Source organism: Berghia stephanieae, chromosome 7 (assembly GCF_034508935.2).
Source record: "Berghia stephanieae isolate SIO BIC M18660-M18661 chromosome 7, UCSD_Bste_1.3, whole genome shotgun sequence".
In the NCBI taxonomy this organism is placed as follows: Eukaryota; Metazoa; Mollusca; class Gastropoda; order Nudibranchia; family Aeolidiidae; genus Berghia; species Berghia stephanieae.
The window spans coordinates 43,184,541-43,314,540 of NC_088366.1; the positions used below are offsets into that span (position 1 = coordinate 43,184,541).

At 35.8% G+C, this 130,000-nt stretch overlaps 6 protein-coding genes and 1 long non-coding RNA gene across 15 annotated transcripts in view; 4 read left to right on the forward strand and 3 right to left on the reverse strand.

Annotated features, from left to right (window-relative positions):
• Positions 1-11,822: 11,822 nt before the first annotated feature.
• Positions 11,823-17,084, forward strand: LOC144977293 (uncharacterized). Its single transcript, XR_013646289.1, has 2 exons — positions 11,823-11,931; positions 13,445-17,084. It is a non-coding gene; the product is annotated as an uncharacterized LOC144977293 (long non-coding RNA).
• A 3,282-nt stretch (positions 17,085-20,366) lies between these two features.
• LOC144976233 (uncharacterized) lies at positions 20,367-29,164 on the forward strand. Of its 3 annotated transcripts, none has more exons than XM_078920412.1 (2): positions 20,367-20,457; positions 27,544-29,164. In XM_078920412.1, the coding sequence occupies exons 1-2, from the start codon at positions 20,442-20,444 to the stop codon at positions 28,674-28,676; spliced, it is 1,149 nt and encodes a 382-aa protein (XP_078776538.1). In that variant the 5' UTR covers positions 20,367-20,441; the 3' UTR covers positions 28,677-29,164. The 3 variants fall into 3 exon arrangements, with proteins under 3 accessions (XP_078776538.1, XP_078776540.1, XP_078776539.1); XM_078920414.1 differs by having other exon boundaries at positions 20,424-20,554; XM_078920413.1 differs by lacking the exon at positions 20,367-20,457 and adding an exon at positions 20,472-21,197.
• An 8,043-nt stretch (positions 29,165-37,207) lies between these two features.
• LOC144977294 (phenylalanine--tRNA ligase, mitochondrial-like) lies at positions 37,208-57,002 on the reverse strand. 5 transcript variants are annotated; one of them, XM_078922347.1, is made up of 9 exons: positions 56,912-56,987; positions 52,478-52,500; positions 52,030-52,108; positions 50,683-51,288; positions 49,133-49,292; positions 47,799-47,930; positions 45,804-45,964; positions 40,430-40,546; positions 37,208-37,607 (listed from the first exon to the last, which is right to left on the reverse strand). In XM_078922347.1, the coding sequence occupies exons 4-9, from the start codon at positions 51,286-51,288 to the stop codon at positions 37,440-37,442; spliced, it is 1,344 nt and encodes a 447-aa protein (XP_078778473.1). In that variant the 5' UTR covers positions 52,030-52,108; positions 52,478-52,500; positions 56,912-56,987; the 3' UTR covers positions 37,208-37,439. The 5 variants fall into 5 exon arrangements, with proteins under 5 accessions (XP_078778473.1, XP_078778474.1, XP_078778475.1 ...); XM_078922348.1 differs by lacking the exon at positions 52,478-52,500 and having other exon boundaries at positions 56,912-57,002; XM_078922349.1 differs by lacking the exons at positions 52,478-52,500; positions 56,912-56,987 and adding an exon at positions 56,889-56,907.
• LOC144977295 (uncharacterized) lies at positions 52,509-56,881 on the reverse strand. The gene is made up of 2 exons (XM_078922353.1): positions 54,272-56,881; positions 52,509-53,901 (listed from the first exon to the last, which is right to left on the reverse strand). Exons 1-2 carry the CDS (start codon positions 54,350-54,352, stop codon positions 53,581-53,583), a joined length of 402 nt encoding a protein of 133 aa, XP_078778479.1. The 5' UTR covers positions 54,353-56,881; the 3' UTR covers positions 52,509-53,580.
• A 3-nt stretch (positions 57,003-57,005) lies between the features above and the next one.
• Positions 57,006-74,114, forward strand: LOC144977296 (LYR motif-containing protein 4-like). Its single transcript, XM_078922354.1, has 3 exons — positions 57,006-57,244; positions 67,702-67,822; positions 70,483-74,114. Exons 1-3 carry the CDS (start codon positions 57,159-57,161, stop codon positions 70,531-70,533), a joined length of 258 nt encoding a protein of 85 aa, XP_078778480.1. The 5' UTR covers positions 57,006-57,158; the 3' UTR covers positions 70,534-74,114.
• A 2,017-nt stretch (positions 74,115-76,131) lies between these two features.
• On the forward strand, positions 76,132-99,966 carry LOC144977297 (poly [ADP-ribose] polymerase 2-like). The gene is made up of 18 exons (XM_078922355.1): positions 76,132-76,261; positions 81,211-81,374; positions 85,450-85,573; positions 86,128-86,325; positions 86,659-86,811; positions 87,887-88,002; positions 89,664-89,836; positions 90,510-90,606; positions 90,962-91,063; positions 91,321-91,405; positions 93,203-93,341; positions 93,906-93,969; positions 94,257-94,388; positions 94,835-94,959; positions 95,435-95,534; positions 96,822-96,920; positions 98,453-98,577; positions 99,058-99,966. Exons 1-18 carry the CDS (start codon positions 76,234-76,236, stop codon positions 99,212-99,214), a joined length of 2,181 nt encoding a protein of 726 aa, XP_078778481.1. The 5' UTR covers positions 76,132-76,233; the 3' UTR covers positions 99,215-99,966.
• Positions 99,967-117,857: 17,891 nt separating this feature from the next.
• Positions 117,858-130,000, reverse strand: part of LOC144977298 (large neutral amino acids transporter small subunit 2-like) — a 54,150-nt gene continuing 42,007 nt past the window's right edge. For all 3 annotated transcript variants that reach the window (XM_078922356.1, XM_078922358.1, XM_078922357.1), the window contains exons 5-11: positions 124,828-124,872; positions 124,445-124,568; positions 122,672-122,775; positions 122,269-122,365; positions 121,573-121,722; positions 120,571-120,748; positions 117,858-118,831 (exon numbers count right to left, since the gene is read on the reverse strand). In XM_078922356.1, the coding sequence (XP_078778482.1) occupies positions 118,767-118,831; positions 120,571-120,748; positions 121,573-121,722; positions 122,269-122,365; positions 122,672-122,775; positions 124,445-124,568; positions 124,828-124,872 (763 nt within the window). In that variant the 3' untranslated portion in view covers positions 117,858-118,766. The remainder of the gene's footprint in view (positions 118,832-120,570; positions 120,749-121,572; positions 121,723-122,268; positions 122,366-122,671; positions 122,776-124,444; positions 124,569-124,827; positions 124,873-130,000) is intronic.

Below are 130,000 nucleotides of genomic sequence, written 5' to 3' on the forward strand. Positions count from 1 at the left end.
TCGACGCGATGAAAGGCCAATCACATTACATATCTTTCAATTTAGGGGCCAGGTTTGTGCTCTCCCCAGATTTTCAGAATTGTTTTGAATTGCTTAAAAATGAAGCTCGCATTAAAATCGTCTTGGAGGAGCTCATTTTAAAGACATAATATGACAAAACGGGAAAGGAGTTAGTTCGTTGTTTGTTCTGACTAAACTAGGAATGATGTGCTCTTGTTTGTTTTGTCTTCTGTCGAATTAGATACAGCCTAACGTCGAATGGATGGTGAGAGTTTTACGATTAAACAGGTAATATGTGGTCACCGCCTCAAAATGCTACTACGCCAGGATGTTCTAAATGATGGAAATTGAATATATTAATAGAGTTGGGGTTGTTTTTTGTTGTTTTTTTTTTTTTTTAATAATAAAAATTAGGTTGCATTTTCTCATTAAGGTGAATTAATATACAAGTCACATTTTGAGAAGGAATGACGGTAACATCACAAAGAAAGCATTGGGATGGAGCTCACAAGGCTAAAGGAAAAGAGGGCGCCCACTAACAACCTGGCTGCGTTCTTTGGACAGCGACCTGTAGACCATCAAGATGATTTGGGGTGAAGCAAAGAAGATGGCCTAAGACCGTCCCAGCTGGAGATCTGAGGTGGAAGCCCTATGCTCCAAATCCAAAGGGAGTTCAAAGAAATAAGTAATTACCTAAATGAAAATAAAAGAACTAAAATCCCGGATTTTAGTCGACAATTAAACTTTAAATTCAGTTTTCGACATCTGCGTCATAGGCATAAACCCACATGTTTAAGTCGGTGGGTCATCAAATCCCAAACAGCCTCAATTTTTTTCATGCATGTCTGCAATAAATCAAAGGTGTTCAGAACTGTGACGTTGTTCTGATCCCGTAGTTTAACACAGAGTGGGGTCGCTTTGCTGGCCTTTTCCCTGCCTCTATAGATGATCTGTTTACACGAAGACTCGGCGACGATTAACAAACTAACACAAGCGGAGTGGAAGCGACTTTCAGTCGTCAAATCACTCAGTTCAGCTTGAAATGTTAAACTGGTTACATAAAAGGCGACAGAATCGGCGTCGAGATTGGGTGCACAGAATTAATCAAAAGCGAAACACACACACACAAACACACACACACACACACACACACAATATGTTTGTTTTGTTTGTTTTTAAGGGTTTTACGGCGCTTGCAATACATTAAGGTCATATCAGCGCCAGTAAAAAGGAAGAAAATGGGATAGTAAAAAGTTTCAGAATTACAATTAAAGCACCCAAGAAAAGGTAAGACAAAGTGGAATTGGTTCAAATAGGAAACAGATGTAGATTCCAAGAGCACACCATCAAAGTACTTAGTTTGAGATCACCTAAATGTCTCATCCAGGTCCCCACTAAGAAGAATACACTCAAATTATGTTTACAAATCATACATAATACGTAAAACAACATTATGCAGTACATAACAGAGAGATGATTTACAAGGAAAAAAGTATCATCTCCCAAAACTAACAATACATTTGACTGTTTCCCTCTCAGCCAGGGTACCCGGCCAGGACCAGGACAAAACCAAGTAATCTCATTCCAAGACAAAGACAGAAAGCATTTTGGAAAACAGATATATTATGGAGAATTCCACCATATTAAGAAATCAAGAAATATATGTATGTTACATCAATCATCGGTTTGTCATACAGACATATCTTTTCAACTGCCTGTATCAGAGTTTCGGTCTCCGTTTTGCACAAAAAGTTATTAATGAAATCACTTCATTCTAGGCAAATAGGTACAGGAATGATGTCTTGACAAAGTTTAATGCAGCATGAAGTGCATTTATCGGCGCCTTCTTTTGACGCGTTGTTAACGATAGCGAGACGACTTCACGATTTAACATCACCAATTTGTGATATGCCAGAGCACAAATACTTTACCTTACCGGAGTTCCGTCTCCTCATGGAACGCTAGTCTTCACGCTCAAGGGCCATAACCGAGCAGTCGATTATATTATTGTCAGTTGTTGCCTCCACATTTCATATCCAGGACTTCCTTGGATTGCCTTGTGCTTTTCTGCCAGCTACTTTTCCCTCTAGTACTGATTTTTGGATGGTGTTGTGTCTCCGAACGTGTCTACAATAGTTCAGTTTTCTCATTTTAACTTCTGCCAACAGTGTTATGGACCTTTGGCCTACATCAATAAGAACCAGAATGTTTGATTTCTTTCTGGTCTATGGTACTCTCAGAGTTCTGCGGTACACCCACATCTCAAAGGCATCGATTTTTTCTTCTATTTCCTTCAGTATGGTCCATGTTTTACAGGCATACAGGAATGTGGACCATACGTAATATTTAGCCATACGCACTTTTGTTTTTGTTGATATTTTAAAAAATTTTAGCTAGTGAGAATTTTTCTCATTTTCATGAAGTTTGTTTTGGCAATGATGATCCTTCTTTTGACCTCTGTAATAGATCTGCCATCTTCTGTGATGTACTGGCCGAGGTATGTATAAGCTTGTACTTGTTCTATTGGTTTTCCGTCTACTGTTATAATGGCTTGGATTTTTCTTCTGCTCGTATAAATATCATTATTGTCGTTTTCTGTATATTAATTTTCAGTCCGTAATTATTACTTAATTTGTTGGTCTCGTCAACTAGTGTCTGCATGTCTTCTTTGTTTTGTTGCCAGAAGTACCGTGTCGTCTGCATATCTGAAGTTATCAATGTTTGTTTTTTTTTTCATTCACAACTACATCGTGCATCATCTCTATTTCTCTGAATATTAATTCTGTATAGAAGTTGAAAAGGCACGGTGTGAGGACACAGACACAACCTTCTCGGACACCCCGCTTGATTTCCACTGGGTCAGATAAACTATTCCCGTTTCTTATTTTGGTATTTTGGGTCCATTACAGATTTGCTATAATGGTAATGTCATTTTCATCTATATATATATCTATTTTTCTTAAAGTGTTAATCAGTGGTTTACGGTGTCGAATGCATTGGAGTAATCAATAATAATAATAATAATAATAATAATAATAATAATAATAATAATAATAATAATAATAATAATAATAATAATAATAATAATAAGAAGAAGAAGAAGAAGAAGAAGAAGAAGAAGAAGAATATAATTTATTCATCCAAAAAGGAAATTTTTGTGCAGACGTATAAAATGCCGACAATGATACATAAACATAATATAAGTAAATAAATAGGGTAAAGTAAAACTTGGTAATACGTATAGTGTAATAATATTGTAAGCTGTAAGAATAATTACATAGTATAAATTTCAAGGGACGTACAGATTATAAATATATATATTATATATATATATATATATATATATATATATATATATATATATATAGTAAAGTGTATATTGATGTTAACATATAAGAAAATAAATTTAGTAAAAAGCTAAGAATTAGATACAGTATAATAATATTGTAAACTGACTGAGAAAAATTACATGGTACGTATAAATTAAATTGGTGATTGTAAAGATGTAAGCGATTTTATAAATTGGTGTTTACAAATTGTAGGTATGGAGTAATTTTTAAGGAGAAGATTCAAAGTTAATAAAACAGACATAGACCAAATTTTATAAATTATTTTCCTTATTAAAAATTCTGCAACTGTAAGGTAAAAAGGATCTGAGGTATCTTTCACTTTTTGTTCGGATTGACAACAATCGGTCACTTCTGTTCGACTTGGTGATATGATGATTTAGAGGATGAGTTGGATCGTCTAAATTATTTCCAGTTATTCTTAAGCTGCATTCTGTATATAAAGCATTTAAAGAATGGATCCTATGGCAATCAGTCAGGTCTTATAACCATTAAACGCCACTAGCGCCCCACATCGCCCGATACTATATTTACCACAATCGCCCGCTATCGCCCGCTACAAAATGTGTACTGAACCCCTTCAAAAATATCAAATCAATTAAATATCACCGCCATATCGATATTAGCCGATTACAGTAATAGAGCAGTAAAGTTAGGTGCCCCAAACGTAAACAAAAGTCGAGAAGCACGTGGCAAACCACATGTTCCTGTCTTGACAGCTCACGTTCCAATGTAAATAATAGAAAAAAATAACCTTTAAAATTTGGCTGTTAGGTGGCAAAAGAAACACATATTCATAAATACTCGATCATGCATCAAATAATGTCTAGATATGGATATTTTATGGAACAAAAGGTAAAATTTTCTAAAATTTATCAAAAGTTACAGCCTATCTATTTTTAGAACAGAGCAAATTATTGCGCTGGTGTGAACAAAACGAGAATTATTCGGAGCCTGATTTTCATAATAATTTAGCCTTATATTATTATTTCTGCAACTGTTAGATTTTATGTAAACATATTTTCAATACTGAAAGTGTATTGCCTACAACTCAAACTACAAAATTGGGAGACCTATATTGTGCGTAAATTATTCCGGTCCCTAACGGAAATCACTAGCAACTTGTTATTGTTTACGTTTGGGGCACCTAACTTTACTGCTCTATAGAAAGTAGAGAGAAAGACGATTATTTCGCTACTTTCGGTTTGAAAATCGATACATTAGTAAAGGCTGGGCGATTTTTTGAAAACGAAAGTACTTTTTGAGTGAATATTGTCAACAATGGCTTTCAACTTTCTTCGAAATTTGATAAACGATCCTGTTTCAGAGGATGAATTGAACAGTTGTGTTGATGGTGAAGTAGACTGTGGTGAGGAAAGTGATGTTGATGTTGACTATGAAGAAAATGAAAGTGAAAATGAGTCAGAAAACGAAATTGATGATGATGAGGCGCCGGGCGATGGTAGAGACAATAGGTTTATTTGGACTGAAGAACTGAGTGATGTTGAAACTGACATCTTTACTCATCGCAAGGGGCCAGTGTTAGTTGATTGTGATCTTACTTATGAAAGCAGACCCATTGAGTTTCTTGAACTTTTCCTGCCTACATGCTTTTATGAGCTCTGTGCTGATCAATCAAACCTGTATGCACATCAAAAAAATGCACCTCAATCTTTTCGAACAATTGAATCAAAAGACATTCGTTCATTTCTTTATGTCAATATGATGTTTGGAATTCACAAAATGCCATACTACAGAAACTATTGGTCATCTGACCCATTGCTTCGTGTGTCAGCTGTTGCTGATGCAATGCCAAGAAGAAGATATGAAGAAATTTGTAGGTATCTTCACCTCGTTGACAGCACAACTGCTACCCCCGTGGACAACCTGGATATGATCCCCTTCATAAGATTCGTCCCATGATAGACTTGGTTCTCACAGCTTCTAAAAACTACTATTACCCAGGTGCAGCATTAGCATTTGATGAAGCTATGATCCCATTTACTGGCCGGATCTTTTTCAAACAGTACATTAAAGGAAAACCAAACCCTGGGGCATCAAGGCATGGTGTTGCGCTGACCCTTCAAATGGCTATCTGTGTAACTTTTCTTTTTACACTGGGAAGGATACTAATAATGTGATGAATAAAGGCCTAGGACATCACGTTGTCTGGTCTTTGGGTGAAAGATTTCTGGATAGATTTCATACTTTCTATTATGATAATTTCTTTTCATCTGTGGAACTTGCCCATGACCTTTTAGAACGAAACACCTACTCATGCGGCACCATTCGTACCAATAGAAAGTTCTGGCCTGTGGATCTAAAGAAAGTTAGCCTTGCCACTGGTGAAATAAAGTTTAGACAGTGTGGAAACCTTCTTGCATGTGTATGGAAAGACAAGAGACAAATAGCCATCCTATCCACAAACTGTTCTCACGGATTTGAAACTTTGGAAAGGCGCACCAAAGCTGGGGTCGTTGCTAAAGAGATTCCCTCTGCTGTTGCCAATTATAATGCAAATATGGGGGGTGTTGACCTTAATGACCAGTTAAGGTCATATTACAATATTGGGAGGAAAAGCCACAAGTGGTGGAGGTGCTGTTATTGGTATTTAGTTGAAGTGGCTGTCCTAAACGCTTATATTTTGTATAAGGAGATGCCCGTCCGGACGGCATCAAACCAATATCACACTTTAATTTTCACTTGGAAGTAGCTAGATCTTTACTTTCTCCTGATCCGATAAGAAAAGATCAGGAAAGGAACAATCAACTATTCAAGGAATGGCCTGTCACGACCCTGGTAAACACAAGCGTGTGCGCCTTCCAGGACGTAAAAAGCAGTGTTTTGTGTGTCGGGAAGAGAATATTCGCACCGAGTCTGGGAGACGCCCAGAGACAGTGTTTGGATGTTTAACATGCTCTACACACCTGTGCAATGAACAGTGCTTTGTAAAATTTCATGATAAAATCTTCAAAGAGACCAAAAAGCACCAAAACTTTAAAAAAAACCAATGTAAAATTTCAAAATTTCAATTTAAATATTTTTTTTCATACATTTTTCTTTTATTTATCAATACATATGATATATGAATGGAAAGAACAATATTTCAGCTTTATTTCTGTTTTTATTTCATTAAGATATCTTAATTAGTAATAGAGATATGATTTTTTATCTGAGCTGGGGTACGTTTGTTGTGAGAGTTATCTCCCTTGCGTGTGGAAAATGTGGATGTCAATGGCGCGGTCCATGTGACGTTTAAGGGTTAATAGTCATGTCAAAGTTAGCTTTTGGTGAGCTAAGACTATTTCCACCCCAGGCAGTGATACAAAAAAACAACAACCCCAAAACACTTTCTATTACAGATCTATAAAATCATTTGCGAACACTTCTTTTTGGACTTCCAAGTGTCTCTCAATCAAGATTTTGAGGTTGAAAATTGCTTCTCTGGTTCCGCTATTGCTTCGAAATCCTGCTTGCTCTTCATTGACTTCAGGATTTATTTTATCCTTTATTCTTCTCAATATGATCGTTAAAAGTAGATTAAATACATGGTACATCATACTTATTGTTCTGTAGTCGGAACATTCTACTTCATTTGGTACAAATTTAATCACAATAATTTTAGATATTATTTCATATGCCTGAAAGTACAAACAATTCAGCACAATTCAATACGGTTTCAACAGTGAAAAAGCTATGAATTTCAGTTGGCAATATTACCCATTTACTAAAGATGACCTAAATATATGTAACTTCAATAAATAGACCTTAGACTTGTAGACTTAAAGTCTAAAAAATAATGAAAATGAATTATTGCTTTGATTAGTTAATTAAATAATATTAGTGATTCACCGCCTCAAACCAATCCTACCTCAATACCTTCTCCTCCTCCTCCTTCTTCTTCTTCTACTCCTGCTGCTTCTGCCAGAAAATAAAATAAAGCGGAGTACATTCGTAAGTAAATATAACAATAAGGTCACTTCAACAGTGTTAGTAACAGACGGATTTGTGTTGGTTGAGAGCTTTCATTACAGCAATTAGACCATAACAATTTGGGTTAACAGATTCGTAAATAATACAGTGGAACCTCAGTATAACAGGTCTAAGTATAACAGGGACTCGATTAAAACAGCCAGCGATTTTTAAAATTATTCACGTTGTTTTTTTCTCTCTATTAACATTTTGTAAAATTCATAGGTTTTATAGCGGAACTATGCAATGGTTAAATTTTCCCATCCTTCTCTCCCCTGTTAGCCACCCATTCATTTATTTAATTTTTTTTTAACCCCCCCCCCCCCCCACCCGTTAAAAAAAAATCTAATGAAGGCAAGACATATGTCGTCCTCCCCTTTTTGGTGAGTTTTCATACCAAGATACACTACATATGATAGAAAATGTTGATTTAGGCCATTTGGGTTGTTTTCTTTGAAATTCGGCTATGACAGAAGACGGTTATAATACAGGCATTTTAGACTGGCCTCACCCCACCGAGATTCCACTGTAACACGTTGGTCTGAGAGGATTCTTGCATTCTTACCTCATGGATTCCGACCTCGTTCCCATTGCAAGCTTTCAAAATGTCTCAATACCATAATTGGGACTTCCAAACCAAATAATGAGAAAGAGGAATGCTGTATTCTTGTTCTTTCTTTAAACAAAACAAAATCTTTTTTTTGTTATGCCATCAAATTCTTTTGTTGTTCGGATGTTTTGTTGTTGTTGTTGGGGTTTTCTTTTTTTTGTTTTGTTTATGTTTTGGTTGTTTGTTGTTGTTGTTTTAATTTTACACATGTGCAATGTGATCACAGGAATGTGAGGCGGCAGACTGCTATGTCATTGTAATGTTATGATAATAGCCTACCTTTTTTATATAGGTTACCTATATGATTACAAAATAAAAATGAAAAAAAACCCCACAAAAAACCCCCCAAAAAACAACAAACAAAACAACTAAACAAACTAAAACAAACAGGCAAACAAAACAACAACAACAAAAAACAAAATACAAAAAAATAATTTGGTGCCTATAATATATTATTCAAACTGGCCAAGGGGGAAGGGGGGGGGGGGGGATCTTGCATTTGAAACGATTCGAAACTGCTGTGGTGCGTTATGCTCTTGGATGCTGGATGTCATTGCCAATGCGATCAGTCTCTTGAATATCAAAAAGTGACCCTCTAGTTACATGTCCAGACATTTATCAACACACATACCTGGACAAGTTTCCAGAGATTCAAATAAACTTAATTGAGACCCATATATTAGAATTTTTAATATCTGGAGCTGTGAACTGCAATCTGTTAGGAAAGTTATAAAGAACCGCATCTTTCTCCGTTACTCCAGTTTGGAGTCATACCATTGGATTGTTTCGATTAAACAAAAATCAGAGTCAGAGATTGCATTTATATTATACGGCAAAAATAAGGAGAGCGAAACGTGGACTAAGATCAAGGTAACATGTACAGAAGAGCTAAGCTGCTGCTGCTGCTAATGATGATGATGTTAATGGTGATGATGATGATTTGACTTTATCAACTCGTTCTATCGAAAATATACTTGATTGATTCCCTGTTTCAGCGCCTTTATTCTCTTTGTCTATTAACAACACTGTTGTCTTCAACATCAGCGAGGTTATCAATAAAAAAAAAGCCATAGCAGTCTGTGGCCTTAGATATATAATAATTCTATTTCTTCAGCTAACATACTTTTCACATAAAAGAGTGTATTCCACTAAAGTGTATATAAGTGTATACAGCATTCTTTGTGAAAACGTTAGAGTGAGCAGAAAACGGTATCATACGTTCTCTGGGGTGAGTGATGATGATGTCTATGTTGGTTGTTGGGGGACAACATTAGATAGGTAGTCAACAATGCCCCATATTTCGTGGGCGGATCAGCTGATTATTCTGTCAGGTGTGTCACCCGGATGTGACTCTTTTTGTCTGAAGAACAAACAAACGAGGTTCATTATCATATATTTTACCTCGTTTCCATTCAAAATTCTTTCGAAAATATTTCGAAAATAGTTGGTGATAAATACAGACACAACCAACATTGTACTTATTATTCCTTTTTAAATGCAATAATCGACCCACACATTCCATCATAGTCATAGTGAGGTTGATTGTGCGATATGGATAAAGAGTAGATTTTGGTTTCGTTGCTTTTAACCTATAGTTGTCGCTGTTCAAAGCAAGAGTTGAGAGTTGTCTTTGTACATTTGATTACAACAACCATACTGCGGTAACTGGTGATTCATTAAAAATGTAAGTACGTGTAGGCATGGCAATTGTTCATGATGATCTATAATTGATTTCTTCCTATATAAAAACCCTTTTGCTTTACAAAAATTGTTTTGTACATGGCATGGCGAAAAAGTGGGCATAAAAACCTGGCATTTGCAGTCCATACTTAAGTAAGACGAAGAAGAAGAAGAAGAAGAAGAAGAAGAAGAAGAAGAAGAAGAAGAAGAAGAAGAAGAAGAAGAAGAAGAAGAAGAAGAAGAAGAAGAAGAAGAAGAAGAAGAAGAAGAAGAAGAAGAAGAAGAAGAAGAAGAAGAAGAAGAAGAAGAAGAAGAAGAAGAAGAAGAAGAAGAAGAAGAAGAAGAAGAAGAAGAAGCCTTTTTAAAATTTGCAAAGCCCTCGAGTGTTATTTCTAGAGAATAAAGAGGCGACCAAGGTAAACACCAGAGACTTAGACCCAGTAATCTGTATGAGACTGATATTGTCCTGCACATGCCAATTTCGACAATATTTTACAAAAGGGACAGAACGGTCTTGAAAGCGTTTACTACTGTAGTCTGATGAGATGATCGTATTGGTCTGTCATCTGCATTTTTTGCCAAATTGGGACCTAAAATTTGCCCAAAAAACCCCCAAAATTTGCCAAAAAGACCAAAATTTACCAAAAAATTTGCCGAGGAGAACTAAGCGTTTCAGTAAAAATTAACACGGGATACAGAAAAAAAAAATTTATATATAAGACAATTTATTACATTTAAGGAGGTTACATTTATTAATTTACACAATAGCGTTGTTACAAAGATTTTAAAGGATCATTATCCGCAGAGAGTAGCTTCCCTTGGTTTGGACCCAGGCAAAGTTGCAACATTTCTCAAGTTTCGCACTTTTTTTTTCGTTATTTTGTTTTCGCTTCATTTTTTGTTTCCCAAAATTTGCCACGCGATTTGCCTATTTTCCCAAAATTTGCCACGATTTGCCAAATTTGGGAAATTTGCCAAAATTTGCGGATCGCCCTGATATTTGCGGCCGCAAAAAATGCAGATGACAGATTGGTACGCCGTTTACTGATAAAACGAACACAGAAATCACTCAGGGGACAGTTTCCGACGTGTTCAAGGAAATGGGTTGCTGAACTCTATAAAGCTTATGGGCAACAATGAGATACCAACGACAGTCAAAGTACAAAACTGAACACCAATATAGACTATAGCATAAGTATCCTGATCTAATTCTTGTTGTTGCCATTTATTTTCTTCTTCTTCTTCTTCTTCTTCTTCTTCTTCTTCTTCTTCTACTACTACTACTACTACTACTACTACTACTACTACTACTACTACTACTACTACTACTACTACTACTACTACTACTACTACTACTACTACTACTACTACTACTACTACTACTACTACTATTACTATTACTTCTACTACAATTACTGCTCAAGTGATTCAGACATCGGCTGACTGGAAGTACATGTTGTTATAAAGATTTTATTGTGACCTTACAAGTTCTGAACATGTATTCTCCCCTGACAGCTCACATCTCTCTCTCTCTTTCTCTCTCTCTCTTTTTCTCTCTCTCTCTAAATCACTCACTACTCATCAATTCTATTCATCTCTCTAGAAGGTGGTGTTGGGATCGCCATACCAGACCCTATCAACGGCTGCTGCATTGTTGCGGCGAGAGGGCTATTTAAGCAGCCGGGAAATGCATACTGAAATCGACGAAAGCGAATGGTCCACGAAGAGATGAGTGAGTAGGAAAGTGCCAGAAGACAATAGAGAATAAACTTTTTTTTTTCGGCGTTGATGGGGTTTGAACCTTATTGGTAGGACAACTCCGCCTGGCCGGTGAGAGCGTGACTCTACCGTATGAGCTATCCCAAGGCCCTCTATATAGTGTTCCAGGCCGGGAAGCAGGTCCGGAAAAGGGATAGAATAAAAAACTACCAGGCCGACTTTTTAAACATTTTTATTGACTCCAGCATATTTAAAATGTATCACAATGTTATTTCAATATTTTTCCACTACATCATATTGTTTTGAAATAGAATATTATGACCGAAAAACGGATTTGAAGTGAGAACTATTTTACATCTCCGCCGCTATTATTTTAACTAAAGGTATCGCATACGCAATCAGGCCTACGATCATTCCGCCTTTTGTATCGCTATTTCTTCCCGTTGTTCCGCCATTGTTCTGACAACAATGCCTTGATCTGCCAACAAAAGAAAGTTTGTTTCAACTATTTACGGATCGTTGCCTCTCTACAAGATGGATATAAAGACGTCTAATTCCCTTTGAGTGTTGCTCTCTTCAATTTTCAGCGTATCCCAAACAAAGGTGAGTTTTTGTCGCGAGTTTTGAGTGTAGAGTGTGAGTGTGACGAGTGACAATGAGAATGACTGGTAAAAATGGAATGCGAGTTTGGATTACAAAGAGAGTTTTATCTAACTCACAGCTGACTGTTAAATGAAAAAGTAGGTAGATAGACGTCTTAAATGAAGATCAAACTTCCGAAAGCTCCTACATCCCCGGTATTCTTGTATTTTATAATGTTCTAGAGTACTATCTAGATAGTAGGCGGTTTGGGAAGGGGGAAACTTTTTTTAGAAGTTTGTCTCCCCCCTCCCAAACTCCCTACTAGAACATTATAAAAAAAGTTTCCCCATTCCCATTGAAACCCCTACTAGAACAAGAATACTGGGGATGTAGGAGCTTTCGGAAGGCTTCCCGTCAATCTATCTTACTTAGACTAGGCAGTTCGACTGCAAACGGGGCTGATTGTGTCCCAACTCTCAGCTAGCCCATGCCATAGTCATAGGGAAGTTGTGACTGGAAATTGAGGTGGACGTCTTAAAATATGACGTAACATTTTGGCAACACTCATATATTTAAAACCTTTAATTAATCTATTATTATTATTATTATATTATTATTATTATTATTATTATTATTATTATTATTATTACTGTCTACGTACACGGTAACTGGGCACCTATCACTATCATTCGTTTACTGCGTCTTTATCTGTTTATTGTTTGTTTTTGTTAGTTTTTTTCCCTCTTTTTTTGTTACCTATTTTTGTTGTTGTTTTTCAAAAAAATTTTACCATGATGTTTAAAAAAAAAACTTCGATTTTAATTTTCTAAAATTATCTATTTATTTGAGATCAGTATTTGTGGGCCTTGTTTCTTAATGGGGCTATGTGGTCTAGTGGGCAGCTATGTGGTCGAGCGGTATGACACTCGCTTTTTGATCGGAAGGTCCTTGGTTCGAGCTTCGCTTGGCGATAGTTGAGTCCTTAGAAAAGGCTCTTTACTCACATTTTCTCACCGTACTCAGGTTTAAAAAAATGAGTATCTGGCCCTTAACAGCGTTGTCTCTGTCAGAAAAAATTGTATTATCGCCTAACTGGCGTCATGTCTCGTTCTCCATGTTACGTGTTGCTGTTTGTCAGAGACCCTTGTAAAGCGCTTTGAGCATGTTTAGTGGAGATTGTACTATATAAAAGCTCAATTTAATTTTAATTGATCAATTTACTTCGTACTTCCTTACAAAGGGGTAGGTCTGTCCCATCATTGTTTATATTTATTCACCTTATCTACACATTCACACTACACATCTCTTATTCGTCTTGTTTTGTTGATAAAGGGGAAACCAGAAACGTCCACAGTATGTCTTCGTCTAATAAATTGAGGCTTACAATTCAACACTTATCGTTATTTTTAGATGATGTGTAATGTGTACATGTATCTTGTAGTCCTGCTTAAAACAATTGACATTAATCTCTACCCTAATTTCAAATGGTTACTATAAACTAATGTATCTACCTTTTATTTTTTTTTCCCCACAGTATTTGATAACCAACAGTTCGTTCCATGATGGTGAACAAGTGCTGTGTCCCTGGATGTGACAGTAATTATTACAGACTTAATTGTGCGCCAAAAAAGGCATCTTGTTTTGAATTCCCGAAAGATGCAGAACAAAGGAATTCATGGATTAGAAAAATTCCCCGGGAAAACTTGGTTGTGACAAAGTTTACTGTTGTTTGTGAAAAACACTTTCAGGAAGATGATATTATACGTTTTAAAGTCGTTCCTGAAAAAAATGGACAACCACAGAAAACTGTTCGCAGGAAGCGTTTGAAGTTGAAAGCTGGTGCCATCCCATCAGTTTTTCCAAATCTTCCCTCTTACCTCACTACTACCCTTTGCCTCAAAGGGAAAGCCCCAGGAGTAAGAGACAGAGACTTGAGGAGAGAGAAGAGGAAAGTTTTAACGTTTTTTTAGAACAAGATAAAATTTTAAGTTTTGAGCATTTTAAAAATGAAGTGTGTGGATTTCTGCAAAAGTGGAAATATAATGATATTTGTTATACTTTAAAAAATGATTCTGTATATTTGTATGCCACTGCATCGACTGATTCGGATGGATTAACGATTCCTTTTAGTATATGTGTAAAAAATGAATTGAAACTAGATGTGTGGTTAAAAAATGTTCTTGTTTGTAAAAATGACTTGAAATGGATAATTCCGGACTCTAAGCTGTCTACTTGGAGCCAGTTAGAAAATATTTTAAGCCATTATTCTGCAACAGATTTTACATCTTCCTATAATTCAACATTTCATCAGGCAATTAAATTGTTGAATGTCTGCAGAGACAAAAATAATGATGATAGTAATAACAAAGTTTTTGATTTTTTAATTGATCAGTTAAATTTGATAAATCTGTCTCCATCACAGCGTAGATTTTCTGCTGAATGTATGATTGCTTCTTTTTGTATTTATTCAAATTCCCCGACAACTTATCGTAAGTTAAGGGATTCTTTACTTATTCTTCCCAGTGTGCGATATTTACGTTTATTATCTAGCACTGTATCTTTAAAATCAGGTCTGATTGCCAATGATTTTTTAGTGAATGAAATTAAGTACCTGTCAGATAAAGATTTGTATGTTAATCTTCTTATTGATGAAGTTCATGTCAAGTCGAAATTATCCTACAGAGGGGAGCAATTAATTGGACAGGCTACAAATGATCCTGAAAATCTTGCCAAGTCTATGCAATGTTTTATGATTTCTTCTGTCATGTCTAATAAGAAATTAATTGTTGGAATGTTTCCTGTTGTAAAGATGACTTCAGATTTCTTGTTTGAAACAACAAATGATGTAATTTTTAATGTTTGTAAAGCTGGATTTAATGTCATCAGTGTCATTTCTGATAACAATAGAATTAATCGAAAGATGTTTTCTTTACTGACTAAAGACTCAGAAACTAAATTTTTTATACCTAATCCTATTGACAATTCTCTCAAGATTTTTTTATTGTTTGACTCTGTTCATCTTCTCAAATCAATTCGAAATAATTGGTTGAATGTTAAAAACGATAGTCAAACTTTTACTTTCCCCAATTTAGATAGTGAAGTCATAGATAGCAAATGTATTTCTCATGCTTCCTTTTCTGATTTAAAGCATTTATACAGAGTTGAAAAGTCCCAACTTCTAAAAGAGGCCCCTACCTTAACTGGAAATCACTATTCCCACACTCTTTAGAGCGTCAGAAAGTCAGTTTAGCCCTTAAGATATTTAATGAAACCAATATTGCTGCTTTGAAAACCTTAGGTCCTCATTCAGCTTTCACATCTTGGGAGGGTACTGTTAATTTCTTGACTATAGTTTGTCGTTGGTGGGATATGGTTAATATACATCACCAGTATTATGGGAGGAATAAGATTAAACCAGATGCCTCTCCTTTCTTCTCTTGTGAAGATGAAAGACTGAGTTGGTTACTAAAAATGTCTTCATGGCTCAAGAAATGGAACCAGATGCATAAAGAAACTAAGTGTGGTTTTTGTCTTCAGATACATTTTATGCTTTGTCCCATACATTAGAATGTCTAGTTGAATTGATAAGATATGTTTTAACTAAACTTAATTTTAAATTTGTTTTGACTGGAAAATTTCAGACTGATGATCTTGAGGCTCGTTTTGGTCAATATAGGCAGTTATCAGGTGGAAATACTTTGATTTCTGTGGAAGAGATTCTTCAGAATGAAAGAAAATTAACTATAAAGCAGCTTTTAACTATTCATTCTTCCTCTAAAGGCAGCATTCCCTTAAATGTTAAATGTTTTTTATCTGAGTTCTCTTCAGATAATTTGGATGAAAGTGACATGCTTTTCATTCAAAATTTTCCTTTTGAAAATGTTGAAATTCAGTCAGAGTCTTTAGATGTTATTATATATGTTGCTGGCTATGTTGCAAAGAAAGTTATTACAAAAACTGATTGTTCTTTTTGTTGTGAGATTGTAGGAGATAAAAACAAATGTCTTGACTTTTCTATTGATGATAAACTTTTAGAGTATTTTGAAAACCTTAATCACGGTGGCTTAACATATCCATCTCCTGTTCTTGTTCATTTGTTTCAAATTGCACTTTCAATCATGAATGTTGCTGTTAGTAATATGGAACTACATTTTTTGAAGTTAAACAATCAAAAAGATGTCCTAATGAAACTAAATATAGCTTACTGGACAGAGTGTAACCTTCCCATTGAATTTTCATCTGTGTGTACGAATTGCAAGTCTCAAAGAGATAAGTTATTTCAGATATGTATATCAACATTTGTCAACATTTTGTTGAATAATTATTCTAAGAAAGTAAATGAAGCAAACTGTTCTAATCAGATTGTAAATGTAAAAAAAGCCATAAAATTTGCATGATTTGTATTTTTGTCAGAATTTTATATTTGTTTGTTCCTGTTCTCACATAGTGGGCAGGGAGATACATACTGTGTCTTTTATCCCCCTATATCTGTTTCCAACATGCTGTCTTTGTCTTGGGAATGAGATTACTTGGTTTTGTCCTGGCCCTGGACGGACACCCTGGCTGGGAGGGAAACATTTTGGGAGATGATATTTTTTTTCCCTAATAAATCATCTCTGTTATGTACTGTATTATTTTTCCTTTCACCAATGTATGATTTGTAAACAATTGAGTGTGTTCCTCTGGAAGGAGACCTGTGCTTATGTCTGAATGAGACATTGAGTGATCTCAAACTTCGTACACTGATAGTGTGCTCTTGGAATCAACATCTGTTCCCTATTTGAACCAATTCCCCTTTCTCTGCCTTATTTTTGGGTGCTTTAATTGTAATTCTATAACTTTTAACTATCCCATTTTCTTCCTTTTTTACTGGCGCTGATATGACCTAAGTGTTGTAAAACCCTTAAAAACAAAAACAAAAAAACCCCACATATGCTTGTTTAGATTACTGGTTTGTATGTTTTGATAACTATGATGTGTGTAATAAATATAATTGCTTGATTGAGTGATATAATTATTACTTCAACTATACTATAACCGTAATTATGTTTTTGAAATCACAAAGTATAAATATATTTTAAAAGTATGTCACTTGCAATCTCTGTTTTATATTATGTATGATATACAGATTGTTCATGTTAAAAATAAATGTCCCAATGAGATAACTGTAAGAACTGAGTTTTATTTCTTACTCTAGTGTGCAAGCGGATGGTTGGCGGGGCCATAGTAGATGGGAATCCTTTTAAGGTTCTTCCATTGTCATACTGTTTCTTCTTTGGGGGGGGGGGGGGGGGGGGGGGGGGGGGGAAGTATAATTATATGTCTAAAGCTATTGCAAGTGTTCTACAGCTACGACAGTCTCAGTCATTTTTTGGAAATGTATTTTCTTGTCTCTATTCAACTTGTAACTACAAACTGTTTTCAGTTACTTTTCTTTTATCTATCACCTTACTCTCTCTCTCTCTCTAGTGTTCTCTTAACAAGCTTACATACACAGCTGTTCTGTTTGTTCAGTCGTGCTATACGACTGAGTACTTACGTACAAAAAGGGTGTTAGCATATCCCTGGGCCATAATGCATGTTATGGGGTAACCATCATCAATCTATATTTTTTCCTGTAAATATTATATCTTTCGTCACCTATTTTGAAAGATGATATTTATTTCCCTCGTAGTAAATCTACCTCTCTGAAACATCCATGGCAGGGCCTAAAGTCTTGGTATTATTTTAACTTGTCTAACATCTTACTTACCACTGAGCACTTATATGACCTTAGCAGTGAGCATTGAATAACCCGCGTAAAAGTAAAAAAAAAGGAAAGTATAAGAATTCTCACTTTTAACTTTTATACTACTATTATTATTATTACTACAAAGTACTCTATATGGGTAACTTGTGTAACTTTAGCTAAGTCGTTATTGATATTGAAATGAACGAACTTATAAGCGTTAATATTATTTAGAAATAAGATCCTCTAACACTTAACACGTCTTTAAATTGTTTTGTGCGCGAAGAGCTGCACGCCAGCGTACAGGTAAACGATAAAGTGGACAGCGGCGAAGTCGGCCTGTTAGTTTTCGTCCCTCTCCCACGCTTCCTGGCCTGTGCTATATAGAGGGCCTTGGCTATCCACGATCGGAGTTGTCGTACTAATAAGGTCGCGGGTTCAAACCCCATCACCGCCGCAAAAAAAAAAAATGTTTATTCTCTATTGTCTTCTGGCACTTTCCTACTCACTCATCTCTTGTTGTTACCAACATAAAGTGCCTGCTCCACTCACTTTTCCGAATGATCCATGTCATCCCGGACACTACAGATAAAAAGATGCAATGGCGAAACGGCTTGCTGCCCGCCAAATGATGCCGTGCTCGCGTCGAGCGAGTCTCCTAAGTTACCGAGTAATTCGATGCTACAAGCGATATCCGACAAGACGTGTATTTTGTCCCACATTGTGGAGTCATTTTTTGCTTAAAATTGGCCTTCATCAAAGCTAAGAGCAACTTGCATATCTTTTGCACATTTGACTCCTTTTTGCATGCGTATTCATCTAATCTTGATGTTTATTTTTCACTTTTAAAATGCACAAAACCGCGGGGCCAGACAATCGCCCAAATTCCTAGTGAGGTGTAGTACTTGACGACCACGCAATATGACGTCAAGTGCTACATAATATATAGTTATAACAGACGGGAACTCATTTCTTTACAACGATAAATATATCATGATAAACATTAAAATTAAAGTGAAAAACAAAAAACTTAGGCTATTCTTCTAATAAATAAAAAAGATTAAACTTAACTACGGTATGCTTTTTCATGACATCACGTATTAAATATATTATGGATAAGACTGGTTGGTTGTAAAGAACATAATTCTGTGAAATCCCACACTCTTTCTAGACCTAGATAATGTTCTTTTAGGTTCCATGTCCAATATTTCATTGCCTTTTTTTGTGATGATAAAGGTTTTTTAAAAGTAACAGACAGAAGAAACAAATAATATTATACGCAAACAACAGACATAACATAAGCTTTAGCGATTAGGACGCTTCAATAGCTTGATTCCTCCGTGGACTCTGTAATGTTGTAAGTAAACGTCTTGTAATATTTCGTAGCCGCAAAGTCGAATGTTAAAAAAGGAAAAAACATGTCAGTAAAAACGTATCTTGCCTTACAACACGAGTCATAAATCCCATATTGTCCCAGCAATCATTCAACAATTATGTTCAACTGAATTGATCAATAGTTATAAATTTGAGTACGTTTGAACAAAAATGTCACGGGCTGAACAAATAACTCTACAATTCAAATGTCATTATCTTTTTTATTTCTATAGATAATCAATACCGATTTATCAAACTTACTCATTTTGTCAACTTTTTAAATCCAAAAACTCGGCATTGTAAAATTAATCAATTTCCATCCGTGTTGGTAATTTCAACATTTCTCTTATCAAATTCTCTCAATGCGTGTACAATAGTATTGGTATCGTCCCCTCTGAGCAATGCACTGCAATATTCTAAACATAAAATCATTTTAATTTTATTACTTTGACCAGAAACTTTTACTTTAAATCGAAATACATTTATTTGCAGGTCTGATAACCTAATTCCTTGTCATTGCTGGTAATGGAAATCTCAAAACATGACGCAAAATATTGTCCATTACAACAATATTAAACTAAGCCCATAAGTGGATTCGGATGTCAGACCTGCATATATGTACACGTCGCTTTAAATATATCCATAGATTAAGAGGATCTTGAGAATGTCTCAGAACTGTCATTTTTTTAAAGGTTCAGTTTGAAAGCTTTGTTGACAATTTGAGAAAGGGGGGTGGGGTAGTCATCTTAATCGAACAACTTTTGGAGTGCATGCTTTCTTGCCAAAATAGAATTAAAGTGTTTTGTCAGAATACAGCAGTGTTAAAAATAAATGATCAAAGTTTCCTGTTTAGTCAAATTGCTCTCAGCGAATCCAAATAGACAATCTAGTCATTAAGGAGCAATTATTGCACGTATTCCAAATCCTTTGAGGATAAACAGCTTTTGATTCACACCTTTAGGAAATGTTCTTCGGAGAGATATCGATTATAGATATCTTGCAAGTTAAAAATACAATTAAGCTGGTACCTTTGAAATGTAAATGTACATGTATACCTTCTCAATCGATTAAACAATTTCAAGATACTCAAAGTCTGTTTCAAACAATGATAAAACCATTACTCAAACATACTTTAAACACTTTGCCAATGTCACAAAGGTTTCTATGTATTTATTAAACACCTGACGTGGCTAGATGTACTGAAAGAGGGAGAAACAAATAATTGTAGGTATTTGCATAATATTGGTTAGTGTATCCCCAACGGTTAAATTTCTATTCAAATCAAACAAAATAATTCTCCTCCCAACTACGTATAATCATAAATAACCCCTTAGCCAAGAGAACACGCGTCACCTTGTCTTTGCCCAAGGGGATCTACTAGGGGCGACTTGCACTCGTTAATAACTTTCCGCATCGGAAGAATAAATTAATGTTCACGAGTAGGGGTGAGAAAGAAACATGAGAAAAATACTTCGTTTTTGTTTAGACTATAAATATAAAGAGAGGCTCTAAAGTTTGGGTTTCGTATCTCCCAACAAGCTGGTAACTTGTTTTAGTTTTAGATCCATTCGCGTATTTCATTGTCCTTCTATTTTAAAAAATAATAAAGGAGAGAAGTGTGGCAACTTCATACATTAATGTTAGACCTCTCATTGTTCCCTCCATTTCTCGTATGTCAGACCTTCAACATTTGACCTTTCTGGCACAATTTCTTACTGTTCGAATTGACGGGACATTATAATTATCACAAAGATAGTATGTGTTTCTACAGGAGAATTGACAACAAGCGTTGAAAAGTACAACTCACAGCGAGAGGGATGCAGCAATGCCAACCTTAGAGTTGACTTGGAAACACACGTTGATTGAAACGTCATCATTGACACAGTCTCCAATTCATTTAAACTTTGAAAATGAAGTTACTATAATATATGACGTCATTACGACATAAATTTTGATCTGTGTTAGTCGACATTTAATGAGAACCCGAATTGTTATGGATATTTTCGTCATGGAAATACTCTCGACCCATCACAACGTCCATCAAAACAACGTTGCATTTTATTATCCTACCTGCAATAAATGTGGACACGAGTGACTCTTGAATATCTCGAGGAGGGAAATTTCATTTTGACGCAGATCTTGTACCTAGGTCGATATATTAAGGAGTCTTAACATAATTGGGAAGGTTCTTTAATTTTTTAATTATTATTTTTTTTTTTTTTGGATTCATGGACCTACAGCTCCAATAAATATATACTAGTCCTCTGTATCCACCTAACTCTATACTTACCAGTCCCTTCATGGTGTTTGTTGGATACAACAGCATTGTTTTGATTTTGTTTGTTTTTAGGAGTTTTACGGCTCTTTCAACACTATTTAGGTCATTTAAGCGACCGTTTCTTTCTTTTATCAATTTTTATCGGCCTTCAGAAGCCATAGCTGCTCAATCGTGTTAGTCGTAATAACATTTTATAAAACCATACTAGTTATATGTTTGTTATTTTAAAATATTCATTTACAATTTCTGCAGTTCACATTTCTGCAGATACTTTAAAATTGTTAGCGGATCGTTTGACTGGCACAGAGACTTTAAGTCCCTGGTTTCATAATGTTGTGACTTTTCTGTTCTGTGTACACTCTATCAAAATATGTCGAACTGTGAGGTCACAGTTACAGCTTCTGCAGAGGGTTTTTTTAAAATCCCTCTCTAGAAGGAAACTGTGAGTGAGGGCAGTATTCCGATCCGGAGTCCAGTTATTCTGACCTCGTCTTTTCTTTTTAGCCCCGAGTTGGGTCTGGGGCCGAGGTCAGTTTTGATTTCTTTCAATTTGTTTTGAACGTCTCGACTCCAGGATCGTTCCCACTCCTTTTGGACGTGCTTTTTTATAATTTATTTTAAGCTTCAAATCTGCGTGACGGATTTTACTGCTCTCTGGCAATTCCTGGCTCATTGCCTCTTTTGCCAGTCGATCCGCTTTTTCGTTTCCCTGGATACCCACCTGGTTAGGTACCCAGAGAAAAACTTTCTTCTTTTTTGTGTGTGTGCAATTTATTTGCACCTTCAAATATACTTGTGATTCTTAGATAGGTGCAATCAAAATTTGAAAGCCCCTTGAGTATGGATAACGAGTCAGACAAGATTAAGAATTTGTATTTATTCGATCTCTCAGCCAAACGGAGAGCTTTTAAATTTAGGATTGCTTTCAATTCCGCTGTAAAGACGATCCAGGCGAAGTAATCCGGTGCCTTCCGATGAGTGATAGGCACACCCTACTGCATCTGCACTCTTTGAACCAACTGTGAAGATATGTGTGTAGTTCGTGTATGTTTGTAATATTGCTTTTAGTGTCTGTTTGTATAGGTCTGTTTGTGATTTTTCAAGTTTTGTTAAATCCAAGTTTATGTTCGGTCTATGTATAGACCATGGTGGTGTCTCTGCCTGTTCGTATGGATGTATCCTATCTAAACTGATGTTCATGTCTGCAACGTCTTGTTCTACTACTACTATATAATGGTGGTGTCTTTTTTTTTTTTTTTTGGGTGCTTGCGAAATTCTTCTTGAGTGTTCTATCCGTTCAGTGTACGTGTTTGTGTGCTGGGTTGTCGTGTAGCGACATACTAGAGAGCCAGTTTTTTTTCCTCCTGAGATACGGAGGTGGCTCAACTGCCTCAGCATAAAAGCTTGCCAGTGCAGGAGTGCGGAAAGCTCCAAGTGCCAAGCGCAGCCCCTGGTGATGAATTGGGTCGAGCATGCCTAAGTAGGATGCTTGTTGACCATTTTATCCATCAGCTTGCACAGGCAGCTGGTGATTGAGATTGGTCGATAGTTTGAAGCGTCTGAATATTATTTCCCAAGTTTTAGGATTGGAATCACAGTGCCCATATTCCAACTAGGTGGAAAAGTCTGCGTTGACAATATCTTGTTATAGATATTCAAAAGGACAACCAGACACTAGACTGTCTTGTGGAAGAGGACGGAGTATTTCATAGCTAATTTTGTCAGGACTCGGTGCTGTGACATTTGTGTCACAGAGGCAGGCACCCAGTTCCTCAAGTGTGAATGGTTTGTTGTAGTCTTCAGCGTTTGTAGATGTGAAATTTATTTGTGTTTTCTGCGTCCTGTTTATGGCGCAGAAATTGAGGTGTGTGATTTGCAGACGAGGAGTTTGCGCCATCCTCTCGGCCAGAGTGTTGCGACTTCTTCGGTTTCAACCACGGATCCATCGGGACGTGTCAAGTGGTTGAGTGAATCGCTATCAGACCCCTTCAGTTTCCGTATCCTCTTCCATCCCTTATTTAGGGGTGTCTGGCTATTTATTTTTGAGACAGTCCTGGAAGGATCTCCGTTTATTTTCCCTGAAGATCTTCCTACATCATGCTCAAAGTTTTTAAAATGGTGTGAGGTTCTCAGGGGTTGGGAATCTCATCACGTTCCTGTATGCTTTTTTTTTCTTCTCTCGTAAGGCCACTCGACATTCATCTGTAAACCAGCGATTGTGTTTTCTTAGTCTCCCAGAGGTTGTTGGTATTGTCGAGTTGCAGATATTTGTTGGAATATTTGTAAATGTGTCATAGCTTTCCAAATCTGTCGTAAGGAGTCTGTGACACTCCTGTGAGAAAGTTTCCCAATCTGCTCGCTGAACACTCCAACGTTTGGGCCTGTGTTTTCTTAGTCTCCCAGAGGTTGTTGGTATTGTCGAGTTGCAGATATTTGTTGGAATATTTGTAAATGTGTCATAGCTTTCCAAATCTGTCGTAAGGAGTCTGTGACACTCCTGTGAGAAAGTTTCCCAATCTGCTCGCTGAACACTCCAACGTTTGGGCCGTGGGACCCTTGAGGTCAGGGTGATGTTGAGACAGGCTGGAAAATGGTCAGAGCCATGATCGTCATCGATCACAGTCCATGTGCGTTCTGGAGCTAGGATGGGATCACAAAAAATGAGATCAATGGCAGACGTGCATTTCCCCTCTGGTTTGTGTCTGTGTTTCCCCAGAGACTGTGAGCGTTGAAGTCCCCTATTATCACATAGGGGGAAGGAAGTTGGTTCAGAAGTCCCTTTAGCTCAGCAGACTGGAGGCGATGATCTGGTGGGATGTAAACAGAGCGGATGGTGATTGGTCTGTGTAATGTCACTCTCACTGCTATTGCATGTAGATTGGTTCTTGTTGTTATCAAGCGGTGGGGAGTGCTCTTCTTGGTGAGAATTGAAACTCCATCGCACGATTTCTGGCCATCAGAGTGAATCAGATGAATCAGCTGCGTAGCCTTTGACTGTGTAGTCGTCTGTCGGTAATTTTGTTTCCTGCAAACAGACTACATCAGGATTCCTCTGGAGGAGGAAGTCCAATTCTGTTCTATTTGATATGATCCATCTGATGTTCCAGGAAATTAATCTTGTCTAACAAGGCATCCCAATTTTTTGAGGGGAGGTTAGGTCCTATTTCATCAGTATACTTTTGATTGTAAATAGATTATTTGCAAACTTCCATGGGAACCAATATATCATCTTATCAATATTTTCATTGCCCTGAAAAGGCAGTAGTAAATAAATAATAGATAACGAGGCCATCAATGCTGTTGTAACCCCGTTTGGTGTCCGGGTTCCCTCAACTGGGAGGGTGCAAGAATGGAACCACCGTAAGCTCATGCGTGCCCTTTAGCCCTTTCACTTTAATTCTCCTTACCTCCATTAGAGAAGGAGGCCCTGTGGAAGGCCTTTAGCCCTTTCACTTTAATTCTCCTTACCTCCATTAGAGAAGGAGGCCCTGTGGAAGGCCTTTAGCCCTTTCACTTTAATTGTCCTTACCTCCATTAGAGAAGGAGGCCCTGTGGAAGGCCTCTCAGTTTTTAAGGGTGTTTTTATTTTTTTGAATCCTTGGGAATTTTTGGTTCCTCAGAGTACTTTGACTTATTGGGGCATGGATCCCCAGATGGTGTTGCTAGTGGCTCCATATTCTGGGAGAGGGCTCAAGGGAGTGGAGTGGGGGGGGGGGGGTCAACTTCCACGCCTATGAGGGGAAAATTGTTATTTGTTTAGGGAAGGAGGGGGGGGGGGTTGGAGGTCGCCTTGAGGGTGGATGTGGAGGGGTTGCAGGTTCCACATATTGAACTTCCAATTTGTCAAAAAGATTTTTTGACAGACACATTTGCGACCTTTCGACTTACTCTTGAGTTGTTTTTTTTTTTTTTTTTTTACTAGACTGTCCTTCGTCGATGCAATTTTGCCATGGCTGTTTTGGTTGTTACCAGCAGCCCTAGTAACTTCTGCATAACTCTTGGCAGAAACAGCGACCTTCCGAGGGGGGCAGATCACTGCTTTTGCCTGAGCAAACGTACCACCGTAAGTGGCTCGATATATCAAGATTGCCTTTTATTCTTGACACTTAGGACAATCTTTTGAATATCCTGCATGCTTGCCTTGGCAGTTCGGGTGACAAGGGTCCACTTTGCAGTTTTCCTCATTGAGGTCTTCTTTGCCGAAGCGGGGACATGCAGCTTTACGGCGGCAGGTCGTCTTCGTATGGCCATACCGATGGCAGTTGAAACATCTCATGGGGTTCAGGACGTAAGGTCGAACTTCCAAGTCGTGGTATTCAATTTTCAATCTCGACTGGTGCCGTCGCCACGGCGGATGCTAAACCACCGTGCTTCAACAACGCCCTCCAGTTCCTTAACCATATCCTGCTCTGAACATCCTACCAGATCTCTGCTTCGAATGACACCCTTTGACCTGTTGAGGCCCCTGTGAGCCTCAACGGTGACTGGAATTTCAGAGAAACGGGTGCATTCAAGGAGGTTATAACTCTCCTTTCGACCTTGCACCTGAATCATTAGAGTGCCTGAATTGTTTCTGGTAACTGCTCTTGGCGTTCTGGCGACACATGCTTTGAGTGCCTTACTGATGGTGAAGATACTCAGAGTGGACATTGTCCTCTTTTGCTTTTATTACCAGGAAAGGTGAGAATTTTGGAGTCGCCATTCCTGGTAGGTCCTCTATTGTCAGAGGAGTATTATTTTTTTTTCTTTCTCGTCTAGGATGGAGCTTGTTGGGGAGAGTTTGTAATCGAATTGGCCATGATAAAGTAATAATTAATTCCACCGGGCTATATTGTGCCCACTAACACGGCTCAGTCCCACACAAAAAAGGACTCGAGAGATGGAGTTGGGGGACATCCTTTCTCCAGGCCATTCTTTCGATTGACCCAAATCTTTGCGTTTGCACAAAGACTGGTTGCTGATTCAGATATAACAGACCATGATCAAAAAAGAAGTTTCATAGGGGACAGGGACTAGATATGGTTTTGAATCTAATCCTTCCAATCCCTTTTCCTATAGGGAGGGGAGTGCCAAAAAAGTAGATTTGGCAGCTCTGCATTAGGTAGTTCATGCCATCTACAAGGTAGGTTACACACCCGTCTTTAGAGAAGCGTCAAGCCAAAGTGGAGTGTTGGGGAAGAAACACCCTCGCAAAGTGACCCCCCCCCCCTCCTTTCAGCCTCCAGGATTAATAACTCTTCCTTATTGGGGTCCTCTTGGAACTGCGCACTCTCAGCAGAAAGGTGCCTGCTATGCAGGATTTTGAAAGAAATATCTACTCATTGAACCCATTTCCACGGTACAGGGAACAGAGATACAGGGGGATAGAAGACATTTAAGAAAGACTCCTTCGATTTTCTCTTTGTCCTGGCAACTCAAATTTGATGAGGAAGGGGAATTTGGAATCGTTTGGGAAATGGGGCATGGAATTGAAGCCATAGCTCAAATATGGTAAAAGGGGGTGGGATTTGTGCTATGCCATCGCCTTACCAGCCCTCTGAAAACATAACCATCATTCCTGAAAACATCTTTTATTTGCTACGTTCATGGGATTCGGGGGGGATGGGGGGGGGAGGAGGAGGTTGGGGATGATTGCCAGGACAACAAGAAAAAAAAAAGAAACAAACAAACAAGTGAATGAAACAATATTTACAAAGGGCTGGGATGTTTGGTCAGTGGAGCCACCATGTTTCTCCATACACTTTTCTCACCAGTCGGGTGGTTTTTCGTTGGTTACCACCAAACCTGAATGGCTCTTTTAGTCGCCTCTTACGATGCACGCATGTGCTTACGGTGGTTCCATTCTTGCACCCTCCCAGTTGAGGGAACCCGGACACCAAACGGGGTTACAACAGCATTGATGGCCTCGTTATCTATTATTTATTTACTACTGCCTTTTCAGGGCAATGAAAATATTGATAAGATGATATATTGGATCCCATGGAAGTTTGCAAATAATCTATTTACAATCAAAAGTATACTGATGAAATAGGAAGTGATAAAAGATCTGGGGATCCATATTAAATCAAATAAAAACCAATAGTTGAATGAATTGTTTGATCTTCTCTTTCATTTCTGGTCTTGATTCAGTATATATAATATATATATATATATATATATATATATATATATATATATATATATATATATATATATATATATATATATATATATTTGCTGTTTTTATGGGGTTTTTTTTAAATATTTTTTACAGCGAACAAAATGGTTGGAACAACGTATAATGTACCCAATGTACCAGGGTTAAAGATGAACAAGTTAGAAACGTTCAATACCTCACCTACGATTCCTGTTGATTATGGAGCATCACAAGAAGGGGGCATTGTAAGTGACGAAATCCGAGATATTTTCCAGCTGACAATATGGAATGCAATGCTGCCCCTGAACGTGTTAGGCATTGCAACAAACATAATCAATATTCGGGTGTTTGTAGAACAAGGTGTCCGCCATGACAGTACGAATATTGGTTTCGTTTGTCTGTCCATCTGCGATATGATAAGTTGTATTACCATGATCCCATTATCCCTGTGTTACATCGCCAAGTTTACACTTGGCCTTGCGATTTTTTATACATGCCATGCCTTCGGGGCAATGATTGGGCACATACATATCATAACGCAATGGATAAGTAATTGGACGACGGTCTACATATCTCTGATAAGGAGTTTCTCAGTCATCTTTCCTCTAAAGGTAAAACAAATGTTCACGCCAAAGACCACCATTATTGGGATGGCATCTATCTTTATCATTGCTTCACTAATCGAAATCATATATCCAGCGTTTACCCGTCTCGTATGGGTTTTTCTACCTGAATACAACACAACAAGTGCCTTCATACTCGATACACCAACATCGCAGATTATCTTCTTCTATAAACACCTCCTTGTAAATCAGATATCTCCTTTTGTAACGGTTATTATAGTTTCTATCAACACAGCACTCATGATACGAAAACTCAATGAAGTAAAACAGTGGCGTTTACAAAATTCAAGCGATTCGAGCAGAGTTTTCAAAGGAGGCAATTCGTCTAAATCGGCAAAGAAATCACTGTCATCAAAGGATATTGAGCTAATCAAATTTATTAACACTACAACATCCATATTCCTTGTGTGTATTTTGATGGGGTTTTTACCAAGTGTGGCAGTCGTGGCATTACCTGGTGTCAGTTTTTCTGGAATAAACAGAAACCTGTTCCGTGTAGTTTTTCCCATTCGATTTTTATTCGATTCTATAAATTCATCGATCAATTTCTTTTTTTATATTCGTGTTTCCAGTCGTTATAGAACTGCTTTTGCCACCTCGTTCAAGAAGTGCTCGAATTTGTATTAAAAAAACACTGGATGAAACATCAATATCTTATTTGGTGGGGGGTGGAAGGGGTGGGAAGAGGAGAGGAACTCGACTCCTTAGACAAACAATTAATGTAAAAAAAAACAAAAAACAAACAAACATTTTAAACAACATGAAGCAAGTTGTCATTTCACGTTGTTCAAATTGATCGGTCATCTAATACGGCATACATATCTATCATTGTTATTTTTTAAAATCAACTTTAACCAAAAGACAGTCGTGAGCAAATAATGTGAGTTTGATGACAAAAAAAAAACACAAAATATTGCTCCTTCAGAAAGCAGAAATATCCTGACACAGTTCCTTAGGGCAACTTAGAACGTACATTAAATATATCAGTTTTATGTCAACCCAGAACCACTTCTTAAGTTATGTTACAGTGCTTATCTTCAAACAAATGAAGTAACGCGTTCTTTTTGTTGATTTCTTTATCAATGGTGATATTAGTATAAAGTAAAATTGATTCGTAGAATTGATTTTTGTCTGGTCTATTTTGTTAAATGAAGAAATGCCTTTATGGGTCATCCGCAAAACAAAAGACAATATAACTAGAGGGTTTATCACATCTGCATGCCAATATAATGGCATTATCCCAGTGCAGATACAGACTTCCTGGAACAAAACAGGCTGATTGCATAGGACAGTTCGCCTGGTATGTATTAAAACCTGCCTCTTTATATTATGTGTCTTTGTATTCTAGCCGAACGGCACTCGGCTAGGTCCCTGATTTAGTCCCACTATAGTACCTAAGAATCATACGTCAGCGTCTTGGAGAGAATATGCCTTAAAGATTGCCAGCGCAGGTCAACCATCGAGAATTTGAAGTGGGCATACTTTGGCCACATCAATTGACACACTTCAAAAGAAAAGCTTTGCATGGAGTATGGAGGGTGCCTACAGGGCAAGCGGAGCAGGTGAGAGGGGGAGGGGGGGGGGGGGCAAGGAGGAGGTAGTCTGGAGACATCGCGGACTGGATGGGGAGAAAAACCACAGAGACAGGATGCAATGCAAATATGGAAACCAGGAGCTCAATTCTTATGGGCTATTTAGAATTGATTGTTTCAGTGATGATCTTGAATATGTGCTGTCGAAAGAGTGGTCACTTTCACCTGTGTTAAAGGTGTTACTGACATTACCATACTATGCCACATTTGCCTCACAGAATGTAATTGCCGATCTCATCGGGGTTTCGATGCCAACTGCGGCTATGTGGTCTAGTAGTATGACACTCGCTTTCGGATCGGAAGGTCCTGGGTTCGAGCCTCGTTCGGCGCATAGATGAGTCCTTGGACAAGGCTCTTTACTCACATTCTCTCACCGTCAGATGTAAAATGAGTAGGCTACCTGGCCGTTAACAGAGTTGTCTCTGTCCGAAAAAATTGTAATATCGCCTAACAGGCGTCATGTACCGTCCTACATGTTAAATGTTGCTGTTGGCCAGGGACTAGTGCGGGGCGGTCCTTGGCAAGCTTAAGGACCACGGTCCTACGGTCCCTGGGAAATGAAAACCGCAAGGACCGGTCCTAGGACAGGTCCTTTTCGACATTGAACATTCCTGAGACTGTCGGAAGTTCGAACCGTTTTGACCTTTGGGACCGTGGGATCGTTCATTCTTGAACCGTTAAAAGACCGCTACACGATGAAAACCGTGGTCTACAGGAGTAAAACACACGGAGTAGTCACACTCATTTCAAATTGTAACCTAATTAGAGAAGAGGGGTGATGCCTTCTTTATTTGCTCACCGTACTTCATTGTTACTTCGATAATTTAATAAAATTTGAAATTTATCCCCATTAACGGAGATAATGGCATCGCCCAAGGCGTTGATCGAGTTGTTCGTGGCGTTGATACACACACGCAACCCCTCCCCCCCCCCCCCCCCACTCCCCACACACACACACACACATTAGAGGGCAGTGAGCATTGAAGAGTAAGAGAGAGACGTGAAGTTATAATAAGAGGGGGTGGATGCGGTAATAAGTTAATAAGTAATAAGTGGTGTCCATGGTGACTTTTCGCCAGATCTAACAAACCCAGCTACCCATTCACTGCTGAGTAGACAGGGACTCAGAAAAAACTCGACTGCACCCGGGATCGATCTCTGGCCCTTTGCGTACAAAGAGAGTGCTCTATCAACTGAGCTATCGGGGTCCCCAAATATTCTATTGGACTTTTTTAAAATACAGACGTTATAACTGAGGTTTTTGGAAGGAAGAAACTAATGAAACTCATATTATTTGATTAGTTAAAACACCAAACGAAATTTTAATATTATTGTATTATTTTAAATGACAACAATGCGATAGAAAGGAGTGGTGACAAGAGATGGACAAAAGAAAACAAAAAATCGGACTTGCTACTTGCTAGGTTCGACACACACACACACAAACACACACACAAACACACACACATCTTTAGTAGTCACATGCATTTCAAACAATAACCCATTAGAGAAGAGGGGTCATGCCTTCATCATAGATCATTGTCATTGCGATCATTATGGTGTAGTAAATTTTGAAATTTACCCCGTATAATGGAATCGTCCAAGGCGTTTGCCTCCTGTTCCCCCCATCTCACACACGAAAGGGCGGTTTGCGGAGTGGAGGGAGGTGGTCGTCTGCCTCTATGGTCGTCTGTGTCGTTTAGTGTATGGCAAAGGGGGGTGGGTGCGATTAATTAAGTGGGATGGGTGGTGATTGGTGGAAGATAGGCAACCGAGCCAACGAATCGCTGGGGAGGTAGTATGGCGCGAGACCGTTGAAAGGTGATAAGAAGTGAGGACCGCCGCCGGTCTTCCACTATGGGACCGATCCCCGGTTCACAGCTAAAAGACCGTGGGACCGGCCCAAGGACCGGTCCTCAGCGCGGCACTACCAGGGACCCCTTGTACAGCGCTTTGAGCATGTTTAGTGGATATTGCGCGATATAAAAGTTCAATTTGTTTTAACTCTGTGTCGAAGTGTTATAAGTGATTGACGTATATTATTATTATTATCACTATTTTTTTTTTTGCATGACTCTCTCTCTCTCTCTCTCTCTCTCTCTCTCTCTCTCTCTCTCCCCCCCCCCCCCCCCCATAGGACAGTTCGGCTGGTATGTATTATGTATTATGCGTCTTTGTATTCTAGCCAAACGGCACTCGGCTAGGTCCCTGATTTAGTCCCACTATAGTACCTAAGAATCATAAGTCAGCGTCTTGGAGAGAATATGCCTTAAAGATTGCCAGCGCAGGTCAACCATCGAGAATTTGAAGTGGGCATACTTTGGACACATCAATTGACACACTTCAAAAGAAAAGCTTTGCATGGAGTATGGAGGGTGCCTACAGGGCAAGCGGAGCAGGTGAGAGGGGGAGGGGGGGGGGGGGCAAGGAGGAGGTAGTCTGGAGACATCGCGGACTGGATGGGGAGAAAATCCACAGAGACAGGATCAGAAAAAATTGTAATATCGCCTACCAGGCGTCGTGTACCGTCCTACATGTTGAATGTTGCTGTTGGCCAGGGACCCCTTGTACAGCGATTTGAGAATGTTTAGTGGATATTGCTCTATATAAAAGTACGTGGAGACTGGGGGGGGGGGGGGGTCGCCTCTTGCGTAGGCCAGACTTGAAAGTCAGACCTCCAGGCAGTCACATGAATATCACAAACCCTTGTAAGTCCGGGTCCACGATCTAGACAGGGCCTACATTATGGGACTGCTCATATAAATTAGGCCCATGGGCCCGTTGTCATGAACGCAGACTAGCGCTTTGTCTCTGACTTTAGTCAAGGACTTGAAAAAATCAGAAATGTGAGCTGAACAAGCAAGTCCCAGACTAAAATCACGGCATCTTCGTAACTATTTGTTTGTTTGTTGCTTTAGGTCTCTTCCAACACAATTGAGGTTATATGAGAGATCGCTGAAACAAAAAACAAGCAATCTAACAAAAATAGTACAAATGTAAATCAAAATCATAACCTAAAGATATCATAAGCTAAATTATAAATAACCAAGAACAAACAGGCAGAAGATTTACAGAAAAAAAAAATCCCCTGTCAAAAATACAATCACAAACCAAAGAAGCAGGATAGGCTAGTAAAGAGAAGAAGAAACGACATCACTATCGGATCGTATACCCATGCGAACATCATAGGTATATGCAGCGGCGTGGCATGCTTACAGTATAAAGTGGTGCCAGACGAAAATGACTTACACATGCTACATGTGTAAATATAAAAGAAAGAAAAAAAAAACTTACATACTTGTAAAGTAAATTTGCATGGTGATGTTTCTATTCCTACAAATCTTTTCAATAGTTTGTTTATATAAATCACGAACGAATATATTGATTGGAGTTTGGACACTGAGGGAAATGGCTAAAGGGACACATGCAGACATTGAATGTCAATCGAACAAAGGGTTATTTCAAAACTTACAAAGCGTAAGAATGTAAACAGCCCATGGCCTATTAAAAGAGTACTGTAGTTACGTCATGAAACAGCCCCATTCCACTTCGGAAATCAAGCATGACACCATACAAGATCTCTCTCTCTCTCTCTCTCTCTCTCTCTCTCTCTCTCTCTCTCTCTCTCTCTCTCTCTCTCTCTTTCTCTCTCTCTCTCTATCTATCTATCTATCTGTGTGTGTGTGTGTGTGTGTGTGTGTGTGTATGTGAGATGAACGCGCACGCACACACACAAAGTCAAACACGCATATTCACGCGAAGATCATGCATTTAGCATATAGCATCACTATCAAGAAATGTTTGACTTAACTCGTTCTCATTCCTTCATATCAATTTTTGCAGCAATAATAATAATAATAATAATGATGATGATGATGATGATGATGATAATAATGATAATAATAATGATAATAATAATAATAATAATAATAATAATAATAATAATAATAATAAATTAATATATACAATAATCACGACACAGAGAGAGAAACAAATGAACTTGTTAATAATCGTGATTTCGATAATAATAAAGATGGTCGAAGTTACCATACTATGACTAGGACGTAAATGACCAACATTAGCTATTTTTCCCCAGTCCAACAGAGTTGGAGCAAAAATTCCTCGGCACCTGAGGCGGGTTTTTTCTCGTATGTGAAGATGGGAAAAATTCGAGCCAGGTATTCAATGTGGCAACATTATAGTACATTAAATAGCCTTTAATGGAGCCAGGAAAGATCCGCTCCTTGGAATCGTTTGAGTGGGGAAATCCAGTCACTCGCTCAGCCATGGTACACAGTCGCTGACGACAGTCATCAACGGACTGTGTGAATCGGGAGAAAAGCGTGGGTAGAAGGCGTTGTGACAGAAAGGGAGTCTGTTTCGCACTGTTGATAAAAGGCGATATATACCATTTCTCAGTTTTATATATTTAAAAAAATGCTGTTATCCATTTTTAAAACATGGATGTGGTGCCAGGCACCATTTGAACCAATAGAGCCACGCCCCTGGGTATATGATTCAAGGGTGATGCTCCCATCCAACCACCCGCTCTTCGTAACTAAGTTTGACCAAGTTTTAGTCATTTGCTGAGGCCGGACTCCAAGATTGTTTTGTTTTTAAGGGTTTTACGGCGCTTGCAACACATTAAGGTCATATCAGCGCAAATAAAAAGGAAGAAAATGGGATAGTAAAAAGTTCAAGAATTACAATTAAAGCACCTAAGAAAGCTAAGACAAAGGGGAATGGGTTCAAATAAGAAACAGATGTAGATTCCAAGAGCACACTATCAAAGTACTTAGTTTGAGATCACCCAAAAGTCTCACCCAAACAACAGCACAATATCCCACTAAATAGGAATACACTCAAATGTTTACAAATCATATGTTAAAAATACAAAATAACATAACATAACATAACAGAGAGATGATTTACAAGGAAAAAAATATCATCTCCCAAAACTAACCACACATTTGACTGTTTCCCTCTCAGTCAGGGTATCCGGCCAGGGCCTGGATAAAACCAAGTAATCTCATTCCAAGACAAAGACAGGACAGCAAGTTGGAAAACAGATATACGGGGATAGAAGACAAAGTGAGTACATCCCTGCTCATTATGGGAGGTCAGGAACCCCACCCAAGACTCCAAGAGTTGTCTGAGACTGGTTACTAGGATACATCATTGCGTTGAGAAGATAGCGGCTATTTTTAGATTGAGAGAGCTTCGATTTGGAAGGAAAATACGTCGGTTACGAATGACAGAGGCAAAAAGTGTCATTTGCTATTGACACTGGCTTTAAAAACTATAAGATAAGCGAAGATCGTCGAAAGAACAAAATTTTTAAAAACCCGTGAAACGGGTTCGCGAGTTGCGAGTGAACGGAGACTCGAAGACGAAGGGTTTGCTACAAAGAACAACCAGCAAAAAACAACAAAAACGATTAGAAAGTATAATGGAGACAAAAGTTATTCTGCTGGCATTACAACTGACTGAAATAATGTGATTGTGATTCATCAGAACACACTTTCTGCTTTGTTTAATTGTTTGTTGTTGTTTTTTTTTTTTTGTTCAATTTGAGTTTCAATGAAAAAATATAGAATTGACAGTCGACAATGGACATCATTGTAGTCTGATCAATCGACATTAAATATCACGTGATTTGATTCATCATGGCAAAAGTAAGTTCAAATATGAAACGGAACGAAATATTATCTATTACTAATTACTAGTTACTAATTTCCTCTTTGGAACTCTTTTGCGTTGAAAGTATGATGTCTGGTTTCTTACCTGCCATCGTGTACTAGAGAGCTTGATGTTACCAGCACAAAATAGACGATTTAGTCACCGTCCTTACAACGCCCAATTCTAGACAAGAACATAGCTAGTCAGAGACTAGAAAAGTTCATAAAATTTGAATTTTTAAGTCACTCTCTTCGTTTAGGCTTAAGACTACCAAGTCATTTACTAGACTAGTAAATAACTAAATCTTGTCCGCTTACATAAAATTGGGCCCAGAAAAGAGTTCCATCGGGTTGTTAGGGCGGTTTGTCCACCAAGATCCGCCTTGAAGAAGAAGAAGAAGAAGAAGAAGAAGTTAGGTGGCGCAAAATTGAGTCTTTTTACTCATATTCTCTCATCATACTTGGATGTAAAACAAGCACATGACCGGCAGCAGCGTTGTCTCTGTCTATAAAAAATGTAAGAGCGCCTAAAAGCGCCATTCAGGTCCCATTCTAAAGCGCATTGAGCAAATTTAGACGATATTGCGCTGGTCAAAAGACATGTTTTGCCAATTAACAGCCTTTTGCAGACACAATATAGGTTTGTGGTCTGTGTGATATTCAATTCAAAGGTTTATTTTAGGCAATTGCCAATATGAACCATGCATTTACATAGAATTTCAAATCAATACAGGTAAAAGGAAACTACCGAAATAACTAGATAAATAAATATGAATATATTCAATAAATAGACAGACAGTAGTGGGGAATGAACTCAAGGGCTAGAGGGAATGTAGGCACAAGTGGGAAGTGAGCCTGGGTGTACCCTGGACTATGGGATTACGGGGTTATTATTATTATAGTCAGTGGAGAGTAAACCCACGACTTTGGTATGTGGGCATCAGTGAGGAGTAAACCTGGGACTTTGGGCTGGTGACAGCGGTGAGGAGTGAACTGGGTACTGTAAGATATAGACACATGGGGGGAGTGAGCAAGAGAGAAATGTACCCACTTTTTTAGATAGACACTCGAAACAATGTGAGGTGGATTGCAGCAGGGAGTGAACCCGGACTATGTAAGGTTGACATTAGTAGGGAGTATACATGGGATAAATACCTAGGCTATGAGAGGAGTGAATGCAGAACGATGTGATATGAACACTTGTGGGAACATATTGTTCCTGGAATGTGAGGTTTTATCCGTAGAATGTCCCTGAGATTTGAGATTGAAGATAGGTATGCCTGCAACATCTTTGTTGGGGAGGATTAAAAAAAAAGTCTTATTAGCTTTTTGTAATGATCATTCTTAATTAATCTTTCTCTACCTATTACTCAGGCCCACAACACTTTATCTTTCGTTAACTTTATGTCAGTTTTTACGAAAATCAACTGCAATCTTTTTGCAAATTTTGTTGTTTTTCACTAGCAAAATTTGGGAATTTGGTTGCAAAATTTTGGATCGTATTTTGCAAAAAACCGCCACGCCAGAATTCATGACTATTTCGAAGAGTTAGCCAGTGCTTTAGAGAACGCTCCTCCCTGACAATATACAATAACGAGACTAACTCCAATGGCGACCCTGAACGTCGAAAATCGATTTTCAAGCTTGGTTGTAAGTATCCAGGAAGGATAATCATTGATACAAAGGCGTCAACAATTCTCATGCTTTCCAGTTCCTTCAGAAACAGTATGTCCCATGTAGAGTCACTCTGCCTCTTACCCTCCGCTGTGCAAGTTGCGTCACAAAATAATCGATTTCTCGAATCGTGCATTAATTACAACAATGAGGCTTAGTCATGCTCATCCCTTTGTTTTGTATCCATCTCGATCAATACACAACAGAGAAAAGCTTTTGTTTTCCAAAATCTGACAACTTTATTCACAAAGGTAAGTGAAATCTATTTTCCTTATTGCTACCAGGATTATCATCTGATCAATCAGCAAAAAGGCGAGCTCTTCTCTGCGAAACAAAGTCATGACTGGAAATAATTTACTGACATCTCAACAAGTATTCAATCATATAATTACATAAATTGTTCCAATTAAGAAATCACAAGATTCAATAGTAGCATGGCATGAAGATCATCTTATTTCTCCTTGAAGGTCATGTTCCACTCTATCCTCAATTTTCTTATGAATGATATTCACTTCCTGTTGTGTCAATGTTCGTTCCATATGTCGATACACCAGGCGATAACAATGGCTGACTCGACCCTTTTTGGGATGTTGAAACTCATCGATCAAGCTGACCTAAAAAATTTCAAAATGATCTTTTTAATTGAATGGAGTAAAACTCTCAATCAACGTTTAATACTTACGAGTATTCTCACAAGTAGTAGTATAATTCATTTCAAATTATTGAACAGTAATGAATCAAACAATTTACAATAAAGATCAAACACATCCTTTCTTTCTTTGTTTTTTATTGTTTTTTAATTTGAATCTTTTATAATTCTCTTTAAAAATACTTTATAAAGTTCCAAGTAGTTTAGTCTTTACTTTCGACTACTCCATATTCATTTCAACAGGACTAAAATTTCAAGAAAATACTCTGTATTAACCCAAAGTGCATGATTTCCAACCTTATCAATATGAAGAAATTGAAAACTTGATACAAACAAAAATAATACAGAATTTACAAAAATCTTAGAAACATGGTAAAAATACCAAATAATGAAATAATCACACTGTGTATTTGAAATGTGTTTGTGTGTCTCGAAATTCATAAATGGGGACTGCAGTCTGGATCCTCTATTAAAGAGGCTACTACAGCGACCATGAAGAAGAAGAAGAAGAAGAAGAAGAAGAAGAAGAAGAAGAAGAAGAAGAAGAAGAAGAAGAAGAAAGAAGAAGAAGAAGAAAGAAGAGAAGAAGAAGAAGAGAAGAAGAAGAAGAAGAAGAAGAAGAAGAAGAAGAAGAAGAAGAAGAAGAAGAAGAAGAAGAAGAAGAAGAAGAAGAAGGAGAAGAAGATGAAAAAGAAGAAGAATTCCCTTAAAATACTTTACAATAGATGTAATATAGTTAAATTAGTTCACATGTCGATTACGAAGTAAAATTATATTTTTCCTCTAAAATTTAGTATTGGAAACCCAAATATGGAGGGAAAAATTCCAAAGTTGGTCAAATTTGACCCCTAAAGTACCTGTGTGTACTTTCTTTACTTACTACTTAATCCTCTTCAGGCCTTGAGGCACATAGGGCATCCACCAGACATCTCCATTTTTTGCGATCGGCTGCTGTTGCAGTGGCTGTATTCCAGGACAGGCCTCCTTCCTTTAATTCTTTCTCCATGGTCCTTCGCCAGGTTTCTTTGGGTCTTCCCCGCTTTCTCTTCCCATCTGCTGTCCAGTACAAGGCTGTCTTGGGAAGTGACCCTTTTTCCATTCTGGCCACATGACCCAGCCAACGCCATCTTCTTCTTTTTATTTGGCTATCAATGCTAGTGCAGTCAGCTTTCTTTAATAGATCCACTGTTCTTATTTTTGTAGGCCAAAATAAATTTAAAATTCTTTTTAAATACTTGTTCTGAAAGGCTTCTAGTTTCTGTATTAAGGAGGATGTCATTTTCCAGCTTTCACTTCCATAAAGCAGTTCACTTAAAACATTGCTCTTGTATATTTTCAGCTTTGTCTTTCTCATAATTTGCTTTGATTTCCAAAAGTTTTTCAGCATGCCGAAAGCCTGGTTTGCCTTTTGAATTCTGTGCTTGATATTGTGTGCTGCATTTCTGTCGTCTGTTATTTTGGATCCGAGGTAGGAGAACTCTGTTACCTCTTCAATTTTTGTGCATCTATCCTAATTTCACTGTCATATTTTGGATTCACCCTAATGTACACAGTCTTATCGAAATTTATTTTCAGTCCAATTTTCGAGGCGTTCTTGTGTAGTACGTTTAGTTTCTCTGAGGCGTCTCTGTGTGTACTGGAAACTAACGTGATATCATCTGCGTAGTCTATATCTTCCAGAAAGGATGTCAGTGTCGAGCGAATGCCTCTCTTCTTACCATCAATTGTATTTTTCATAAGCCAGTCTAGAGCCAGGATAAACAGAAGCGGGGAGAGTATGCAGCCTTGTTTTACACCAGTTGTTACATTAAAGCTGTCTGTTAAATTGTTACCACAGATCACTTGGCATTGGTAGTTGCTGTACATTGCTTTGATTAAGTTGACTATCTTCATCGGTATACCATAATGGCGGAGTATTTTCCACAGGGACTCTCTGTGTATGCTGTCAAAGGCTTTTTCAAAATCGACAAAAATGGTGTAGAGGGGGCTGTTCCATTCAATGCTTTGCTCCAGGATTTGTCTCAGGGTAAATATGTGGTCACTACATGACTTCCCTTTTCTGAACCCTGCCTGCTCTTTTCTAAGAATGTTTTCAATGAAAACCTGTGTGTACTCATTAAATATGTATAATTCCCAGGTCCTGACACATAGAGCAAACAACTCAATGACTTAATGATCCAGCACAATCATGGTGCTGTCTGCACAATGAAATTTTCTGCTGGATCCGCAAATTGTGCATATTTGAGAGAACATCACAGCTATGATCTTCATTAAGGCCCTTTCGAAAGTGAAATTTGACCAAATTGATAAAATATAATTGAAAACTGAAATTGTTATCACAAGAATCGTTTTTAAAAAAAATAATTTAAAATTAAGGTAATAATATCATTATAATTATAAGTGCCTAAGCTGAGTAAGAGTAGAATGAAAAGTGGTAATGCTAAAAACTGCAAAATTTTAGGCCTCAGCAATGAGCATTGATCTCATCCAAATCGTACCAAATATAAAATATATGGAAGTTCTAGATTTCACCCATACTTTGAAAGGTCACTGTTTGAAAATTCAATGACAGCTGATTGGCAATTAAGCTAAACATACGAGGTCACTGTGCCAAGACATGATTGACTGGTTGCAATTGGATGAATCGACAGTAACATAACCCAGATTAGTATAACAATTGTACAGAATTGAAGAGATATAAATGTTGTCCGTTTAAAAATGCAATATCATTTTCTGAAAGAAATATAAATAAGGAAAAGTTTAGACTATAATTAAAATCAAACATACCTGTTCTACAAAATCCCCAGCAATAGATCTCACCAAATCATAAAAATCGTTGGGTGTATAACTCTCACTTATCCAGAAAGATATGTCATTGATGCACTGTGGGTATTTGCTTACTTCCTAATTTGAGGACAACAAAAAAATAAAGGGAACAGAAATTTAATACAAATGCGAAGTAAAACCGAGAGCACCTTACTATTAGTAAAATAAACTTAAAACACAGAAGAAAAAAAATAATCAAGCATACACTGCAGTCCATTTTAATAATAGTCCAGGGGATCAGAAAAAAAGTATATCTCATCTGAGGCTTATCTTATCCAAAACTCAAGGAGAACAGCCCTTCAGCAACAGAAACATTTGTTTAATCAATCTGTTATCTCCCTTTAAAAATACATTTCTCCAGAAAGAAAGCCCAGCTTCCTGTTGAGCTTGGCTAAACTAAGAGTCAGAGTGACTTTTTTCGACAATTATTAGAGTCATCTCTCACAATGCAACAGGCACACAATGATCTAAACGCTTGGAAACGCAGAGTGAGAATTTTTTTTCAATGTTGGAGAATTGACACTATCATCACTTGTCCCCTTATCGAAGCTAACTGTGGTATGAGTGCCAGTCTTATGCTGATTACCAATTGGCAAGCCCTTGAAACTAGCCTAATGAGGATTAAAGTAAGGGGAAGGGGGGGGGGGGAGGAAGGCAAACTACAAGATACTCTCTTCGCAGTGGAGATGTGTATGCCGTGAATGAGAAAAGGGGGACTGAAGAGCAGGGATGATAGACAAAGGCCTTGGCCCCCATGCCCATAGTCTCTAGTGTGGTACGACCATTGACATAAAGGAAAAGACTCTAAACAAAGTGGGGGTGGTCTTCTTTTCATTAGTTAAAATACAATGACTTCCAACATGCGCGGAGTAATTTCCATTTTAATGGAGTACTGTGTCTGAATCTCAAGTGTTTACCTTAAATACCTCTTAATTCTCTATAAAATAAGGGAGTTTAATAGAAATTCTAAATGTAACTCACACACTTGAAACCAATGTCATATGAAAGAGCTGGCAATACAGATTACAAAACAGTTTGAATTTTGTTTCTATCTTGATTAGAAATGTAGTTACGGCAGTTCAAAGTATAAAATTTTAGACCAATTTTTACCCCAAAATTACCATTGCAAAGTTGTGACCGAAATCGCGTGATGTTAATAAAAAAAAATGGAAAAACAGTCAATATGGAGTTATTATCATATATTGTATACCAAAATGTTCGTCTTATCAAGGACAATGCATTTACATTAATAAAGAGGAAGATAAACATTTCAAATTAACATATTATTACATAATATGAAGCAAATGTTATATAATTAAAAGACGTAAGAGACAATTTGCTATATCACTTTTGGATTTATCTCCAATATCTCACTGAAACAATTGCAAATAATTCCCCTCTTTGACTTAATACATAGAGAACTCTTTGACTTAATACATAGAGAATAAAAAAGAGTTTGAGAGTATTTAAATGGAAAGATATAAACATGTTGCGTAATGACATAATGATAATGAGTTTATTTTTACCTCTGGCAATTTAACTGCATATAAATAAAATGGTAGATTGAAAAATTTCAAATAAATTGAAATGGATTCTCTATTTTAATTACAAGGAAAGTTCTGGCTTTTAATTCTTTAAAAAATTCTGCTGAACCACTTTGGGTTTATTGCTATTACATCATTTGAACTGATAATTAATATAAATTTCCCCCCCCCCCCCCCGCCCTCCCTTTCTCTTTCAATGTGTAGGGGTGTCAAAATTTATAACCAGTAGAACTGCTTACCATAATTATTAAGGCTAAGGCCTTTAGAATATGTATACAAATGATAATAAACATAGCTTAACATATGGGAAAGAAACTTGATGACTTGATGTCAAAATAAAATCAAAGCACTTGGTATTTTTAAAATACCGATATTTTTAATATCGAATTTCACAAAGAGAAGAAATATACAAACTTTTAAAACAAAAACCACAAAATGCCCATAAAAAAGTTGGAAAGTATGTATTCAAAATAAAAATAAAGTAAATAATAGTACTGAAAATATTATGGACTAAAGTTAAAATAATACAGAACTAAATTTAAAATATCGATATCGTTGGGCAGCCATGATAAGAAGATAATATAAACATGGCATTTCGGCGTAGAGTTAAAAAGTGTCTGTGCATAGATATAGAGCCCTGAAATTTGGCATGAATAAAGTTTAGATGTTATTCTTAAAACAAGCGTTTTTATTTTAAAAACACAAACGGTAAATAAAAAAATAAATGCATTTGAAACTTCATATAACTTCTGGAATTTTTAAAGCATTTTTCCTTAATTGGCACCATTTAAAAGGAAATTGAAAGACGAAAATAATGATACCAAAATATCTGCGATATTCCTCTTTATAACGAAGTTATGCATCTTTAATTGAACCCCTCAAAACGCGAACGGCAATTTCCAGTCCCAACTTTCCTATGGGCGAGTCGGGTCACAATTTGACTGCCACTGCTGCTGCTCACTAAACTGCCTAATAAAATACTCTCGGAAGTCTTTGCCATTTTTGCAATTATAAGAGTTGCTATGATATAAATCTTTATCTCTATGATAATGGTTAATTTTAGGCTTATAAAATTCACATTACTTTTCCCTTATAAATGCTAAATTAGTTTAAAACTAGATTCAAAAATTCCTGTGGAACAATGGATGCACCCTTTTTACTGCAGAATTTTAAGCAAGTCAATTTTAAAAGCTTCATTTCAAACTTATATGCATGATATGTAGGATTTTTCTAAATATTAAGTGTCAAGAAAATTTTTATTTTTGTCTCAAAATAACAAAGTATTAATTTTATGGCAAATAAAACATGCTGTTTACAGTCAACAGCTGCGAAGTTACTTCCACCATTTGTACAAAAGCAGTGATACCGATATTTTAACAAGAAATACTGATTATCATTCCCTTGCTTTGATCTTATCTTTGGAAACTACGACTGCTACCATTCATAGCTCGATTGTTGCATTTATAAACGCCACATGTATGAACCATGATGGTTTTGGAGATGTAAGTCAATAATCCTTGAGAAATTTTTGTTGAAAAAGTCGATTAACTTTGAATCGAAGCGAGAAAAATTGCGAAAGACAATGCCTCGCTTAAATAATCTTCATTCAAGAAGAGTGTATTCATAACCCCGATCTTCCTATTCATCAAACGAAGAGAATCACTTCTGGTATAGCACAGTAATAACAGCTGATTCACCCAAGGGAAATTCCTCTTCATTGGCCGTCCTGTTATTTAGATCAATGGTTATGACAAAGGCATAAACCCACATATTCACTTGCATAGCAATGACCATCCCGCACAAATCTTTGGGCCTCTTTTTCGCTTATGAAGTGGCCATATTCGCGTCAAAATATGGGACGAAGCCGTTTCGTATATGCTACTTTAAAAAATTAATTACCACGCTTTTTATCAATAAATATGTCTGAAATTTGGTAGACAATTAGTAAAGATGTCATTTTAGATTATGTCAAGCGACAAAACTCGTGCGATTATCAGAAAGCCGTTAAAAACAGATGTTTGCTCTTTTGAGTGAAATATTTCTAAAACTATCAAGAGCAGAGATTTTGTCGCGAATAAGGTTATAGATGCACATTTCATCTATTTATGTTTCAAATTTCATCGGAATATGGTAAGTACTTTTCACGTATTATCACAAAACATCAACCCAATTTACGCTTCAATGGGTGAGAAGAGGAGACAGCCATTTTCCCGCCCCATCGCTTGACACGCATGTGACACGTCTGTGAGGCAAGGCTGCCAGATGGCCAGACTTCCACCTGACCAAATTCGATTTAAAAATTGACTAAATAGATACTCGCATGGTTTTCGCTACTAAGACTGAACCCCTTAAAACTAATGGAATTTAGCAAAACATAAAATTGAATAGACCAGAATAAAAGTCACTGAGACAAAAATAAATAAATAAAATTTAATAAAAGAAATATAATTCTATCTTTGGCCACATGTTTGGCAACCTGGCACCTCATCCACCAGTCTATTTTTTGGCATTTAAAAATTTTGTGACGTCATAGGGGTGCTAAACGTATCGCTATTGTATTTTGTCTTACTCATCATTTGATAATTCGACTTTTTAACAATCTTTGACCCCTTTGAAATAGACTCGTCCAATTTCTCTTTTCCTCACAGTAAATAAACACACAAACCTTCTCTCTCTCTCTCTCTCTCTCTCTCTCTCTCTCTCTCTCTCTCTCTCTCTCTCTCTCTCTCTCTCTCTTTCTCAGAAATAAAATAAGACATGGTCTCACAGACTAATTTGATTGATAATAATAATTTAGCAGGCATTTTTCACATCATTTGTGTGGGCTGTTAACAGAATATAACCCTTCGGAATTGTTCCAAATGATCAATATTATGTATATTTTAAAACAAAATTACTGTTGACCCTAGCCATACAGCTCTAAAACAATACAAATTAGAGCTCTTCTGATGTTTTCATCATATTTTCTGAGAAATTTGCCCTAAATTTGCCAAGTTTCAATATCATATTCTGTGTATTAAGCGAGATACAACCACAAACCATATAAAACGCTGGAAAAGCGTCCCATATTTTCCGTATTTTTTTCTCTTTGTGAGTCATCCAAATAAATGACACCTTTGAAACTGCATAACTTTTTTATTTATGAATGGATTTTCAAAATTCAAATAGATTTTTACTCAGTGGAGATAGGGCTTTGATTTAAACGTAGCATTTCCCCATAAAAATAGAAAAAAATAATTTCATAGTCATTGCTAACTTGCATGTGTGAGTGTGTGTGTCACTTGGTGACATGCTTGTGTATTTAAGTGAATCTTTGCACACACTACATACTCGAATAATATAGCAGGTGCTGTTTCTTGATTGAATGGTGAATGCATTGCACTATGAGGAGACTAAAGGGGGTGGGGGGGGGGGTGATTGACAGGCTCCCTGTCTATCCTAATCATGCAGATCCAGATTGATGAGTTTATCTTATTCAGACTAAGTCACAGACGGAGGGACAGACTTTATCTTAAACATTTTAAATAACATGATTTAGAGCAGAAAAATAGGATACAGCCTCAGAGTTTATTTTAATCAAGAGTTTATTTTAACACAGTATATATCAAGTAAACTGAAGTGTATATCTAAAAAAAAAAGAAAAAAAAAAGAAGAAAACTGTGGAATAAGAGTGTTAAACCAGACGAACATAGAGAATAAGTCCAATCCCTACTATGGGAAAGAGTAAATCAAAATTAATAAAGAAAGGATGTCAAGTGGGAGGGGGAGGGAGAGGAGGCCTCAATACCCACCTTATATATAATTTTGTCATTAAAGTGTTTTCCCTCAAACTGGCATAAAAAACCAGAATCCTGGCTCCAGAAGAGTCGGATATCCGGAATACCATAGAGTTTCATGGCTAGTCTCTCAAGACCCATCCCAGCAGCCCAGCCAGCCTTTGACGTAGCACCACCTGCAGATATTACGGAATGCTATTTACTATCAACCTAACCGGGAGTCAAGTTTGTAACCATAGTTATGCACATCAGAACACAACTGTCAAATAATTAATTCATTGATCATTTTACATTTACCCCCCCCCCCCCCCCCCCCTCCTTTACCAAAATGAGATTGATTTTTGAGAAATGCAAACTTTTTTTCTAATAAAATCGAAAAGATTTCAAGAAAAAATATTTATTTTTGAAGTTTAAGATAAACTAATTTCGTGCAAAACTATGACAATATGTCACTATATATAATGGGTTAATATCAAATTCTCGGATCAGAGTAAGAGCTGTGAAGAAAAGCATTGGAAACATTTTCAAAATCAGATTGATGAAAGCATGCTTAGAAATTGAAGCAGATTTTTGATAAAGAATTTATTTCTGTTATTTATGTCAACCAGAAAATAACAAATAAATTTTTAAAAATACCTATGATTTTGGAGTCTAGCCTCTTTCATATTAGGTATCCCAAACGAAAATTTTGCTATACAAAGAGCAAAAATTAAATTACACAGCCACATGTGACTTCCCAAACCATAGAAAAAAAACATTTTATTTAACAAAATCGGAAAATAAATTTTTAAAAAGTTATGGCTTTTTAAAGTTTCATTTTTTGATGATTTGTGAAGAAATAAAAATCTTGGGCAGGGAAGGAAAATAATAGGCTAAATTTACATAGATGGCGCTTTGCACTCCAAAAAAGCTAGCAGGCCCAATTTTTGCTATTGTAATCTTCCAAGGCTGCTGATTTTAATGGTATAAATTTTTCACCATTAACTTAAGTTAAAGACAGAGAGAGACTGTTCATTTAGGCCTTGTTTTTTTTAATGATTTGTGAAATAACATAAATCTTGTATAGAGAAAGAAAAAAAAAACAGGCTTTATTTACATGGATGGCGCTATGCGTTGAAACAAGCTAGCAGGCCCAATTTGGGATATTATAATCTTCAAAGGCTGCTGATTTTAATGGTACAAGTTTTTCACCAATAACTTAAATTCAAGAGAAAGAGAGACACTGTTCAAAGAGTCCTCATTTTTGATGATTTAAGAATCATTCACCTGTTAACAGCAGTAGTTTGGGATACCTATTCATATGCCGATTAGTTTAAGTGAAAGGCATAGTTACAGTCTTACAAATGGTTTCTAACATTCAATGTTAATTTTTTTTTGTGACACTTTCCACCAGATTTGTCGCTCATTGTGGTATTGTAGATATCAAAAACAGGAAAGCAGCTTTGACTTCATACAACCGCAGCTTTATTTATCAAAATATAAATATGTCAAATATGTCATGGTTGAGAAAATGAGGAACACTTTTGTAAAATTCTAAGAATAGCACAAAGACATTCTTCAACATGTGTGAGAAAAGCTACCAAGTACGAGTATGGCTTTTGCCTAATTTCTTTCAGACTTTTTATTTTTTTTATTTTTATTTTCAAGGTATAGAAGAAGGTTGGTGGATCGATTATTGACTAATACTGATGAGTCAGGATTTTGAATATAGCCAGAGGATTTTGATTATAGTCAGAGAATTTACAAAGAAGAAGAAGAAGAAGAAGAAGAAGAAGAAGAAGAAGAAGAAGAAGAAGAAGAAGAAGAAGAAGAAGAAGAAGAAGAAGAAGAAGAAGAAGAAGAAGAAGAAGAAGAAGAAGAAGAAGAAGAAGAAAAGAAGAAAGAAGAAGAAAAGAAGAAGAAGAAGAAGAAGAAAGAAGAAGAAGAAGAAGAAGAAGAAGAAGAAGAAGAAGAAGAAGAAGAAGAAGAAGAAGAAGAAGAAGAAGAAGAAAACTTTCATCATAAACCAACCATTATCCACAATATTCTGCTCCAGTACACCACAGCCCAAAATTTCAACCCAATCTCCTTTGTGGAATATTTCCAGTTCCCACGATGGATGGGTAAATGGGAAGTAGGCATCCACCCATCTTATTTGGACGTCTGAAATTGATGTAACATTTATAAAGTGTAAAAGGCAAAAATCTTTTTTTTTAGAATGAAATCCTGCAGTAGACAACAGATAAATTATAAATTCCTTTCATTAATTGCCAAAAGGAAATTTGTCTTTAGGGTCTATTGTAAGGAAGAACTGGAATAACTTAAATGTCAGCTGCAGTGAACTAACGTAGAATATTTAATTTACTGTTACTGATAAGGATTTTGATAGGCTCAATAATAGTGCGAATGATTTGCCAAAAGCTAGAAAATTGATTAAGTTTTTATGCTATCAAATGAAATGTGGTACAACAGATGAGTCTCACTCCAAAATGGCATCGGATACTATTCTAGTTTCTGTAATGTTAAATGGACAGTAACATTTGCTCACGACCCTTTTCAGAGAATGCTAGTCATTCGCAAAGTACTGTCTTAAAAATCTAATAGACCCATGACAGATGAAACTGTGTACAAAATGCCTTACCTAATAAGACTGCCATTTAGCACCAATGAATAAAAACAAAGTATTTCACATAGATCATGACCAGGTCATGAGCTCTATACAAATGCAATGTAGTTTTTCCAAGTTACACTGAGTAAGCCTATTTTGAGGAATAGTAGAAAAGAAGGATCTCCTTAAAAAAAGAGTGTTTCAACAATTAAAATTTGACAATTATTTGCACAAAAAAGATCTTGAGAGCAATTTTATGAGTGCATGGTATCTCATACACGTAATACACTGGAAAATACCTGGCTTGAAGAGGAATCCGACAACTTTTCAGAGGAACCATGTTGACATTTTGGAGATATAACATTTAAAACATGAATGTGGAAAATTTTATAAAATAAAATTTGCTAACAAACAAACAAACATTAAAAAAACCCCCAAAAAACAAAAAAAAATTCACATCACCCACAGCATGATTCAATTAAAGCACCTACAGATTCACAGCTGAGTAGATAACAAAGACAGACCAAATGCATTATATCACAGAGAGATTATTTAAAAGACAACTCCCCAAGAAAGAAAATATATATAAATTCCTCTTTCCCTTATGAAAAGAAAATTCTGACTTTATCTACCTAGTATATATCAGGTTTCTTTATGTTTCGTAGTGACAAAATTGACACCATTGAACTTCTAGTTTCTGAAAAAGAAAATTATGTTTCAAAAACATTTTTTTAAAAGTCAAGACTAAACTGAATACCTTGACCAAAGAGATATTTCATAAGAGCTTCAAGGTGCTTTTTTAACTCGAACTCCAAAAGCTTGACTGTTTCCAAAGTGTGTCTTCCTTGTTTTGTTTCACAACGCTTGCTTTCTTCAAAAAGAGACAAACCAGATTTGTCTTTCACTTCAGAGAACAGCTGTGTATAGAAATATTTTTGAAACAAGGTTACCTTCATATCAAGTGCTGCACTTTGAAATAATAATTTAAAAAAAGAAATTCACCTTATCAGGAATTAAATATTATAGTCCCTCCTATATGGATTATAAAGAAGTAATCAGCTCTAAGTTGAAACATTCTATTCATTGTTTTGTTTTATATCTATGCGGCTATTCTCTCCCTACTTTTTAATGCTAAGATAATTTGAATTAAAATTAAAGCAATAAATTTTCTTCCATGAAGAATTAAATAACATTTTGAAATCATCAAAAATTGCACCTTTATGACTAAAATTAATATTGGGGTTTGCAAAAACAAAAGGCATCAATATTATGAATTTAAATACAGTCCACTCCGGATAATCTCAACTTCGGTTAATCACAACTTTTGGTTTATTGCAACATTTCCCAAGAAACAGAATTAATTCTATATAAAAGTCACTGGTTAATTGCAACAAACTTCGGTTAATCGCAACAAATTTTCGCCATCAAAAGTGGTTAATTAAAAAAATCAATCAAACAAAATATCATGTTTAAATTTCATCATGGAAGAAACCGTGACAAGTTGAAAAATCTAGAGTGAGCAGGATTTAATGCTACAGTAGTGTGTCACCACTCTATTTGAGACAAAAGAGGGCAGTATGGGTTAGTGATGTCATCTGTGGCCATGAAATAAGAGGCGAGGGGGGGGGGGTATAGTCGTTACAAAAGATAGACAATGAGAGTTGTAAAGAGAAACTGAGCGATATCCTTTGTTTTGGGATTGACAAGTGTACATTGTGACAAGTTTGGTGAGAGCTTATTGTCTCTCATCACGGTTAATCTCTTTGACTCTTACAAAGATTGAAAACAAAAGAGTGAAAGTGAATCAAATCGGAATAAGATTTGACTTGCATCACAGCTGCTTTTGCTTGACTAAATCTATACAGGGCTGCCATATGGTTTTTATTTCAATTATATTGAATGGAATAAGAACAATGTTTACCACAACTGGTTTGGGTTTACAATATATATGTAAACTGTTGCCATAGTGGACTGGAAACTCAACTTTGGTTAATCGCAACATTTTTGCTGATCCCAAGGTGTTTCGATTATCCAGAGTGGACTGTACTTCAATCACAAATGAGTTTGATTTTATTTTAAATAGGGTGCCCACACATCATTGTTCAAAACTGTAATTGCATGTAAATTTTCATGTTTTTTAGACCTTGAAGGAAAAAAAGCCTTTAGTGTTGACACGTTTCATATGATTACCATAAAGCATAGAACACCACTGCAAAAAATTCCAACATTATTCTCACATAAAACCCTCAGATCTAAATAGCCTACCTCATCAACAACAATCTTAGCCAAGTAGAGAGTAAATCTCACCTCAAAGTCAGAATAGAGCCTGACAATTTCCATCTGGTGAAAGATAGGGTAGTGAGTGGAATCAATCTCGTCTCGACGATAGCAATCCCCAGCAACAGCATATGCATCCAAGCCAGAACGTATCAGATCCACTTCATGAGCCGATGTATGAGAGCGCAACATATACTCAGAGTTGATGTAATAAGTATCTGAAGCTGATCTGCTCACGTGATCAATAGGAACTAATAAATTATCAAAATTCTGTTCATGTGTTACAATAGGACTGATATTGTTGTAAACAGAGAATATTGGATTGCTTCTTTTTAGATAAGATGAGTGAAGGAAATGTTCAATGCGTTTGTAGATGAAATGCAAAGGGTGATTTGATTGTTGATGGATATTTCTGTTGACTTTTGAAAGAACAGCTGGAGTTATATTTGTCAGAGAGTCTGTCTTGAAAACTTTGCCTTGGATTTCAACTGAGTCTCCAAGTCTGTTTGAAGGCACTTGTTGAATAGTGGGGGATCCATGAAAAAAGGAACAGAACTCTGGGAGATTTTGTAAGGAAACAGCTATTAATGATTGATGCTTCCTCCATCTAAATACTTGATTCAACAGTGGAGACATCTGAAATTAAAAAATACAAAAGACTTTCTTAAATAAACTCAAAATCATGGGGACACTTATAAAACAGTCATGTACAAGAGTAATGATGCACCTGGGTATTTTGTTTTTGCACAGAACTATCTTTAGCAGCATGAAAGCTTGCTCACTTCTACTTCGATTTGTGCCAGATATGGTTTGGTGCTCCAAAATATGGGAAGTAATGAAACAAAATGCAGAGCTGCTACAGGGACTTGTCTTGCAATAAATAAATAGAAGGAAAAAAGACTGAAAATGTTTTGTCTGTGCCTTTAAATTATCCACTCTGAAGATTGCACAGTAAAAAATCAGGTTTGTTAAGTGAGAACAAGATTTTATTTTGGTGAACACTTCCTGTGTGAATGGATGGCTAATGAGCTTGATTAAATTTAAGATATAATGCCTTACTGCTTATTCATAATTATGATTATGATGCTCACAATCCTAACAAAATAAAGGGAATGACTATAAAGACCATAATTGTAGAGGCAAAATTTATAAAACTTTAATTCAAGGTGATAAAAGACGAAATCTAGAGATTTTAAAGAGGGATGGTACGGAAGGGTTCCCTTTTTAAGGAGTATACTTCTAGATAACGATAATTCTAAGTCATAGTCAGATAACGACCATTGCTATTAGTTAATGGAGTGCTTATTTGCAGTAGTACTGCAAATAATGTAATCACAGAAAAATCACTATTTGCAGAAGTAGAAGCCCTCTCCTAACCTGAAAACCAGTTCTTTCCCCTCACTGAACACAATACTGTATGTTCGGTTCAGTTCAAATCAGCAGTGTTGTCGAATGGCTTGAAGTTGAATGAGAGTATGTTAGTTTGAGAGAGAAAGAAAGAAAAGGAGGGATGATTGTAACACTTGGTGTGACTGAGAATTGAGATTTTGAATGATGTTTCAATTCTTCCTTCAAGACTAGATCATGTTTTGTTTTTGTTACCTTAATTCAATCCATGAAAATGTCCCCACCTCTGTTTCCCATTATTTGATCATTCGTTCACATCTTAAAATCTATTAGAAACTATCTCTTCGATTACTTTCATTAATAGCCCCTATCCTGTTTATTTATTTTATCTACAGTTTGTTAAATAAATCTTTTAAGGGTTCCAGAAAATCCTCCTCCTCTCTCTCTCTCTCTCTCTCTCTCCCTCTCTCTCCATTACTCATATCTCAGTCTCAGTGCTCCCTGCAAATAATAGAAGTTACCATCAATAAACTACAAGAGATGAAGTGAGTAGAAAAGTGCCAGAAGACAATAGAGAATAAACATTTTTCGCAGCAGTGATGGGGTTTGAACCCGCAACCTTATTGGTACGACAACTCTGCCTGGCCGGTGAGAACGTGACTCTACCGTATGAGCTATCCACGATCCCAAAAAAAAAATCGTATCAAACTCAGGTCATTCCTAGAGCTCTCTCTCACTGACTAGTGGAGATCACAGGTTTAACACACACAACCTCCGTGAAGTTAGTTTGGCCAGAGGGAAGGAAGCAACGGTGGCAAGAGACCGTGGAAAGTCTCGACTTTACACACTCCAGCCGCCACACTTGGCGTCTGATAAAGAAATTGGACCCAGACCGGAATTACGTGAAGGCTGCACCGGAGTGTGAGGCAGACACAATCTGTCCCCGCGGAATTATGCCATTTTTGGGGCAAAATTATGCCAATATTATGCCAAAAAAAGGGCAAATTATGCCATAAATCCAACATTATGCCATAAATTATGCCAAACATCCGACATTTTGTAACGTGGTAATGTAAATTTATAAGCTGAGAGAACAAGTATATCAAATCAACATTAATTCACAATACGATGACAACAATATTAATGACTAACTAAATCTAATCACAACACTGGTGATAACGTTTAGGCATGCAACAGGGTGGTGAGAATACTCAGACATAAAATTGTATTTTGAGTTGGATGTCATTTTGTAATTTATTAAATGGTTGTCTAAAGCTAAAAAGAAATTTAAGAAATATTACATGTACCACTTACAACAGAGAATCAATAAAATTGTTATAAAACATGAAAACAAGACCCTTGAGGTTATCCTCACTCAAAGATCGTCTGCGGTCTGAAAAGACCAGGTTGTACAATGAAAAAACTTCGCTCTGCATCAGCTGAATTCACAAGAGCATAAATATACTTTCGTGCACATTTTGACAGCTGAGGCAACTCATCTGCCTTGCTGTTCCAGAATATAGTGAGGTCCATTGGCAACCCCCCAGACACTTTAACCGTTTGTGGTCCCACAGTTTCCCTCTACCAGTGAAACTCACTCTCTGGAACAGCAGACAAACCAGGCAGAGCACTCTGTAAACGGTCTTTGTTAAAGTCAAATGTCACCAGTCGAGTTGGATCAAAAAATTGAATTTGCTGTAGAAATTCAACTGCTGGTTGGCCATCTGGGGTCATATACTTATCAACCTTTTCTGACACTGAAGAGACAGCTTGGCAGTATCGGTCCTGCAGAGCCAATTTGTCCTTTGAGGGCAGGTCTTCTGGGAAATGCTTAGATGCTTCCCTCATGCTGACTCCACAGCTTCTAAAGGAGTACTGCAAACTTTCAAGTTTGGACCATGCCTGGATTTGAAAAATAGAAGAAAGAGAGAGAGAGAAAAACGGAATCATGAGTATGATTTGTTGGCTGGCTTACAAGAAGTATAAAATAGAATGAAAGTGATGATTTTATTGGTGGTAAGAACACAGGCAACTTTTATCAGACTTTATGTGTTAAATATAGTTTCCTGTGATTAAGGCAATGACGACCATTATGACTAGAGTAACGATTTTTTTTAAACTCAAAGAGGGAGGAGTGATGTGTTAAATCTTAGACTGGACTGAGTTGATACTATACAACAGAGGAAATACAAAAAAAAAGTCTTAAAAAAGCAATACATGCATAATTATGTGTTATAGGCAAAATAGACCTGCTGAAATGAAAGCGCCTTACCTTGACAGCAACTGTTGATTGACTTTGAAACAAGTCTGTTGCGTGCACAAAGACGTTGCACTTTTCAGAGATGAAGTCCATTTCTGCTTTAATTTGTATTCTGATATCTGCAGACAGGCCGGCCAGGTCACAATATTATGGCACTTTAGAGTGGGCTACCTCTGCTTTAATAGGATAACCAAACGCCGGTTTTCTTTGAAAACGAAAATACAAGGCCAAAATTTTCGGCAAAAAAGAGCCAATTTTTTTTTTTTTTTTTTTTTTGCTAACGGATGCGGAATCGGATGCGGCCGCATCAGGTGCGATGCGGCCGCATATTCCTGTGGGGACAGCACAATTGCCAAGAACATTAAGAACCGTAGCAAACGGGTCCCTAATCAGGCTTTTGAGCGCGGTGTCCGCAAGGCGTACGGTACGATTTTGGACTCGTTACCTGCGGAGGAGTCGGACTTTACGGCCCCGTTCAGTCCCCGAAAAGTGGGTGCAGCCATTAGCGATGTGAAGAACGGCAAAGCAGCAGGGATAGATGGTGTATATCCCGATATGGTGACGCATCTGGGCCCCAGGGCACGGACCTGGCTGGCAGAGGCAATGTCCGATGTCCTTGCAAAAGGAAAGCTTCCACATGTGTGGAAGCATGCGAAGATAGTTGCCATCCTGAAGCCCGGGAAACCGGCGAAGGAGGCCGACAGTTACAGACCCATATCTCTACTGAGCTGTCTTTACAAATTGTTGGAGCGTGTTCTATTAAACTGATGGGGGCCGGTCCTAGACGCTGCCCTGCCACCCGAGCAGGCGGGCTTCAGGGAAGGGAGGTGCACCACGGAGCAGGTCATTGCCCTTACAGAGAATATTGAGCATGGTTTCGAGAGAAAACAGCAAACAGGTGCTGTCTTTATAGAGCTCAAACTAGCAAAAATCATAAGGTGCAAAAAGACCTTGAAGTTTTCTCTTTGATCATGGGAGAAAGGCACGAGCAAAGTAAGGAAATTGAAGAATGGGGTCACTCAGGGGTCGGTACTTGCGCCAATGTTGTTTAACGTTTACATTAGCGATATGCCGAAACCTTCCTCCCTAAGGCTGGGATACGCGGACGACTGGGCACTCGTTACTCAGAGTAAAATGTGGACCCGTCTCGAGAGCGTACTCAGCAAGGACGTCACCAGTCTCAAATCCTACTTCGACAAGTGGTACCTGAAGATGAACACTTCAAAAACCGTGGCCACTGCATTTCACCTATACAGTGCTTGGCACACACGCAAACTGAATGTCCTAGTCGGGAACCAGCCACTCCCATATGAGCCGCATCCAAAATATTTAGGGATGGCGTTGGATCGCAGCCTTACCTATCGGGTGCATCTCGAAGGGGTTGCCCGGAGGATAGAGAAGCGGAATAGTCTTCTGAGGAAGCTGGCGGGATCGACTTGGGGCGCTAGCCAAGCGCTCCTGAGAACGTCTGCCTTGACACTATGCTTTTCCACCGCGGATTATTGCGCTCCAGTGTGGGGTAGAAGCAGAAACGTTGAGAAGGTGGATGTAAAACTTCGCAAGTCGATGCACATAGTGTCAGGAACGCTAGCAACAACCCCTAGAGAATGGGGCCCGATAATGGCAGCGATCCAGCCCCCCGATGTCCGGAGGGAGATGATTACGGGAAACTGGCTGAGTAAGATCAAAGAGAGAGGGAATGGGGATACCCCTCTGATGCGCATAATGGACGGTGCCCCCGTTTCGAGCCGAAATAAGTCCCGGCAACCCTTGTACGCAGAATCCCTGACTACGTCTAGAGCTGCACATACGAGATGGAAGTCGGTTTGGACGAATTCAATCCCTCGTGGGGGCGGGGCGTTACCTCCTCTAAGCTTAGTGAGAAGTTGCCAGGCTTTGATACCAGTAAGAGGAGACATTGGGTGACTGTGAATCGACTTCAGTAGAGGAGCTGCCTCACGGCCAGTGCGCTTCTTCGGTGGGGTCTTACTACCTGTCCAACATGTACTCGCTGTGGGCAAGAACCTGAGACGGCAGAGCATCTAGTCGAACGGTGTGTTGTGACGATGCTACCCGGCGGGTTCGCGACGGTGCATGAATACGGACCGGACTTTGCTGATTGGGTCGATCGTCATAACATAGTAGTGTGAAAACCATAAGAGGCTGCTGCCAGCAATTAAGCTTAATAGCCAGTATTCTCAACACAAACATATAACATAGAAACAATTGAGACATTGAGTATGCTCCGGTATATGGGGTGAATTTTTAATTCAGAAAAGTGAGTGGAGCAGGCACTAATGTTGGTAACAAGAGATGAAGTGAGTAGAAAAGCGCCAGAAGACAATAGAGAATAAAAAATTTTCGAGGCGGTGATGGGGTTTGAACCCGCGACCTTATTGGTACGACAACTCCGCCTGGCCGGTGAGAGCGTGACTCTACCGTATGAGCTATCCACGATCCCCAAAAAAAAAAAAAAAAATCATATCAAACTCAATACACTCTATCTTAGTTACTAGAAATAGACTACTGTAGTACAAGTTGTAGATAGTACAACCACCACCATCATCTTTACTGCCACGGCAAATCATAGATTGTCGTGTATATTTCTGAGAACGAAAACTCTAGATACCACTCATTTTTAAATGTTGGCACCTTTTCTTATAATTCAAACTTTATCCTTCACGGTTTACGGCATCCTCTCTACTTTCATTTTCACTGTGAATTGAATTGACCTTGACATTTAGGTGTGGGTACAAAACTTTAAAAATTTGGGTAGTATCGATCCAAATTAGTGATGCACGATGGCACTCTGGGTCACCTTCTACAGTCACGAATCGATACCAAAGTACGCCCATAAGATCTCCACTTTTCTCCCAGCCACGATTCCACAACAACAAAGATGGCATCTCCCACCAGACTCACCGTTTTGTCCCTTTATAAACAGCTTCTCAAAGAGAGCAAATTATTGACGGATTATAATTTTAGGTAATGTTCTGTAATTTAAATTACCATTCATTCATGATTCTATCATGAAACAGATCGAAACATGATTTGGGAGGCCTTCCATAAGCTACTACATCCCAAGTATTCTTGTTCTAGATTCTATCACTAGAGAGGCAGAGAGGTGGGCCTTTGGCCTACCAACCTCCGCTGCACGTCCAACTCGCCTTGAGCATGCATTCACGTAAAATATAAAGATTTTTCTTAAAAACCTACCTCTGTTTCAAAAACTAGCATCTTTCAACTTTCTAAGAAACATTTTGATTTTTCAGAACTTTAGTTCGTTAAAAAATACCGGCCAATCTGACTCGTTGAGTCGAATGAAAACGAAATTTTGTTGTTTACACGGTTCAAAGGAAATGCCGTAAATAAGCTTTCATGGACTTCCTGTGTTGTTTTTATAGTGTCACGTGACCGTTTTGAGAAATTTGTCGTCTGCTACAAATAATTAGACCGGTAGGGGGTAGATATTTTCGTTGGAGCAGAGAAAAAGTGAGTATTATTTCTTGGACTTGTAGAGAGGCCTAGGGTCCACCAGCAGTCAAGTTGATTGAATAAAAGAAAAAAAGGCCTTTTTTATCCGCCGCCACCACCACCGTGAGAGTGGAGAGGGGGGGGGGGGGTTGCATGATGAAGACGAAAGGGAGACGTGTGGCTTGGTGACGTAGAGCTTGTCAACGATGCTGGCAGATGTTCTTAACCCCTTAACAGCGAAGCAAATTTCTTGCTTTCAGATAATAGTTTGCTTTTATCTTTATTATTGTTAACGGAGAATACAGCTTTTCCACCAAGAGAGCAGTCAGACTATCGCAACTCGGACTTCAATTGTCTATAATCGTTTTGCCGTTACTTGTCTTTTGATGAAAGAGGATTTGGTGTTAGGTCAAAGATCGAATTTGGCCGCTAAAGGTTGCATTGCTACTGGGTTTGCTCTTCCCCCCCCCCCCCCTCCTCCTTTTTTTCTTCTTTTTTTTCAACTTAGTATTGTTGATTGCTATTTCCTTTTTTTATGATTAGCAAGTGCCGTAGGAGTCTCACAGGATGCAGGAGTACTGCAATTAACCCTTTGCCAGTGACACTGATTTTTTTGTTTTCAAATAATAGTCGTCATTTATATTATTTTTTAACGCAGAAAAAAAAAAACGTTTCCACCATAAGAGCAGTAAGAATATTGATAAAAAGCGCTTTGAGCACGTTGGGTGGATATGCCCTATATAAAAGCTCAAGTTTTTAAATTGTAATTTGTTTTTTGTCTTTTGATGAAAACGGTAATTTTTTATTTTTGGTCCAAGTAAGATTGATATTCGCCTTTAAAAGGTTAAGTTGTTTTGTTTTTTCAGGGTTTTTTTGTTTTGTTTTTCAAATGCGGATACGCTGCTTCTTCTTTTTTTTTTCCTCAACTGGCAAGCTATCGCTGTACTTACCCGCATGGCTTGCACACACAAAAGGATACATCTAGGTCACAAAACCTTACATCCAGGTCACAAAATCAGACAACTAGGTCACACCTCAAGACATCTCTGTTTCGTTTGTTCCAAGATAGCAAAACAAACCAGACGTCTTGGAGTTCGAAAGAGCTTTCCATAAAATATTTGGTATTTGCAAGACCCCCAAAAACCATTCCCTATACAGCTCTTGTGCACGGTTACTTATGACCTTGATTTCTTTCGTACCCACCCCCAAAATCCCACGTATTGTGTGTTATAGGCAGAACATAATAAATAGCTGGGCTGCCACGTGCGTGACTAAATTGGCCAAAGAGAGAATCTATACTTTGGCATTAGACACCAATTACCTGATGTCTTGGTTTTTAATCCTAGCCGAGTGAGAGAGAAAAAACAAAACAATCATACATGTATCTGCAAACAGCAGAACGTTTTCATTTTACATTGAGATGGGAAGGGATAACACTATGATAAGAAAGAAAGAGAGAGAGCGAGAGAGAGAGAGAGAGAGAGATGGGCGGGGGGATAGTAAGGGGGAATGGGAAAAGATGAAAGAAACAATGGGTTGCCTGATGACGTAGATCAAAGGATTGTTACAGTGGTGTTCACGGAGCGTACTTCGTGAAATTTTAACCTTTTACAGTGACACTGATTTTTTTCTCCAGATTGCTTATGCAGAATAAATCGTTTCCACCAAGAGAGCAGTAGTAACAGTATATTTCGACTCGGGCTTCAATTAAACTATAAATCGCAAAGCTTGTCTTTTAATGATAACATTAAGACTAAGATCTGGAGTTTGGGGAGTGTAAGATGGAATCTCGCCATTAATGGTTAAAATTGTTTTGATTAAACAAAAACAATCTACACACACACACACACACACACACACACGAGCGCGCGCGGTCACGACAGCGAGGACCATCACTGACAGAATGTTGCAACGGTCAACCGGTTTACGTGTACATAGATCCTGAGGCTAGTTGCCCTGTTACCGTGTACGTAGGCACTCCCAAAAAAAAAAAGGAAGAAAGAAAGAGACACACACACACATACTCACACACACACACACACACACACCACACACACACACAGTCTCGCATCCTCTACGAACTAATTTTGCGCACCAATTTTTACTTAGCTTCTTAATCCTTACAACTTACTAATCATTCGTTTGGACAGAAAAAAAACAAAACAAACTTACCGCTTACCGTCAAAAGCAGTTTAGATTTGATGATGCATTTGTTTTCTATTCTATCAAAAAACATTCGGTACTATCATCTAGACAATCCTTGATGAGATGAATTTCAAAAGTTGTGTTTGAAATTATATTGTAAATTTTTTCATGATTCATTCCTCGCGAAATCTTGGAGTTTACGTCTGTTTCAAATGGTGCCGTCGCAAAAAACAAAAAACAAAGGTTTTTAAAAAAGTTTATTGAGAAAAAGATACGGAAAAAAGTATCCCTAGATAGGTATGCAATTTGGTGCGTAAGTGCAGTAAAAATTGGTGCGCAAAATTAGTTCGTAGCGGATGCGAGACTCTGTGTGTGTGTGAGTGCGTGTCTTTTTTTTTTTTTTTTGAGTGCCTACGTACACGGTAACGGGGCATCTAGCCTCAGGATCTACGTACACGTAAACTGGTTTACCGTTTCAACACAAGCAATAGATGGTCCTCGCTGTCGTGACCGCGCGCGCTCGTGTGTGTGTGTGTGTGTTATTTTTTAAAAAATCAAAACAATATTAACCATTAATGGCGAGATTCCATCTTACACTCCCCAAACTCCAGATCTTAGTCTTAATGTTATCATTAAAAGACAAGCTTTGCGATTTATAGTTTAATTGAAGCCCGAGTCGAAATATACTCTTACTACTGCTCTCTTGGTGGAAACGATTTATTCTGCATAAGCAATCTGGAGAATTAAATCAGTGTCACTGTAAAAGGTTAAAATTTCACGAAGTACGCACAGTGAACACCGCTGTAACAATCCTTTGATCTACGTCATCAGGCAACCCATTGTTTCTTTCATCTTTCCCATTCCCCCTTAATATACCCCCGCCCATCTCTCTCTCTCTCTCTCTCTCTCTCTCTCTCTCTCTCTCTCTCTCTCTCTCTCTCTCTCTCTCTCTCTCTCTCTCTCTCTCTCTCTCTCTCTCTTGTCATAGTGTTATCCCTTCCCCTTCCCATCTCATTGTAAAATGAAAACGTTCTGCTGTTTGCTAATGCATGTATGATTGTTTTGTTTTTTCTTTCACTAGGCATTCGAAAAAAACAAAACAACTTAAACCTTTTAAAGGCGAATATCAATCTTACTTGGACCAAAAATAAAATATGACATGAGCTTTTATATAGGGCAATATCCACCCAACGTGCTCAAAGCGCTTTTTATCGATATTCTTACTGCTCTTATGGTGGAAACGTTTTTTTTCTGCCTTAAAAAATAATATAAATGGAGACTAATATTTGAAAACAAAAAAATCAGAGTCACTGGCAAAGGATTAATTGCAGTACTCCTGCATCCTGTGAGACTCCTACGGCACTTGCTAATCATAAAAAAGGAAATAGCAATCAACAATACTAAGTTGAAAAAAAAAAAGGAGGGGGGGGGGGGAGAGCAAACCCAGTAGCAATGCAACCTTTTAGTGGCGAAATTCGATCTTTGACCTAACACCAAATCTTCTATCATCAAAGGACAAGTAACGGCAAAACGATTATAGACAATTAAAGCCCGAGTTGCGATAGTCTGACTGCTCTCTTGGTGGAAACGCTGTATTCCCCGTTAACAATAATAAAGATAAAGTCAAACTATTATCTGGAAGCAAAAAATTAACTTCGCTGTTAAGGGGTTAAGAACACCTGCAAGCATCCTTGGCGTGCTCTACGTCACCAGGGTCACCAAGCGACACGTCTCCCTTTCGTCTGCATGCACACACCCCCCCCCCCCCCCCCCCTCCACTCTCTCAAGGTGGTAGTGGCGGCGGATAAAAAAGGTCTTTTTTCTTTCATTCAATCAACTTGACTGCTGTTGGACCCTAGGCCTCTCTACAAGTACAAGAAATAATACTCACTTTTTTTCTGCTCCAACGAAAATATCTACCCCCCACCGGTCTAATTATTTGTAGCAGACGACAAATTTCTCAAAACGGTCACGTGACACTGTAAAAACAACACAGGAAGTCCATGAAAGCTTATTTACGGCATTTCCTTTGAACCGTGTAAAGAACAAAATTTCGTTTTCATTCAACTCAACGGGTCAGATTGGCCGGTATTTTTTAACGAACTAAAGTTCTGAAAAATCAAAATGTTTCTTAGAAAGTTGAAAGATGCTAGTTTTTGAAACAGAGGTAGGTTTTTAAAAAAAATATTTATCTTTTACTTGAATGTGTGCTCAAGGCGAATTGGACGTTCAGCGGAGGTTGGTAGGTCAAAGGCCCACCTCTCTAGATAGAACTTCTAGTAGGGGGTTTGGGAGGGGGGAGGCTTTAAAAAAAAAAGTTTCCCCCCTCCTAAACCTTTACTAGAACAAGAATACTTGGGATGTAGTAGCTTATGGAAGGTCTCCCCAAAAAATTACAGTAGAATTACTTTACACCGAAATTCTTGGGACCTTCTAAACCATTTCGGTTTAAAGCAAGTACCCGTTTTGCTATGTTTTTCAAGGGTGGTACTATTCAGTCGTATCATGGGTTGTTTCCCCTTAAAATAAAAGTTGTCTTAGTAACCATTTATTTATTTATTCATTTTTTGCTTTGTTTTTTTTTTTCTTATTTTGTTTTTCTTTTCCTTATTATTATTTTGTTTTTGTGTGTTTTAAAAAATATTTTTGGGGGGTATGTTTTTCTAATCAAAGTATTGAAAGAGTTGAGTTCGGGATGCTGTGTTTTTTACATATCTCCGTCTTGCTCAACTTTTTTTTCATGGACTTGATTTTTAAAAAAAACTCCAATGTGTAAGCACAGTGCTTTCTTTTAAACATCTTTTTGTAAAATGTAAAACTAAAATAAGATCGAAGGTCTTGTGTGATAATTGACAATGAATGATGCGCAGCGACTCAGAGGTGAAGTGAAATGAAAAGGCGTGTCAATGCTAAGCTGTTTACTACACACCCCTCTTTTGTTGAATCGCCATTAGGTTCAAAAGCCTAACTACATACATCCCCCCCCCCCCCCCCCCCCACACACACACATTTTATGCACCTCCGTTGACTGTGTATCTTAACGGATCGTTTTTATACACCTCCGTCACGCATGCGCATCCCACCCAATTTCATCAGCGATATTGTGTTTCTGAATTTGGAAATGGCGAAAGTTATATTGTGACATCTGTAGGATGTTTTTGTTAATAAACATATATATAAATAATAATAATTTAAAAAATCGAAATATAAAACCAGAAAATAGAAGTTGCATTGAAGGTAAAATAATGTTTTAGAAAGACCTTATTATTAAATGTGATGAACAGTCAGGTGGCTCCGTAGCGCAGTGGACAAGCTGTCAGACTCTAACCTTGAAAGTACTGGGTTCGATTCCCATTGCAGACATTTTTTTTTTTTATAGAGAAAGACATCATTTTTGTTTTTTTCAAAAACGTTTTATCATGTTTTAAAATAAACTTCGATTTTTATTTTCTAAAATTATTTATTTATTTGAGATCAGTATTTGTGTGCCATGTTTCTTTTTACTTTTTAAATTATTGTTGTTATTCTTTAATTTATTATCATTGTATAAACGTACATCGGTAATCACTAAGCAGCGTGATAAACTACAATCTAAAACTATTTAAACCTCATGGACGTATGCAGCAACATATTTTTTCATTAATATACCATCACCGGCAACGGAGGTGCATAAAAAACGGTGCGTTTTTGTACACCTCCAGCGGAGGTGCATAAAAACTCCACCTTAAAACAAAGTGGAAATGAAATGGCATGTCAATGGTAAGTTGTCTACACCCACCCCACTTAATGTTGTGTTGAAAATCCAAAGCATCAACACACGAGCGAGACCATCTCGCCTGCGTGATTCTACACCCCCACCTCCCCCTCATTCCTCCATTTTTGCCTGCCAGTCACCCGTTGTCTTCCTTTTCCAGTCTGTGCGATTGTGGTGATGGCCAAGCCCAAGTGCAGTGATTGAAGCCCCCACCCCACCCCTTACCCTCATCTTATACTTAGGCTCTTTGCCGAATTTTTGAAGAAAAATAGAAAGAGAAAAAGGGGAGGTGTGCTCTCAAGTTGTTTCGGTTTAAAGAAAGTCCTGCTTAGAAGTATTTCAGTTCATAGTGAGAATTAGTACAAAGATAATGAAGGAACTCGTACAATTTATTAAATTCTTTGCGGTTTAAGGTATTTTTCGGTTTAGCTTCTTTCGGTTTAAAGTGATTTTACTGTATGTTGATCTTCGGTTGAAGGCAGTTCAACAAACAATATAAATGTGACTGTTTTGCAATAAAGATGCAGTTGTCTGAATGAGCCAAAAACACCTTTTTTCAAACCTGTTTGAATTTTATTTCAATGATAGTGTTGTGTGTGGACCAACCCCAAATTGTTATGAGTACAGACCTGCCTTAGAACAAAATTTTGTATCCAATTTCAGAGATTTATGAGCATCTCTAAGTCATTGGGAGGCCTTCCGAAAGCTCCTACATCCCCAGTATACTTGTTTTTTATAATGTTCTAGAAGGGGGTTTGGGAGGGGGGGAACTTTTTTTTTTTTAAAGTCTCCCCCCTCCCAAACCCTCTACTAGAACATTATAAAAAAAGTTTCCCCCCTCCCAAACCCCCTACTAGAACAAGAATACTGGGGATGTAGGAGCTTTTGGTAGGGCTCCCAAGTCATTAATCTTATTGAAAATGAAAGTTGAAGCCAGATTACATAATTTTCAGGATTTTGAAATGTAATCCTTGTGAGGGTAAATTGTTGAATGCTTAAAGTTAACTATAGCGACTACAACTGCCATTTTCATCTCCTAAAGATTTTATAAATTTTCAAGTAGGGAGGTATATGAGTATGAGCCCACTGTTAGTTTGAAAATACCCTCAAATCAACACAAAATATTGTCCATGACAACAATGTTTTAAAAAATCAGGCCAGTGATTGCACTCTCTTATCAGACCTGCTACTTATGGGTACGTCAGTTGTGACTGAAAAAATAAATCTTGCCCGTGGCAGTGGCGATTGCGTTTGACTCCTAACTAATAAACTAATGTATGGATCTGAAAGTTTAAAACATGAAAGAGCTTCCCCACTTGTGCTGAGTAGTCCAAGCTTGTTAAGGATTGCAGGTCTATAGTTCCAGGGAAATAAGAACAGCAAGGACCGGTTCCTGCTTTAATAACTGGTCCATTTTCAATCTTGGCATTGAGTCCAATTCCTACAACAGATTTTTTTTTCAACATTGAACCATTTTCGAGGAATCACTGGGACCATAACCTAAAGTGAAATAACTCCGGGAAAGTGACATCGAAGACAGCTCGCTTTGTGGGAAAGTGATGTGTACATGTAATGCTATATAGTGCTTTTCACTATCTACTAAGGACAGTATGTAAGAGTGTGTATGTGTCTGAAAATAATGGTTTTGTATATTTAGTTTCGATTTGACTAGCTGTTTCTTTTTTTTTTTTTGGGGGGGGGGGGGGGGTTTGTGTGTGTGTGTTTGTTTGTTTTTTTTTCATGCCTGCCAAGTACTCCGATTTTTTCTTGATTTTACCTCACCCCGCCGGATTTTGGGAAACTCCGATTTTTTTTAGTTAATTTTTTTAAGTTAATTTTTTTAAATGTTTTAATTTTTTTTTCCAAATTTTTATTTTTGAAAAAAAATGTTAAAAAATGGCGAAAATGAATTTTGATGATTTGGACCAGAAGCCCTTGTAAATTTGAAGCTTGTACATATATATTTTGTGTGTGTAAATTTAACCATTTTGAATTTGATAAACTTGGCAAATCAGTGGAAGCCACCTGCTTGCCTGTATTATTTTATCATTTATAGAATCAGTTTTGTTTTCTCCCTGGCTGAAGGAAAGGATTGTCATTTTTACATTTACACATAATTATTCAGACTTCACTTTGGCACATTCATCATACCTCATACCATTTGTCAGTCAGTTCACCTCAACAATTATTGTTTGCGGGTTATATTTCTAGATGCTTGCGCTGCTACGCCTAGGGTAAAAATTGTTTTTTTCCTCTTAACAATGCTTACCCCTATTTTTTTCCCTAGACTCCTATTTTTTTTGAAGAAGTATCCTATTTTTTTCACTATGGGTTGGCAGGTATGTTTTATTTTGTTTATCTCTTTTAGATTTTTTTACTACATTTGATCATTGTTCAAATACACAAATTGACCAATAATCCTAACATATTATTTTAGAGGTTAAAACTGCTGTTGCTTTTGAAGACAGATAATGTATGTGAAACTAATATTATATATTCAGTCAGTTAAAACAGGAAAGATGTTATAACTGTTAATGTTATAAAAATATTGTAAGGTTTAAAGATGGAGGTAGGAAGGTACGTGTGTAGTTGAAGTTATAATTCCATTAGGTGTTTATTCTGTATGTTTGTTTTATTTGAGGTCCCTCCAGAATATGTCAAAACAGATTTACAGATCAGTCATAAACCTTTTTTCCCCCTCATCCTTTTTATTTTTATTGATGACATCAGCTCCCATTAATTGTTGAGGAAATTGGAAAATGGATGGAACAGTATCAGTAACAAATTCATTGCTATTGGTGTTAGAGTAATCACAATAATTATTATAAATTTTCTAAACTTAAGGATAACTTTTGAAAAACAAACATTGGAGAAAGAATCTTATAAAAGGTTTCTCATGCATAGTGTGTGATGATTGTGGCCCTATGATCTTACATATTTTCGAATCAGTTTTAATTTACCAAGCTTTACCACCATTTAGGAAGTTTTGGCCAGTTGATTTTAAAACTGCTTAGAATTGATGTCATTTGAAAAGGCTCAGATGTGGTCACAGTCACGAAGGCAAGCTTATTGCAAGCATCTAGAAGGATTTATCACTAGTACTATTGGCAGACAAAACGGCTGACAAACTGTCGGCCTCCCGATTGAAACATGGTGGAATACAACTTTTAACTTGGGAGACGTTGATCGGCATGATCATTTCAGGTCAAACTTTTCAACAAAATGTAAAATATTTGAAAAAATTGTTTCCATAAGAGTTTCTGTATCCAAACTGTCTAAAGTAGTCTTAAGTTATAGATGGGATCGGTTTGTGATAGGAGTGGATCATTTTATCGTTATTGCGCTCGAAATATGGGTAAAAACGAAAAATTAGCCAGTCAAACTGAGATCATTGCTACTCGTAATCACTGGCCTTGGGAGGGAAATTGCACTTTTTTGCAGGGAAGTTATAATAATTATCTTTTTAAACGGACCTATTACTGTACTACTACTCTTGACCTACTTAAAAATGAAATCTAGACTCATTTACCCCCTCCCCCACCCCCTTCCTTTTCGGCCATCAATTGCCCCATCGAATAAACTACTCTCTCTCACTCTTTCTTTTTCCTCTCTCTCCCCTCTCTCTCTCTCTCTCTCTCTCTCTCTCTCTCTCTCTCTCTCTCTCTCTCTCTCTCTCTCTTCCTCATTCTTTTTCACTCTCCCTTTCTTTCACTCTTTATTTGTCCCTCTCTCTTTTTCTGTTTCTCTCTTTCTATCTTTCATTTATCCATATATCTCTCTAAACCATTCTTCTATCTATTCGTGTTAACTTTATAAACCACATTTGGTTGTAGATTATACAATTATAAGGGGTGGACAACTTAGTTTATTATTTTTACCTGGCTGAACATTGGTGATTTGTTATAGTTTTAGTCATTACTACTTGATAGAATTTTGACAAGTCATGGTCCACAGCTCATATAAAGGCATAGCCAATCTTAGCAAGTCTATAGAATGTCTTTTCTTGCACCATTAAAAAAAATAATTTTATGTTAAAATATTGCTTTACCTTCTTTTTTTTTTAAAAAAGGGAATACGCTGTCAGGCGAACAAGGGATGCATTCAGGGAATTTAAAGATGTTACAGATTCAACTCAAATTCATGCCCTGATATCTAAAGCGGAGGAAAATTTAGTGGTCTTGAAAAGACAAGTGAGCCTTGTTTATTTACTTTTTTCTCTCTTAAAATATACAAATATATTATTTGTTGTATGTGCCAGATCTGTACTATAACACTATATATATATAACAAAGCAAGTTCTTTTACTTGGGCATGTTCCCCTTACTGAATGAATGTGATCTCAGCACTGTTTTTCGATGATCTTTCACTTGTCGACATTCGTGGGACTTCCCCTGGCAGACACTTTCCTGTATACAAGGATCACTGTTGCGATGTGGTGTACCCTTTTCTTTGAAATCCCAACTTTCACAATTTCAATTTGTCTAACACGTCGATATGTCAGAATCATGTTTTCAGTTTGATTACTGATGTTTAAGGCACTTCTGGGACTATCGAATTGAAGCTTTGTTTCAATTGGGTTTACTCCTTCCATGAACCCTACCCATCGCCAAACACAAACACAACCGTCACCCATAACACACTTCATTCTGGTATGAATTTCAAAAGGTGAGCATCCTTCAGCATTCAGAAATTCAATAACAGCTTGCTACTTCAATCGAATGTCTTTTGGTGCAGCCATTTCCAATGATACAGACATGTCATACATTAACTATTGTATGATGCATCACATTTTGTAAATTTGTACTATAATTATAATTTCGGATAGTTATATAATGCTGGTTTTAACTAATATTTTTCCCATACCTTTATGAGGATTTGCATAGGATTATGCATGTAAACATATTTTATAATTTAAGTGGCCTCAGGCCGCATTTAAGCTTTTACTTCTTGTTAAATAGAAAATTTTAAGTGGAGATTAAATTGGAACTAACATCTTTGACAATGAAGCCTTCAATTAATTATTAAGCTTAAACATAAATGGATTATTTCCCTTTGTAATAACTAAAATTACTGTATTTTGGTTTTTAAAATTATAATGATCATTTACTTTTTCTTTATTATTTTGTACGAGTCTGATTTTTTTATTACCAAGTGAGCAGCTTTAGGAACACTGTATTTAACATGTCTATATGCATTATCCTTGTGAATTCCCCATCATTTTACCAAAAGAGATAATATTAGTAGTATGTAGTGGTAGTAGTTGTTGTAGTAGTAATAGTAGTAGTGGTAGTAATAGTAGTAGTAGTAGAAGGAGGAGTTAATGTTAAAAAAAAAAAGAGAGAGACAACATATGGAAAATATCTTGTCACAGGTGCAATTGATACATCAATATCATCATATCATCACCATGGCATCACCACTGCTACAACCACCATCACAGCATTGCCATTGCCACAACCAACAACATCATCACTTCTACCACCACCACTTCAACCACAGCTTCATCTTCATCACCACCACCACTAAATAAAGCACCGAAGCTACAACAACCACCACCTCTTCCCCTGACACTAGTATCATACTACCAACATGACTGGTGCATTTCGGTCATTTATTTGGGTGTTTCAAATGCAATTTCCATAGATATTGCAATTTCTGAGCCTTATACTGATTTGACCCCCGTGTGGTATCTGGGGTCCCTCAACTGAGAGGGTACAAGAACAGCCCAATGCCAAGCCAGTGTATCGTAAACGGCGACTAATGGTGTGTGACTCCCCCTTTTTTGAGTCACCTGGTCCTCCAGGTTGGGAGTTGTTGAAGGGTTAACACCCCTTCCGTAAAACTCAAAACTCAAACCGTTACAGAAACACTGACCGATCAAATCCTTTTTTTAGCTTGGGCGATCGAAGAGTTTCTGCAATGACAGAATTTATGAAGGACAACGGACAAAGCCGAAAGGACTCTGCTGACCCGATGACGTCTTTGCCAAACAAGCAGCTTCGAATACGTCGTGGAACGTTCACAACTTGTATGAAGCAGGAAAAAGCTCTCAAGTTGTGACTATAACAAAGAATGTATTGGACTGGAACCCTTAGGGCAGAAGATCAAGGGGAAGGCCACGAGGAACATGGAAAAGAATTAAAGAAGCTGATATTCAAAGAAGTGATAAGACATGGAATGAGATAAAAAAGTTAGCTCAGGATAGAGAAGGATGGAAACTGTTTTGCCTGACCCAGGGTGAAAATGGCAATGATGATGATGGTACTGATTTGAAATGCTCATTTAGTTCAGTTTCTCGATAAACAGGATAATTTTGTAATTACTAGAGATTGCTGTGAATGATGAAGGTTAGAGTTTATTTTGATTTTGGTGTGGTGTTCGCTTTTATATAAATTTTTGTATAGTGCACACTTTTTTCTACATGTGCGGACAAAATACACTTTTCATTCTGGTAAGGTTGGCAGGTCTGTATGAATAGTGGAATTAGAACAATAATCTGACCTCACTTGTGAACAATGCCAATTCCTTTGCCTTTGAGGCATGTGCTTTACTATTGAGCTTTAGGGACCCCCAATAGTGAATGATATACACTTAGTTACTAACTTACATTATTGCGCTTATGTTTTAGTAAGATCTTGATCTTTGTGGCTTTCAAACACACACTAAAATCAAATCACAAATGGAAGATTTAACAGAATTTGCAAATTGGCAATTTAATTCTTTAAAAACTAAATCTAAAAGGTGTTTTATGATTTCATTATAAATTTATCATTTGCTCAGTTTCAAGCTGAATATTGTATAATTTCATTCAGGATATAATTTATGCATATTTTGTATTTAATCCTCACAGGCACTGCTTGGTCAGGTATTCCGGTCAAAGAAAATCGTCATTGAATCTTAGTAAAAAACAACATGGAATTTGAATTCTGAATGTGAATATCCAGACCTGCCTTTGATGAATCATACAGATATTAATATTATGAATGAAAGTTTAAATACTTTGTGTGTGTGTGTGTGTGTTTTGTTGGTTCCATTTTTAGCCTCAGCATTGTAACTGTTAACTTGTTTTATTTCATCTTCTTCTTGTTTTGATTTGTTTTTTGTTTTTCCACAATAGTTTCATTATGGGGGGATGGGTTAATAATAGTGACAAGCACTTATTTGCATGTCTGATAACCCAATTCCTTATGGGCTCATTGTAATGGAAAAAGAGGCAAAATATTGTCCATTACAACAATGTTAAACAAGCCCCATCAGTGGGTTTGGATGTCAGACTTGCCTATATATGTACACATCAATTAGTAACAATTCTTAAGTACTTGATGCAACTTAATTTGTAAAACGAGGTATCCAGTGCAGCACGGAAATCTCAAAACAGTTTGGGACCGAGCTTATTTGTTCAAGATTTCTTTGTTTATGAGATTTCCGTGTTAAGTATTTTACAAAGAATATGAAGAGTGAAAGGGTTACGCGGGGTGGTTTTAATGTCTCGCTAGAGTGAGGCACAGAGTTTAATGTGCCTTGTTTCATTCAATAACAGATGGTATAATATGTATTATGATAAGAAGACAGTCAGCACATCGCATTGTTGATTACACAACCAGGACTTGGCATCTTTATCTACAAATTCGGTACCTAATCACTTCCACTGCCCACTTATCTACCCAGCATTTCTCTTCTCATCCTAGCTTCCTCACCCCTAATCACTTCTTTGATTTTAATACATAACAGTAACTGCCTCATGCCATCACTACCTCGCTGTTTCCTACTGGTACTGATATACGTTAGATAGAGTGAGGCGACACACGCATAAGACACTGGTCAAACATACTTCACAACGCCCTCACTCCGCCCACACACACATGCTCCATAAACACACATGCATGTAAAACACGATACAGTTCACTCTGTTTATTCGCACATCGGTTAATCGCACACTCCGCTTATATGCTACACATTACAGAAAAATGGAATTTTGTTCTATATAATCGCTTCGGTTAATCGCACACCAACTCCGCTTGAATGCTACACCTTGATTACAGAGACAACCAACAGTCATATGAAATCAACGATGCTGGTCCCGTTCAACGAAAATGTTTCAGCCAAAGCATTCGATCAATTCTTTACAAAGCACAACAATATACCCATCAGCGGCAAACTGACATCTGTCTTGACTATGACGGCCCTAAGCCCATAGAAAATCCAGAGGGGAAGCCTACATGAATTGCACATGAAAGCTGGGGCTTAGTTGATATTATTAGCTTCTCCGCTTAATCGATACACTAAGCCGAACTCCTGAGAGTGTGCGATTAAGCAGAGTTGACTGTAATTATCAGTTAATGTCAAAGGAGAACAATTGCAGCTTTCCTTTTCGTTGAATAGAAACATAGGCAAAATAATTTGATCAATAAACACAAAAGTGAAGGTCCAATTTGTTCAAGATTTCTGTGATTGAGATTTTCGTGTTGCCAGTACTATGAAAATAGAGAGATTAAAATGGGGTTTTGAGATTTTCATGATTAAGATTTATGTGTTGGAAATTTTTGTGTCTCACTGTGGTTTTTTAAATTTTTTATTCTTCCTTTCTGATTATATTTCCCATGTTAGTCTTTTTTTCCCTTTGTTTAGATGGTCATGATTTATATGGCACAGAAGCTATCCAAAAAAGAATGGGGCCTCTAATGTCATCTTTGTCTTCACTAAGCCTAATTGTCCAGTACTACATTCATATCGGCCAACTTTTCAAGGAGCAAAATCAGAATATCCTAACGAGACCCATTGCTTCAACTCAACACAGCACAATGTCGTAACCGTAATGGTAATAAATTCATCTTCTAGGCGTCTATAACTATATGATAATTAAATCAATAAACCACAGCTTACCTTTTCAACTGTACATCACGACTTAATACATATTGTCCATGAGTTTACTGGAGTTAACTGCTACTTTAGTAATGAATTTTAGAAAAATAGTAGGTCTTAGACATTATCCTTCACTTTGAAAAACGTGCTTCTCTGACCAGAAGAAAACAATGAGCAACTAGATCTAGGACTAGGACTACATGTCCTTATTTTTGATTATCGCACTTCGCAGTCTCTGTTACAAAGGCACATCAATACGGTACTGGAAGAAAACACTGAAGATTGATATCATTGTTGCGGTTCAATTGAATTTCAAATTCTTAAAATTCCCAACAAATGTGTTGGTGGATTTTTAATTTATTTAACACATTTTTTTAAAATTAAAAAAAATTTATTAATTAGCAGGTCAAATCGTAACAGTTATGATTGTATCATGGCAGTTGGCCACTATGTACATAGTTGTAATTATTTTTGTTAAACTTAGACAGCTGCATTATTCTTTTTTTTTTTTTTTTATTAATGAGAGTGAGTTTTAAAGTGTGAGTGTGAGGGTGAAAAAAAGATTTAAAATGCCTGTGAAAAGTAAACATATTACAAAGACAGTGACATGATTATTCAGTTAACAGGGAGAGTTAAGGGATTATATTACTCTTTTGTTTTCATCATCAACACAATGCTGAGGGATGTGAATTTGACTTGAATTGTAATTTATTTCCACACTAATTTTATTTATTTATTTTTTTTTTTTTTGTGCTTCAATATGTAAAACTCAAAGTTACAGAAGGGTCTAACACATCTCTATTTGCTGTGTGCATATTTTGTATTAGTATTTATATTTGTTATACGGACATACTGTAATGTCTTGGACACAAGCATTGGTTCTTCTTTTTTAATGTCATAAAACTGTTTTAATTTGATGACTTCATCTAGTGTCAGTAAGTAACTCAGCAATTATTGGTAGCTGGGTCATTTTAGATCTGGTGGTAATCGCACTATAGAAAGGAACTGGTCACCCTACCCCATTATGTCGTTGACCCAGGTTTTGCCTCAGTGACATGGCAATCCCCATTATGGTGTGGGACTCTTTCACACTTCCCTTTTTTTGTGATAATGGTGTTTCTGCCAACAGATGTATGTTTTTATTATTACTTCTTCGTATGAATTGGCAGGTTGATTGGCTCCCATAGTGGGTAGGGGTTACATATTGTGTCTTCTATCCCCTTATAACTGTTTTCCAACATGCTTTCTGTCTTTGTCTTGGAATGAGATTACTTGGTTTTGTCCTGGCCCAGGCTGAAGTCCTAGGTCGGAGGGAAACAGTCAAATGCATAATTATTGTTTTGGGAGATAATATTTTTTTCCTTGTAAATCATCTCTCTGTTATGTATTATTATATTTGTTGTTTTCAATGTATAATGTAAGCATTTGAGTGTATTCCTCTTTGTTGGATTTTGTGCTTGTGTCTGGATGAGACTTATAGGTGATCTCAAACTAAGTACATTGGTGTATGCTCTTGGAATCTACATCTGATCCCTATTTATTCCTAGTTCCCCTATGTCGTACTTTTTCTTGGGTGCTTTAATTGTAATTCTAGAATTTTAATCCATTTCTTACTTTTTAATAAATTGCATAATGGTTATGTTTTGTCTACATATATCACTTTTACTGCCTGATTAACAAATTGTTCGTAATTACATACAGGTTGTTGCTTCATGTAATTGTAAGATATGTTTTATAATTTTCTAATTTTGCATGTATTGAACTCTAAATGTGTTCAATCGTCACATAAACCATTAATAAGACTATTTTCAATCAATTAACATAAATATGTGACTAAAATTTTGATAAGATGTTTTATATTTTTTAATAAAGTTTATCTCTTCATCTCCGTTCATATGTCTTCCCACATCACAAAACTTCTGTTTATAAATGCACGATTTAGTTATGTCTCCAATATCATTAGACCCTATCTTTTTCTCTGATAGATTGATCAGGTTTTTTTTGTTCCTCAAAAAGGGCAAAAGTCAAACAACTATCTTTTTGATTTTTCCACTTGTAAATTATCTTTTCTCTGATACTGTATATTATTATTTTTTGTTTATATAATAATAAATAAGTTTTGAATACTATATACACATTGTTCTTTGTCAACGTTTGGTGTATCCTTCAGTGCAAGGTCCTTTGCTTGTGCTTGGATGGATTTTTCAGGCAATGTGAAAATTTGCACATCGATTGATTGCTCGTGGAATCTTCTGTTCCCTATTTGACCCAGTCCCTCTTTGTCTTCCTTTTTCTTTGGTGCTTTTAACTTCATATCAACAACTTTCCTCTATAGTCTTTCTTTTTACTGGTGCTGAAATGACCTAATAATAGTGTTGCCAGCACCGTAAAACTACAACAATCACAACTCTTGCTGTCTTTTCTGCCATTATATTTTTAATGTCAGATATCCTAAAATGAATTGTGTCTGTGATTTTTATTTTCCATATATGATTATGATAGAATTAAAGTGTCGACTAAAAAAAAGACAGAAAATCATTGAACTTTTTAAAAGAAAGCAACTTTGCAGCTCAGCCTCGGTATGATGAGTATGCGAGGTCGGTCTCAAAATCAACTGTTTTTACCTGACATAAATAAAATTTTGATCATAGTGTCACTGGGGAAAAAATGTATAAAAAACATCAAACAATATGTTCACGGATGTCCTAGTATTCTACATGCTATCACAAGTGGGTTTCACGGGTAACTAGGTAGTCACTGGCATTCTTCTGTATTCTCTAGGCTATTGCCCTTCTTTATTTGCTGCTTTTTGTCTTTGTCCTGGAATGAATTGAACTGCTTTTGCTGTAAACCTTCTATGATGAAAAAGTTTGATGTGAGTGGATATTAAAAAAAACATGAACGTTTATAAAGCGCATTTAAATGGCTTAACTTTATTGGTGTGCTTCACAACGTTTCATTTTTTTCCCCCAGCAGGCCTTATGGAACCATATTTCCATTCCATACAGTCCCATTCGCATGTTATGCATCCTTTTGTATTGACGGTTTTACAATATCCATTACTGCCTGTATCCAGGTAGGCTGATTACACCTGAGTTGAGTGGGACAATTCAATGTGCGTAAAGTGCCTTACCCAAGGAACCAACAACGGAGCCCGAATTTGTCATCGCCACTCATCCAATCACTGATAACGCTTAACATTGACTTTTGTGACAAGACAAGACACTGGGCCACTGATCCACTCATTTTTCTGGGTGGGAGATATTGCCCATTGCGTTCAGTCCATAGAGCAATCAGGGCATTGGTTCAGTCTGTTTAGTAAACAAGGCAGCATGAGTAAGTACCCAAAAATAGAATATCCGCGAAGCAATAAGAAGCTCGTTTCCACTTTCTACAATTATTTTCAACCGAAGTTCTCTACCACCTTGAGCGACGTAACCTTGTAGATTCGGGCCCTTTACTCTCTAACTCTAACTTAATTGATCTTCTGACAATTTTATCGAACCCACAAAATTTACTCAAAAACTTTTTTATTACATATCGCTGTTATTTCATTCATGTCTATAACCTAAACATTTAAATAGTTTTCTAGCTAGTTTTCTTGTGGGCAGATTGGTGTCTCTTTTTCGATTTTGTTGCGGGAAGTTGAAACTGAAACCGAAAGTAAGTAACCTAAACAGATCGAGACTTGACAACTGAGGGTATTTTACTCAGACGATAAGCTTATCTAAACTAAAGGATGCCACGGAGATCTGCTAGAAGCTCAGGTATATTATTGAGTAAAATCCAACAGGATGAGAAGTAACTCACTTTGCAGTCTACTCATTGAAGAGTTTGGTTGTACCAAGTCCAAGTGTGCAGTTGGACCAACTTATCTATAGGCAGTTTAGTGAGCAGTGGCAGTCAAATTTTGACCCAACTCGCCCATAGGAAAGTTGTGACTGGAAATTGCCGTTCGCGTTTTGGGGGGTTCAATTAAAGATGCATAACTTCGTTATAAAGAGGAATATCGCAGATATTTTGGTAGCATTATTTTCGTCTTTCAATTTCCTTTTGAATTAATGGTGCCAATTAAGAAAAAAATCCATTAATAATTCCAGAAGTTATTTGAAGTTAAAATTTGGCAATTTTCAAATGCATTTATTTTTTTATTTACCGCGTGTGCTTTTGAAATTTAAACGCTTGTTTTTAGAATAACATCTAAACTTTATTCATGTCAAATTTCAGGGCTCTATAATGCGCAGACACCTTTTAACTCTGCGCCGAAATGCCATGTTTACATTATCTTCTCATCATGGCTGCCCGACGATATCGATATTCATATCGATATTTTAAATTTAGTTATGTATTATTTAAAATTTAGTCAATAATATTTTCAGTACTATTATTTACTATGTTTTTGTTTTGAATACATACTCTCCAACTTTATTTATGGGCATTTTATAGTTTTTGTTTTAAAAGTTCGTATATTTCTTCTCTTTGTGAAATCCGATATTAATAATATCGATATTTTAAAAATACCAATAATTGCTTTAATTTAAGTTTCTTTCCCATATGTTTAGATATGTTTGTTATCATTTATATCCATATTCTAAAGGCCTTAGCCTTAATAATTATTATGGTAAGAAGTTCTATTAGTTATACATTTTGACACCCCCACACATTAAAAGAGAAGGTGGGGGGGGGGGGGGAATAAAATTATATTAATTGTCAGTTCAAATGATGTAATAGCAATAAACCCAAAGTGGTTCAGCAGAATTTTTTAAAGTATTAAAAGCCAGAACTTTCCTTCTAATTATAATAGGGAATCTGTTTCAATTTATTTCAACTTTTTCAATCTACCATTTTATTTATATGCAATTAAATTGCCAGAGGTAAAAATTTCTCATTATGTTATTACGCAACATGTTTATATCTTTTCGTTTAAATACTCTCAAACCCTTTTTATTCTCTATGTATTAATTCAAAGAGGGGAATTATTTGCATTTGTTTCAGTGAGATATTGGGGATAAATCCAAAAGTGATATAGCAAATTGTTTCTAAGGTCTAGCCGAGTTTTTAATTATGTAACATTTGCGTCATATTATGTAATAATGTGTTAATTTGAAATGTTTATCTTCCTCTTTATTAATGTAAATGCATTGTCCTCGATAAGACGAACATTTTGGTATACAATATATGATAAGAACTCCATATTGACTGTTTTAACCATTTTTTATTAACATCACACGATTTCGGTCACAACTTTGCAATGGTAATTTTGGCGTAAAAATCGGTCTGAAATTTCAGACTTTGAACTGCCGTAACTACATTTATAATCAAGATAGAAACAAAATTCAAACTGTTTTGTAATCTGTGTTGCCAGCTCTTTCAAATGTGTGAAGTACATTTAGAATTTCTATTAAACTTCCTATTATCTACCTCTGCCTCTACTCTAACTCTAACACTAACAGTAATAATATTAATAGTAATAGATAGTAGGGTATCTAAGACTACTCTAGAGCTAAGTTTAAGTTATGGCTATGGTAATCTCATGGGATTCCATGGTCCACCATAATAATAATAATAGGCGTCTATATCTTTATTGTCCCCCAAAAAGTGGCAATTTGTCATTTGGTTACACATTTATAACAATACAATATTGACATAGACACACTCACACAAGATGCACACTAGTAACATAGTAGTTATCGTAAAAAAACCAAAAAAACCCAAAAAAAACCCGGCATCAACAACAACATCATCATCATCATCGTCATCATCATCATTATCATCACCATCATCATCATCACCATCTTCATCATCACCATCATCATCATCTTCATCATCATCATCATCATCATCACAACAACCTTCCTAATATTTTCGTTACAATCCTTCACTTTCACCATTCCCCTATGACACCATTCACCATCTTCATCATACTCCATATTATTATATTATTCCTGTAACAAGCTATGAGAGGGAAAGCCTGTGGTCCTCCCCTCTCTCTCTCTCTCTCTCTCTCTCTCTCTCTCTCTCTCTCTCTCTCTCTCTCTCTCTCTCTCTCCTTCCTCTCTCTCTCCTTCCTCTCTCTCTCTCTATCTATCTCTCTCTCTCTCTCTCTCTCTCTGTCTGTTCTTTCACGCCTATGTCAGAAATAGTAATATCTTCATATTATATACATAACATGCAATTTTGTTATAGTAAAGTTACATAAAATGAGATAAGAATCTTATCCTTTCTCATCCCACTCCCCCTCCCTCCCCCCCCCCTCTTTCTCTCTCTCTCTCTCTCTCTCTCTCTCTCTCTCTCTCTCTCTCTCTCTCTCTCTCTCTCTCTCTCTCTCTCTCTCTCTCTCTCTCTCTCTCCTTATCGCCCTTCCTTATTATCTATCTTCTCTGTATGCGAGGAATAACTATCGATGCTGTGAGTTTGTCCAAAATGCTCAAAACACCCGCCAGCAGGACACAACGCACCAATACACAAAACCACATGCAGTCCCGAACGCCCAAAGTCCGACCGCAAGAATTCAGTGAGAACCATTCATAAAAAGCGGTCGGCCATAAACAACTACAAGGAGCTGAGTTACTTCAATTTTGTTTCTCCCATATGAAACTAAGCTATTCTACTCTAAACATATTTTGAGTCCTAGTCATACTCTCATATGTCATACTACATGAGTGCGTGCATACACACACACACACACACACCCACACGCATGGACATAAACACACCAATGAACAATTTCCCCTTCTCTCTTCCTCTCTCTCTCCCCTCTCTCTCTCTCTCTCTCTCTCTCTCTCTCTCTCTCTCTCTCTCTCTCTCTCCTCTTATATATATATATATAATATATATATATTATATATATATAATTACACACACACACATATATATATATTACATTATAAATATATATATATATAATATATATATATAATATAATATATATAATATATATATATATATATATATAATGCAAAATAAAATAGGACACAATCACAATAATACATCATTTTACTATCTATGTGCATTTCTCCTCTTCCGAGATTGACATTTCCCTCGTCTCTCTATATTGAATTTACTACTAAACGGAATCGGAGTGCTTCTGCAAGTAGAGGTCTAGTCTAGTTAGTGATTTTCACGGCAAAATCACTATTTGCAATAGTAGAAGTGCTCCCGACGTACATATATTACAAATGATTACACGTCGCATTGACTCATTGTGTAGTTAATATAGGCAGTTTAAGTTTTGTGAGCAGTGGGAAATTTTTAATGGTGATTAATAGGGAAGTGGCAGGTTTTAGGTGACATTAGTGTTACCTTAGGTCAATGCCTATTGAAATCTGCCAGTGCGAGACTGTGCTAGAAATTGTGCAGAAAATATTTGTACTGAAAGCACCTATTTTTTTAGTTTGCTGTCGTGATTTGCCTTTTATTAAAAAACAAATTGGTGGAACTCTGGGATATTGGTACAGGAAGTTGGGGAGGGGGGGGGTTCCTCTTATACAGGACTAGATGATCATGAGCGTAAGCAACGAAGAAGATAGTGAGTGGCTCAATAATAATTTGAAGTCGCTAAAAGAGTGGGAATGCAACTGGCTAATAGTAATAGAGTCCAATGACTCAAAATGCCACATCATATTAATCACTAACAAGAAAGCCAATATCCCATGATTGCCAACTGCACAACCAAACTCTTCTATGAGTAGTATCTGAATGTGGTACTGACTGGAAATATGAAATGGGGGAGGCACATATCAAACATAACTTCAAAGGCAAATAAGATACAAGCATTCATTCATTACAATCTTAAAGGCTGCACAACAAATACACAAGTTCACTGTACTTGCTAGTCCGATTCTAGAATATGCCGATGTCGTGTGGGACCCCCACCTACAACAAGATAAATTTAGAAATTGTTCAAACATCGTTTGTGCGAGTTGCAACTGATCAAGACCTTTAATGAATTGCTATTACAATTAAAGGAGGCCAGACAGATGCCATTCTACGGATTTCAACCAATCCTTTGATAAAGTACACCACCAAAGCCTCTTGAACAAGCTTGATCACTATGAAATCTCATCATTTCTTTTGATGTGATCCCAAAGAGTCATGGTTGAGAACAAATGTCATAATCACTTCCAGTCCTGTGAAGGAACAGTTTTAGGCCCACTTCATTTTTTATATATTCGTAAATGATATGCTGAGTAAAGTATCAAAAGGATTTTTTAATTTTGACTTTTGCGGATGATTGCCTTCTTTATATGCAAATTCAAACATCAAAAGATTGCAATATACTGCAAGAAGACTTGGACAGGCTACAATCATGGGATAAAGAATGGGAAATGGAATTTCATCCGAAGAAAAGCCAGCTATTTTGTATCATGAACGGAAAAAAAAAATAATAAATTGCCCTAGATCACTGCGCTTTCTGTAGCCTTTTACTAATTTAAGTTGGTGTCTCCATAAACAAGATGATTCTATTATCACCAAATATTTGTGAGAATGAGTGTTTGAATGATGGAAGATCAGAGTATATTTTGATTTGTGTTTGGCAGTTTAGACTTTGATATCAATTTCCTTTTTTCTCTTTTTGATGATTACAAAATATTTTTTTTTTCAGCTAAAAAATACAATTTTTAAGATCGAAAAATACACGGTTCAGTCTAGGATGGTTGGCAGATCTTCATATATATTGCACTGGAGTAACTTTTCTTATTGTTATCATTCACAGGCAAAAATGGTCCATCTAAGACTAAAAAAGCAAAGCGTGAAGATGTTAAAATCAATGACATTGGTGTTCGGTTCGAATGGGAGGGAGATAGAGACAAGTGGGTCCAATACTCTCGAGCTTTGAACAAGAAAATAGCTGAGGCATTTGTGGCCAGGAAAAAGCAGGTCTGGTTTTGTTGATATATAATATTAATATCTTATATTTTATTTTTTAACCATGGCAAGAATGATCATTATTTCTTCAAATTACTGACCCAATGTTTTGTTCGGCTGATAGTCTAATAGTATGGCACCCACCTTTGGACTTGTAGGTCCCTGGTTCGAGTCCCGCTATGGTTGGTCCAAATATGAGTCCTTGGAAAAGGATTGTTACTCATATTCTCTCACCATGCTCAGGTGTAAAATGAATACATGGGTGTAACAGATTGTCTCAGTTTTAAAAATTGTAATATCGCATTACCTTGTTCTACAAGTTAACTGTTCTTGTTGGGAATCTTTGTAAAGCACTTAGAGTACATTTAGTGGATATTACTCTTTTACTTTTTTTTGAAAAGGCTCAAATTCTGTGAGGTAACTTTGGCTTCTGATGATGCCCTCATCACACCACTGTTGCTTCATCCTAGATGATAATGGTAAGACCTGTGATCATGTTAGAACTATGTATAATTATTTGCAGGTCTGATGAACGAACAAATTTATAGTCTTGTTTCAACATTGTTGTTATAGACAATATTTTACCTTAGTTTGAGAGTACAGACGAATGGAAGCCTCTGTTAAGACAGAATATCGTCCAAAACATTTTCTATGCCGTCTTCCCTCTGAGTTTTTTGTAACACAATATCATTAGTACTATCGGTTTGTGGCCGCAAGCGATGCAAGAAACACCATGTCCGGATATTTAAAACCAGAGCAGAATTTTAGTGTTTGTTTTCATGGTAGACATGTTCGCTTATACGGTTTATATCAGACCTGGAAGTAAGTACATGTCTGATTAGAGTAAACGTGAATCAGTCCTGAATTTAAGTGGGTTGAGAGGGTTTTTTTTTTAAACACTGCTTCAAGTCAACACATGGAACTCTTAACAAAATAATAACATGAACAGTAATACACAGTGGCATCTATGACTGATAGATATAAAACACCAACCCGTATTTGCTTTTTGAATGTGAAGACTTGGCTTACTGAGTTCATGATCTTGCAGAAACTGCCATGATTGTAATGTCATTTGTTTCACTACTTGGATCGTGTAATTATCAGAACAAATCACAATTATGCTCAAAGTCTGAACTTGATCAATTTAGTGTGAATTAATCCTGCAACAGGCGTTCAAATGATTACACTGCTGTGCATTGACTACCACATTACATTTTCCAAAACATCTATAAAAACACATATTTTGCTTTTATTCTAATGTCAATGTTTTTTCTCTTATCTTCAAATAAAATGCTTACTAGGTAATCTTTAATTTTTATCAAAACTAATAGAAAAACAATATTTAAAAAAAACAACATAGGATTATTTCTTTTAAACTGTGGAAAACTTTCTCTTTTAATTGTAGGTAATAAACCACTTTATTATATTATTTATTATATTTCATACTTTTTTATCCAATTTTTATTTCGCTTTATTTTGGAAAAAAAAACAAAAGATTCTTCTGGGATTATCCAGTTTTCATTAAAGGATTTAAAAAAATCTTGCTAAGATTATCAAAATCACGTTTTTTCCCCTTGGTGTTATACCATTATAATTTAGTGCACAGCGTACACAACGACAACAGTTTAGTTGAGACGGTATCCCGTTCCTGACACCTGCTGACCCGGTCACGGTGAGCGGTCAATCACCGAGAGGAATTTACCTAACGGGGATTGCCGTTTCACTCAATTTAACAATGTTTTGTTTTATTGTCTGTTAGACACCCATATTGAATGAGTTGAAATATCACTACTTGGTATAAAAGTTTATATTTTCTACTTTTACTGTGTGTTTTTTTATTTTTTCATAGTATTACTAGATTTCTCAATATGTTATCAATGGACGGTAACAAATTACACAAAAAATATAGCGGGTGTAACATTTCAAAAATTAGAGAGAAAAAAAACGTTGCTATGGATTTGTCTGAATTTTATGTATTATAAAGACAAGATGTAAATACTTCTCCTCACAAAAAAACGTTTTTTCCTCAACAAAAATATATCCGCTACGAGCATTCAAACTCGTCAGTGTAGTTTGGGGCTGGTCTTTAACTGCATTGCGTTGATGACAAATCGCATTTTATTCATATCATTGATAATGCCGGATGCTCTTTTTTCCCAATTTTGCTGTTGTTTGGTGACAGGTCTCTGTGCCTTGTTCTCCAAGAAGTCTAAGTCTAAACTTATATTGAGTGATGTGTGGTATGCAGTGGTACTCAAGGAGGTGTTGTTTTGGGATTATTTTGTTTGGAAAATATTTTCTGTATGTATCCGTGTAATGTTTTATTGCACTTTGATTGTGTCTGCTTTGATTGATTTTGTGTGTGAAATAAAGTTGTGCACATGACTATAGGCCTTGTTTATATTGTCGAAAATTAATCCAATACTGCATGCGTCGTCAATGATGAGTGGGTCGTGGGTGCAGTTCTTTGTTTGTTGGATAATTGTAAGTGTAGACTTTTTCTTGTATTTGTGGCAGTGGTTGCCAATGAATGATCTGCTGTGGTAAGCCTGTTGTGTAATGCAGTATTCTGTCCAATTCAGAGGCAATAGGACCATCCCTGAGGGTCAGTAGCTCGTGCATGAGAGTTGAAAGTCTCTCCTGCGTTTTGGAGTTTGTTGTTATATTCTACTCTGTCGATATCAAACATGCAAGTGCAACCCGTTTCAAGGTTGATTTATTTATTATTAGCGTCTTGGCAATGAGAAAATACAAAGAAGCTAATGAGTCGTGTGTTCAATGTGCTTTATAATGTGTACTTTTTACACATAAATTATGAGTGTGCTCCTTGCTTGTCCAATGCCGTGTCAGTCCCATAGACTAAAAGAATGTCATTAGAATAATTTGAACATGTAAATGGTTTCTTGCGGGCACGTTTCTATTTCTGTGTTAAACAAATCATACTACATGTCCTACATAATGAATTCACTGCTTGGTTATGACTTGCAGTTGTGTGGTCCATGCTGTAAGAGATAATTCAAAATTGACTGAGCGATGTAAGCAATGATATAGTGAATTAATGAATAAAATGAGTTTTAAAACACTCTGTATTACTTCTCATATCCATGCATACATAACAGCGTACATAAAATCTGGAAAAAGAAAAACCGAATACTTCACCCAATTTGGTGAAAGAAAGGGGGGGGGGGGGGGGCAGGAAAATTCTAACAAGCAGTTGAGCTAAGTTGAGGCCCAACACACAATGTCATTTAAAATTAAACATTAGCAAGATAATTCAAATTATGCAATTTAAAAATCAAATTAACTCATCATTGAAAAAAATAAAAAATAAAGATATAATTAACAATAAAACCGCAGCGAAATATTACGTTTCAAGAACAAGGCTAAAGAGGTAATATCATTATTACCTGACCTACCGCGGAAAAATAATCATTACAAAATAATGAAAACTGAAGAGTAAATGAAACGTACCTCATTTCGTAGTAAAACTTGTGCCTTGTGAATCACACCAAAAAAAAATTGAAGTTTATAGCAACGTTTTTTTATAATCCTGAGGTAATTACAAGTAATTTTATTTAAATGTTATAGAAAAATAGGTGAATTTGAATCACGGCTTGTGGAATAAGTACTGGAGATATTGAAATAAAAATTGGACCGATGGAAAGAGGAGGTCTGCGAGAATTCTTTGCATTTTGGGTGGAATTGCATCGTCACGAAGATCGTGAGGTTAATTGGTACGGAAATCATCCATTGGTATCACCCAATGCACGTCAAATCTACGTTCTGGGAATTGATATCGGCTGACCGCTGTTGACCCCAGTTACCTGTCGGGTGAGGTTACGTCGGCGCTCGGAACAGCGGGAAACTAAACGGTCAGATTTATAGTGCAGTTTAGACGCCGTGAGTGATGTTTGCAATCATGATATCTGATAGTCATGATGTGTTATTTCATGATATACTTTTATTTAATTTCATAACAAAGACTTTCAAAGAGAGAGAGTATACACATCTTTATTGATATTATTTAGATTTATGAGCTATATTGTAGAATGCAGAAATTGATTTTGTAACTGTTACTAATCTGCAGGTTGAGATTGAAGTGGTCACTGGAGTTAAGATGACTGTCATGTTTGCTGAGAGTGTCCAGAAAAACAAAAGGACAGGATATGAAAGACGTGTTCGTATTGCCACAAGGAACAATGAGGATGATGGTAAGGAAGAGTGTTTGGTGTGAAAACAAGTTTTGAGTAAAGTATCCATAGTGAACATTGTTTATAACAAAAAATGAAGTGATTAGAGAAGTGCAAAAGAACAATAGAGAATCAAAACTTTTGTGGCAATGGGTAGTTGAACCCACAATCCAACTGTTACAGCACTTCCGGCTGGACATGAGGGGGCATTTCATTTTATACTAACTCATTAATGGCTATCTACTCAAATTAAATGACAATATGTATGTTTTATTTTTATTATTGTAAATGATGAGAATCTTGCACCGTAATCTTACTCTTTTTCTTTCTTGGATTTTGAATCAAGTAAGAAAATGAAGATTTAAAAAAAACAACTTTTTTCTTTGTGATAGTGGAATCTGAATTCAATCTTACATTAAATACAAGTTTAATTGTAAAATGATTATTTGAAATTTTTGTCTCTCCAATAAAAATTAATAAATTCAAATTTGCTAATTAGAAAGGCTAATAGTATGTGAGATTGCAAAACTTAATATTTTAATCCTCTTTTTATTTAAAAAAAACAAAAACTTCAGAGTTCAAGGTCATTGAATGGGAGGGAGATGACAAGCTATACCATCCTTACAATATCTCTACCAGCTTGGATCTTGAGGAGGCTATTTCTCAGAAGAAAGCATCACTGAAAACATCTTTCCATGACATTGACTTGAAAAAGATGACCCAGACCAACCCCACAACAAAGAAATGTAGAAAGATGCGCAGGGGAGTTCAAGGTATTCAACTCACATTTGCTGTGGATTCCTGAGAGATCAGTATTTTATATTTTAAAGCAATTGTCTTTTAAGATGAATTCTTTTTAAAAATAAAGCGGGCTTTCCCCTTTTGGTTCATTTGTTTAAAATAGTTACTTCAAATAAATTATAAACGATGGGTTAGAATTGTTTTGTTGTTGTTTTGTTTTTTAAAACTTTTCTTCAATGGCATTAATTTATTTAAAATGCCAACATTTTTTGTCATTTACTTATTCATGATTTGATTTTATTCCACACTTTAATCTTCTTCATTGTAGGTTCCACGATTTTGTGATCAATATTGAATTTTTTCAGATAGTGATGCACCTGCTGATGAAGATGATGATGATGATGATGAAGAGAAAGAGAAAGCTCAAGATGAAGAAGTGGATGATGAAACATTGAAAACTTCCAGCAAAGGAAAATCCGGAAAGGCAAAAAGTGGAAATGAGACAGCGAAATCAACAGGTGCAAATATCAAAATTTTGTGTATTGTGATATTGAATAACACAGAAGAATTTACTTTTTTTCTTCTCGTCAACTTTCATATTCTCACCTTCCTATCAATTTTTATTTTATCACTTTTCTATGACATTTTACAGTTCCCATCTCTCTAGATGGTTTATATACGGAAAAATATGTGCTGTATAAATGATGACTATCTCGAATAATTCACTTTTTCACTTTTCTTTTCACTTCTTCACCAAGAAAATGAGCTCATGCTAATGAAACCATTTTTTACAAAATGAAAATGTTTCAAGTTGGAAAATTACTTCTTATTTATATCATATGAAATGGAAAGATATATCTTTCAGTTTGCTATGAAGGGGTGATAACTTGTTAATATGTTATTTTAATCACATTTGAAAAAACATGCAAAATTGTCATAAGCAGACACGCCACTTACATTTAAATCAATGTATAAAGATTTTTTTTAAAAACATTTTTTATTTAAAATATAAGCTGAATTCGGATTTTTTCCTGAGATTACGATTTTTAAAACAAAGTTTTTACTGTTGAAAATAATTTTATTTTTGTAAAGAATGGATTGTACTAAAATGAACCTCACTGCAACAATTCTTAAACTTGTTAATGTAGCAATTTAAAACTTAAGGGTGGAAATGAGTTCTTTGTGGTTGATAATATTTTGTTTCATAAAAATCAGATTTTTCTCCAAAAAATATATAGATTTTTTGTTTATTGCTTGTGGCAGTCTGAATAAATTTTGCAAATATTATTTAGGCATAGGAATATCAAGAATTTCATTGATTATGAATGGAGAGATTACAATTAACATCAGCCTTCACCGAGAAACTTTAATTGATTTATTCTTACATTTACTTATTTACTAGTCTGATAACCCAAATTGTTACAGTCTCGTTATTATAATGGAAATCCTCTCAAACTAATACAAAATATTCTCCACCACAACAATGGCATGACAAGCACCTAATTGTGTTCGGTTATCCGACTCACAAATAAGAGCACATACATTCTAACTTTGACATCAATTTTATTATTATATTTGTGTTTTAAAATCCAGTCAAGACTGTTGTGGTTAAAAAAGGCAGTGCACCCGTGGATTCCTTGTGTCCCATTGCTAACAAGTGTTCTGTGTATGAAAAAGGAAAGGAAATCTGGGATTGCATGCTTAACCAGGTAACAACGACATTGAGAAAATAATGCAATGTCAGTTTTGAAACACAAATATCATATAGGACTCAATAAAAGGAATTTATTATTCTTCTCCACATTTGCAATTAACGGAATTTGAAATCAGAGCTTATGTTGCCAAGATTTACTCCTTTTTATCCAGCTTTTGTTTTTATTGTCTTTGTTTTTGATCAAGTATATAATGATAAAATGATAAAATCTATAATAAACGTTATTTTTATTTTTTATATTTTTTCTCTCTTTTTTTTTTTTCTTTGATTATTATTATAAAAGCGGATGCCAACAAATTGAACGACATTGTAATATCGGATATAACGTCTCCATGTTCATCACAGGTTTTTTTGTTTTTTAAAATTTTTTGGGGGTTTTTTTTTGTTTTGTTTTTTGTTTTTAATAAGATAAGATTGGTTTATTGCTTTAATGTAACTGATAATTTTTTCATAACTATGTGTATACAAATTGTATAATCAATATACCCACCTTCAGAAACACAGGTCCAAGTAATTAATTATAGTAATATTGTTTAACAGTAAGATAGGGAAACAAATACATATAGATTTGCAAAAAGTAATGGTGGGATTGATTGATTATCCCGGAATCAATGAATCGGATCGTATGTGGATAAATCATCTGATTCTCGTTGGAAAAATGGTTATCTCTAAAATCAAATATGGCCCAAAAAAATGTCCATGAGCGATATTAACAACCGATATGAGGATCAGAAAATTGATATAAAATAAAATAAAATAAAATAAAATAAAATATTATTATTGTTATTATTACTGTTTTTGTAGTTGTTATTATCGTTGTTGTAGTTATGATGGTTGTTATTATTATTAGATATTATGGTTCCTGTTTTTGCTAACGTGGCTGTTATAATACTTTTTAGTAGTTTCATCACCAAGTTTATATGCTCTATCATTATTATTATTTCTATTGTTGTTGTTATTATTATTATTGTTGTTGGTGTTTTTATTATTATTGTTGCTGGTGTTGTTGTTATTAGTGTTATTGTTGTTCATAAACGTTATTAGATTATGATGATGTTTTATATGAAGTTTATGATAAAAACATTTCTGGAATAAATTGGCTTCACTGTTATATTTTTAATGTGGGGAAAAAATATCTCAAAAAATCATGCTCATAACACTTTTTGCAGGAAATATGTACGTCATCTTCATTTTCTTGTTTCCAGATAGATAGGGAAAGTCTGTTTGTTTATGAATATCCAGTGCTTAAAAAAGATATGTAACTGAAGAAGATCCTTAAGGCACTGTCATTCTATTGAACTTGATTGATTGTGTTAATGAGAATTTTGTCTTTGGTTAGATGTAGTTTTGCTCTTGTAAAGAGTAATAAACATAAATGAATATAACATCTTCAATGACCGTCAATCTGGTTTTTAATTAATGTATTTTTATTGGGGAGTTTTTTTCTTGGTTAAAGAAGGGTTTTGAGCCTGAAACGTTCCATTTTTGGAATTTATTTCCTTCTTGAAGATGTTATATTCTTTTTTGTTTATTACTTTTTACAGTCCACTGCTTCTAGCAGCTTAGTATCACTTTAACCTTAACTTTTGCTATTGTCGTATCATACCCGTTAATATTATGTCAGAAGTTTTACTGATTATTGTTTTTACTTTTCAGACTAATATTGGCAACAACAACAATAAGTACTACCTGATTCAAGTATTAAAGACAGATGGAAAGGAGGAATATCACTGCTGGCAGAGGTGGGGGCGAGTTGGATACAATGGACAAAACAACCTAGTCACATGTGGAACAAATTTGCAGAAAGCAATGGAGATCTTTGAGAAAAAGTAAGTTTTTAACTCAACATGAGTGCTTCTATCATTTGTTTATTTATTTTTGAAATTGAAAGCAATACAATCAGAGAAACAACCAAGAAAATACACTGCAATGCATTAGACTCATCAGCAATAGCTAATTGCCACGACAAAAAATTATTAAAAAAAAAAAATAAATAATTAAGAACTCACATAACGGATATTTATATATATATATTTTTTTTTTGTTTTTGTTTTTTGTTGTTGTTTTGTTGGTTTTTTTTGTTTTGTAGATCCTCAATGATGTTCAACCAGTCAATGGAGACAATCACCCCTATGCAGTCATGTCCCTTCTTTAAAAAAAAATATTATCATCATTTTAAAGTGTGTAGCAAATGTACTCTTCTAGAAGTTATTTTATGTAATTTTTTTATTTGTGATATTGATCAATGTTTCAACTTTGTTCTTTATCTTACTGTTTTCTTTAAAGTTTTCATTGTGCCTGAGTGTTGTGGGAGAGGGTAAGAGGATCAGATGCTTCAATCCCAGTATATACTTTGTGAAGTAAATGTTACTTACCAGTCTAACCTGGAGATATTTACTGTAAAAATACAGAACAAACGTATAGCAATTTTTCAAAAGAAATTTCTTTTTTCATTTTTTTTTTTTTGTTGTATAATTTGTATATTTTGTGACATATTTCCAGATTTAAGGACAAAACAAACAACTCTTGGCAAAACAGAGACTCATTTGTTAAGCATGGTGGAAAGTATGATTTACTACAAATGGATTACAGTACTGAGGTTGGTCAATGGGATAGATATGCAGGAGGAAAAAAATAAAAACATTTCTTATTAGTTGAAAATAATTCCTTCAAATTTAGGGTAACATGAACTGTTTCTGTGGCGTTGGCAAATACAAATTCAATACAGTTAATTCAAGGCTTGAGCATAGTGGTTGGGAGATGAGTACATATATGTACTTGCTTGAATCACAAGTATTAGTTTGCATAATGCACAGTTTTCCATTTGCTTAAGTTCAGTATTCCAGTGAATTTCAGTTATTTGGTTCATACAGAGAGAGGGATCTTGAATATTGAAAGAGATTGGTGAAGCAAACTGTTTTTGTATCCAAGTGAATGATGTTTTACTTTTCCAGGGGAAAGAGAGTATGGACGTTGACGAAGACATACCGGACGATGCTGGAGACAAGAATGAAAAGCAGAAAGTCCCGGATTCTACATTAGATCAAAGAGTTCAGGTGATTATTCTAGTTTGGATAATTATCTTTTTCCTTTTTTTTTTTTTTTGTCTTCATATTTCTCCTCTTTGTATCTCTTGTATTTTTTTTCCCACCACTTTCATCATTTTTTTATCTATAATTTTTAAAATGTTACTGCACTGCAGACTTTTAATAGAATTTTATTGTCAAATCATTTTTAAAAAATTAAAATTGCATTAGGCATAATAATCATCTATTTGACTGCTGATTCTTGTATATTCTGTGATTTTTTGAAGGATTTGGTACAGATGATCTGTGACATTAAATCAATGGAGGATGAGATTGTGGAGATGAAATATGACACAAAGAAGGCACCTTTAGGTTTGATATTTTGTATTAAAATGTTTTCTTTGAACACGCAATTAGAGAGATTTTTGTCTTTGAGACAATACCAGATTCTGAACAGCATCATCTAGGTCAACCGATGAATGATTAAAAGAAATACTTTTCTAAGATTTGAAATTGTTTCATTTATGAATAATATAATATTGAAAAGTCTTTCATTTGTCAGAAATTTTTTGACTTGATGGATGCTGATGCTGGTGAGAGTCTAATTGTTTCCTGCTGAAAATGTCATATGTTATTTACCCTTACTGATTGTTCATAGATATGATGTCTATTTTTATATTTAAATGAAATACATTCATAAACAATGCATGCTGTCAGGAACATATTCCATATAGACCTATAAATTCTCAGTCAATTAACTGAAATCAGTCAATTCGTCAAATTCAAATATTTTTTAAAAAGGAAAGAAGAAATGACCGTAAAGTAATTTGGAATGTTCCACAGCGCTACGCGTAGCTCATGTGCCATTTATATTGCCGAGGCTAAGCGACGCTTTTTAGAATTGCAGTGTCTGAACACATCCCAGTGTATTTTCACACAGCCTTTGTGAAATTATTTCTTTCACTTTCCAAACCTGTCATGATCCCAATGGTAGCCAATTTTAACTGAGCTGCTGAGAGATAAATTTCACTTTTTCATCTTAGCCACATTTACCTGGTGGAAAGTAAAAGTATGAAAAATTAAAATGCGAATGCTGGAAGTGTGTTATGTAGACACCTTCAAATCGAAAGTTATATGATTACTACAAGCACATTTCGATTGCCTCATACTGTAAACAAACTGGTTGACCATTTCTAGTTTCTTTACTGATTGGGTACCTAATTATAAGGAACAATGGTAAGTAGCCAAATTAATTCCCACACAAATTAGTTTTCTGCCATTGTTTTGCTCAAGCGAGCTTGCTGTTTACTATTCATTTCAATTCTTTGGATTTTTCTGCTACGAGTTATGAAGAGTTTCAGTCTATTTTTTTAGAGGTCATTTACAGGTCTATCCATAATATGGACAAAATTATTGTTTACTTTTTGCGTTAATTTTTTTTTTCTTTTCTTCTAAGTATTCAGGTGTAAATTATATTGCATAACACAATCTTTATCGAATAATGGCATTTAAACGTCCTATTGATCAGATAGTCTCTGAAAAAACGGCATCAAAGAATAAAAATTTAATTGGCTTTTACCTCACTGGATTGACCAATATAAAATTGTGAAGTGACTATCAGGTAGTGCTGCTGCAGCGGTTAGGCAAGCCAACACATCATTTGGGATCCAGTATGAGAGAAAAATTTGAGTGTGGGTGTATGACAGTGGTCATTTCCCAAAGTCAAAATTTGAGCATTTATATAGCTTATGTTTTTTTTTTCTCTCTCTCTCTCTCTCTCTCTCTCTCTCTCTCTCTCTCTCTCTCTCTCTCTCTCTCTTTCTTCTCTCTCTCTCTCTCTCTCTCTCTCTCTCTCTCTCTCTCTCTCTCTCTCTCTCTCTCTCTCTCTCTCTCTCTCTCTCTCTCTCTCTCTCTCTCTCTCTCTCTCTCTCTCGGACACAGAGTTCGGCTCTCTGACAAGGTCATATTTTTATTTCCTGTTTTCACCTGGCATTTCTCTATGCCCTATATTTCTCATCATTGTTTATCTGTTTATGATAGGTGGTAGACTTGCTTATGGATTTGATCTTTGATCTTATTTAAGATTAAAAACAGATACTGTTTCCCCATGGAGCATTATGTCGCCATTGTGTGGTTCGTTTAAATATTTATATGGTTTATAAATGACAGGAAAATTGACCAAAGAGCAAGTGAAAGCAGGCTATTCAGCATTGAAAGAGATTGAAACTCTTATCAACAACAATGACTTTGGCCCAAATCTTAAAGACGCATGCAGTGACTTCTACACTCGTATCCCACATGTTTTCGGGTAAGCAATTGCACAAAATCTCATACACCACCATGTTAACATTGGCTAACACACACAGGAGTATTTTCTTGGCATGGAAAAGGTTAATTGAATCTTCTTCAGATGAAGGTATATTTATAACGATGTGAAATTGAATGTAAGCTTCAACAGATCAAGTGAACATTACGGGTTTCCCCTTTATCAACAAAACAGGATGAATAAAACGCTACAGCTGAATGAGATAATGTGGTAGTGGCGTTGTTAAGATGAAGAAAGAAATTAAGTGGCGTTGTTAAGATGAAGGTAGAAATTAAGTCCTTGTGCAAGTATATGTCTAATGCATGAAAAATAATAACATTTTAAATTTGATTAAGAAATGAACTTGGAATGTTCATTCAACTCTCTTTAAAATGTTTGTTCCTGAGATTCATATTTTAAAGTGGAATAAAAGATGAAAATCAAGACAAATGTCAGTAAAATCTAAAAAAAATGTAGGGTGGAAAATTCTGTTTCTTATGTGTATACAATTTCCTTAGGGTTTTTATCCTTACTCTCTTCCACACCTTATGTGATTTTGATCTACAGCATGCAAGTCCCGCCTCTCATAAGATCTTCACAAGATGTTAAAAAGAAATTACAACTTCTTGAGGTAAGTCAATCATGCAAAAGTGGGCGTAGCATTTACAAATCCCTTCTCGTGGTTGTAGTAATATGGTTATGTTTTAAGGTTTTACTTGTTTTGCTGTATTTATTTTGCAAAATGTCAATGGCTTTGAAGAAGCTCTGCTCATTTAATTTACTTTCCACATCGTCATCTCCATCGTTATGGTCATTTACATATCATCATCATCATCATCATCATCACCTCCACCAGTACCACCACCATCATGATTATTACCATTGCTGTGTCTTATCATTTGATTGTGCCCTGTCCAGGCCTTGGAGGACATTGAAATTGCCATCAAACTACTCAAAGGAGGAGATATGTCAGAAAATCCAGTGGACAGGCATTACCACCAACTCAAGTGTCTGTTGGATCCTATTGACAAAACCTCTGATACTTTCAAAGTAAGTAATTTTACACAATCATCTTATACCATCAACATGGGGCAAGGTTTGAATGTGTGTTTGAATGAGTGTTAGTGAGAAAATATTTAGATTGGGATGTAACCAGTAGAATACTAAGCAACCTGAAACTGAAATCATTTGTTACTGGTCAAGTGATGATAATGGTGAGGAATGTCTGTGTTCGCCATTGTCTTTGTCCAACATCATCACCTCTGTAGTTGTTGTCATCATTGTTATCATCATCATGGCGGTAAAGGAAGTTCAAAATTGTTTAAGTATTTTCTATCTCATACTGACTTTTTGTGATGAAAAGATAACTTTGAGCTTAACACATCTGAGTTCAACGTAGATAGAAATCAAACATATTTGTTTTATGCCTCTATTTGTGAACATGAGAGAAAATTAGCAAAGGAGTTATTTTTTTAAATTGTGAATTTTCTTTCCAGTTGATAGACAACTATGTCCAGAAAACTCATGCATCCACTCACATGATGTACAAAATGGAGCTGGAAGAACTCTTTTCTATAGATAGAGATGGGGAGGCAGCAAAATTCAAGGATCATGGAAATCGGTATGTACCTCGAGCCTTTGCCATTTTTTTTTAAACACTCACTGCATTTTGTATTAATTTTTGTTGTTGTTGTCTTTATTGAAAATATGTTTTTAAAAAAAAGATATTGAGAATCACTTAAGCTTTATCTTGCTAAGGATAACCAACCTGAAACTAGGAAATAATACATGAAGAAGATAATCAAAATGATCTGCACATAGGCTCTAATTGGATGTTGAAAGTCATTTTGTGAGTGTCATTTTAAACATTTTTTTATTCTGTCAGTTTGCAATATTTTTCATGATGTTTCTGCATTGTTCATCTAAGTTTTACTTCTATATTATGCAGTCAATTTTTTTTACTCTCCCTTTTTCATGAAAATAATCCAGGGCAGAGGGAGTGTTGTAGGAATGTTATCCATGTTGCATCATGTCCAACCGTATGTAACAAAAGCAAAAAAAAAAGGATTTACATGTTGTCTTTTACCTTTTGTCAGAATGCTGCTGTTTCATGGTTCCCGTCTCACCAACTGGGCTGGAATCCTGGGTCAAGGTCTTCGTATCGCTCCACCAGAGGCCCCAGTAACAGGTTACATGGTAGGTTAATAGGAAATAAACTGTAGTAGATATATACTTTCATAATCGTAACTGACATACACTCGAGTATGGTTTCGTCAAACCTCCAGGGACAGATGTCCAAAAAAAAAAAAATTCAGGGAAAACGTGGTTTGAATAAACTGTGTACAAAGAATAAGAAGGGAATCATCCAGGACATTCAGATGAGTTTGAGGAAAGCGTATGTTTGAGAAAACCTTACATGGGTGTATTTATCTTTGCTATGAGGTGCACCAGTCAAAAGGGGCTTTTGGATTTCAATGTATTACATTTTATGCTTGATTCCTACAATTATTGAAATCACAAAATGTAGGCAGCACTGTGCTTCGGGATTTCATAAAGTCTGTGATGATATCACAGTCCCTTCATTGTAACATGGAACAAATCAACAGCCATGTTAAGGGGTTTTTTTTGTAACCATGTTACAAATCCAATAGTAAGAAAAAACCTGACAACTCTTACCTCTGCAAAATTCAAGCTACTGGTGAGGTTCACAGTAAAACCGGAGAATACTTTTATAAATCAAGATTTTTTCCCCAGAATAGCACAAAAGGCTATTTTTTTAATTTGGATCATTAAAGTAATAAGACATCAAAAACTGCAAATCTTTTTACTGAAGTCCGGTGTCCATGCTATACACAAATTTATCTATCAATTACTCATATTATATGTGTAAACATGACTGAGTCATCAAGAAAATTGATCTAGGAAAAGCGGAATTCTATACACAAATTTATCTATCAATTACTCATATTATATGTGTAAACATGACTGAGTCATCAAGAAAATTGATCTAGGAAAAGCGGAATTTTTAAAATCCTGTCGGGATTTATTTGATTTAAGAAAAGTTTTGGAAAAACTGCGGAAAACAGGGTTGGCAGATCAGAACTAAAGTGAAGTAAGAAACATTTGAATTTTTAATTGATATAAATATCAGATGGTTAGACACAGACCTGCCCCATTTACAGATTTCATCGATTTGTGCAGATATTTGGGCGACTATATTTTGATTTTAATTTCTATATTCAGATTTTTGATACAAACTTTTAGAAATTAAAGTTGTTTGTTTTACTTAGTAATTAATATGTGGTCTAATTGGACAATAACCTGCCTGTGATTTACTGTCTTTATTCTTGACCATTTGAACCAGTGTTTGCAAGTTGTTATGTTTTGTTTATTTGTTGTTTTGTTGTTTGTTTGTTTTTTTTGGGGGGGGGGTTGTCTTTATATTTTTAAAATGTTTTATTCTTTTTTTCTTCTCCCATCCAGTTTGGCAAGGGTGTATATTTTGCTGACATGTCAAGTAAAAGTGCCAATTATTGCTTTGCTACCAAGACCAGATCCACAGGAGTATTGGTGTTATGTGATGTAAGAAACTCTGTTATTTATAGACTTTTTATATTATCTGTCAAGTAACTGAAATTAGCAGTTCATTGAATTTGATATAGAAATTAGGTGTGTGTTGTGTTCATGAACACTTTTCTACACATTTTACAAGATTTACAAAGAATGTTCCATATATATAGAAAGTAATAAAAACGAGGTGAGAGGTGAGATAAATAATTTACTCCAAGAAACTGTCAAGAACTCTACGTCTGACCTGCCACGAGCAGCTAATTTGCCAATTGGGCACCCTAAACACTGACAATAGGTTTACCTGGCCAATGAATCATATTTTCATGAAGTGTTAACGTAGATTTATATTGTATTTTATTCACAAGGGTTTTAACTCACTCAATCCAAGAGATTTTTGCTACTTTTCAAAACGAGGAATATGTATTAAAAATGAGCATGTACATAGTTTAATTCAACTATCATTAACATGTAAAAATTAAAAATATTACCTTTGATACTGTAATTTGTCTCAGAAAAAATGTAATAAATAGGCATGAGGTGAAAGTAACCAGGGTAAATTACGGATATAGTCGGTGTTAGGGTTGAGTGAATTAAACTGCCACTGTTTGGGATACATGTGCTGCATGTCAGGTAACTTCACCGCCACTGGTGGGTCACTTTGCCGCAAGATTTTGTACTTAGTTTTTCTCCCTACAAGTCATTATGAGGAACAATTTCCATTTCTTAAACTTTTCTTGTCTTCAAATCTCTCTACATTATCCAATACTGCCTATTGAAAAATATTTATTGGCACTTGAATCGAGTGTGATGATGTATGTAAAGTGCCTTCCTGGGGACACATTACAATGCCAGTCACAAGATCATCCATCCATACCGGTTATTGTACCCACTTACTTATTCATTATTTCTTTTCTTAACTTAGTTACAGTTCAGTGCTTACGCACAGCGTCTGTTGCACACAAAATATCGTCTTTGGAATAATTATTGTATGATGATAGTGAGTGCTGCTAATTTACCCAAAAGTACTGGTGAATTTATCCGAAAGTATATACTTTTGAAATAATATGTGTTAAATATTTTAGAAATATTTTTCTGATAATATACTCTGAAAATGAAAATAAAATGGATATGGATAGCCACAAAGTGAATACCACCACATTGATTTTGTGACCAGGGCCTTCACATTCAAATGCACAAACTAGGGGATCTTCAGTGGAGGGTTGCCGTTACAGTCAAAAAGTCAAGGATGTCTTGATTACTACATGCCATTTTGATGTGCTGTAACTCTTAAAGATTTCTCATTAGTTTCCTGCAAACTAAAGCAATACATGCATTCATATCTTGTCTTTTTAAAATGGACTATTTCAACGTGAGGGGTGACAGGATAAATGTTTACCAGGCATTATTTCTTGGGGGTGGAGGGTCGTGGCGAATTTCCCTATCTGCGAAGTTCTACCCTACCTGATTGATAATTTTGGACGTTTCATTGCAGACATTAAGAGAAAACGTTGCTGCTCAAAAGAAACAATTATGTTATATTTCAGGTGTCGTTAGGCACAATAGAAGAGAAGCTTCATGCAGATCCAAAAGCAGCCAATCTCCCGGCAGGCAAGCACAGTGTGATGGGAATGGGGATAAAGGGACCAGATAAGACTACACATGTCACCATGTAAGTTGTTCCAATTTCACATGCTTGGTTTTATGCCACTGTGTCAATGCATACATGGGCTAGGTAGACAGAAAACAATTATATTTTACTCTAATGTGAAATATATATATATATATATATATATATATATATATATATATATATATATATATATATATATATATATATATATATATATATATATATATATATATATATATTTATATTTATTTGTTAAAATTTATATTTACAGTTTTTAGATTGTCTCTCACACGAGTCAAATGGGCTTGTTTTGCTGGAATTTATCCAAGTATTTCTTTCTTTTTTTTTTAAAACCTTTTTCCAAGGTTCTTGACCCAATAGTGTCATGTCTGCATGGGAACTAAAATCTAAAATGTATTGTTTTATCCTTCCATTTACATGTTGCTCGTATGAGCTTAAAGTGTTCAAGCTCTATCAAGCTCTTAAAACATATTCCATCATTGTTGTTTTGTCTTTCAGGCCAGATGGTTTGGTGGTCCCCGTGGGTAAAGAATCCAACACAAGCATCCAGAAGTCAAAGGTTGGCTTTACTTTGAATTACAATGAATACATTGTCTACGACACAACCCAAATCAAGATGAAATATCTGCTCAAAGTTAAATTCAATTTCAAGTAGATGGAAGATAGGAATATTATATTCATATTAAATATTTGTCATTTTGATATATTTACAAGTCTGGTAATTTGTGTTGAGCAGCTGCAGGACTCACTGAGAATGGTGGACTGGCTTTGAGCAAAACTTTAGGCTTAAGTATTCTTATGCCATTTAAAAATAATATATGTTTAAATAGTAAGTAGGTATTCAGCTTTTGCAGAAATGCAGACTGAGCACGGCAGAAGTATGAGATTATCAAAAGCTGTTGTGAAAAAAAATACACATAAAATAGTAACAATGAAAATATTCCATCACCTGCAGCCATTTCATATCTGCTATCGTCTGCATTTCCCTGATCTTAAATCAGTATTGTATTATTACTTACTTTGAGTCACTCCATGTTAACAACCAAAAATAATTTTATTAGGGAAAATGAGTATGAGGATATTTGAAGCTTCAATAAATGATTATTGTTTCAGATTCCCCGTACTGAAACGTTTAGATGATAAAAGGAAAACCAAAAACGTCAACAACCATTTGATATTTTAAGCTTTAATCATTAACAGCTGTTCCCATTTATTATTTTTCTCTCTTTTTTTTTAAATGTGAGCTATTGATAAACATCATAATATTGCAGCATAGAATTTTGTTTGATTGTCAGACTTGTAAATATGTTATTTCACTTATGAACTAGTTATTGTAGCATTTGTACATTTCATTCATTTTTTCATTGGTTGTTTTACTGTGAAATACAATATTTGTTACAAATGGTCTAGGCTTCTTTCTGGCTTTTCTATCCTTGTTTATCTTCTGTGCCTTTTCAAAGGGCTAAGTAACAACTTTGTACAAAGAATTAATGGCTCTATTGAGATATTGACAGATCAATATCAAATGATATTAATTAAAACAAAACTGATTTAGATCTTGAAACGGAGAAGAAAGCGTGACAAAGTGACAATATTTTGCAAAGACCTAATCGACCAAGTGAAATTACCTCTCGATTCAAAAAAATAAGAGGAACCATCCAAGTATGGCTCCCCACTCAAGAGTGGATGCCCACTTAAATTAGGTCATACCATCTCCAATGAGAGAAAAATACTGTGGTTAGTGGAATCTTCAAAATTGAAGTTATAGATTAACTAAGAATGACTTTTTTCTACTATTATTCATCGCCAGAGCCTTCTTTCACAATGCAACAGGCATATGACGATCTAAACGCTCTGAAAGACAGGGTGAGAATGAAAAAAAAAAGTTAGGAGAGTTGAGATGCCATCATCACTCGTCATCTAGTCTAGGTCACATATCTTTTTCTGTGGTCTAGGCTAATTCTGCGATGAGTGCGGGGGGTAATTAAGAGATAGGCTATCATTCTACTCCTTGTCTATCAAAGTCATGTAATTGTAAATCTAGACAAGCTAACGGGTGGAGTTTATGTTAAATGTTATAAATCACTATTGTTTTAGAGCAGTTAAAATCAGGCTAGCCTCATAGTTTATTTTGAGCGAGTGATCTTAACACAGTTTCTCTTGTTTGTTTTTGTTTTTAAGGGTTTTATGACGCTTGCAACACATTTAGGTCATATCAGCGCCTGTAAAAAGGAAGAAAATTGGATAGTGAAAAGATTCTAGATATACAATAAAAAGGACTTGAGGAAAAAAGTAAGACAAATTGTTTTTGTTTTTAAGGGTTTTACGGCGCATGCAACACATTTAGGTCATATCAGCGCCAGTAAAAAGGAAGAAAATGGGATAGTATAAAGCTCTAGAATTACAATTAAAGCACCCAAGAAAAGGTAAGTCAACAGGGAATTGGTTCAAATAAGAAACAGGTGTAGATTCCAAGAGCACACTATCAAAGTACTTAGTTTGAGATCACTAAAAGTCTCATTCAGACACAAGCACAGGTCCCCACTAAGAGGAATACACTCAAATGTTTTACAAATCATATATAATATAAAGAAAACATAATACAGCGCATAACAGAGAGATGATTTACAATACATTTGACTATTTCCCTATCAGCCAGGACCAGGACAAAACCAAGTAATCTCATTCCAAGACCAAGACAGAAAGCAAGTTGGAAAGGAGATATAGGGAATAGAAGACACAGTAAGTACCTCCCTGCCCACTATGGGAGGTCAACAAAGGGGAGTGGTTGAAATAGGGAACTGGGTGGGGTTCCTGACCTCCCATAGTGGGCAGGGGGGTACATGTTGTGTCTTATATCCCCTTATGTCTGTTTTCCAACATGCTTTCTGTCTTTGTCTTGGAATGAGATTACTTGGTTTTGTCCTGACCCTGGCCGGAGTCCCGCCTGGGAGGGAAACAATCAAATGCATAGTTATTGTTTTGGGAGATGATATTTTTCTCCTTGTAAATCATCTCTCCATTATGTATTATTATATTTGTTATTTTGAATTTATAATGTAAGCATTTGAGTGTATTCCTCTTTGTTGGATTTTGTGTTTGTGTCCGGGTGAGACTAATAGGTGATCTCAGACTAAGTACATTGGTGGTATGTTCTTGGAATCTACATTTGATCCCTATTTGTTCCCAGTTCCCCTTTGTCTTACTTTCTCTTTGGTGCTTTAATTGTAATTCCAGAACTTTTTACTATTCCATTTTCTTCCTTTTTACTGGCGCTGATATAACCTAAATGTGTTGCAAGCGCCATAAAACCCTTAAAAACAAAACAAAAACAACGAAATAGGGAACAGATGTAGATTCCAAGAGCACACCATCAATGTACTTAGTTTGAGATCACCTAAATGTCTCACCCATACACCAGCAAGATCCCACTAAGAGGAATACACTAAAATGCTTACATTATACACTCAAAATAACAATACATAACAGAGAGATGATTTACAAGGAAAAAAAATATCATCTCCCAAAACAAAAACTATGCATTTGACTGTCAAGCACTATCGCCATGGCAAAACCAAGTAATGTCATCCAAGACAAAGACAAAGCAAATTGGAAAACAGATATAGGGGGATAGAAGACAAAGTAAGTGCCAACCTGTCCACTATGGGAGGCCAGGAACTCCACCCAGACAGTTTATCTTAAGTGAACAGCAGTGTACATAAATAAACTGACTTGACACGTTGGCGTTGGAGGTGAAACAATTTTTCAAACAAAAAACAAACAAAAATCCAAATCTAAACAAATTTTTCAATTAAATTTTTATTAAATTTTCAAGGACACAAAAATATACTTTCATCAATATAACAAAAAAAAAAAAAAGGCACTTATGTTATTTAAATAAGGAGTATTAATAATAATTGAGTCATCACAATACCATCCATACAAGAATTCATTTTTGTAGTAGACCTTTAGAGCTATCAGGGAGGTATGTAGCCAGAGTTTATCTTGTATGGATTGTAACAATAATTCTATCCTATGATATAAAGTACTAATTTACAACAAAACACTACCAGTACCAGATCTAACAACCTATTGAGCAAAAGATTGATTGATTTTAAGGGTTTTACGGCGCTTGCAACACATTAAGGTCATATCAGCGCCAGTAAAAAGGAAGAAAATGGGATAGTAAAAAGTTCTAGAATTACAATTAAAGCACAAAAGAAAAGGTAAGACGAAGGGGAATTGGTTGAAATAGGGAACAGATGTAGATTCCAAGAGCACACCGTCAAAGTACTTAGTTTGAGATCACCTAAAAGTCTCATCCAGACACAAGCACATGTCCCAACTAAGAGGAATACACTCAAATGTTTACCAATCATATAATATAATATGTAAACTAAACATAATACAATGCATAACAGAGAGATGATTTACAAGGAAAAAAATATCTCCCAAAACCATAACTATACATTCGTATGTTTCCCTCCCAGCCAAGGAACTCCGGCAAGGATCAGGATAAAACTAAGTAATCTCATTCCAAGACAATGACAGGAAACAATTGGAAAACCGGTATGGGGGGGATAGAAGACACAGCATGTACCTCCCTGCCCACTATGGGAGGTCAGTATTGAGCAAAAGCTGCATGACACCATCTTCGTGTTACTTTTAGTTAGCTTGTTTGGTTTTTGTTTTTAAGGGTGTTACGTCACTTCCGACATATTTAGGTCATTTCAGCGCCACTAAAATGAAAGAAAATGGTATAGTCAAAAAAGTTATAGATTTACAATAGAATGTTTTGTTTGTTTTTAAGGGTTTTACGGCGCTTGCAACACATTTAGGTTATATCAGCGCCAGTAAAAAGGAAGAAAATGGGATAGTAAAAAGTTCTAGAATTACAATTAAAGACCCAAGAGAAAGGAAGACAAAGGGGAACTGGGAACAAATAGGGATCAGATGCAGATTCCAAGAGCAAACCATCAATGTACTTAGTTTGAGATCACCTAATAAGTCTCATCCGGACACAAGCACAAAATCCAACAAAGGGAATACACTCAAATGCTTACATTATACATTAAAAATAACAAGCATAATAATACATAACAGAGAGATGATTTACAAGGAAAAAAATATCATCTCCCAAAACAATAACTATGCCATTTGACTGTTTCCTCCAGCTAGGACTCAGGCCAGCGCCAGGACAAAACCAAGTAATCTCTTTCCAAGACAAAGACAGAAAGCAAGTTGGAAAACAGCTATAGGGATAGAAGACACAGCAAGTACCTCCCTGCCCACTATGGGAGGTCAGGAACCCCACCCATTTACAATAGAAAGCACACATAGAAACAAACAAAAATAGGACAAATGGGAAGGGTTCAAAGCGGGTAGAAATGAAGATTTTATGAGCATACTGTCACTCAGTGTACCAACTTAGTTTGAGATCACCTAAAAGTATTATCCAGACACAAGCAGAATCCCCACTAAGAGGATTACACTCAAATGTTTATAAACCAATCTCATCCTATGTGTTCCATATTTTGAAGCAGACGTCGGAGGTCATCTTCCGCCAAGCTGATCTATCTCTTGCCAATTCTATTAAAGCAGCGCCACCTTTCTCAGCTTCATCTGTCCAAGTTCTTATCCCTTTCAAATACGTTATTCTTTGTCTTCCTCTTATTCTTTTTCCATTCATCTTTCCAGTCAAGGCGAGTATTTCCAAACCAGGGTGGCGGATAATGTGTCCTAAAAATTCCATTTGGCGTTTGATGATTTTTGTTATCAGTGATCTTTTTCTGTTTGCCATTTCTAAAATTTCTTCATTTCTTTTCCTTTCCATCCATGACACCCTCATCATTCTTCTGTAAAACCACATTTCCACTGCCTCCAGTCTTTTAACCATGGTCTTGTTTATGGTCCAGCTCTCACAACCATATAGCAGCACAGACAGTACATAGCAATCCAGGACTTTGATTTTTGTTTTCATGCTAATATTCCTGTTTTTCATAATTGTATGCAGCTGGTTGAACGTTTCCGAAACTCGGTTTTGTATGCCAAATCTATGCCGGGGGCTGACTGTAACAGCGATCATATACCTGTGCTATGCCCCATACGAGTTAAATTGAAAATCTGCAAAAGAGCAAAGGCTAAACCTAAATACCAACTAGACATTCTCCGGGAGGAACAGAAGATACAAGAAAAATTTGAACTATCAGTAAGAAACAAGTTTGAAGTGCTTGGAGAACTAACAGATATAGAAGAGAAATATGAGCAGTTTAAAGACAGTGTTGCTGCATCATTAGAAGAAAATGTTCCAACCACACTTAAGTTGCAGAAGAAGAAATGGATTACTCCAGAGATATTAGAATTAATGAATGAGAGAAGAAAGGCCAAAAATCAGGAAGAAAAATACAAGACTCTGAACAGGCAGATAAAAAGAAAATGCAACGAAGCTAAAGAAGACTGGATAAATGAACAATGTCACTATATAATGTCCTGCAAAGAAAAAAATGGCAAATTCTTCCATCAGAAAATCAAAGAAGTGACAAACAAAACTAAATCAGGTGCTAAAAGTGGATGCATCAAAGACAAGCGTGGAAACACCATCATGGACAAAGACTGCATTCTAAACAGATGGTCAGAATATATTGAAGAACTTTTTTTTGATAATCGAGGAGAAATGCCTATGATAAAAGAACTGGAAGGGCCTTCTATAATGAAAGATGAAGTTAGGAACGTCATGAAAAGCATGAAAAATGGAAAAGCTGCAGGACCTGATGCCATAACAATTGAAGCCTTGACTGGCCTGGGTGAATGGGGGATTGAATTCATCACAAACCTTCTAAATCAAGTGTATGACACAGGAAAAATGCCAACTGATATGAAACGATCCATGTTTATAAACCAATATATATTTTAAATCCGAAAAAAAAATATAAGAGAGAGATTATTAACAAGGCAAAACAATATCATCTTCCAAAACTAAAACTATAACTATACATTTGACTGTTTCTCTCTCAACCAAGGACAGACCAGGGCCAGGACAAAACCAAGTAATCTCATTCCAAGGCAAAGACAAGACAAAAAGCAAGTTGGAAAACAGAAATAGGGGGAATGAAGACACAGTAAGGGTCACCCTGCCCACTATGGGGTAAAAAAACCCCCACCCAGTTGTTTGAATTTGTTTTCGCATTGAACTATTAGAAAGGTTTTCTGTAAATATGTGCTGTATAATTGCAGTTCTTTTTTTATTCATTTTTTTTCATGCAGCTATTGCTCAGAATACAGAATGCAGTATCTATTTCAATAATAATTTTTCAACCGTTTAAAAAGTGAAAATATGATGAAATAGAAAAAAGATTAAGTCTTTTGAAACCCAAAACCAAAGCAGATGCAATTCTATTACCATTACCAATCAAATTAAACGGTTTTTTAATCAACAGATTTTAAAATGAGGAAAAAAAACGATAACATATTTTTTTCAATAAGCAGGTAATTACGGTACAATTGTTGGGAAGAAAAAAAAATCAAATTATACAGACACACACAAACTGATGCTTGTATTTGGAAAACTGCCTAATTGGAATGATCTGTCGGATATAATTTCTACTCGTCTATCAGATGTTTTTGTTTTGAAGGGTTTTACAATGCTTGCAACACATTAAGGTCATATCAGCACCAGTAAAAAGGAAGAAAATGAGATAGTAAAAAGTTCTAGAATTACAATTAAAGCATCCAAGAATAAGGCAGACAAAGGGGAATTGGTTCATATAGGGAACATATGTAGATTCCAAGAGCACACTAGCAGTGTACTTAGTTTGAGATCACCTAAAAGTCTCATCCAGACACAAGCACAGGTCTCTACTCCCTACTAAGAGGAATAAACTCAAATGTTTACAAATCATATATAATATATAAACAAAACATAATACAGTGCATAACAGAGAGATGATTTCCAAGGAAATAAATATCATCTCCCAAAACTAACTATACATTTGACTGTTTCCCTCCCAGCCAGGGCCAGGACAAAACCAAGTAATCTCATTCCAAGACATAGACATGTTTTTTTTTGGTTTTTTAAAGGGTTTTACGGCGCTTGCAACACATTTAGGTTATATCAGTGCCAGTAAAAAGGAAGAAAATGGGATAGTAAAAAGTTCTAGAATTACAATTAAAGCACCCAAGAAAAAGTAAGACATAGGGGAACTGGGAACAAATAGGGATCAGATGTAGATTCCAAGAGCATACCACCAATGCACTTAGTTTGAGATCACCTATAAGTCTCATCCAGACACAAGCACAAAATCCAACAAAGAGGAATACACTCAAATGCTTGCATTATACATTAAAAATAACAAATATAATTAACACATAACAGAGAGATGATTTACAAGGAAAAAAAATATCATCTCCCAAAACAATAACTATGCATTTGACTGTTTCCCTCCCAGCTCTGACTCCGGCCAGGGTCGGGACAAAACCGAGCAATCTCACATCAAGACAAAGACAGAAAGCAAGTTGGAAAACAGATATAAGGGGATAGAAGACACGGTAAGTACCTCCCTGCCCACTGTGGAGGTAGGGAACCCCACCCAGATAAATTTTATAAATCAAATAGAGTAATTTTAGTTATTATAAAGGGAGATAATCCATTTATGTTTACGCTTATTAGCAATACTGTTTTTAATTGAAGGCTTCATAGTCAAAGATGTTAGTTCAATTAAATTTTCATTTAGAATTTTCTATTTAATAAGTGGCAAAAGCTTAAATGTGGTCTGAGACTATTTAAAGTATAAAATAAGCTTAATATGCATAAATCTATGCAAATCCTCAAAAATGTATGAGAAAGATATAGGTGAAAACCGGCATCATATAACCAACTGAAATGATAACTACGGTACTAAATGTGATGCATCATTCATTCAGAAACACGGTCAACTGTTGGTGTACGACATGTGTGTATATCAATGCATCAAATGTATCATCAACATCATATTTTTTTTAAAAAATTGTACTAAATCCTTTGGAATCGTATCTGCGTATTGGGTCCAAAAATCGTACTAAAATATGCGAAATCTTACTGGTTGGCAGGTCTGCAAAGACAGAAAGGGGATAGAAGACGCAGTAAGTGCCTCACTGCCCACTATGGAATGTTAAGAACCCCACACTGTACTATGTCAATGGTTTATAGTATAATTGCTGTACGTTTTCCACACCTATTTATACTTCACATTACATAAAGTCACTCAGTCAAGACAAAAAAAAAAAGGCTTTTTCAACTTCATCGCGTCTATTATGCAGCATTGTGGTCCTGGTCTCAGTCTCAAATTCAAAGCTAAAATAACAGCTATTTCTGACAGTGTTGAAAAAGACACGTTTCTATCAAAACATCTCCCATACCTGCATTAAATTGAGCAAACATAGCACTGATAGATATCAGTTAACATGTAATTTAATTCATAACTCTGAATGACGGATAAAGGGAGATAAGAGACACAGCAAGAGTGACCTCTCCACTTACCCATGGGAAGTCAATGGACCCCATCCAGGAACTCTACCTAAAGGTGAATGGGATAAAGCTGCTAACAATAAACATTTTGATCATATTAAAAAAAATCAAGCTGGGAATTTGACTAGTTATTAATTGTTGTTTTGTTTGTTTTTAAGGGTTTTACGGCACTTGCAACACATTTATTGGTTACAGTGGGAATGAATGAGGTGGTTGCAAACGTAGGGGTTATCTTAAAATTGTATAATTGCTGGAATACATTATGTGCCATCATAAAACATGTAATGATAATACTTGCAACATATTTACAATACCAGTAGATTTATTTAAAATGTGTAAAAGACAAATACGTTTTGAACAAAATTATGTCAGTTTCAATGGACATGAGCATAAGGTTGAACACAAAGACTGAGAAAATAGCAATAGCACCCAACATGCATGATAAAGAAAAACTTATAAAAGGCTTAAAACTGGAGATGAGGGGGGGGGGGGGGGGGGGGGGAGCTATGTCAAGGGATAATGCTTTAAAAGAATTGATGGCGAAATGTGAAATTTTCTCTTTCTACTCCCATTTTGAAAATAACAGACTTAGGTTGATTGTTTTATTGTTTTTAGAAGTTCCAAATATGTTCGCTGAGTTTTGTGGATGTTTTTTTCAAAACAAGATACAACCTCCACACCTCAACATTTAGAAACACTAACAAAAAAACATCCACAAAACTCAGTGAACATATTTGGAAATTAAAAGACAACAAACTAGACCACAACATTTCATGGAAAATTTTATCTAAAGCAACAGGATACACACCAACATCAAAACAATGTAGCTTATGCCTGGAAGAGAAATATACTATAATCAAACACCCTCATGAAGCCACACTCAACACGAAAAGTGAGAAAATCTTGTTAATTAACTACAAACCGGAACCACTTCAAGAAACAACAACAGTCAACAAAACAACTCAGTCCTGACGATGGCAAATTAAGCCTGAAACATTAATGTAGACTGTCTCAAACATTGTGGTAAATATTTTTTTAAATAATAATTCGCTCCATTACTACATGTCGAGCACTTTTCGTACCATATTTGTATCAAACACGATTCAATTCTATATATATATATATATATATATATATATATATATATATATATATAATATATATATATATATATATATATATATCCCTTTCTAGGTTACTTTAGGTATACTTTCTATATATATCTTCAGACCTGCCAACCTTCTCAGAATGAAAAGTGTTTTTTTGTTTGTTTGTTTGTTGCTTTAGGTCACTTCCAACACAATTGAGGTTATATGAGAGACCGCTGAAACAAAAAAACAAGCAATCCAACAAAAATAGTACAAATGTAAATCAAAATCATAACCTAAAGATATCATAAGCTAAATTATAAATAACCAAGAACAAACAGGCAGAAGATTTACAGGAGAAAAAAAATATCCCCTGTCAAAAATACAATCACAAACCAAAGAAGCAGGATAGGCTAGTAAAGAGAAGAAGAAACGACATCACTATCAGATCGTACACCCATGCGAACATCATAGGTATATGATTCAAGGGTGATGCTCCCATCCAACCACCCGCTATGAAAAGTGTATTCTATGATCCTAAAAAAGTGTATTTTTTTAACCAAAAAAATGTATTTTGTCAGCATGTGTGGAAAATAAAAGTGCGCAAAATACAAAAAATTTATATAAAAGCTAAATCTAACCCAAATCAAAAATAAACTCTGATCTTCATCATTCAAACATTCATTTGCAGCAATCACTAGTAATTACAAAATTATTGGTTTATCGAGAAACTAAAACTTAATGACTATTTTTAATCAGTACAAAGCTCAGAAATTGCAATATCTAAAGATATTGCTTTCGAAACACTCAAAGAAATAATAATAATAATAATAATTACTTTATTCATCCCATATGGGAAATTTGTTTGTTTAGTTGTTTTTAAGGGTTTTATGGCGCTTGCAACACATTAAGGTCATATCAGCGCCAGTAAAAAGGAAGAAAATGGGATAGTAAAAAGTTCTAGAATTACAATTAAAGCACAAAAGAAAAGGTAAGACAAAGGGGAATTGGTTGAAATAGGGAACAGATGTAGATTCCAAGAGCACACCGTCAAAGTACTTAGTTTGAGATCACCTAAAAGTCTCATCCAGACACAAGCACAGGTCCCAACTAATTGTTTGTTTGTTGTTGCTTTAGGTCTCTTCCAACACAATTGAGGTTATATGAGAGACCGCTGAAACAAAAAAACAAGCAATCTAACAAAAATAGTACAAATGTCAATCAAAATCATAACCTAAAGATATCATAAGCTAAATTATAAATAACCAAGAACAAACAGGCAGAGGATTTACAGGGAAAAAAATATCCCCTGTCAAAAATACAATCACAAACCAAAGAAGCAGGATAGGCTAGTAAAGAGAAGAAGAAACGACATCACTATCGGATCGTACACCCATGCGAACATCATAGGTATATGATTCAAGGGTGATGCTCCCATCCAACCACCCGTGGTCCCAACTAAGAGGAATACACTCAAATGTTTACCAATCATATAATATAATATGTAAACTAAACATAATACAATGCATAACAGAGAGATGATTTACAAGGAAAAAAAATATCATCTCCCAAAACTATAACTATACATTCGACTGTTTCCCTCCCAGCCAATGAACTCCGGCAAGGATCAGGACAAAACTATGTAATCTCATTCTAAGACAATGACAGGAAACAATTGGATAACGGGTATGGGGGATAGAAGACACAGCATGTACAATAATTCCTACAACCTCTACTAGACTAGTACTATTACTACTACCACTACTACTTCTACTCCTACCACTATTACTACTACTACATACTAATACTATTACTGTTGGTCAAATGATGGGAAATTAACACATATCACAGAGAAGTTAAATACGGCTAGAGGATTCATTTTGAACGATTTTGTTCCTAAAGCTGCCCAGTTAGTAATGAAAAAATCACTCAATAATAAATCTTTAAAAAAAGATCGTTAAATTTTTAAAAACAAAATTTTAGTAATTATAAAGGGAAATAATCCATTTATGTTTAAGCTTATCGGCAATACAGTTTTTAATTGAAAACTTCATTGCCAAAGATGTAAGTTAAATTAAATTTTCACTTAAAATTTTCTATTTAACAAGTGGTAAAAGCTTAAATGTGGCCTGAGGCCATTTAAAGTATAAAATAAGCTTAAATGCATAATTCTATGCAAATCCTCAAAAAGTTATGAGAAAAATATTGGTGAAAACCGGCAACATATAACTATGATAACAATAGTACTAACTGTGATGCATCATTCAGAAACACTGTCAACAATCGATGTATGACATGTTGTCATTTTCAATATCATTCATGCTTGAGAAAAAAAAATCAAAATATTACAACAAAAATCGTACTAAATCCTTTGGAATCGTATCCACGTATTTGAGTCCAAAAATCGTACTAAAATACGATTAATCGTACAGGTTGGCAGGTCTGTATCTCGTAATTTATAATTATTTTATGAAGAGAACATAAAAATTTAAAAATCATCATTGATCATGAAAAAAAAGTTACACGACAACAGCAGTAATGTAGGTTTTCTGTTTATGTAAATAGGATGGAACGTTCAATGTAAACATTTTAAAAAGCTAATGGTTAAATAGACTTGTATTGTTATAATTCACATAAATAGTACATTATACATATATATGAGCAGAACCCCAAATTTTCTTGTTAAACAAGATTTTGAGTAAATATATTATCCTTTTTAAATGGATTGACAAGCAAAGCTCAGTGTTGTTAAAAAATCATTGAAAAAGTTTGGATTTTTTTTGTTTTGTTTTTAAAAAAAAGATTTTAATGAGTTTACAACAGCAAAAAAGGAAGAAAATGACATAGTAAAATAATTATAAAATTACAAGTAAAAGCACCCAAGAAAAAGTAAGACAAATAGAGATTAGAAGAATATTCCAAAAGCACACTATCTGAGTACTTAGTTTGAGATCACATTCTCTCACTGTACTCAGGTGTAAAATGAGTTCCCGGCCTTTAACACTGTTGTCTCTGTCCAAAAAAATGTAATATCGCCTAACAAGCATCATGTTTCATCCCACACGTTAAGCGTTACTGTTGGCCAGGGACCCCTTGTAAAGCGCTTTGAGCATGTTTAGTGGATGTTGCGCTATATAAAAGCTCAAGTTTAAAGGTTTATCGAATTCTAATAATCAAAGAAATCAAAGGCAGAAATCAGCAGTATCAAATATCAAAACTGCTATGTCAATATGTTAAATTGTGATCAAGTTTTGTGTTTACTCCTTTGATTAGTGTTGTGGCCGACCAAATATCATGTCATAGTAACCTCTACCAGCCCAATATAAAAATAGAGAAACAATCTCATTGTTATATCAAATATATCTATGACTATCTAACAAGACAAGTTGACCAAATGACACAATGCTTACAGTTGGAATATGTTTTATGATCGTCATAGGATACATCTCAATTTGTAAAGCACAGGCTAAAATGATGTTTCAATTTATCAATTCTAGACTGCATTAAAAAGACCCATTAAATCAAATATCAATCGAAAGCAAAATACATTTTGGTCTATCTGAATCTTCAATTTGCTAACCAATAACAGAATTTACAATAAATATATTTTGAAGATGCATTGAAATACACACAGCAAATTCATACTTCAAAGTAAAATATTAGATACACATATTTGAATTATATACAAATTATTTTAGGTTCTTTATTGTGTATAGATATAAACAAAAAGAATAAAGCAGTAACATTTTTCATAATGCGTATCAGTCACATAACAGAACAAAAAGAACACAGAACCACACAAAAAGAGGCAACAAATAAATGGGAGAGTAGGAAAGGCAGAAAGTTAGATCTGCTTTGAATCTCCCGAGCTGGAGAGCAAACAAATTCTCTACCTGAGATTGATGTCTGCCATCAATATTGACATACAATAAAATGTAAATCTTGGACCTGTAAATGAGCTCTATAAAAATTGACTGAAACTCTTCGTAATTCGTCGTAGCAGAAAAATCCAAAGAATCAAAATGAAAGGTAAACAGCAAGCTCGCTTGAGCAAAACAATGGCAGAAAACTAATTTGCGTGGGAATTAATTAGGCTACTTACCTTTGTTCCTTATAATTAGGTACCCAGTGAAGAAACTAGAAACGGTCAACAAGTTTGTTTACAATATGAGGCAATCGAGATGTCCTTGCAGCAATCATTTAACTTTCGATTTGAAGGTGTCTACATAACGCACTTTCTGTGTTCGAATTTTTCTTTTTCATACTTTTACTGTCCTCCAGGTAAATGTGGTCAATTTTGGCTTAGACGAAACAGTGAAATTTATCGCTCAGCGGCTCAGTTAAAATTGGCTACCATTGGGATCACGACAGGTTTGGAAAGTGAAAAAATAATTTCTCTAAGGCTGTGTGAAAATACACTGGGGTGTGATCAGACACGGCAATTCTAAAAAGCATCGCTTGGCCTTGGCAATATATCCATCGTTAATATAAACGGCCCATGAGCTATGCGTAGCGCTGTGGAACATTTTTAATTAAGTTTACGGTCATTCGACTGCGATTCATGAATTCTTTCTTTATTCAATTCTTTCTTTCCTTTTTAAAAATATTTGAATTTGACGAATTGACTGATTTCAGTTAATTGACTGAGAATTTACAGGTCTAAAATCTAAAGTTCTAAAATCTTAAGTTAAACGTATCATAGAAAAAGTAAGACAAAAGGGACTGGTTTGAATAAGGAACAGAGGATCAACAAGCAATCCTACAATGTGCCTATTTTGACATAACCTAAAAGTCCCATCTAGACACAAGCAAAAAATCCCATACAAAGTACATACAATATATTCAAAACTAAAACTACTATAGTAACAGAAAGATTATTAACGAGGAAAACAATATCATCTCTCTAATAAAAAGGAGCTATACATTTGACTGCTTCCCTCTCAGCTAAGGATCCCAAGTAAGGCCAGGAAAAGAAATGAGCAATCTCAATCCAGAACAGCCAGAAGATAGAAAGGGAAAACAAATATAGGGAGATAGACAACAAAGCGAAAGTGACCTCTGCACCCACCCTGGAAGGTCTGGAGAACCCACCCAGAGCTATAGGAATGGTTTACGTGACTTACATAATCTTCACGAAAAATCAGGAAAAATGTAGAATTAATAATTCAACTGATCTGATTTTTCAAAGCGTTCAAAACAGGATTCAAACCTGGTGACACAAAATACAATTCAACATAATACTCATAATGCCCTTTTGCAATTACAAAAAAAAAAAAAAAAAAAAAAAATTAAACAGGAATAACATGAAAAAGACTTCTTTCTGATGAGGTACCTTAAGACCATGGAACTATTTTTAAACAGTAACATTAAATAATATGTATTATATGGACGAATAAATTAGCAAAATGGATGATGAGAATGTTTCATCAATGAAAGAACCAATAATAATGAAAATAATACGGATTGTTCACCCTAGTATTCACTGAGAGTTAAGTTCTTAAAAATTAAATCAATTGTAATAAAAAAAAGCAGTTTTTACCAAACTGAGTTAATTGTGATCCAGTAGTAAATTTTAACTTGTGATAAAATATAAATTTTAGTTGCCCTCGTCCTGTATCCTATTTCTAAAAAAAAATTTAAAAAAAAAAATTAACAAATGTTCACTTGATTCAATGCCAAAGATTCAATTCAAAGATCATGAGCATGAAAAGTAAATCATTACATTAAAATAACCCAAAAACAGAAGAAACAACCAAAAAAAATTGATTGTTTGCTAAAATGCATGATATATAATTCATCAATTTGATACATTTTTGTTCCACAAACATTATGCAAATTGATTATACCACAAAAAATCATCACCAACTAATCTCATCTTAACTTTTTAAAATGGCAAAAAGAATAATGTGTTTTGTATTTAAGAGGTTTTCGTACGCTTACGACATTATTCGGTCATTATAGCACCTGTAAACAGGAAAATGGGGGGGGGGGGGTTGCAGATCTGAATTCAGCAGCACCAAAAAAATTTAAAAAGTAAGACAAGGGGACTGGTTCAAATTGGGAACAGAATTATATTAACAATAATAATAATAATACTAATAATAATAATAATAATAATAATAATAATAATAATAATAATAATATCATCATTGTCCTCATTATTCTGACAATAATAATTATTCTAAAGTGCTCCTTCCCATTCAAATGACAGCTCTAGGTATATGAAATGTGTTTGCTATTGCCCAGGCATTCCATGAAGGAATAAAAATCAAACAAGCCTAAAAAGTCATCAGGAATCACTTATGTGGTCCAAGAGCAAATTAATTGTCATTATCTTGCCAAAAGGAAGTTCCTGAAGTTCTTATTTTTATTATTACACAATCTTATAAGAAGGCTCCACCTTATGGAATGAATGGCTTTTTCAATGAATGTGGATTTCATGGAAAGGACACTCGAGTAATAACAGTAAATGAATAAAAGTAGGAATGGTAAAAATCATCTGGAAATATTTTGCAGTCACTTCAACTTTTATATTTCAATCTCATTGTAATTCAAATGTGGGAACTGAAAGTCATATTTTCAGTGGCAGAAAAAAAGTGAAAAATAGGCGAAAACATGCTACTACATAAAATTTAAATGGTTACTTTGTCTATGAACAGATCTTCGTATTAGCTAACAGTAAATTATATATGTGTCAGCTATTGGCAATTTTATATGAAATAAATAAAAAATCTAAAGTTACCATCAATATCCAATTCACTCATCACGTTTGATGAGACCACGAAGGCGTGAGTAAAACAAAACAATTCTTTAATATGCCAAAATTCCGAATCATGAAATGGGACTGTAAAAATTGCTTACTAGCCTTTGGCTTGCACAATCATCTATTTACACAGCAAACTGAACTGAACTATCAACTCAACTACCATTGGACAGACTTAAGAATCTGGTTAAAATAATACTCTTAGCAGTATTATTTACTGCAATCTAATTCTAACAATGCCACAGGGTGAGGGGAATCTTTATCAAATAATACACGCTAGCAACAAACAATACATGCCACATTGAGCTCGTTATTCAACTTGTATACTAGGACTTCATGTCTTCTGATAATAAGCTGTCTATGAAAGTCAGTACAGTCAAAAAGTACAGCAAAGTGTAGTTCACAGTCATTAGAGGAATATATGGACAATTTTTTTAAAAATTGAGATTCTGAATCTATATAAATAGATTGTGTAACCGGAAGTTCAAAAGAGACTTGAGCAATTATGGAGGCCGGCCAAAAGCAGCTTATTATATAAGATGTAAAATGAGTTATATAATTTTTTAAAATAATAAAATGAAGTAATAATTCAACCTATTTTTTAAAAAGTAAATAACTTTTAAATGCTTTAGGACAGATGTAAAGTTGAGAAAAAAATCATATACGTATGGTTTAGATGTGTATAATAGGTAAATAAGGAACAAAGTAGAACAAAAAGCAATATATCCATGTCTTTTATAGTAATACTATAGTAATAAATCTTTATGGTCCATAAAATAGAAAATCTGTAGTGGTTTACATTGCTCGAACAAATATAATAAACATAAATAGAAATGTGTGGATCTTATAGTAATATGATCCTCATAACAAATTTACTTCACAATGCACACAGACATCTTTACAATTTGATACATCAGGGAACATAATGTTTTAATGCATTGAAATTAAGACTGATTTCAAATGTATCCACAGTTACTATGTTACTCTGAGACTACCTCAGCACAGACATATAAAAATATTTTTAAAAAGTAGTCCTTTAGAGCGATTAGGCCCATGGAGCCAGAGTTTATCCCGGTTTCTATAGCGTGAAACGGACAATAGCAATTGCTTACTACCTTTGGATAGGATGCTAGTCTATCGCAAAGTACTTTCCAACAGATCTAACACACCCAGCTTCCTAATCACTGCTGGGTGGACAGGGGGTGTTCAGAAAACAATCTCGATAGCACCTTGGATAGACCTGTCCCTTTGAATGTAAAGCGAGTGCTCTACCAATTAAGCTATCAGGACAAAAGGGATATGTTCAAATATTTCTAAATACACACCAATATCTAAAAATTAGACAGGTAGAGATGATTTACAAGAAAAAATGTAATCTCCAGAAAATACATCCATTTGACTGTGCCATGAAAGATCCCAGATGCGACCTGGATTAAATCAAATACCCATTTTTGGACTTGGATAGAAAGCAGCATGGAAAGGACAGCAGGTCAATGGGGGGGGGGGGGGGGGGGGGGGAATAGAAGAAATGCAAGAGTAACCTCCCTGGTCCATCATGGGAGAGGATAAAATGGTAAAGTGGACTTGGCAGGATAAAAATAAATCTGGCAAAATCTCACTTTCTTCTTTTTTCATTTTATTAGGTTGTGTGTGTTACAAGTAGCTTAAAAAGCACAAATGACAATGCCAAATGGGGATGTAACAGGCGGAGAAAATGACTATATATAGTAAATAATAATGCAAATCATAAAGCAAATACTGGCTATAAATGGCTCTCCCACAAATGCTGGTGCATACTACCAAACAAAAATAAAAATCACTCGAAACATTTAATTCATAATAGTCTAAATAAATGATATAACGAGATACAGTTTCAGTCCAAATTTTAACAATTAGTTTTTATTTAAAGTTATGACAGCCCTATTGGAATTCCCACTTTCCCGTCTTTGGTATATTGCAGTGGAATGGAAGTAGCTTGAATAGAATGCTAATCTCTTGACAAATTAAAATTGTACACAAACATTATATGGGTGGCAATAGATACAGTCAGTGTCAGGTAAAATGCAATAAGTTCACCTTTTAGACAAACCACTCAGCAAATAAATATTCTATAATAATTAAACGTAAAATACGTGGGCAAAGTCATGATTGGGTGATCTTTGAGATCACGACAATACTTTTATTTGCTGTTCTCTTAAGATGTCTTAAGAAATGAGTGCTTTGTATGGTTGTGTGTTATTTTCCTAAAAGAGTTTCAGCAAGCAGTTCTGACTGACAAACGACCATGACATGTTTCTCTTTTCAGAGAATATAAAAATGTTCTTACACTTAATAAAACAACCACGTTTTTAACCAGACCTTTTCAATCAAATTCTACAAATGTCAAAATTTGGTGATAATTCATTGCAAAGTTTAAATAGCAAAACGTTTGTTTTTTTTAATTTGACAATTTAATTGGAATTTATCTCAGGAATAATACTCTGCCATGGGAGTACAAATAATGAATTGAAATTTATACCAAATTTACACAATTTCACAAAATATGATGGACGTCAACTTAAATGCTATGTGTTCTGACAAAACACATTTTTTTCCTGTTGACCACAAATCTTTTGCCTTAAATAGCGATTGGTTCAAATGATCCTCACAACTTGTTGGAACGTTTCAAACTTTCAAATTTGAGACTTTTTGACCAGTGAGATTAGTGTTAATCAACCAATACTAAAAAATAAGTGTTATGGGCAATATGGTAAACATGTGTTTTGTCAAACAAAGGTAGTGTGGGGTATCAATACAAATAATAGTTAATTTCTTTTAAATTTGAATCTCACACACCAAACTCTTGGCCTCTCCTTCAGTCCTCCTTGGTTTCTTCATGTACTGCATGGAACAGCTTTTGAGTCAATTTTGAAAATGACTCTGAAATGAAAATAGCAATCATTTATAATTATAAAGTTTCATCTCATAAAATTGTTTCCTGGTAAAAATTACTACACACCCTGATGAGACTTAATTGCTTGTTTACACTTAGAAATGAAAACAATACTCAAAATATTCAAATCATACTCAGCTCTTATTAATCTCTCAATTAATGACTTATGCATGTTTGTCGTCACAAGTTTTACGATATTTATAACACTCTTAGGTCTAATTAGCACTAGTGAAAGGAAGATGACGAGATAAATCAAATAATTTTAAATTATTAATAAGTCAAGAGTTTTTCTGCACCAACAAACATCTCAGAGAAAGTTTGAGAAAGGAGTATCATTAAAGAAGAGGGCAGAAACAAGTCTGTGCACAATTTATTTTTGTCTATACAAAAAAAGCCCATGAGAGCCAAAAGGCCCGAACAGCCAGAGTTTATTCAATTTCTGTAGCTTTAAAAAGAAGCAATTACTTTTTACTCTTTGGACAGGTTACTAGTCGATTGCAAAGATGTACACATAACTGCTGGGTGGACGTGGAGAGGGAGGGGGGGGGGAAGAGAGATCAATACCAAAGCATTATAAGGTGACAGCACTATCACTGAGCAAACAGAATGGACTACTTTAAAGTGCCACCTAGTAACTGACATAAACGGACACATCCAAATGTGTACAACGTATTTTGAGAGAGAATAAAACAAAACATCTCAAACAATATCACGTACATTTTACTATCGATAAAAGACCTAAATTATGTCCTAAGAAAAGATCTAACAGAACCAGCTACCAAACCCCTTCTGGGTGGAGAGAGGATCATGTGTGTAAAATGCCTTTTCTAGGATCACATCATTGAGGCTCAAATCCATAGACCTCATCTAGGTTGTGTTGGGAGTCCCAAGACAATTTTTCAATTTGGCAAACGAGTAAGATCAATTTCAAGGCTCATATTCCTATAGTGACAATGCTGTCCTTACTTAATATTACAATGGAATCCCATATTCCTGTAGTGACAATGCTGTCCTTAGCTAATGCTACATGGAATTCCATATTCCTATAGTGACAATGCTGTCCTTACTTAATACTACAATGGAATCCCATATTCCTGTAGTGACAATGCTGTCCTTACTTAATATTACAATGGAATCCCATATTTCTGGAGTGACAATGATGTCCTTAGCTAATGCTACATGGAATTCCATATTCCTATAGTGACAATGCTGTCCTTACTTAATATTACAATGGAATCCCATATTCCTGTAGTGACAATGCTGTCCTTACTTAATATTACAATGGAATCCCATATTCCTGTAGTGACAATGCTGTCCTTACTTAATATTACAATGGAATCCCATATTTCTGGAGTGACAATGATGTCCTTAGCTAATGCTACATGGAATTCCATATTCCTATAGTGATAATGCTGTCCTTACTTAATACTACAATGGAATCCCATATTCCTGTAGTGACAATGCTGTCCTTACTTAATACTACAATGGAATCCCATATTCCTGTAGTGACAATGCTGTCCTTACTTAATACTACAATGGAATCCCATATTCCTTTAGTGACAATGCTGTCCTTAGCTAATGCTACATGGAATCCCATATTCCTGTAGTGACAATGCTGTCATTACTTAATACTACAATGGAATCCCATATTCCTTTAGTGACAATGCTGTCCTTAGCATTAGCTACATGGAATCCCATACCCTTGTAATGACAATGCTATCCTTACCTAATGCTACATGGAATCCCTCAGGTTTCCTTTTCCACATGACTCCCAGCATGTAGACAGGAATGCCCGTTGCTATCATGATCAATCCCATAAGGCACTCCATTGGGCTTGAAGTCAAGGGTGTTACAATCAGGAAGGCACACACGATGAGGTAGAATATAGGGAAGATGAGGCTGACCTAGAAATAAAAACATCACATCTAAGTCCTTTGCATGCAAAGCTTTATTTAATAAGACTTAGAGTTACATGAGGTCAGCACTTAGTGAAATAAAACATTATCAAGAGAAAGGATAACAATGAAAGCAATGCAAGAGTTGACGGATTGTTTAGTTGACATCTTTTGCATATTTGGTTACAAGAAACATGCAAGGGTGACTTGTGAGGTTTATATCAGAATATAAATGTAGATATTATCATAATGAGCTATCTTTTACATAATTGCCTCTTTCTTTTTCTTTTTTTTTTGTAGTTTAAAAAGCAAGAATCAATCACAAAAACTTGGTGTCCCAACAGAAATTGTAATTCAACTGATGTATCCCATAGGCAGTAACTCAAGCAGTAAATAAATAACATTTTAAAACATGGATTTAAAAAAAAATCTAGATTCTAGCTAAAAGAACTTTGCAGTGTGTTGTAGTTTTGTTTTTTTAATTTTGCTTTTATTTATTTTTGTGTTTGTTTTGTTTTGTTTTGTTTATAATAAAAACATTGTGACAAACAGGAATGCTAGAGCCTGATTTTAGCTATAAGAAATTCACTGTGCGTTGTAGAGTCTTTTTTTGTTGTTGTTGTTGTTGTCTGTGTTGTTTTTATTGTTGTTTTTAAAAAATAAACACAGTGTAACAAATAGGAATGCTAGAACCTGGTTGGTTCTAGGGGGGAGAGGCAGGGAGGTAATGCATTTTGGTCTTTAGGTAGGTATGGAGTTTCAGAAAAAGTCATGAAAGTAGATAGAAGTAAACAGTTCAATAAAACTTTTCTATCATTCTGAAAATGGCTGACCTTGATGGGCCGTTCTAAATGTGGCTGGGTAACCCTCAGGATGAGCAGACCACTGACAGACATCCCTATGAAGAGGGTCTCTACAAAACTGGCATAGTTGATTAGAGAGTAGATGTCGCTGGATGATAACATGATCAGAGACATGACACACTGGAAACAGATCAGAAAAATGTTAATCTACAAATGAAACAATCAGGTGTAGTCTGGTTTGTTTTTTTTTTAATATTTATATACACATAATGTCCAATTTTCTTCAGAATCTCTTCAGCACCATATCCATCACATTGAAGAATTCCAAAGTATTTTTTAAATATATTACAGATCAAAATCTCTGATGTGAATCCATGGCAATCAAGAAAACTATTTCATCAATAATCAGAATGCAACTATGGAATAATGTAATGTAATGTAATAATTTATACAGAGTGCAAAATCCATGAAATATTCAAATGCACTACACATACAAAGACAATAAGCAACACAAAATACAAATACTATCACTACTCAAAAGCCTGCATGACTTGGAATGATTTCAAAAGTTTCCTAAAATGACTGAGCTCAAGAGCGTATAGCAGAGTCTTGACATAAAAAAATAATATGTTAAAATTCATTCCTTACTTATACATTACAGGTTTTAGCCTTTCTAAATACAATATTCTTTAATTGATATAACAAGATCATGAAAACCATCTTTACCCCAAACAAAAGGGAAGGCAATGGTGTCATGTACTTCAGGTTGATGGTAGCCAGAAAACCGGGTAGGTGGCCATGCCGGGCGCCTACAAAAAACAATCTGAAAAGTGAAGAAATGGAGTAGGAGTGAGAGGATGAAGGTGGAATTTCTTTACAATAAGACGTTTAATTCCTCATAACAAAATTATGAGGAAAAAAAACCCTTCAGAATAAAAATAATGTTGGAAAATGCAATAATAGTTCAGTAATATCTCTTTTAAAAATATTTTACTTGATCACAAAAGACTTCTCATGCAATTATAATTGGACTTTGTATTTAAAACATTTATAAATATAACCCTCTCCAAGCTCAAAAGTCCACTTACTCAATTCCCTCGACCAGACAAATTTGTACCCAATGGCTCACCTGGATGAGGTAAAAATGGCTCCATTAAGAGATCCAAACGTTGAACAGGCCACAAACACTGGCATGGTCCAAGCCATTACTCCAAGAGTCCTGTCGGCAAATGTCTGAATAAAGGGACAAACATCGAATATGAATTTTGCCTTGTGTTTTGTTTTCCAAAAACACACATACACACAGAAACACACAGAGAGGACACTAAGATATATTTTGTAAGGCTCTTACTCAAATATACTAATCATACTCTGGTTTATTGCTTTGCTTTTAAGGGTAAAAAGGATGAAAATTGGATAGTAAAAACATTCTAGATGTACAATTAAAAGGACGAGGAAAAAGTAAGACAAAGGGGAATGGTATAAATAGGAAACAGATATAAATTCCAAGAGCACACTATCAGTGTACTTAGTATGAGATTACCTTAATGTCTCACCCAGACACCAGCACAAGATCCCACTAAGAGGAATACACTCAAATGTTTACAAATCAGATGTTAAAAATTAAAAAAAACAACAGTTCATAACAGAGAGAGGATTTACAAGGAAAAAAATATCATATCACAAAACCAACTATACATTTGACTGTTTCCCTCCCAGCCAATGACTCCAGCCAGGGTCAGGACAAAACTCATTCCAAGACAAGGACAGAGAACAATTAATTGGAAAACAGATACAGGGGAATAGAAGACACAGCAAGTACCTCCTTGCCCACTCTGGGAGGTCGGGAACCCCACCAATTTATACTCGGGTTTAAAATGGGAACTTGGCCATTAGCAGCATTGTCTCTATCGATAGGAAATTATAAGAGTGCCTTACAGGTAGCAGGTATCATCCTAAATGTTCACTGTTGTCAATGGGGACATGTAGCAAGCGTCCACTTCGCATCTCCCTCACTGGAGACAGATTGCTACAACACACCAACAACAACTCTTCCATGGTCAGGGTGGTGAAAGGATAGCCCCTCGGCCCTCACCATGGCAAACTTTAAGATCGTTGGCTTCAATGCAGAAGGACTGTCATCAACAAAGATAGAATTACTGTCCAACCTCAAGGCAAACATACTTTTGTCTACAAGAGACGTGCAAGACCCTGGCACCAAACATCCCTGGCATGCATCTAGGAATACAACATGGCAGAGATATTCACCGTAGCGCTATCTACGTCAAAGACAAATCAATAGTGACATACAGTCAGGACATGACAGTAAGTGAAAGCAGACACTTCTACAAACCTCCACCAACGCCATTCAAGTGGCCAGTTACACCCATCACTAGAAAAAAAATATAATCTCCTAAAACAAATACTGTATAATTGATTGTTTTCTCCTCTGACAAGAACTCTGGCCAGCGCCAAGACAAAAACCCAGTAATCCCATTCCAAAACAACCAACCCAAGACATACACCAACCTGGAAAACAGATATAGGAGAAGACAGGAAATAACCTTCTGCCCACCATGGGAGGTCAAAAGACCCCACCCAGTGTATTTATTGGCTTGGAACCCTTATAAAGTGCCAAAACAACAATCTACAGATTGCATCTCTTACAGCAAAACCAAGTCATCAGGGTGTGTTAGATCAGGGGGGAAAATAAGAACTTTTGTGGTAGATTGATATCCTATCCAAAAAGTAACAAGAAATTATTACTGTATATTTAATGTTATAGATATGGGAATTATTCCGCTCCATGGGCCTAATGACAAAGGATTACTTCACGATGGCAAAGTAGGGCATATAATTTACAAAATCAACTCAGACCTATGCACCATAATTGACAACTCACCACAGCTACAGCATCAGATGCTATCATTTCAACTGGTGTCATGACGGCAAAATAGGCCACATTGGCTAAAATGTAGATGACGGTGACAAGTGGAAGAGAAATGCAGATGGCCCTTGGAAGGTTTCTGGAAATGAAGAATAGTTGAATGTAGTATCTTTACATAATGTGCCCCATACCATAACCTGTTTTTCTATCAGTACTTTGGAACAACCCAAAAAAAAAAAAAAATAAACTTCCGTTAACAAGCCAAGATCTTTCCACTCGCTTTAAATCTTAATTTCTTGCTTCCACAAATCCCATAAAATTTATCAGAGTTTTGTCCAATATATGTTCGATATCAGTGCTGCTATCACTTTAACAAAGGGATAGCTATACAAACTTACTTGTAGGGATCTTTCAATTCTTCTGTGACAAAATTTAGGTAATTCCTGTGGGGAGAGAATGGAAAATAATGAACATTAATAGAAATGTGTGGATCTTATAATAATATGGTCCTCGTAATAAATTTACTTCACAATGCACACAGACATCTTTATAATTTGATACAACAGGGAACATAATGTTTTAATGCATTGAAACTAAGACCGATTTCAAATGTATCCACAATTACTAAGTTACTCACTCGAACTACTCATCCTTCTTTCAATACATTTTTAAATGGTCCCAATCTCTCTCTCTCTCTCTCTCTCCCCACCCCCCTCTCTCTCTCTCCCCCTCTCCTCTCTCCCCCTCTCTCTCTCTCTCTCTCTCTCTCTCTCTCTCTCTCTCTCCCCCTCTCTCTCTCTCTCTCTCTCTACGTATTACACATTACATTACTCCATATCATGTGGGAGTCTATAGTATTTATACTCTCATCTTCAGATCGAAAATGGATTATTATTATTATTATTATTATTATTATTATTATTATTATATTATTATTATATTAAATTATAATATTATAATATTAATATATTATAATATTAATAATATAATAATAATATAATAATATAATAATAATAATAATAATAATAATATTAATATAATAATAATAATAATAATAATATATAATAATATATAATAATAATATAATAATAATATAATAATAATAATAATAATAATAATAATAATAATAATAAAATAATAATAATAATAATAATAATAAAATAATAATAATAATAATAATGAATATGATGATGATGATGATGATGATGATGATGATGATGATGATAAAAATAAAAATAAAATTCTTAATAACAATAGTAATGATAATAACAATGACAATGACAATGACAATAACAATGACAATAACAATGACAATGACAATAACAATGACAATGATAATGACAATAACAATGACAATGACAATGACAATAACAATGACAATGACAATAACAATTACCACTGCCATAATTATCATTACCACCACCATTATTGGACTTATTTCGGTCTCGATCTACTGGCGTTTCTACAAGGCTTTTCAACCCTAAGTATAAAATTGTTATTTTATAGCTCTTGTTATTTAATATGGTAAACATCCTAATGTCTTATGTGTGGTATGTATAGTAGACAGATAAATGTAGAGTCATTTGTTACATGTAATTATGCATTCAAAATTTCTCTTTTCTTTTTTTTTTTTTTTTTTTTCTGGATATGCTTTTAACGTTATGGATCCCGGCGCAAACAGCTTGGAATGAGTACACAAATGTTTTATAACATTGCAGTTTATATATTTTAGTATCCGAAAGTTTAGAGCTTAGTTACCTTGATGCATTTTTTTTTAGTCTTATGTTCTTATGTTTAAAATGTCTAAATTCTAACTTTTAGAGTTTTGTCATGAAATATAATTGTAAGAAGACTTTACTTTTCAGTTTTCATTGGAACTATTTACCGCGGGAAGTGTATACATCTGCACCCACTTTAGATTTATTTACAGAGCTTCTAGATCACTGCTGAATGTTCACCCTAATGTGTTTGTTCATGTCAAAATCTTCATGAGTGAAGGTGGACATTAAAGGAAGATTAAGATTCAGATCCCTTGTAATTTTCAAAACCTGATATGTTCTATCTTTAATGTATTTTCAAATTGCTGTCAAGTATCAAGGCTTAGCGTTCAATGAATGAACTTCATTCATCTATATAACAGACTTTCCTCTGAAAGTGACGCGTTCATCGAGAAAAGCAGTTAAGTGAGACGTGTAGGTAACTGTTGCCACTGATTGACAGTACAGGCTTAGTTCGTTTGATTCTTTTCAATTTCCAAACATTGTTAAGGTCACACATGAAAGAACCTATTAATATTAATCATGGCTGTTGAACGAACAAATCAGATCTTCCTAGGATTTCTACTCCTTAAACTTTCCACATTCTAAGACTTCTTTTCAAAGACCAGAGGTACAAATCTCCCCCCTCCTCCACCGCCTTTCCTGTCATACCCACGGACTTGATGCTGTCAGATTGAATATCAAGATCAATATTGCACACTGTACCGCACCTTTTAATGTCAAAATAATAATACTAATAGGTTGATAATAGCACTTATTGTTCCGTGAGCGGAGGTGATCAGGAGGGGAAGGGTGAAGACGACTGTCAACATTGGAAGAACGAATATTCAAAGTTTGGTACCACGACTGCCTAATTACTACTTTACTGTGCACATAGAAATCAAATTTCATTTCCGACTTTTTGTGCCGTCATGACCTTGTCCAATACCCTGATTCAGACAGGCAGACAGGCGGTCGGACAGACATACAGATACTCAGAAATCGACCTTTTCTCATGAGAGACAAATAGAGGCCTTGAATAATTAAGTTCTTAACATTTCCAAGGTAGATGTGGCGAGTCGGCGACATCTGTCAATGACTAGACCTTATCGTTTCCTTTATCACACGCAACTTAACACGCTCATCATTCCATCAAGCTGTCTCGGTTTGCCTATCCTACATTGACAAAACGCATATTGTGTTGACAGATCTTTTACTCACTATAATATATCGACGGATTAAAATGACCCCCGACTTGTAATGTTGAAAAATCTAAAACCCGAGACTTCTTTAAAGATAAATAAGTTGGAGGCAGGTCGATATGGGGAGTAAAAGTTCACGGACCGAAATGATAAAAATGCGTTTTGTCAGACTACACCCGTACTACTACTCTACTTACTACTTATTGTGTATTAGTGAGCTAGTGGTTTACGTAATCAATCGATTTACAACTTGACTGCGACACCTGTTATTTCATGAAAATTTGCCGTAGCTACACTAGACATACAAATTTAGAGAGAAAAAATAATCATTTTGGCAAAAGAATGGCCAAAAAAAAAACCAAAAAAAAAATATTTAAAAAACAAAAACAAAGGAGTTTATTTTCTTTAAATTATGTCAATGCATCAAGCAAGTGACCATAAATCAAGAATTCTAAACCCTGAGAATCCTTTAAAGCAATATTATTAGATCGCTTTGATTCCTTCGGTGTAAACTTTTTTGAAAAAGCTTTTGGCTTCTTTTTAAGTAATTAATATTTGAAGTAAAAAAAACCTCTGGCCAAATAAAAATAGGTATTTTGTCAGAGTACAGCAGATCATTAAAATAAAAGGAAGGAATGATTCAGCGGAGTAAACCTTTTGACCTTCCTAAAGCCCCCCATAGACGCCGACATCCGCTGATAGCGGGACGGATGACCTATCGCTGTGACCCGATCCCTGCGTTTATCGCAGATGATTTTTGCCCACATACGGGGAGATATTTTTTTGAGGCGATCGGCGATCGGGGGCGTGGCAGTATAAAAAAGTGGACAATTTTTTTCGGATTTTCGCTGTTTTCACGTCGGATTCGTGATCAGCGTCAAATTTACAATAGGTTTGATACTAAGAACTGTGTGTTTACTCCAAAAATTGGTGAAATTAGAAATAAATTTTAATTAATAGTGAGGCTACGATCCCAGTTACTGTCTGTTATTCTATCTTTCGTCTTGCGCACAATAGTGATTACTTCTCACTAAATTATATCAATTAGACTGTTGAAGGAACGAAATTGACATCATTCCACTCTTTGTTATTGTATTAAGGCAGTCATTTTGGTAATTAGTTCTCACTAAATTATATCAATCAGACTTTTAACGTTCAAGGTTACTCGTAGTTTTGTGTGACGGTACGTTATTTCCGACTGGTGGATGTTTTGAGCATTTTACCTAAACTCATAGCATCAATAACCGTCCAAGATATTCGCATCATATGCAGCAATAGCTATAAGAGAGAGAGAGAGAGAGGAGAGAAGAGAGAGAGAGAGGGAGAGAGAGAGAAGAGAGAGAGAGAGAGAGAGAGAGAGAGAGAGAGAGAGAAATTTACTTGCGCTATATATACCGCTATATTCAATAAAGGTGCTCAAATCACTTTATAAGGGTCCTTGGCCAACAGCAAAACATGTTAGACGAGACATGACTGTTGAGCGATATTGCAATTCTTTCCCGACAGAGACGACGCTGTAAACAGCGAAGTACTCATTTTAACAGTGAACAAGGTGAGAGAATGCGAGTAAAGAGCCTTTTCCAAGGACTCAATTATGCGCCACTCAGAGCGGGACTCGAATCCAGTACCGTCCGATCCAAATGCGAGTGTCATTTCACAAGACCACATGCATAGACGCACAAAAAAGTGATGAGAGAATAGATTCATATGTATTGAAGGAGGAGAGAGCGGATGGGGTGAGTAAAGTTCTTGGATATTTATAGAAGGAACCAAATTGACGTCACTCATCTCATTGTTATTGTTTTTAGACACCCATTTTTATGATTAGTTCTCATTAAAATATATCAGACTATAACGTTCAAGGTTCCATGTAGATCTTTGGGCTGGAGTGATATTGTTGGCTGGCGGACTTTGTGAGTATTTTAATTTAACACAGAGCATCAATAGAAGGAATGAATTTGACGTTAGTCAACCCGTTGTTATTGCTTTTAGACAGCATTTTATAATTAACTTATCACTAAGTTATATCAATCAGACAATGAACGTTCGCGTTTGCAGTTTTGTGTGTTAATATGTTATACCCCGATGGAGATGTCGTGAGTATTTTTCCAATACGCATAACATCAATACATTTGCAATCCGATTTAAGTTTAAAAGCAACGTAGACCACGGAAATTTTTCCATTTTGTGGACAATAAAGATTTTTTATTTATCGTCACTATTATTTATTATTATTTTATTATTATTATTATTATTATTATTATTATTATTATTATTATTATTATTATTATTATTTATAAAACAAATCGACAGTGTTCCCGTGGCAGGTTAAACGGGTACTCCTCGGGACTACTCGCATTCGCACCCCCCCCCCCCCACCACCACCACCACCACCACCACCACCACCACCACACACACGCACACAGCTCTTTTCTTTTTTTTTTTTTTTTTTTTTTTGGGGGGGGGGGGGGGGGGGCGTTGTTTGTAGATTATAATTCAAGGTTACAATGCCCACCCCTGTCATCCCGTAGTCAAGGCTTTTTGGCATCTGCCTATCCCAAATGTATGTGTCAAGGTCGACCGTCATGTCGCGTCAACGGGTGAGGAAAAAA

What these genes read in the sequence shown, in the direction of transcription:
- LOC144977294 (XM_078922350.1), bottom strand. Translation starts at nt 51,288, where the DNA reads ATGTCTCCACTGTTGAATCAAGTATTTAGATGGAGGAAGCATCAATCA. An exon ending in GGCTCTATTCTGACTTTGAG is followed by an intron (nt 49,293 to 50,682) that starts GTGAGATTTACT and finishes TTCTATACACAG; the next exon opens with CTGTTCTCTGAAGTGAAAGA. An exon ending in GCAGAATATTGTGGATAATG is followed by an intron (nt 45,965 to 47,798) that starts GTTGGTTTATGA and finishes TAATATCTGCAG; the next exon opens with GTGGTGCTACGTCAAAGGCT.
- LOC144977295 (XM_078922353.1), bottom strand. Translation starts at nt 54,352, where the DNA reads ATGGACTTCATCTCTGAAAAGTGCAACGTCTTTGTGCACGCAACAGAC. An exon ending in AATCAACAGTTGCTGTCAAG is followed by an intron (nt 53,902 to 54,271) that starts GTAAGGCGCTTT and finishes TTTCAAATCCAG; the next exon opens with GCATGGTCCAAACTTGAAAG.
- LOC144977296 (XM_078922354.1), top strand. Translation starts at nt 57,159, where the DNA reads ATGGCATCTCCCACCAGACTCACCGTTTTGTCCCTTTATAAACAGCTT. An exon ending in TTGACGGATTATAATTTTAG is followed by an intron (nt 57,245 to 67,701) that starts GTAATGTTCTGT and finishes TTTTTAAAAAAG; the next exon opens with GGAATACGCTGTCAGGCGAA. An exon ending in TAGTGGTCTTGAAAAGACAA is followed by an intron (nt 67,823 to 70,482) that starts GTGAGCCTTGTT and finishes TAATCCTCACAG; the next exon opens with GCACTGCTTGGTCAGGTATT.
- LOC144977297 (XM_078922355.1), top strand. Translation starts at nt 76,234, where the DNA reads ATGCCACGGAGATCTGCTAGAAGCTCAG. An exon ending in TGAGACAGCGAAATCAACAG is followed by an intron (nt 86,812 to 87,886) that starts GTGCAAATATCA and finishes TTTAAAATCCAG; the next exon opens with TCAAGACTGTTGTGGTTAAA. An exon ending in CGTATCCCACATGTTTTCGG is followed by an intron (nt 93,342 to 93,905) that starts GTAAGCAATTGC and finishes TTTGATCTACAG; the next exon opens with CATGCAAGTCCCGCCTCTCA.